Raw genomic sequence first — 144,179 nt, forward strand, 5'->3', positions numbered from 1 at the left:
ATAATAAAATAAAAAATAAAAAAACTTTACCTTATAATGAGTTATTTTGAAATTCCAAAGCATTTCTCTGTATCCCAGAAATAGAAAATGGTTGTTCACTAAAAATCCTCTTCTCTTCCTGCTTATAAATTTGCCAGTTTTACCATTTTAAATCACCTTTCTTACATTTCTCTGAGTAATATGTTAAGTAATTTGTCAGTTTCACAGGTTTTATAATCTATTGTTAGGTGATTGCTGAATTGTTGCAGGCATTTAAAAAAAAACTTTTTAAATACGCTAGCACTATTCCCAGTTCTTAAATCTGATTTACAAAGCGTTGAATTACTTAATCCTGGCACTTTTCCATTAACCTTAGTTTGTCTTATTACCTTTTACAAAAGACTTAATATATTTTCCAAGCTTTTGTGTTAATTTTTTTAATGGAATTTTAATGCCTAAAAAGACCATATGTTGGCCAGGCAGGATGGCTGAGGCCTATAATCCCAGCACTTTGGGAGGTCGAGGTGAGCGGATCATCTGAGGTCAGGAGTTCAAGACCAGCCTGGTCAACATGGTGAAACCTTGGCTCTCTTAAAAATACAAAAATTAGAGCCGGGCGCGGTGGCTTATGCCTGTAATCCCAGCACTTTGGGAGGCTGAGATGGGCGGATCACGAGGTCAAGAGATCGAGACCATCCTGGCCAACATAGTGAAACCCTGTCTCTTAAAAAAAAAATACAAAAATTAGCTGGGTTTGGTGGTGAGTGGCTGTAATCCCAGCTACTTGGGAGACTGAGGCAGAGAATTGCTTGAACCCAGGAGGCAGTCCAGCCTAGGAAACAGAATGAGACTCCATCTCAAAAAAAAAAAAAAAAAAAAAGGAATTTAAGTGAAAATACATAGTTAAGACCAACTATTAAAATCAATGGAGAAGCAAATTTGGTTAGTCAGGTATACCTTACAATTAACAGTTTCATCCCAATAAATAAAACAGAAATTCTGGGATGTATATTCCTTTGCCTGTAACTTTTAACCTCAGTACTGATAACTGAACATAGAATGTCACACAAGAGAACTTTTATTATGGCACTGAGTTTATGGGATTACATATACTCCTTATGTTGATTTGGCTTTCCATAAATTAATATTTTAAGACAACATTCACATCTAAGAAATGTGTACATTCATGGTTTAAAACAAATACAAAGCTAAGAAGTTATATGTCCAATTTGTAAGTTTAAAAACTAAGATTTTACCTGGAAACCATCATTCTCAGCGAACTGACACATGAACAGAGAATCAAGCACCACATGTTCTCATTCATAGGCAGGTGTTGAACAATGAGAACACACGGACACAGGGAGGGGAGCATCACACACGGAGGTCTGTGGGGAGGGACTGGGGGAGAGACAGTGAGGGGTGGGGAGTAGTGGAGGGATGACATGGGGAGAAATGCCGGATATAGGTGATGGGCATGGAGGCAGCAAACCACATTGCCATGTATGTACCTATGCAAAAATCCTACATGTTCTTTACATGTACCCCAGAACTTAAAATGCAATAAAATACATATATATTTTTTAAAAACTAAGATTTTAAAACTTTTAGAGTTGTTAGGAATCTACTTTGTACTAGTGATTTGGAAAATAATTTTCTGGATAAAGAATTTCCATACTAAAGCACCAGTCACCAGCAATTCCTGACTATGTTCATTCTCCTTAGTAACTTTGGTGTTAAGTCGTAACCATCTGAACCCAAAATAAATTTGTGAAGAGTGATTTATTCATTCTAAAAAGAAACAATTTTCTTACATTGCTAGAATAGAATATTGTAGTATCCACTAATCTTATCTACTAATCGTAAATCATGAGGTCAGGAGCTCAAGACCATTCTGGTCAACATGGTGAAGCCCCATTTCTGCTAAAAATACAGAAATTATCTGGGCGTGGTGGCACGCACCTGTAGTCCCAGTTACTCGAAAGGCTGAGGCATGAGAATCACTTGAACCTGGGAGGTGGAGGTTGCAGTGAGCCAAGATGGCACCACTGCAATCCAGCCTGGTGACAGAGTGAGACTCCATCTCAAAAAAAAGAGTGTGTTCTTTGTTGTTTGTTTTTAAATAGGCAAACGAATCTAACCAGATCTTTTTTTCCCTTGCTAGAAATAATGAGCTGAATGAATTATGTTCCTAAAATGTAATGAATAATACATTTTTGAATGAAAACTCAAAAAGTATTCTAGTTTTTAGTATCCTGTCCAGAGTATATCCACTACTGAAAAATACTGCAGTTGAATTATTGATGCTTTTGCCTTTACTCTTCAAAGTAAAGCTGAAATCAGACATTGGAAACATATTCAGCAATTGTAATTTCTGGTCAGTAATTTTTTTTCTTTTAAGGCTATTTACCATGCTGTTCAGGATTTTGATTGGCTGAAATTTGAGAATACAGAATTCCCAAGTTTCTTGCCTATCCTGTTCATTTGTGGTTATGTCCAGATGGCATTATTTGTCTTTTTCTGTTTTTCTTTTTTTAGAGATGCCCAGTTAGGCCTCAAACTCCTGGGCTCAAGCAATCCACCTGCCTCAGCCTCCCAAAGTGCTGGGATTACAGTCGTGAGCCACGACACCCGGCCTTACACATCTTTTTTAAAATCCATATTGCTGAAATTGTATTCTATGGCTGATTACTGTTATCTTTATAACTCATCTTACTTGGGTTTTCAGAAAGTTTCAAAAGATTAAAGTGTTCCAACAAGGTAAGTTGCTATGAAGTAAGCATGTCCCCCTCAAAATTTCGATGTTCAAATCCTATCCCCAATGTGATGGTATTAGAAGATTGGGCCTTTGGCCGATGATTAGGTCACAAAAGTGGAGTCCTCTCTCGTGGGACCCCAGAGAGCTCTCACCCTTTTTTCGTGTGAGGACACAGTGAGAAGTGAGCAGTTTGCAACCCGGAAGAGAGCCTCACCGGAATGTAACCATGCTAGCACCTTGATCTCGGACTTCCAGCCCCCAGAACTTGAGAAATTTCTGTTGTTTAGAAGCCACTCCGTCTATGGTACGTTGTTTTCGTAGCCTGTATTGACTAAGAATAATTTGTTTTGATTCTTCTGTTCTTCTCCAAACTGTTAAGTTACTCCCTTCATGCTGTATCCCACATCACTTGCTTGGATACCCTGTAAATATTTTATATATACCTCCCTGGCATCAGATTGTGCTGAATTTGTAAATCTTGAATGTGTCTATTTCAAACAGAACATGTGGCAAATATTTTTTTTTTTTTTTTGAGACAGAGTCTCGCTCCATCGCCAGGCGCCAGGCTGGAGTGCAGTGGCACGATCTCAGCTCACTGCAACCTCCACTTCCTGGGTTCAAGCAATTCTCCTACCTCAGCCTCCCGAGTAGCTGGGACTACAGGTGTGTGCCACCATGCCCAGCTTTTTTTTTTTTTTTTTTTTTTTGTATTTTTAGTAGAGACGGGGTTTCACCATGTTGGCCAGGATGGTCTCCATCTCGACTTCATGATCCGCCAGCCTCAGCCTCTCAAAGTGCTGGGATTACAGGCGTGAGCCACCGCGCCGGGCCATGGCACAGGTCTCAATAACTTGTTTATGCCTGCAGTATTCTGTTTAAATTCCTTATGGAAAAAAAAAAAAAAAAAAAAAAAAAAAAAAAAAAAAATTCCTTATGGCATTCATCCACTGTTTCTGAGCAAATAAGATGCTGAAGTAGAAGGACCTGCCTAACTCAGACTGACACAGTGTTAGATTTGGGACGAACCTTAGAGATAGTCTAGATTCGTAAAGTGAAAAACATATAAAAATAATTGTGTCTGGGTGTGGTGGCTCACTCCTATAATCCCAGATCTTTGGGAGGCCAAGGCAGGAGTATTGCCTGAGGCCAGCCTGGGCAACATAGTGAGATCCCACCTATACAAAAATTTAAAGTAAATTTAGCCAGGCATGATGGTGTGTGCCTTTAGTCCCACCGACTTGGGAGGCTGAAGTGAGAGGATTGCTAAGCTCAGGGGTTCAAGGCTGCAGTGAGCTATTGGTTGTGCCACCACATTTCAGCTTGAGCAGACAGAGCAAGACCCTGTCTCTAGTAATTATAACAATAATGGTATATGATACGTAGTTTTTACTTTCATGGTTGTAAATTATATGGTATAAAATTTAATTGGCACAACACTGATTCATGAATATTTTTACTTAGGACAACATTAACTTTTTTTTTTTTTTTTTTTTGAGACGGAGTTTCGCTCAGGCTGGAGTGCAATGGCGTGATCTCGGCTCACCGCAACCTCCGCCTCCCAAGTTCAGGCAATTCTCCTGCCTCAGCCTCCTGAGTAGCTGGGATTACAGGCACACGCCACCATGCCCAGCTGATTTTTTGTATTTTTAGTAGAGACGGGGTTTCACCATGTCGACCAGGATGGTCTCGAACTCTCGACCTTGTGATCCACCCGCCTCGGCCTCCCAAAGTGCTGGGATTACAGGCTTGAGCCACCGCGCCCGGCAACATTAACTTTTTAAGAAAAGTGAATTGGTGAAAAATATGAAGTAAATAATAATAGTCATAGATGGATATGGAAGAAAAACCGGGTAGGTGATACATGGATGACTGACATTGGAGAATACAGAATTCCAAATTAAACTTCTTGTTTATACTTCAGAAAAATGATCTTTTTGTTTGTTTGTTTGTTTGTTTTGTTTTTGAGACGGGGTTTCGCTTTTGTTACCCAGGCTGGAGTGCAATGGCGGGATCTCGGCTCATCACAACCTCCGCCTCCTGGGTTCGGGCAATTCTCCTGCCTCAGCCTCCTGAGTAGCTGGGACTACAGGCACACACCACCATGCCCAGCTAATTTTTTTATATTTTTAGTAGAGATGGGGTTTCACCACGTTGACCAGGATGGTCTCGATCTCTTGACCTTGTGATCCACCCGCCTCGGCCTCCCAAAGTACTGGGATTACAGGCTTGAGCCACCACGCCCGGCCAGAAAAATGATCTTCTAACATCATTAGTCAAATGCTTTTTAAGGTAGAATAAACATGAGAAACTCCCTACCACTCTTCAAAGAATTTTCTTTAAAGTTAAAATGTGCCCTGTATTTTTTATGGAATGTCATACCAAACACTTGAAGAAAATAACATATTAAAAAATAAAGGAAAAAAGCATATAACTGATTTGTAATCCCTGTTCGGTAGCTGTAAATTGTGTGATTGTGACCATGAATGACAGATATAATGTTACTAAATTATTCTTAAATAGTCCATGGGTTCTGCAACTCCTTAAACCAATCTTGTCCAACCCATGGCCCAACACAAATTTGTAAACTTTCTTAAAATGTTACAAGATTTTTTTGTAATTTTTTAAGAAAATGAATCAGCTATTGTTAGTGTTAGTGTGTTTTATGTGTGAACCAAGACAATACTTCTTCGAAATGTGGCCCAGGAAAGCCAAAGATTGGACACCCACTTCCTTAAAAACTTTTTTTTTTTGGACCTTAAAAACTTCTATTTTACAGGTTGGGTGCAATGGCTCACACCTGTAATTCCAGCACTTTGGGAGGCTGAGATGGGTGGATCACCTGAGGTCAGGAGTTTGAGACCAGCCTGGCCAACATGGTGAAACCCCATCTCTACAAAAACACAAAAATTAGCCCGGCATGATGGTGGATGCCTATAATCCCAGCTACTCAGACAGCTGAGGCAGGAGAATGGCTTGAACTCGGGAGGCAGAGGTTGCAGTTAGCCCAGATCACGCCATTGCACTCCAGCCTGGGCGACTGAGTGGGATATCTCAAAAACAAAAACAAAAACAAACTTCCATTTTACTACACTTCTATTTAACCAACAGCTGTGGAATATCTGCTATCGATCCAAGTGCTCTAAATCTTAAGGGTATAAAGTAGTACATTATTATTGTTTAAATTTGCATAATCTGATTACTAACAAGGTTGAGACTATTTTAATATGCTTATTAGTAATTTTAACTTTTCATTTTGTGAACTGATTCTCCCTATCCTTTGTCTGCTTTTCTGTTGAGTTTTCTGCTCAATTTTCAGAAGTTCTTTATTTTTAAATATTGATTTTTGTTGGCAATATATACTGCAAAAAATAGATACCCTGTATGTCTGTTACTGATGTCTTTTGTTGAGCAGAAATCCTAAAATTTAACGTAAATAGATTCATTACATTTTCCCTTTTATGTTGTACCTCCTGCCTCTTAATTTTACAAAATTCTTTCCAACTACGATGTCCCCAAATTATTTTCCTACATGTTTTTCTAATTTTCTGGTTTTACTCTTTATGTTTAGGTGTTACACGCATCTGAATTTGTTTATAGATGTGATTCAAACTTTATTTTTAATTCAAGTGAACCAATTTCTCCACTGCTATGAAATAATTCATCTTACCCAGTGATTCATAATACCAATTTTATCATGTAACAACAACTCCCCATGAGCATAGTTGGCATGTAAACCTGTGTCTTATGCAATTATATTCCATTGTTTGTTCCTGCAGAAGTATCACATACTTTAATAGCAACAGCATGCTTTAAATATTAGGGCTTGGGTAAGCGTAGGCAGAGAACAAGGGAGATAAAGAGAAACAGCTGGCCGGGCGCGGTGGCTCAAGCCTGTAATCCCAGCACTTTGGGAGGCCGAGGCGGGTGGATCACGAGGTCAAGAGATCGAGACCATCTTGGTCAACATGGTGAAACCCCGTCTCTGCTAAAAATACAAAAAATTAGCTGGGTATGGTGGCACGTGCCTGTAATCCCAGCTACTCAGGAGGCTGAGGCAGGAGAATTGCCTGAACCCAGGAGGCGGAGGTTGCGGTGAGCCGAGATCGCGCCATTGCACTCCGGCCTGGGTAACAAGAGTGAAACTCCGTCTTAAAAAAAAAAAAAAAAAAAAAAAAAAAAACAGCCAAAAATTTAAAAAATAAAATAAGTAAATATTAGGGCTTTGCTTATAGCAAATAAATAATAAATATTAGAGCTTACTATAAATATGTATTCAACTTTAGCAAATACTTCATGTATTCAGATAAATGTGGGTTTCCTCCTTTAGTCTGTCAATATGATGGATTATATTGATTTCTATTTGATGACCTCTGTATTCCTAGGAAAACCCTACATGGATTAAAAAAAAATTCTAAACCGAGTGTGATGGCATGGGCCTGTAATCCCAGCTACTTGGGAGGCTGAGGCAGGAGAATCACTTGAACTCAGGAGGCAGAGGTTGCAGTGAGCTGAGATTGTGCCCCTGCACTCCAGCCTGGGTAACAAGAACAAAATTTTGTCCCCTCCCCCAAAAAAGAAAAGGCAGGGCGTGGTGGCTCATGCCTGTAATCCAAGTACTTTGGGGGGCCAAGGCCGGTGGATCACCTGAGGTCAGGAGTTCAAGACCAGCCTGACCAACATGGTGAAACCTCGTCTTAAAAAAAAAAAAAATTCTAGGCCGGGCGTGGTGGCTCACGCCTGTAATTCCAGCACTTTGGGAGGCCGAGGCGGGTGGATCACGAGGTCAAGAGATCAAGACCATCCTGGTCAACATGGTGAAACCCCGTCTCTACTAAAAATACAAAAAATTTAGCCGGGCATGGTGGCGCGTGCCTGTAATCCCAGCTACTCCGGAGGCTGAGGCAGGAGAATTGCCTGAACCCAGAAGGTGGAGGTTGCGGTGAGCCGAGATCGCGCCATTGCACTCCAGCCTGGGTAACAAGAGCAAAACTCCATCTCTAAATAAATAAATAAAAATAAAAAAGTAAAAAAAAATTCTAATCGTTGGCCTCAGGTAGCTTATATTTCCTATGTTTGCCTCTGTATTCATAAATGTGATTTTCTTATTTTATTTTTCTAAAGCGGAGTCTTGCTCTTTGCCTAGAGCTGGAGTGCAGTGGTGCGATCTTGGCTCATTGCAACCTTCACCTCCCGGGTTCAAGCAGTTCTCCTGCCTCAGCCTCCCGAGTAGCTGGGATCACAGGCGCATTCCACCATGCCCAGCTAATTTTTGTATTTTCAGTAGAGACGGGTTTTTACCATGTTGGCCAGGCTGGTCTTGATTTCCTGACCTCAGGCGATCCAAGGGCCTCCATCTCCCAAAGAGCTGGGATTACAGCTATGAGCCACCACACCCAGCCTGTGTGATTTTCTTTATTTGTACTCTCCTTATCCAGTGTGATATCTAGCTTTTTTAAAATCTCATAAATGCACTTGGGGCCTGGCGCGGTGGCTCACGCCTGTAATCCCAACACTTTGGGAGGCCAAGATGGGTGGATCACCTGAGGTCAGGAGTTTGAGACAGCCTGGAAACATGGTGAAAACCCATTTCTACTAAAAAGTACAAAATTAGGCATGGAGGCCTGTGTGTGCCTGTAATACCAGTTACTCAGAAGGCTGAGGCAGGAGGATCACTTGAACCCCGGAGGTCTAGGTTGCAGTAAGCTGAGATCATGCCTTTGCACTCCAGCCTGGGAAAAAAGAGTGAAACTCTGTATCAAAAAAAAAAAAAAAAAAAAAAAAAAAAAAAAAAAAATTGGCCGGGCGCGGTGGCTCAAGCCTGTAATCCCAGCACTTTGGGAGGCCGAGGCTGGTGGATCACGAGGTCAAGAGATCAAGACCATCCTGGTCAACATGGTGAAACCCCGTCTCTACTAATGGTGCAAAAAATTAGCTGAGCATGGTGGTGCGTGCCTGTAATCCCAGCTACTCGGGAGGCTGAGGCAGGAGAATTGCCTGAACCCAGGAGGCGGAGGTTGTGGTGAGCCGAGATCGCGCCATTGCACCCCAGCCTGGGTAACAAGGGCGAAACTCCGTCTCAAAAAAAAAAAATTAAAAATGCATTGGTATATTCTCTTTCTCTATGCTTTGCAGAAATCTATATGAAATAAGATAAATCTTTCCTTTAAACATGTGATAGAAAGTTATCCCTAAAATCATCTAGACCTCGCAATTTTTGTATATGTGGGAATTTTAGCCTATTCACGTTTTCTATTTTTGCTCAGGCTTAATTTTCGTATTTGATGTTTTCCCAGATTTTATACTTCATCTAAGCTTTTCAATTTTTTGGCATTTATATTATTTGTCTATAGTTGTTCTGCCCTTAATCTGTGTCTTCTCACATTTTTTTATGTTCTTGAAAAAATTTGGCAGTGATACATCAAATTGATAATTTCTTTCAAATAATATTAGTTTTTGTTAATATTTGTGTTGGTTTTAGCTTTTATATTTTAATTCTTTTCCTTCTTTGTGTTTACTCTTCTGGTTTTTTGGTGATCTGTCTGTTCCGCACACAAAAAAGAAAAGGCAATGGATTAAATTTCTTATTACTATATCAAACATTTAATTACCGTGTTATAATTTATAGCATCTAATATGTCAGTCTTGCTTTAAAATACAGTAATTATATTAAATAATTATTAAGCACAGGAGTAATAAAAGGATACCATCATGATTTTTAAAATTCAAACAAAATAAATAAAGTAGAAGTTCCCTTTTCGACTACCCGTGCTCAGAACGGATGGATCAGCTGGCTCCACCCAGACGGATACACTGGCTCATCTGATCCACTGTCCCCCAACCCAGGAACTGCCTCAGAGCAAGAAGACAGCTTCCACTCCCTAGGATTTCATCCCTGGCCAGTCAGTCCTCCTGGCTCACTGGCCCCTGCCCCCAGCAAGTTGTCCTTAAAAACTCTTCTCCCAGAATGCTGCTTCGGGAAACTGATTTTATGAATAATAAAACTTAAGTCTCCCGCACAGCGGGCTCAGCGCGGATTCCTCTTTATTGCAGTTCCCCTGTCTTGAATCAGTTCTCTCCAGTCAGGGGGCAAGGTGAACCCCTTCCTTGGGCGGTTACGATCCGAAGCTAGAATTTTAAGTATAATGGCAAGCTGTTGGAAAGCTTTTAAGCTCAAAGAGTAATATGATCTGGATTTCCTCTGATTTTTTTGACCCGGAGACAATGTCTCGCTCTGTGGCCCAGGCTGGCGTGCAGTGGTGCGATAAATCACAGTTCACTGCAGCCCCGGGCCCAAGCGATCCTCCCACTTCAGCATCCGAAGAAGCTGGGACCACGGGCGTGTGCCAGGACGCCTCGCTAGGCTTTTACATTTTTTTCGTTTTTCATTTTTTTATTTTGCAGAGATGCTGGGGATGGGGGCGGGTCTCCCTATGTTGCCCAGGCTGGTCTCGAACTCCTGGACTTAAGAGATACTCCACCCCTTTTGGGATCTCAGTGTGCCGGATTACAGGCATCAGCCGCGACCGTCATTGGAAACTGGCTAAGCCTAGGCTGGGCAGAGCTGGGCAGAGGCTTGGACACCCTGAGGGGAGAAGTTGGAGCGGGAACGGAAACCACTCTCCCGGCAGCAGCGCCTGCCCACAGCAAGCCTGCCTTCTGCCCTTAAGGAAAATGGCGCCCGGCAGAGATGCACTTCCGGCCCCGGAGCCAAGCAAAACGGTGGAGGCGAGAGGCCGGAAGTGACTCCTCCACCATTGCCCCGCCTCCTCGCTGCTGCCGGCTCCCCGGGAAGATGAGGCTGTTCGGGGCCTGCGGCCGAGCTGCTGTTGCCGGGCGGTAGTCCGGGCGCGGACTGTGAGTGCCGGCCGCCTCCAACGCGCTCGGAGTGACCCTCGAGCGGCTGGGGGCGGGAGCCGGGGGCGCGGCGTTCTGTGACGAGGGAGCGAACCGTCGGCCGAGCGGAGCCCGCGAGGCCGAGCCGGGGTGGGAGTCGGGGCCGGACCTGGGCGGCGCGGGGCGCGGTGCGGGCGGTGGGGCCTTTCCCGGCGGCCGCTCCGCGCGGCGCGGCCCGACCCCCTGGAGGGATCCGCCGCCTTTGTGGCCGCTGTGGCTTCCGTGTCCACGCCGCGGTTAGACCGGGTGTCATCGTCTTTGGTGTCTTTTTCTTGAGAAACCACCACGGGAGGTGCTTTTAAAACTTGAGGTTTCTGGACCCTCTTTTTACCTCCTCGTCTGTGGCGTGGAGCTCCGTTTGTCTTTTTCTTATTTTGAGACGGAGTCTCGCTCTGACGCCAGGCTGGAGAGCCCTGGAGCGACCTCGGCCCACTGCAGCCTCCGCCTCCCGGGTTGGAGCGATTCTCCCGCCTCCGCCTCCGAGTAGCTGGGACTACAGGCGCGTGCCACCACGCCCAGCTGATTATTTTTTTGTATTTTTAGTAGAGACGGGGTTTCATGTTGACCAGGCTGGTCTCGAACTCCTGACCTCGTGATTCGGCCTCTCAAAGTGCGGGGATTACAGGCGTGAGCCATCGCGCCCGGCCTGAAGTCCTTCTAAATTTCAGCCTCGCGTTGTGATCTTGGGATTTCCTCACTCTGCATACCCACCGCTACCCACCTAGACTAGCTCCAGGTGGAGAAACCTAGTAACTTGGTTATTGTGTGTGGACTTGGCTTCCTCTTACCTGGTTTCCTGATGTTCTTCAGAGTCACATGCAGTGACAGTCTTAGCCAAAATTAGTTTCTTCTTCACCAAATGGAAATTGTGTATAAATTGCAACCAAGATTTTGTCTAATAGATTTCACTTATTTTAGTCGTCTCTAGTTGTCTGACTAGAACACCCCCCCCCAAATTACCTAAAAACATTTTGCCAGCATAATTTATTCCATTGGGGAGTTGGTGAACGTCACTGGTGTGTCATCGGTTTGCATGTCTATCATCCACTTCAGTTTGTGCTTTTCTAACTTGTTATCTCGCCCTAGTAGCATAATGGCAGAAACTGTTTCTCCACTGAAGCACTTTGTGCTGGCTAAGAAGGCGATTACTGCAATCTTTGACCAGTTACTGGAGTTTGTTACTGAAGGATCACATTTCGTTGAAGGTTAGTTCTTAAGTTCTTAAAATAATTACTGTTGAAAATATAAAAGTGCTTATTTTTTCAGCGTTATTGAGGACATACAGAGGGCATTGTACAGTATACTATGAGAAGTACAATAATGAATAAAACCCGTTTCTACTCTCCAGAAGACGAAAATTCAATGGTATTCATGATAACTAGGAACTTTAGTATATTAATAGCTCATTTAATTTTCATCACCACTAGGCAGGTACTAATCTTACTCATTTAAAGATGAAGAAACCAAGGCACAGAAAAGTTAAACACCTTGCCCAAGATCACACAGCTAGTAAGTGCCCAGACAAAACATCAGGCAGTCCACATTTAACCATTATGCTTCTCTCCTCCCCAACTTAGCAGTTAAACCAAGACCTCAGGCCTATCTCATTCTCTCAAATGAGGCTGAGTTGCAATGGAAAGGGGGGCAAAAGAGTTTCATAACTGTTAAAGGTGATGAGGAACGTCTCGGTAGGGAATACGTTTTTGGAGATAACTGTTGAGAGTTTTTTCTGGTTCTTAAGATTATACACCTCTTGGCCTGGTACTCCGGCTCACACCTGTAATCCCAGCGCTTTGGGAGGCCGGAATGAGGATCACCTGAGGTCAGGAATTCAGCTTGACCAACATGGCAAAACCTGGTCTCTACCAATAATACAAAAAATACTTGGGGAGGATGGCGGGCGCCTGTAATCCCAGCTACTCGGGAGGCTCAAGGCGGGAGAACCATTTGAACCCAGGAGGTGGAGGTCTCAGACTGCACTCCAGCCTGAGCTACAGAGTGAGAGTCCATCTCAAAAAAAAAAAAAAAAATTGTATGCCTCTCAACTGTGCAGTGGAAAGGGAAAGATTCTGTAAATTTTCCAGTGACGGTGGGGAAACCTTTGGCAGAATCAAACTTTTTTTTTTTTTAATACTTTCTTTTTTCTTTTTCTTTTCTTTTCTTTCTTTTTTTTTTTTTTAGACGGAGTTTCGCTCTTGTTACCCAGGCTGGAGTGCAATGGCACGATCTCAGCTGACTGCAACCTCTGCCTCCTGGGTTCAGGCAATTCTCCTGCCTCAGCTTCCCGAGTAGCTGGGATTACAGGCACGCGCCACCATGCCCAGCTAATTTTTTGTATTTTTAGTAGAGATGGGGTTTCACCATGTTGACCAGGATGGTCTCGATCTCTTGACCTTGTGATCCACCCGCCTCGGCCTCCCAAAGTGCTGGGATTACAGCTTGAGCCACCATGCCCGGCCCACTTTTTTTTTTTTTTTTTTTTTAAATACAGGGTTTCACCATGTTGGCTAGGATGGTCTCGATCTCTTGACCTCGTGATCTGCCTGCCTCGGCCTCCCAAAGTGCTGGGATTACAGGCGTGAGCCACCATGCTCGGCCCAAACTTTTTTTTTTCCTGTCTCTCGAAACCCTCTCTTACCAGATTTTGAGCTGCTTTAGGTCAGGAGCCTAGGACTCATGGTATCCCTAGCACCAGACTTGACATAATTCAGTAATGAATGAGAAAAAAAAAAAATAGTAGTATAGAATCTTTGTTTCCAACTAGGAAATAATTTGACCTGGCATAATTTTCTTTGGGAAAATATTTTTTTTCTAAAAAAAATTGATAGGAAGTGAAAATGAAGTTAAATGTGTATTGTTGTTATAGAGTATGCATTATGCTAGGCACTAGTGAAATGGCAGCTTTAGAATCTGAATTCAGTTTTACTGGTTTTAGAACCTCAGTTGTTGCAGAAAGGAGACAAAGCAGATAAATCAGGAAAAATGAGCAAAAATAAAATGAAAAGCAAAAATAAATGTAATGATACTTAAACCAGTCTGTCCATTATTCACCAAATTGCACGTATTTTATTAATGCATTAGAAAAGTATGGTGAGATAGGAAAAGCTTAATTGGATGTACACTGGGTAAGTTTTAAGTAGCAGTGTTTGTCCCTAATTAGAATTGTTCAGATGGCCAGATGACTCTTTGACAGAGGTCTCACTCTGTTGCCCAGGTTGGAGTGCAGTAGCATGATCTCCGTTCCGCTCACTGTAACCTCTGCCTCCCGGATTCAAGTGATTTCCAGCTACTTTTTTTTTTGAGACAGAGTTTTACTCTTGTTACCCAGGTTGGAGTGCAATGGCGTGATCTCGGCTCACCACAACCTCCACCTCCTGGGTTCAGGCAATTTTCCTGCCTCAGCCTCCTGAGTAGCTGGTATTACAGGCACACACCACCATGCCCAGCTAATTTTTTGTATTTTTAGTAGAGGCGGGGTTTCACCATGTTGACCAGGATGGTCTCGATCTCTTGACCTCATGATCTACCCGCCTCGGCCTCCCAAAGTGCTGGGATTACAGGTGTGAGCCACCTCACCTGGCCTAATTTTTGTATTTGTATTAGCGATGGTTTTACCATGTTGGCCTGGCTGGTCACGAACTCCTGACCTCAAGTGACCTGCCCATATGACCTTCCAAAGTGCTAGGATTATAGGCGTGAGCCCGCAGCTCAAATAAATCTTCATGTCTTTACCTTCATAAAAAGGTGATAAGAATGTAAACATCAGGTTATCTCCTATTCCTGAATTACAAACAAAACTGGAAGATGTTTCTGCTTTTCAAACCCAGGTGTTTTCAACTCCCTCTAGCCATGGAGGAGAGGTGAGGGCTGGAATATTTGAAACTCTAAACCTGATAAGCCTGAGAGTGAGAGTGGGATACAATCTGATGAATCAGTGCATTTGGGGTGCTATGGCTGTGGACAGGATACAAGCTGTAATTCTCTTCCCTGTCTGTGTTAAATGAGCTGTTTCACCTCATCCCTGTGGGAAGCAGATAGAACCTGGTAAAGTAGCAAGGTCTTTCCTAACTTGGAGACCTTGAAATATGTCTTAATTTCTGAGGGGCTCCTAGTCAAACCTGCCTTTTTTTTTTTTTATCAGTATGTGACTCCACCTGAGCTCAAGATCTGAAGATCCAGTCAGGGTGGAACAATAATAGGTCAGTGTTAGGTTCTAGTTTCTCTCCTTAGAAGTGTGTTCTTGTTTCGGGGTAGTTTGTATGTTTGAGACCTAGCAAGCTTTTGACGATACCCTTGCAACTTTTCATGTTCTTGACATTCTTTTGGGCAGGATTCTTATGACCCGTTGCCATGGAGCATGCACCTTTTAGCAAACATTCGGATACTGTGGGTGGCATGTTAACATGAAGCCAGAATACATACAATCTTAGATATTCCATTATAGAGCTAACTTAATATTCATTTCTATCACTGTTCTAATGCCATTTCAATTTTACAGCAACATGTAAGAATCCAGAGCTTGATGGAATAGCTACTGAGGATGATCTGGCAGAAATACAGGGATATAAAGACAAGCTTTCCATCATTGCTGAGGTGCTATCTCGGAGGCACATGAAGGTGGCATTTTTTGGCAGGTATATTCATTACTTACTGTTTCTAAGATTAGTTTCCGGGAATCAGCTTTGTGTCCGATGTTTCCACAAGTTATATTTCTCCCACTCTCTCCCAAGCCCACAAGTTTCTGCCTGTGTTGAATGTTAAAGCTGTTAGTTAGCATGTGAAAGAATGTGCGTCTCTTACCTCCTGGTATAAAATGAAGCTTTATGAAGGTCAGTCATATTTTTACCTTTTAAGAATTCTCATCTCTAAGAATTAGCTCTTAGCCAGCTTTGAGTGTGGAAATACAGATAAATGATAAGCATAATTTGTGGTTTACCCTTTTAAGTTTACTTTGATTATTTGAAAGTTTCAGATGCTAGGATGAAATCACCTATGTCCAACCTCGACAGGCCTAGAATGCTGAAAGGAAAGAGGCTTTTGCATACATGTGTGAGATAACCATTTCCAAGGACTTTCTAGAAATTCTTTCAAATCTTCTGCTTTGATAAGACTTATCAGTATACATACTTTAGGACTGAAAACGTTCTCCGGAGGGCTCTTGCCCGGTAATGGCATCTCCACCAATCAACTGACAATAACTGGCATTGAACCTCCCGAACCAATGAACCTTTTTTTTTTTTTGAGACAGAGTTTCGCTCTCGTTACCCAGGCTGGAGTGCAATGGCGCGATCTCGGCTCACTGCAACATCTGCCTCCTGAGTTCAGGCAATTCTCCTGCCTCAGCCTCCTGAGTAGCTGGGATTACAGGAACGTGCCACCATGCCCAGCTAATTTTTTGTATTTTTAGTAGAGACAGGGTTTTACCATGTTGACCAGGATGGTCTCGATCTCTCGACCTCGTGATCCACCCGCCTCAGCCTCCCAAATTGCTGGGATTACAGGCTTGAGCCACTGCGCCGGGCTTTTTTTTTTTTTTTTTTTTTTTTTTAATTTTTTTTTAAAGATGGGATTTCACCATGTTGGTTAGCCTGGTCTTGAACTCCCGACCTCAGGTGATCTGCCCGCCTTGGCCTCCAAAGTGCTTGGATTACAGGCGTGAGCCACCACGCCAGGCCAATGAACTCTTGTTTCTAGGCAGCTTATGTAAATCTCATTTTGCTAATGAAAACTCCTCTTCACTGAATGCGCTGGTATGCCGTTCCATGCATTCTAGATTATAATCCTTGTTTTTAATTCCCATGTAACAGTGTTTTTTTTTTTTTTTTTTTTTGTGAGCCACAGTCTCACTCTGTCACCAGGCTGGAGTGCAGTGGCACAGTCTTAGCTCGCTGTAGCCTCCATGTCCTGGGTTCAAGCAATTTTCCTGCCTTAGCCTCCCGAGTAACTGGGATTACAGGCATGCACCACCATAACTGGCTAATTTTTGTTTTTTTTTTTTTTTTGAGACGGAGTTTCGCTCTTGTTACCCAGGCTGGAGTGCAATGGCGCGATCTCGGCTCACCGCAACCTCCGCCTCCTGGGTTCAGGCAATTCTCCTGTCTCAGCCTCCTGAGTAGCTGGGATTACAGGCACGCGCCACCATGTCCAGCTAACTTTTTGTATTTTTAGTAGAGACGGGGTTTCACCATGTTGACCAGGATGGTCTCGATCTCTTGACCTTGTGATCCACCCACCTCAGCCTCCCAAAGTGCTGGGATTACAGGCTTGAGCCACCGCGCCTGGCCTAATTTTTGTATTTTTAGTAGAGATGGGGTTTAACCATGTTGGCTAAGCTGGTCTTGAACTCCTGACCTCAGGTGATCCACCCACCTTGGCCTTCCAAAGTGCTGGGGGATTATAGACATGAACTACCTACCGCACCCAGCTTAATTCTTAAATTTTTACCAGAGACGACAGTTCACCATGTTGGCCAGGCTGGTTTCGAACTCCTGACCTCAAGTGAACTGCTCTCCTCGGCCTCCCAAAGTGCTGGGATTACAGTCGTGAACTACTGCACCTGGCCAATTTAGTGGATTTTTCTCTGGTGTCTTTGTTAAGGTTGACAATTATCAGGTTCACAGGTTGTAAGGATTATGGGGGTAATAAAGGGCAGTGATCAGGTAGGTCTTTCAGAATTTTCAACTCCGTCATTTCCAGAGGGAGAGTAGAAAGCATTGTTACCTTGGTGTAACTATCCAGAGTGAGAGGGTGATCTGTGTCACAGCTTCTGTACAAAGACAAATGACCAGCTCCATGACTAGTTATTCAGATACCATGTGCTGCGTGCCAGCAGTGGCATATATTCACCAAACCAATTTCGTAGGCCTTCTCAGCTATTTCCTATCTGAGGGCTTTTGCTGTCGGGGACCGGTCCGGGACGGCACGTCTGCCGGGGGTCTCTCGACCTGCAAGAGGGTCCCAATACCTGGAAGAGAGCATGCGCTTGAAGAAATAAAGACAGAAAGTATGGGGATCTGGAGGACTGCATAGGCCGTGCCTAAACAGCAGCCTTTATTTTTCAAAGGCCAGGAATAAATACACTTTCTTTGCTCTGGTTTACATCATTGCAAGAGGAAATGCAAATCTATACCTTACATGGCCTATACAATAGAGAAGTCAGATACACAATCAGTGGTTGTAAAAAGTAATAGAATTGCCGGGTGCGGTGGCTCACGCCTGTAATCCCAGCACTTTGGGAGGCGGGTGGATCACGAGGTCGAGAGATCGAGACCATCCTGGTCAACATGGTGAAACCCCGTCTCTACTAAAAATACAAAAATTAGCTGGGCATGGTGGCGCGTGCCTGTAATCCCAGCTACTCAGGAGGCTGAGGCAGAATTGCCTGAGCCCAGGAGGCAGAGGTTGCAGTGAGCCGAGATTGTGCCATTGCACTCCAGCCTGGGTAACAAGAGCGAAACTCCGTCTCAAAAAAAAAAAAAAAAAAAGGTAATAGAATTTCCTGTGATGAGAAAGCTTATTTACATCCATACATTATTCCTCATGGCTGCAGGTATTTCTGGTTTGCTCTTGTTTTAGAACTGAGATGTGAAAAGGTTTTCTGGTTTTGCTCATCAGAATCTTTTAACCAGATTCTCCTTTGTCCGCTCCTGACTCAACTTATCTCAATTCCCCCTATTCAGGAGTCTCTGAGTCTGGAATCAAAGCCATCCGGTATGGTGGCATTTGCTTTGCAAATATTCCCACAGCTAAACCTTTATCTAGAGTACAAGGCAGTCATGCAAGTAAAGAAAAGGTTAAAGCTATACTTAAAGACAGAGTCATAAAGATTAAAAGCAGAAACTGGTTGCTGGTAGGAAGTCACTTGGTCTAGCAGCACTGCATAGTTTAAGCCCAACCGATATCGTGGTTGATATTAGAAACTGATCATCCATCTTTCAGTTCCTTCTTCCCGATAGCTCCACTGCCTCCAGTCGGAAACTGTGTTTGGGATCAAACTCACCGTATAGTGAGACCCACGCCTTTTGGGGGTCTCACGGGAATGTTCCCCACATTTTGCTCTTGCAGTTACCTCCACCTACGATTCTCCTTCCCTTGTTCTGTGTCTGATGCCTTCTCATTCTTCATATTTCATCCCAATGTTATTAACCTGGGCACCTTTTCTGACCACTCTATGTAAATTATTCCTTCTCATTTATTGTCTGTTTATGTCCTTCAACACTTCACAGAGTTCTTTGTTTTTATTTTCTACTTCCATTTGACCATATTCTCAGGGCCTTACACAGAGTCTGGTATGAGTTAGCTCCATTAAAAAAGATCCTGCTTCAGATTAGGGTGGAGTAGGAAGAGCTTCCTGGGAAGGTGATGACTCAACTGTCCTACTGAGAACTAGAAATAAGTATAGCTTTGGATGTGAAAAAGGTCCAAAAGCCATAAATAGAAATGGGGAGAGAGACCCCTTGTGTTTGGAGAACTCCAGTAGTTGAATTTAAGGCATTATGAAACATTAGCAAAAGAAGCGGGTAGACACTTTTTAAGCAAAAACCAGATTGTAAAGGACCTTTAGTATTTATATACTCATATTAATATATCATGGTAAGGAGCTCTGCGTTCTTTTATTTTGGAAAATAGTCATGAGAGGATTGGATGTTAGTTACAACCTTAAGTATAATGGGGAGAATGAATTGAATGAGAACAGGAGGTAGCAGGTGTTGTATCAGTGTTACCCAAGAGAGGGTTCTTAGACCTTCCGCAAGAAAGAATTCTGGCAAGTCTGTACAGTGAAAGTAAGTTTACTAAGAAAGTGAAGGGATAAAGAACGGCTACTCCATGCCCAGAACTGCTGCTTCTCTATTTTTAATTTTATTTATTTATTGATTTTTTAAGATCGGGTTTCACCATATTGGCCACGCTGGTCTCAAACTCCTGACCTCAGGTGAGCCGCCCACCTTGGCCTCCCAAAGTGCTGGGATTACAGGCTTGAGCCACCACACCCAGCCTGCTTCTCTATTTTTATGGTTATTTCTTGATTGTATGCCAAACAAAGGGTGCATTATTCATGAGTTTTCCAGGTAGAGGATGGGCAATTCCCAGAACTGAGGGTTGGTATCCCCTGCACCCCCTCTTTTTTTTGAGATGGAGTTTCATTCTTGTCACCCAGACTGAAGTGCAATGACATGATCTCAGCTCACTGCAACCTCTGCCTCCTGGGTTCAAGCAAATCTCCTGCCTGAGCCTCCTGAGTAGTTGGGATTACATGGGATTACAGGTGTGGGCCACCATGCCCTGCTAATTTTTGTATTGTTAGTAGAGACGAGGTTTCACCATGTTGGTCAGGCTGGTCTTGAACTCCTGTCCTCAGGTGATCCACCCACCTTGGCCTCCCAAAGTGCTGGGATTACAGGCATGAGCCACTGCACCTGGCCATAATTTTAATGTTTTCAGTAGAGATGGGGTTTTGCCATGTTGGCCAGGCTGGTCTTGAACTCCTGACCTCAGGTGATCCACCCACCTGGGCCTCCCAAAGTGCTGGGATTACAAGTGTGAGCCACCTCACCTGGCCATAATTTTTATGTTTTTTTGTTTGTTTGTTTTTTTTAAAGACTGAGTTTCACCATGTTGGCTAGGCTGGTCTTGAACTCCTGACCTCAGGTGATCCATCTGCCTCGGCTTCTCAAAGTGCTGAGATTACAGGCGTGAGCCACCTTGCCTGGCCCAATTTTTATGTTTTTAGTACAGACGGGGTTTTGCCATGTTGGCCAGGCTGGTCTTGAACTCCTGGCCTCAGGTGATCCATCTGCCTCCGCCTCTCAAAGTGCTGGGATTACAGGTGTGAGCCACCGTGTCCAGCCCCAGCTGGCATTTCCATGGATACTCCCTTTTCCTCTCCCTAGTACTGTCATGTTTACCTTTCCTTTTCTTTTGTGTGTGTGTGTGTGTGTGTGTGTGTACGTGTGTACGTACACAGGATGTCAGCAATATGATGTTTACTGTTTCTTTACACAGTCTTCCTGGGTCATCTCATCAACTCCTGTGATCTCTGTCACCAACATAAGCCAGAAATTCCTAAATTTCTTAGGCTTCTCCCTAGTCCAAGTCTCACATATCCAACTGCCTTTTTTGTAACTACGCCTGAACACTTAACAGGTACTACAGATGTATGTCTAGAATATCCAAAATCAAACTATTTAGGTTAGTGCAAAAGTAATTGCATTTTTCACCATAAAATACAGTAACAAAAAATGCAGTTGCTTTTGTCCTGACCTAAACTTAATTTCCAAACACCCATTTCAGTGAATGGCAGTCAATCAAGTGATCTTTGATACTTCTCTTGCCTTCCTAAAACAACCAGGAGAGCAGCCTAATAAACTGTCTTATATCACTACTAAGAATAGAAAAATTAACTGGGTATGGTGGCACACACCTGTAATTGAAGCTGCTTGGGAGGCCTTGGCAGGAGAATTGCTTCAACCCAGGAGGCAGAGGTTGCAGTGAGCTGAGATCACACCACTGCACTCCAGCCTGGGTAACAAGAGCAAAACTCTGTCTCAAAAAAAAAAAAAAAAAAAAAAACTCTTGAGCAAGATTGGACTTCCAGGTAACTAAACTCAAGTTTCTGCTGAGAGAATGGCATGCTGAGAGGGTGCAAATGGTCAGGCATCACATCTGTGTCGCTTATAATATCCTCTATAATAAACCAGTAAACTTCCCTGAGCTCTGTGAGCTATTCCGACATTGAACCCAAGTTGCAGGAAGGTAGAAATGAATTGAAAGATAGAGTACCCAGCTGGTGTCTGCCGGAAAACTGCTTTGTGCATATGGAAAAATGCCCATACATCTAGTTAGAAGTGTTCTGTGTTGATTTTGATAGAGTAGAAAGGTTTCTTTTTCCAGTTGTTTTATGTTTGTTTGGGGAAGACAGGGTGACAGCGTGTCTCACATTTTAACATGCATAAGAATCGCCCCGAGAGCACCCCCAGAGTCTTGATTCTTTAGGTTCACAGTGCACTTGAGGAATCTGCATCATTAATGGGCTACCCTGATGATTCTTGGTGTGGGGTGGGAGCCCCACACTGTAGCCATGATAGGTTCATCACCCTGAGACACCAGGTTGCAGCAGAGAAGAAGTTTAATCGTAGGGTCACCAAATGAGGAGATGGGAAGGGAATCTCGATCCATCTCCCCAAGGAATTTGAGGTTAGGGTTTTTAAGGTTTTTGGAGTGCCCAAAGTGTAGAGATCGTTGATAAATGGTTGGAACTTGCAGAACGAAGTCATGGACAGGGAGATAATGAAGCTAGGCTGTATTTATATGCTGATCCATCCCATTCCTCTGTGGGGAGGGGGTCTTCAAACTGCTGGATTTTGGGGCCTGACAAACAGCTATCTTTTAGCTATCCTTAAGAGTGTTATGATTCTAAAGTCAGAGATCCTAGGAAGAATGGGGGTGCAAATGGTCGGTATCTGGTTCTACATGACAGCAACAAGGAAGTGGGCCAAGGTGCAGCCTGATTAATAATTAGCTGTAGCTACATTTCTATACTGAACCTGGCATGTCAGCCCCCTGGGGATCATGGCAAGGCTTCATGAAATGTTCAGAAAGATGCATTTTCAGAGCAATGATAGGCATCCTTGCAGGTTGTGGTATAGTGGCAGTGGAAGCCAATGCTGAGCTCATGAAAGAAAGAAGGTTCCCTGGGAAGGGAGTTGAGAATAATATCCATTAAGAAAAGTTCTTTCCCTCGTGTGCTGAAGGAAAGAGGTAAAGCATATGCCAAAAAGATAGAATGCTTTTTTTTGCAACGAACCAAAAGGCTGCCAATGGTATCTGGGACTTGGACTGACTTACTGGAAAGCAAGTCCCTGAAGTGAGTGTGAGTTCTTTGCATTTCAGAGCCATTAAAAGTGCTCTTTTTGGCCGGGCGCGGTGGCTCAAGCCTGTAATCCCAGCACTTTGGGAGGCCGAGGCGGGTGGATCACGAGGTCGACAGATCGAGACCATCCTGGTCAACATGGTGAAACCCCGTCTCTACTTAAAATACAAAAAATTAGCTGGGCATGGTGGCACGTGCCTGTAATCCCAGCTACTCAGGAGGCTGAGGCAGGAGAATTGCCTGAACCCAAGAGGCGGAGGTTGCAGTGAGCCGAGATCGCGCCATTGCACTCCAGCCTGGGTAACAAGAGCGAAACTCCGTCTCAAAAAAAAAAAAAAACCAAAAACAAAACAAACAAAAAAAAGTGCTCTTTTTACTGCGACTTCGTAACAAATTACCCAGAACTTAGCCACTTATCAGCCATTTTATTATGCTCACTGATTCTGTGAGTCAGGAATACAGATAGGGCACAGCGGGAATGTCTTGTCTTTGCTCCATGGACTCTGGGGACTTAACTGAGAAGACATGAAGATTGGTGTGGCTCAACAGCTGAGGGTTGGAATAACCTCTCACATGTCTGGTACCTGGGCTGGAATGACACAGACTAGGGCTGTTCAGTAGAGCACCCACCCAGACTTCTCCATTTAGCTTCTTCCTTGCAGCGTGGCAGACTTGGGGTAAGAGGACTTTTACATGGCAGGGTGCCAAGTACATATATTCCAGTGAACAAGACAGATGCTGCATTGCCTTTTATGACCTAGTCTTTTTATTTATTTATTTTTTTGAGATGGAGTCTGGCTCTGTTGCCCAGACTGAAGTGCAGTGGCATGATCTGATCTCGGCTCACTGCAACCTCCACCTCCTGGGTCAAGCGATTCTCCTGCCTCAGCCTCCCAAGTACCTGTGATTACCGGCGCCCACCCCCATGCCCAGCTAATTTTTTGTATTTTTAGTAGAAATGGGGTTTTACCATGTTGGTCAGGCTGGTCTCGGACTCCTGACCTCAAGTGATCCCCCCACCTCAGCCTTCCAAAGTGCTGGGATTACAGGTGTGAGCCACTGCGTATGACCGCCTAGTGTCACTTCTGATGTGCATTATTTGTTGAAGCAGTCACAAACCAGCCAGACTTCAGGAGATGGGGTATTAAACCCCATCCTGTGATAGGAGTAGTGTCACAGAATTTTGACATGATTTCAAATTGCCACAAAAAGCAAGAAAGAAAAGTTGAGGATAGCACTATGAGAAAGGGGGATTTGTTTTCCTTTGTTTTATTTTTTCTGAAATGTACATTGCTAATATTTGTGTAAGCCAACTGGTTAATTTTTTCATCAAAATGCAGTCTTAAGAAATTTTTTTTTCCTCATTTCAAGTTTTAATCAAAGCTCGTCTGTAAGATCACTTTATTCCTGCATCTTCTCAATTGTTTCTTCCTTGTATTTGCCCCTTTCCTTTCCTACTTGGCGAGGTTTGGCTTTCCGTTCAAGGATCTTTTTGTGGTCTTTGTCCAGTTTCAGTCTAGTGATAACCAGCTTGCTGAGTGAATGCCTGCATGGACAGTTGTGCCATTAGCCTTTTCCCGCTGTACCTGCTCAGTGTAGATTACGTATTTCTTCCTGTAAACCTAGACTACTTTGCCAATCTGCTGACCTCTATAGTGTCCTTGTACAACCTGAGCTTCATCATCCTTCCGGATGGCCGTGATCACACGTTGTACTTCTGTCTCAGCTCTTTGGAAAGAGGGGAGGACATAATCTTCCTGCGAATGTGGGAAGGTGCATTGAAATGCCTTTGAGATTCTTGCTTTGGTCAGAAGTCACAAAGGGATTGAACTTCATTTTGGCAGCTCCTGCTTAGGTGATGGTCACAAAAGGGCAGTCTTAAGAAATTTTAACAAAATTTGGATTTTTAAAAAATTGATATTAGACCCAGTGAAAGAACAAATTTTTTTACTGTTTTGTTTTTCATGATTTTGTATATTCTTCAGGACAAGCAGTGGGAAGAGCTCTGTTATCAATGCAATGCTGTGGGATAAAGTTCTCCCTAGTGGGATTGGCCACATAACCAATTGCTTCCTAAGTGTTGAAGGAACCGATGGAGATAAAGCCTATCTTATGACAGAGGGATCAGATGAAAAAAAGAGTGTGAAGGTATGATATTTAACCTTAGCAGCATAATATACCTGAAACAATATCCTTAACATATTCTTTAATAACATTTTTATAGATGTCTGCATTGCTGACATCTCATTAAAAGAACTGTTAATATTCCTTTTTTTTGAAATGGAGTCTCACTCTCTTGCCCAGGCTGGAGTGCAGTGTATGATCTCAGCCTACTGAAACCTCTGCCTCCCGGGTTCAAGCGATTCTCCCGCCTCAATCCCGAATAGCTGGGATTTCAGGCCCCTGTCACCACGCCGGGCTAATTTTTGTATTATTATTATTTTTTTTAGTAGAGATGGAGTTTCATCATGTTGGCCAGGCTGGTCTCAAACTCCTGACCTTAGGTGATCTGCCTGCCTTAGCCCCGCAAAGTACTAGGATTACAGGCATGCACCACACACCTGGCCAAAAAGAACTGTTAATATTTCTTTGAAAGCCATCAATAGGCCCGGCACAGTGGCCCCCACCTATAATCCCAGCATTTTGGGAGGCCAGGGTGGGCGGTTCACAAGGTCAGGAGTTGGAGACCAGCCTAGCCAATATGGTGAAACCCCATCTCTAGTAAAAGTACAAAAATTAGCCAAGTGTGGTGGCAGGTGCCTGTAGTCTTAGCTACTTGGGATGCTGAGGTGGGAGAATCGCTTGAACCCAGTAGGTGAAGGTTGCAGTGAGCCAAGATTGTACCACTGCACTCCAGCCTGGGTGACAGAGTAAGACTCTGTCTCAAAAAAAAAAAAAAAAAAAAAAATTCTCAATTCAGTTATCCTAGACTCCTTCAACCAAAAAAAGAATAAAAAGGAAAACAAATTAGGATGCAAGCTGTTGACTCTGGACTAAAAGCCGCTGGTTAAGGCACTGTTTCTCATTATAGTCACTTTCTCTTTTATTTCTTGGTAAACTGTAGGTAAAGTCATGGGTGGTTCTTGTTCTGTGAATTTGCTCTTTGATGTAAATCAGGTGACTCAGTCTGTAAGTTTCAGAGTAAGCATACACTTAAGATCACTTATTAGAAAAATGAGATGATGTTTATGAAAATACTATTCAAGGCCGGGCACAGTGGCTCATGCTTGCAATCCTAGCTCTTGAGATGGTCGGATTGCTTAAGACCAGCCTGGGCAATATGGTGAGGTCCCATCTCTACCAAAAGTAAAAAAATTAGCCAAATATAGTGGCATATGCCTTTATGCCAGCTACCCAAGTGGCTGAGATAGGAGGATTGCTTGAATCTGGGAGGTTGAGGCTGCAGTGAGCTGTGATCACTCAGCCTGGGCAATGGTGCAAGACATTGTCTCGAAAAGAAAAGAAAATCATAATCAAGCTTTTAATTAATATAAATGTAGGAATCACTATTACTTTGTAATTAAAATTTTTAGCAAATTAAATTTCAAACTTCTTGTGGCTTTACAGTCTCAAAGTGCTGTGTTATTTTAAAGAAATCATCTCTCATTTTCCTGATCTGTGCTCTTCCAGTCCTGTTCACACTCTCTTCCTCCTTATTTTAGATTCAGGGGTTGCATGTACATGATTATTACATGGATATAGTGTGTGATGCATAGCTCTGGGCTGCATTTGAACCCATCACCCACATAGTGAATGTAGTATTCAACGGTTTTTCAGCTCTTGTCACCTTGTACCTTTACCCTTGTAATTTCCTAGTGTTTACTGTTCATCTATTTCTGTGTGTACTGAATGTTTAGCACTCTTTTTTTTTTTTTTTTTTTAGAGACGGAGTCTCGCTGTGTCAATCAGGCTGGAGTGCAGTGGCGTGATCTCAGCTCACTGCAACCTCTGCCTCCATCTTGCCTCAGCCTCCCGAGTAGCTGGGACTACAGGCACATGCCGTTACACCTGGCTAATTTTTGTGTTTTTAGTAGAGACAGGGTTTCACCGTGTTGGCTAGTATGGTCTTGAACTCCTGAGCTCAGGTGATCCATCCCCCTCAGCCTCCCAAAGTGCTAGGATTACAGATGTGAGCCACTGCGCCCGGCCAGCTCTCACTTTAAAGTGAGAACATGCAGTGTTTGGTTTTCTGTTTCTGCGTTAATTGACTTTGGATGATGGCCTGCGGCTCCATCAGTGTTGCAGCAGAGAACATGATTTCATTTCTTTCTATGGGATGTTAAAATCTACTTAATTTTAACCATTTTAATAATGATATTTCTTCTTTATGGCTAAGTCATACACATTTATTTCAGTAGAACCAGAAAATACAAATAGGCAAAAAGAGCAGAGACTCTAGAACTTACATACTTTGCAAAACCAGTATCCATATCAGGTGTTGCTTAGGATTTCATTGCTGGAGTTCTTTTTGAGGGAACCATTTTTTCCCCCCTACTTAGAAATTTAAAAACTCGGCCGGGCGCGGTGGCTCAAGCCTGTAATCCTAGCACTTTGGGAGGCCGAGGCGGGTGGATCACGAGGTTGAGAGATCAAGACCATCCTGGTCAACATGGTGAAACCCCGTCTCTACTAAAAATACAAAAAATTAGCTGGGCCTGGTGGCACGTGCCTGTAATCCCAGCTACTCAGGAGGCTGAGGCAGGAGAATTGCCTGAACCCAGGAGGCGGAGGTTGCGGTGAGCCGAGATCACGCCATTGCACTCCAGCCTGGGTAACAAGAGCGAAACTCCGTCTCAAAAAAAAAAAAGAAATTAAAAAACTCAGGTTCTCAAGATTGCTCAGGTTTTATTTCAGAGTTTTACCTTTTATATACCTGTTTTGCTAAAATAAATGTACTATAGTGTTTTTAATTTTTATTGTATTTTGTTAGAAGTGGAGTTTATTTTTTTTCTTTTCCTCCTGTTTTAGACAGTTAATCAACTGGCCCATGCCCTTCACATGGACAAAGACCTGAAAGCTGGCTGTCTTGTACATGTGTTTTGGCCAAAAGCAAAATGTGCCCTCTTGAGGGATGACCTGGTGTTAGTAGACAGGTAAAGTTACATGTGGATTGTGTTTTCTCTGAAGGTTTATTTAATAGTATAATACTGCTTACTTTAGCATATGGCATAAAAAATTAAAACATTCAGTTACCACTTTGTTCTCATTAGCTAGATTATGAACAGATGAGGTATTGGTTTTATTTTATAAGTTACATAAAAGTGTCAGTTCATCATTCTGATTCTATTTCAGGAAATTTTAAGGATAGCTACTTTTTTTTTAAATTTTGTATTTTGGATAAGTGGTTAGGATTTAGAAATTAACTCTAGACATCTAGATAACTTTAAATAAATATTTTTCTTAACCAATAGTGAGTTGGTGCTTGACAAAGTTTCACAAAATAACTTTGTTGGATAGTTTACATTTTTGTTTTTCAGTAATTAATAGAATAGTTTACAGTGCTTTTGACTAATCTACATTTATTATGTGTTTCATTATCATTATTATTATTTTGGAAACGGGGTCTGGGTCTGAGCCCCAGGCTGGAGTGCAGTACCATGATCTTGGCTGACTGCGACCTTCGCCTCCCAGGCACAAGTGATTCTCCCACCTCAGCCTCCTGGGTAGCTGGGATAACAGGCACACACCAGCCACCACACCTAACCCCATTTTGGTTTTGATAATGGGTTTTTCTTTTAAATGGAAATGACTGTTTCAAGTAATCAGTAGAAACAGAGGAGAGAAGAGATGTTCATGACAAGAAATATGATACAGTTTTTATTTCACTCTCATTAGTCCAGGCACAGATGTTACTACAGAGCTGGATAGCTGGATTGATAAGTTTTGCCTAGATGCTGATGTCTTCGTTTTGGTTGCAAACTCTGAATCAACTCTAATGAATACGGTAGGATTTAATCATAATATTGTGTTTTGGTGGTAGGAAATAAAACAGTGTGTGTTTTAATTCTGAAAAGCAAAGGAAATCCAAATCATGGATTAGAAAGAACTTCTAAAAACAGGCATAATGAAGGGGGTTGTGTTTTCATAGAAGCAGAAGGGCTGTTTCTAGTCTTTCCATAGTGTGCAGTTCCCTGGATTTCTCTAGTGACATAGGGCTTGATGGCTCCAACTTCTGGTTATTTGCCAGTCTCAGGGAGAATGAGTGCCAGAAATTTTAGGATGCTTATTTAAGTCTCTTGAGTAAAGTATAAACCACTCCTTCTCCCTGCCGTCTGTCAGGCAAGGCTTTTTATATTTTCAGTATTGCCAGCCAGTTCCAGCTTCACCAGAATATACTCTAGGAGGTTTCAGCTTACCTGTGTACACTTTAAGCTGCTTTCAGACCTAGAAGATTATCCAGAATGCCTGGAGCCAGACTCATCTGAAATAAACTTTCCAGAGTTTATTAGATTAGATAGGTTATATCTAATATAATATAACCTGTTATCTAGATATCTATCTAGATTATCTGATAGAATCTATCTTTAATGTTTAGGTTATATTGGATAATCTAATATTCAGAACTGTAACGTGAGTTTTAAAAGTTGTTATTCATCAGTTTTTTCATCTTTGAAAGTTAATACTCATAAAGTGCTTTGGGGTTCTTTGTCAGTGGTGTTAATTACTGTTGTCTAAATGGTTAACAGTTATCTCATTAAAATGAAATTTCAATTATAAATGTAAATTATAGTGAATGTACTGTGGGTTTTTTTTTTTTTTTTTTTTTTTTGCTTTTCAGGAAAAACAGTTTTTTCACAAGGTGAATGAGCGGCTTTCCAAGCCTAATATTTTCATTCTTAATAATCGTTGGGATGCCTCTGCATCAGAGCCAGAATACATGGAAGATGTAAGTTTTTTTTTTTTTGTAGGTTTTTAAATACAGTCTTGTACATTTTTGTTTGAGAAAACAATATAGCTTAAAGAATAGAAAATTTAAGAACTATTTCATGAAAAGAGTATAGTTAGAGAAAACCTAAAGTAGGTACGTGATGAAGACCAAGTTACGAAGTTAGTTTGAGGGAAATTGTGTTACACTATCTAGTTATTTCAAAGCTTGAAACTTCTTTTTAAAGTTTTTATTGAAAGGTACATAACAGAAAAATATATAAATCATAAATGATCCTTCCAGTTTGGCCTCCTAAAGTTCTTGGATGGCAGGTGTGAGCCACCATGCCTGGCCAAACTTTACAAATTTAACACACCTGTGTCAGGATCCAGACCATTCTGAACACCCGAGAGTCCCCCCCTCTTACTAACACCCTTCCAAATTCCATTTTGTACTTCCCAAGGAGAAATTATCTGTTTATCATGACTTCTGACCCCATAAATTAATCTTTCTGGTTGTTCAACTTTATGTAACAGAATCACATAATACCTGCCTGCTTTTGCATCTTTTTTCTCCCATTTAATTATCATACATGTCCGTGTTATTGTGCATAGCATAGTTGTGTTGTATTGCATTCTCATTGCTGTATAGTACTCCATCTGTGACTATACTACAGTTGATTTGTTCACAGTGATGGGCATTTGGGTTAATTTCCTATATTTAGTTATGAATGCTACTGTGCATATCCTTGTGTGTGTCCTTCTGGTGTGCCTGTGTGTGCAATTTTTGTTAGGTGGTTCTCACTGTGGAGGTTGGACAGTTTTGACCCCCAAGGGACATTTGGCAGTATCTGAAGATGTTTTGTTGTTGTTGCTACAACTGTGCTTTTGTGCTCCTGGCATCTAGTGAGTGGAGGTTAGAGATGCTGTTATACATCCTCTGACACAGAACAGGCCCCCAGACAAACATTGGCCAATCCAAAATGTCAGTAATGCAGAGGTTAGTAAACCATGGGTATATGTACCTAGAGGCAAAATTGCTGGATTACAAGTTAACAACATGTTTGATTTTAGGAAACAGCACCAGAGTTCTCCAGAGTGCTTGGTGTCATTTATTCTCCTGCCAGCAGATTGAGTTTCTTGAGATTTGCATCCTCAACTTTTCTTTTTGGCATTTTAGTCGCGCCAGTTATAGAAACTTAAGCAGATTAGTGTTTCTGGAATTTGTACTATAAATAATATTTATTTAATTTGCTGAGACTGTATCTGATTTTAATAGTAGTATGAAATTATTATCTGTAGAGAACAAGATAAAAATAACCTAAACTATGCCATCACTGTTTACATGTTAAATTATTTGCTTTCATATCTTCCCAGTTGGAATTTCGCTTAACATCAAGTTTTTTTTTTTTTTTTTTGAGACGGAGTTTTGCTCTTGTTACCCAGGCTGGAGTGCAATGGCGCGATCTCGGCTCACCGCAACCTCCGCCTCCTGGGTTCGGGCAATTCTCCTGCCTCAGCCTCCTGAGTAGCTGGGATTACAGGCACGCGCCACCATGCCCAGCTAATTTTTTGTATTTTTAGTAGAGACGGGGTTTCACCATGTTGACCAGGATGGTCTTGATCTCTTGACCTCGTGATCCACCCGCCTCGGCCTCCCAAAGTGCTGGGATTACAGACCTGAGCCACCGCGCCCGGCCTTAACATCAAGTTTTATATTCTCCTGTCATTAACTGTTGTCTTACAGTCATGCTCTTTCAATAGGGGTCTCATACAATCATTGGAGGAGTAGGAAGTATCACTCACAAATTATTTTTCCTCAAATCTTTCAGGATTGCTGTTTAGATTAATTTTTGCAAGTCTTAACTTAGAGATATCTTATCATAGCCATAATGCTAAAGACTAGTACTAAACCCTAAATTCTAACCCTTAATCTGCACTTCAGTGTTCAAGTGGTCATCTTAAACCCAACACTGCAATCCTAATGCCTGGTTAATGCATTCTCCCTAACTCAGCAGGGATTTTTTTGTTTTGTTTTGTTTTTTTGAGATGGAGTCTTGCTTTGTCACCCAGGCTGGAGTGCAATGGCGTGATCCCAGCTCACTGCAACCTCCACCTTGCAGGTTCAAGCAGTTTTCCTGCCTCAGCCTACCGAGTAACTGGGATCACAGGCACTTGCCACTACACCCAGCTGATTTTTGTGTTTTTACTAGAAACAGGGTTTTGCCATGTTGGCCAGGCTGGTCTTCAACTCTTGACCTCAGATGATCAGCCCGCCTTGGCCTCCAAAAGTGCTGGGATTACAGGCATAAGTCACATCGCCCAGCAGAATTTTAAGTAAATGTTTGAAAGACAGAATTGTTAAGAAAAAGATTTTCTGTCATCAAGTATCAAACTTCATTTATTAGAATTTCTTAATGTCATTAGTTATATGGTAACTTTTATTATTGCAGTGTAAATGAAGCTAGTATAGGCCTGTAATCATTGGTTATATTTGTTTGAATTATTAGAATTCTTTTAATACCCTTTTCTCTGTAGGTACGCAGACAGCACATGGAAAGATGCCTACATTTCTTGGTGGAGGAGCTCAAAGTTGTAAATGCTTTGGAAGCACAGAATCGTATCTTCTTTGTTTCAGCAAAGGAAGTTCTTAGTGCTAGAAAGCAAAAAGCACAGGGGATGCCAGAAGGTGGTATGCACTGATTATAGATTTCCTTTTTAAATATAAAAATATTTTAAATTGGCTGGGCGTGGTGGCTCATACCTATAATCCCAGCACTTTGGGAGGCCGAGGCAGGTGGATCACGAGGTCAGGAGTTCGAGACCAGCCTGGCCATCGTGGGGAAACCTCGTCTCTACTAAAAATACAAAAATTAGACAGGCGTGGTGGCATGTGTCAGTAATCCCACCTACTTGGGAGGCTAAGGCAGAAGCATTGCTTGAACCCAGGGGGTGGAGGTTGCAGTGAGCCTAGATCAAGCCATTGCACTCCAGCTCTGGGCGACACAGCAAGACTCCATCACTGAAAAAAGAAAAAAATGTATTTAAAATTATAAAATCTGTAGCATGCCAGAAAATATATCTTGCTGTATACTAGGTTTTTAAATCTTTGCCTATACATTACAGGTGGGGCACTTGCTGAAGGATTTCAGGCAAGATTACAGGAATTTCAGAATTTTGAACAAATCTTTGAGGTAGGAATTTTATGAATGTATTGCCTAATACAAAACTCCTTCCGTGGTTGGAAAAGCATAATCTTCTATTTTTATCATTTGCCGTTGTCAATAACTTGCTGTTATTTAGTTTGGTTACTGACATAGCCAGTAAAACGCAGAAAGTCTGAAGAAAGGAAGACCCTGCAAAATGATTTGTAAGAATTGAGAATTAATTTCTTCCTTATTCTTATTTTTTATGCATATATATATACACACATACACACACACACACACACACACACACACACACACACGTAAATAAGAAACTGTGTTCCAGTATTGCTGTGTTGTACAATGAATGAAATTCTCTGTATTGAATAATTTGGAATAAGAGCAAACACATGTAATTGCTGTTTGAAAGGATAGTGGAGCAAAGTAAGCATTGTCCTTTTTTCTTTCTGCCACATGACTAATAGAAGTGTAGAGAACATGATAAATGCCGTTTGACAAAATTTTATTACATTTATAAACTGTATTGCCCCATGTCCATTCTCTGTATTTTGTGCCAAACATCTGAAATTAATAATTGAGTAAAAAATGGCTTCAGCATTTTCAGAATCTTGGAGGAAACTCCTGAAGGGCCTGAGTGGTAGTTGGGGAGGGAGGCTAGTTTCTTACATTGTAGCATGGGTGTTTTTATTCAGAGACATTAAAACATCCTACATTTGACTGAAAATTCTTTAGATGTTAACCTTCTGAACTCCTGTGTTTTGCCCTATAGAATTCAAACCACTTTCCCACTTAGGAATGAACATGATGACGTCAGCATTGAAGAAACCTCATTCTGTAATTATTCTTTCTTCTAAGTAGTAGCTGCCTTAATAGAGGGGACATGAATGTTGAGTGTACTTGGCAGGATTTTTAAAATAAATTTGCTTACTATCTCTCATCTTTAATTTGGTGAGAGAAAAAATTTACTAGACAGATGAAGACAAACTGGAAGAAAGCAAATCCACTGCCAGCTACCTCGGTAAGATCTCTAATTGTTCAGAGGCTCCTGGAATATCAGTAGATGTCCTCAAAGCCAAGCTATAAGATACGTGAAGTCCTGGTTATTCAAAGATCATTGTTTGTTTTCCTTTTCCTTTCGCTTTCACCAAAGGATTGATGCTCTCCTCACCTTTTTTTCTCTTAAAGAAATGGGATATCCCTCTGTTACCAGGCTGGAGTGCAGTGGCACAATCATAGCGCCTTTGAGCCTCAAACTTAGGGCTCAAATGATCCTCGCGCCTTGGCCTCCTCTCCTCACTGTTACCAGTTATTCATGGGGAAAATATGTAGGGAGATGATCTGTTCTATTACCTTGTCTTTCCTTATTTATTGACCTTTATATATGTGTGTTTTATGTATGTTTATTATTGATTTCTTCTATCAAATTGTACATTTGGTAGAGTGTATAATTGTGTAATGTTCTGTCACACATTTATACCGTTTCCATATTGGTTCATGGCATAGCTTGTGCTTCCCCAGAATATCTCCTTGAGGAGGTGGGAATGGAAGATAAAAGATACGCTGTAAGGCGTTGGCTTGTAAGCCTGGCCAGTCATCAGAATCGCATGAGGTGCTGTAGAGAACCAGAGGCTCCTGACTTGTCCTATCCCCAACCCAGATCCAAGGGCATTGGGGTGGGTCTAGGAATCTATGTACATATGTATTCAAAACTTCCCAAGTGATTGCAGTAATCAGCACACTTAGGAACTATTCTTTTCAAATGTTTTTAGAGGAAACTTGGCAGTTTATGTTTTATTCTAATGGTCCACTTGGGATTCTAAAATTTATGGAAAAAATTGCTTATGAGCAGTAACTTTTTTTGAAATGTCCAGCTTTAGAGTTTGAAAATTAGGTCTGAAATATCTAAAATGAGAATCAGTTAAAAATTATTTGTGTTTATCTAAACAGATAATCAGCTGGGTAAAAAAATGTTACGTCTGAATGTATTAAAAAGAGGCAAAGCATTTTTTGATGATTAATTACATTGAAAGTTTAGGCCAGGCGCGGTGGCTCAAGCCTGTAATCCCAGCACTTTGGGAGGCCGAGGCGGGTGGATCACGAGGTCAAGAGATCGAGACCATCCTGGTCAACATGGTGAAACCCCGTCTCTACTAAAAATACAAAAAATTAGCTGGGCATGGTGGCGCGTGCCTGTAATCTCAGCTACTCAGGAGGCTGAGGCAGGAGAATTGCCTGAACCCAGGAGGTAGAGGTTGTGGTGAGCCGAGATCGCGCCATTGCACTCCAGCCTGGGTAACAAGAGCGAAAACTCCGTCTCAAAAAAAAAAAAAAAAGTTTTAGTCAGCTTTATTCCAAAACTGATATTTGTTACTTCTTAAACCAGTTTTGGTAATTTCCGATTTCCTTCCTAGAAGTTGACGTATTTCTGAAAATTTACAATTTAGTAGCATAAAATTGTTTTAAATCTCTTGTTTCACTTCCATATTTAAATATAAATGTATATATACACACATGCACAGGCACACACACGCACACCCTCCCTGACCCTTAATTGGGTTTCCCAATGATTTACCATCCAAAGACCCAACCCCAGCTTTTATGTGATTTATCACTTAGTAAATATTATTTTGGTGGTGTATTCACTAAGTTCTTTGTTTAACATTGTTTCCTTTGAAAATGCATTGGTTTTTGCTTATTCTTTAAGATTCAAGATTGTGAATTTGTGAGTTCAGCTTTGGGCGTATCCCAGCGTTTTCAGTACTAGTTTAGTTTTTGTTTTTTTTTTTTTGTTTCTAATTATTAGTTTTGGCATTTCCTTATCAATATGAGTTTTTTAAATTCAAGTGTTTTGATTCATTGTATCTAATTTTTGGTCATAATTTCTTGGTTTCTTTGTGTTGTGGTCACATAATGTGGATTTTATACACATTTTCTCTGTGTTTTGGGGATTTGCTTATTTTTCTTTGTGGTCTTGCAAGATTTTCTGTGAAAAGAAAAGCTTAATCATTTTTATCAGTCAATCTGACTTTTGTCATGGAGTTATTTAGATTCATTTGGTTAAAACAGAGCTAAGTATTTTAAACATTCAGAATACTAAGTTAAACAGGCTTGAAAATTAACTTGAGTAAAAGCAATTAAGAAAATCAACATTAGCCTGGGCATTGGTGGCTCATGCGACCTTGGAGGCTCCACTGTGCTTCAGCTGGGGCGACAGAGTAAGACTCTGTCTCTTTTCTTTAAAAAAAAAAAAAAAAAAGAAGAAAGGAAAATCAAGGTTAGTCTATTAATATATTTTGTTATTGTTTTAAAACTGGATTTGGAAAGTTTCAAAAAGCATTTGGACTGCATTGTTCTAAGGCACATTAGAAATCCAGATTTCTTTTGCCCGGAGATTCATCATTAATTCTTACTAGTTTTCATTGTATGACGGGAGATAAATGTATAAAAATAACTTCTTTAAAATGTCAATGTATTTTTTATAATGGACACTCCTGGATGACAGGTGAAATTTGAACATGAACTGTTTGTTAGTTAATAGTGTTGTCTCAATGGTAAATATCCTGAATACAATTGTTTCACGTTTGTACAGATGAAGTTCCCTTTCTTAGAAAACAAGTTGATATATTTAATAATAAGCTTGTGATGTAGTAAGGACCTGTAAAAATGTTCAGAAAGGAAAATGATACATAAGTATATATAAAAATGTATGCCTCTCTATATGGGGGGGGCATACATTTTTAATATATGTATGTATGCTGTCACACAAGAGAGATAGTGTAGAGTATGTGTATGGAGAGAGAAGAAAAGTAAAGAAAAGGGGCTGAATGTTAATATTTGATATATGTAAATGAAAGATATCTTTTGTACTTTCTTACTGAAAATATGTCAAAATAAGTTGGCAATGATGAATAGCATGTTGTTAAGTGTAGGGTCTATTTTCAAGGGAAATTGACAAGTTTGTTGATTTTGTTTTAATTACACATATAAATATTAATATTATTAATGTATGATTAGAGTGCCTAATAAAATAAGTCTGGGAACTGCTGCATACTATATATGTTCCCCACAGAGATTCATTACCATATGAGTGTATTAAGGATGCTGAGAAATAACTTATAAGGGAAACTTTGTTTAAATTAACACTTCCCCTACTTATTTGGAATAGAATGTTCTTTTATCAAAGTACCTCTTAATTTCCTGCAGCTCAGTGGAACACTAGTCTGGGATACTTTTTAATTAGAAGATTGCTTATTTTCTTCTCTATACTTATTCATTATTATCTATTTTTGAATCAGACAGTACATTCTTGCCTAATAACTTTTCGGGATCTTTTCTGTCTGGTCTAGCTCTAACACTGTGCTGTTATCTACAAATTTGGAACTTCATTGCTGATATCTAGATCTGCTTCATCGAGGAATATAGACTTTATTTTAATCTTTTTCCTTTTAAAAATATTTTTATGCTTTTATTTTTTGCAGAAGTTAATTTGACACATTTATGAGGCATTTAAAAGCAAGGCATTCGTTTAGTTATTAAAAAATAAGTAGTATTTTTTAATACTACACAATATTACACTATTGTGTAATTATTGGTGATTTTAAAGAAGAAAACATCCAGGAATGTTTTATCTTTAGTTGTGCACAGAATAGGAATACTATTACTTCCTACATTACTCTTTTCAAAGTCAGTGAAAATGAGTGATGCCTAAATGAGCTTAACTATGGACAAAAGTGAAGCTAGGCAGTGCAAGAAAGTAATGGCTTCAGAGTTAAATGTTGACTAAATGAATTACCCTCATATGCTCTATAGCAAAATAATGTTTTGTTTTCTCTACTTCAAACAAAATGCTGGAGAGGGGATCTAAAATGGCCAAAGAGATTATAGTCTTTCTAAGTGCACAAATAATAGGTCATAAATAGGACATTGAGTGACATGTAGCATCCTAATGATTTCAGGACAACAAATGTAGCACTAGAGTATTATGTAAATACCTTTTGAAGCTTAAAAGCCATTTATTTTGACAAAGGAAGGACAATAATGAACTTCAGGAAGCAATTACCACAGTTTGTATTAGCTAAATATATAATGGTTCAAGCAGATGAATTCATTGGAGTATTAATTATCCCTAATTTTTAGAAATATAGAAAATAAACATGTCTGTTAAAAAACATCGGCCGGGCGCGGTGGCTCAAGCCTGTAATCCCAGCACTTTGGGAGGCCGAGGCGGGTGGATCACGAGGTCGACAGATCGAGACCATCCTGGTCAACATGGTGAAACCCCGTCTCTACTAAAAATACAAAAAATTAGCTGGGCATGGTGGCGCGTGCCTGTAATCCCAGCTACTCAGGAGGCTGAGGCAGGAGAATTGCCTGAACCCAGGAGGCGGAGGTTGCGGTGAGCTGAGATCACGCCATTGCACTCCAGCCTGGGTAACAAGAGCGAAACTCCGTCTCAAAAAAAAAAAAAAAAAAAAAAAATCTATAGTAGTTACTGTGCTGTATTTCAGTGTAGAATTTGACTAAGAAGTAAAAATTATATAAGACAAATTGTAATATAACAATTTTATAAACTTTAAATGATAAATCATGGTAAATATATATTTGTAGGATGGGTGCAGTGGCTCACTATTGTAATCCCAGCACTTTGGGAAACTGAGGTAGGCAGGTGATTTGAGGTCAGGAGTTGGAGACCAGCCTGGCCAACATTGCAAAACCTCGTCTCTACTAAAAATGCAAAAATTAGCCAGGCATGGTGGTGCCCGCCTGTAATTACAGCTATTTGAGAGGCTGAAGCAAGAGAATCACCTGCACCTGGGCCATGGAGGTTGCAGTGAGCTGGGATCATGCCATTGCTCTCTAGCTTGGGTGACAGTGTGAGACTGTCTCAAAAAAAAAAAAAAAAAAAAAAAAAAAAAAAATATATATATATATATATAGATGTGTGTGTGTGTGTTAGATAACAAGTATTTCATATATTGAAAATTGAAACAAAAATGTTACAAATGTATCCATTAATATATGTGATGCATTATGTATTTTTTTTTATTTAAAACTGATTTATAACAACTATTAATGAGTTGTGAGCTATAGTTAGCTTGAAGGTGAAACAGATGAGACAGGGCATGATCCAGGCCTTTGTGTATACACTATATTGTAATGAAAGTAATTACAATTATCTTCTAAATAGCTGCAAATATTTTTCTATAAACAATTGAAGATGTTACATTGTTGTTAAATGTTAGCTTTCAAATTCGTCCGCATTTTAACCCAGTGAAGTCCTTTTTAGCAAACTTACAGGAATCATTGTATCATTCAGCTATTTTTTAAAATAAGGAATTGTTCTAATATACATCTTAAGAACTTTACTAGGTTTTATCTGTTGCAAGTATGAGAAGAATCTAGATAGATGGACTAGAATTGGATTAAAGGTGATCTAGATAAACTTAGTAATTTTAATGAGGAAATCTTTTAACGTTGAAAATAGTACCCTGTTTATTTTTTTTTATGTTAGAGTCAAACCATTGCACATTACTGTGTAAAAATACACAAAGATGTTAACTTGCTGCTAAAGCCCTTTTTACTTTTGAATCTTTGTATTTCTTTCACTTTTGTAATTTTAAGTTGTGCTTTTATCACTGATTTATTTTCTGTTTCTCTTTGGGTTAAAGTTACAAACAGCAAGTTTTTGTGTTTAAATTCCTGAAAATGTTAGGATGGAATTACAGTAATGTGTTATGGCTTGGGCCCCTCGCAGGAGTGTATCTCGCAATCAGCAGTGAAAACAAAGTTTGAACAGCACACTATCAGAGCTAAACAGATACTAGCTACTGTGAAAAACATAATGGATTCAATAAACGTGGCAGCTGAAGAGAAAAGGTACGAGTTCATTTTATTGCACCATAAAAATGTTAGTTTTTTTGTCGGACTTTTGTTAAGACTGAGGTTTTAAATTGTACTATAAATACCTTTTACACTGAAATCAACCTTGTGTGTTTCACTCATGCCTACTTGTGTATTTTTAAGTGAATATTTGAAAGTGTTGATACTTATTCTGCAACCTTGCATACATCATTTATATTCCCTGGACCTCACTATTCCCGTGTATGAATTGTGATTTTTAAAATGTTTTGTGGCTTTAAAATATCTTTAAAGCAGTGGAAGAAGCATTTCTTCAAGCAGGTTTTTATGAAGAAGTCCAAAACAGGTGATGCTCTTTGTGTTCAGCCCACAGCCCATTTTCTGATATAGTCATGCATCGGTATTTTGAAATCACTGTTTTATACTATTTATGTTTATTTGTTTATTGCCTGATGAAAAAACAAGGTGATGCTACCTGCCAACTAGAAAGTTGATTTGGTAAGCAGTACCCTTCATGATACACTGTACTGCATTATTTTATACTATTTGTTACCGTGTAAAGGTGGCAATGAATACGTGAAAATACCAACATTATTGATACAAAGTATAATTCTCACAAACTTGGTATGCTTGAAACAGAGATTGTGATGTTATTAGATGTGACAAAAGTAATGATATTAAGCCTCAATAGGACCTTCAGTGGACTTAAGCCAGTTGAAGGAAAGATAAAAGCATCAAAGTTTAAGTCCACGGTGACATAACATTGGAATGTTAAATGTATTTGCTGTTGCTGGGAGCAAAAACCCCCTCATATTCCATCTAAGTCTGTTCTTGATACTGGTACTTTCTTAGGAATGAATTATGTTCAAATGAAGAGAACTGCCAGCATATGAAATGCAAGGATCAGAACCCTGAGTCTGAACTCAGCCCCTCTGTAGAGCCTCCGTATCACCTCTGTTTAATGAGATTGTGTTGTTATAGAAGTTCCTTCTAGCTCAGTAGCTTTGATGTAGTACTAAATTTTGGTCTGTAAGATTGACTTAATTAGTAATAATTTTTAAAGACATAGGACATTGAACAAAGTGTAGCACAAAGAAGATGTGATTTGGGGATTGTATAATCATAAAGTCCTGGGAACACTTAAATAACATATCTTCAATGGATCTCGGGTCTTTTTTTCTGTATAATCTAGAGGCAAACAAACTTTTTTTTAAAAAGAGCCAGATAATAAATATTCTAGGCTTTATAGGCCATAAAGTCTCTTGGAGCTACTCATTGTCAGCAGTTTTAGAGCAGAAGCAGCCATAGATAGAAAAGGTAAATGAATGGGCGTGGCTGTGTTTCAAGAAAACTTTAACAAAAGCTGGCAGCTGCCTGGATTTGGGTTGTAAGGTGCCATTTGCTGACCCCTGCTTATTAACTGAAGTCAGTATTACATTCTGTTTTGCCTGTTCATATCTATGAAATAGTGTTTGAAGACTTAGAATTCTTAGTAATCCTTTCTGGGGTTCATGTGCCACATGGGCAGAGAAACTTAGCTTATATCAAACCATCTACAGAAAGTATTTTATAAGTGGAATATTACTTGAATCCTTTCAGGTGTTACAAGTTTTTTTTTTTGTTGTTGAGTCATGCTAATAGATGGTTCAATACGTGAATGAGTCCCATGCTGAAATGCTTTAGGACTTCAGTATACCCTGAATTTTGATTACTGTTTGTACTGTAATAGGGCTTATTCTGTGGAAGAGAGGGAAGACCAGATTGATAGACTGGACTTTATCCGAAACCAGATGAACCTTTTAACACTGGATGTTAAGAGAAAAATCAAGGAGGTTACTGAGGAGGTGGCAGACAAAGTGGGTAACAGCAGCTTTGCAATGAAAATTATTTGGGTGGAAATTATTTTGGATAATGCTGCTAAAAATGTTATTCTTGTTCCTTTAAAAGAATGTTTTAGGATTTTTCAATTTAATTTTTTTGAGTAATTAATAACCTTGTTTAATTTAACTCTGACTTCTTCATATTTTCAGGTTTCATGTGCAATGACAGATGAAATTTGTCGACTGTCTGTTTTGGTTGATGAATTTTGTTCAGAGTTTCATCCTACTCCAGATGTACTAAAAATATATAAAAGTGTAAGTTAAAATGCAGTTAAAATTAGTCAGAGACAGTTTCTTCTTCTATACCCTCAATTATTTTATTTAATGGTTTGGCATTTTAGTGTCTTCATGGTAATCAGTACAAAATGACACTGTTATGTCTCTTGTGCCCTCTTGTAATAAATGTATCTTGTATAAAAAGTACATAGAAAATTTATACTTAGAATGAGATTAAGATCATTTTAGGATCAGACACAGTGGCTCATGCCTGTAATCTCAACACTTTGGGAGGCGGAGGCGGGAGGATCACTTGGGCCCAGGAGTTTGAGACCAATCTGGGCAACATAGTAAAACCTCTGATCTACAAAAAACTAAGTTAACTGAGCATGGTGGCACGTTCCTGTAGTCCCAGTTACTCGTGAGTCCGAGGCAGGAGGATCACTTGAGCCCAGGAGGTTGAGGCTGTAGTCAATCAAGATCAGAGGTCAGTTACTTGGGAGTCTGAGGCAGGAGGATCACTGGAGTCCAGGAGGTCGAGGCTACAGTGAATCAAGATGAAAGGTCTCCAGCCTGGGCAACAAAGCAAGACCCCGTCTCAAAAAAAAAAAAAATCAAAAAGACCATTTTAGCATTTATTGCATTTTTTATGTCTTTATAAAAACTGCATGCTTTCTGGACAAAAATAATATGGATATTTACCATTGTTAATAGGATTTAAATAAGCACATAGAGGACAGGATGGGAAGAAAGTTGGCTGATCGATGCACCGATGAAGTAAACGCCTTAGTACTTCAGTCCCAGGAAGAAATTATTGGTAATATTTATGGCTACCAGGTCGTGTCTGGTTTCTTTTTTCATTCATAACTCTGGTAAAGAGCTTATTTTCCTTCAGGCATTCCATTGAAGGTAAAACATTTACTATTCTTTCTTAAAATAAGTGTTGTAATTTTGTTCTTTCTAGAAAATTTGAAGCCGTTACTTCCAGCTGGTATACAGAATAAACTACATACACTGATCTCTTGCAAGAAATTTGATCTCAGTTATAATCTAAATTACCACAAGTTATGTTCAGATTTTCAAGAGGATATCGTATTTCATTTTTCCCTGGGCTGGTCTTCCCTTGTCCATCGGTTTTTGGGCCCTAGAAATGCTCAGAGGGTGCTTCTAGGATTATCAGAGCCTATCTTTCAGGTATGTATCTTTGAATCTACCAGCTAAGACTCTCCTTTATTATTTTGTTTATGCGATTTTTCTATAACAAAACTAGCTTTACAAAATCTGCATATTGAAAAGCTAGTAGTCTCTTACAGCCTTTTCTGAGGTAGATATTTAGTTTGAGCATCTGTAATCTGAAACTCCTTAAAGGTCCAAAATCAAAACTTTTTAATACAATGACACCATTGTATCACCATAGATGGAAAATTCCACAAAGACTTCATGAGAGGTCATAGTAAAAATGCAGGTACAGAACACACAGCTTATTCCATGTCCTCAAGGGAAAAAAGACCCAAGCTGCCATACATCTTTTCCACGCATGCCTGAATTCCCCCACGCAAGCACACCTACGAAGGGTACTAACATGGTACGTGTGCCAACAGCAGGCCCTCGTGGTGCCCCACGTGGGGCCGAGACCTGTGTGCATCACTCACTATGGGCTTTTTACTCTCTTTTCTCTGGTGTAAAGATACTGTTTACAATTTTTTTTGGCGGGGGGTTGGGGTGGGTGGAGACAGAGTCTCCCTCTGTGGCTCAGGCTGGAGTGCAGTGGTGCGATCTCGGCTCACTGCAACCTCTACCTTCCAGGTTCAAGCAATTCTCCTGCCTCAGCCTCCTGAGAAGCTGGGATTACAGGTGCCCACCATCATGCCCAGCTAATTTTTGTATTTTTAGTAGAGATGGGGTTTTCACCATGTTGGCTAGACTGATCTCAAACTCCTGGCCTCAAGTGATCCACCTGCCTCAGCCTCCCAAAGTGCTGGGATTACAGGCATGAGCCACCCCGCCTAGCCTGTTTAACATGTTTAAAAGGCCTGCAGATACCCTTGTGGGTAACATTGATAAGAAAAAGAAGAGGCATTTATTTTTATTTATAGCACAGAAATTTAAGCTGTTGGAAAAACTGGACAACAGTGTAAGTGAGAAACTTCTTAGAGAAGAATGATGTTGGAACGAGCACTGTGTATGACCTAAAAGAACAGCTTTCCTAAACTGTTGACATTCCGTGCTGAAAGTGATGAACAGAAGTTAATGTAAAAAAAAAAAAACAACCAAAAAAGAAAGTTAAAAGTGAAGATCTTGATCGTGTATTGAAAGGGTGGATCCATCCATCAGCATTGCAGTGAACATGTGCCACTTAAGACCATGCTGATCAGGAAAAAAGCAAAGATCTGTGAAAATGAACTGAAAATCAGAGGGAACTGTGAATATTCAGTAGGCTGGTTAGAGATAAATTTAAGATAACTTTTTAAAAGGTATGTGGTGGTAAAGCATCTTGATCACAAAGCAGCAGAGAAATTCATTGATGAATTTGCCAAGATTGTCTCTGATGAAAATCTGACTCCAGAACCAGTCTGTAATGCTGATGAAACATCACTATTTTGCCATTATTGACCCAGAAAGACAATGACTACGTAGAGCTCAGGAGGTAGCCCCTACAGCAATTGAGGATGCAAAGAACAGAATAACTGTGCTGGGATGTGCTAATGCAGCAGGCATAAATGTGAACTTAGCTGTGGTAGGCAAAAGCTTGCGTCCTCACTGTTTTAAAGGAATGAATTTCTTTTTTTTTGGAGAAGAGTCTTGCTCTGTTGCCAGGCGCCAGGCTGGAGTGCAATGGCACAATCTCGGCTCACTGCAACCTCCACCTCACAGGTTCAAGCAATTTTCCTGCCTCAGCCTCCCAAGTAGCTGGGACTAAAGGCACATGCCACCATGCCCAGCTAATTTTTGTAATTTTCAGTAGAGATGGGGTTTCACCGTGTTGGCCAGGATGGTCTCGATCTCCTGATCTCATGATCCGCTTGCCTCGGCCTCCCAAAGTTCTGGGATTACAGGGGTGAGCCACTGCACCCGGCCTGGGAATGAATTTCTTACTAGTCCTTATTTTACTAACAAAAAGGCATAGATCCCGGGGGGACGTCTTTTCTGATTGGTTTCACAAACATTTTATACCAGCAGCTCTTACGTACTTAATGGGAGGCTAGGCCAGGTGATGACTGCAAGATTTCCTTGACAACTATTCTGGTTATCCTCCGGCTGAAATTCTCATTTCAAAAATGTGTCATTATTTCAACTTCGTGACCAGGGTGTTCCAAGATGAGTGAGAAGTAACTGTAAAAACATCTTCTTGGGCAGCATGCTAGCAGCAGTGAACTGAGGCATGAGAGTCGAAGGTTTTCAGAAGGAGTTTAGGATGAAGGATGCTGTATATGCCAGCACTTGGAACACAGTGACTCAGTTGTGACCTCTGCTTGCGACTGCATTTAGTGATTATGAGGAGCAAATGCGTGACTTTGAAGTATGTCAAGTGAGAAAACAATGATGTCTGAACTCCTTACATATGCAAAAAATGGTATCTTCAGAGTCCAGCCGTAAACTGGAAGAAGCGTGTATGAAAGAAGTGTTTAACATTGAGAATGAGGCTTCAGTTGCTCATTCATTAACTGATTTTAACTGATGGTTAAAAGAGCTAAAATGCTTCTAAAGCAAGGTGATTATGATGATGGTGATAATGAAGATAATGTCATTAACTCTGCACCTATAGGCAACATGGTGATGGGCTGACTAAAGCACTAGAGCAGCGTGCATTCATAACAAAGAAATAGGTTTATAAAATCAAGGAGAGACTTTCTCGAAAACCAGTGTTAATTAGGCCAGTAGGTGGTCCTGTGGGAAACATTTTCAAAGGCCATTCAGCAGAATGTCTTCTTTACGCCTACAGAACCTACTTGTTGGTCCCTCAGCTGCTTCTGATGTTTCTTCTCACCTAACAAAGTACAGTGTACAGTAACTTTTTAATCAAAACAGCATTGTAAGTGCTAATGCAGCAGACCTGAAAGCCTGCCATTGTTGCTGTTTAACAGCTGATACCAGTGTTTTGGTGATGCAACTGTGCTTAGTTTGAATATGTTATTTTTTCACTGTTAATAATGGTGTGTTTTATATTTTTAATGTTAAGTTTCTCTGTGTGAATAGGTGTAAGAAAATGATTGCTTGTCAGTAGCGTAGAAATTCCATCAAGAAAGTCAGTGATGCCAAATAGCCACAGTGTTGACGCGGGTGGCTGACAGCAACACCGTGTTTTCTAATGAGTCAGTGTACACAGCCTTTGTTTCATGCACAAAATTATTCGAACATTGGATAAAATTACCTCAGGCTATGCAGATAAGGTATATGAAACAAGTGAATTTTATGTTTAGATTTGGGTACCATCCTCAAGATAGCTTGATATATCTATGAAAATATTCAAAAATCCTAAAAAATCTGAAATCTGAAAGACATCTGGTCCAAGCATTCTGAATGAGGGGCACTCGGCCTGTGGGATGTGTAAGGGAAAGCCAGCCCTCGAGCTTCCATCCAGGACTGTTGCAGTGGTGCTGCATTCAGCTTTGAAAATTTTCTGTTTTCTTAAAAGATTCGGTTTTCACATTTCAAATAGATTAGAATATATACAAGCATTTTAAAAGAAAAACCTTTCAAAATTTATCAATTCAGTAATTTTTTAGAAAATTTGTGAAATTGTAAAACCATCACCACAGTTCAGTTTTACAACATGTTTATCACCCCAAAGCCTTTTACTCATTTGTAGTCAGTCATGATTTCCACCGCCAGCCCACCACTAATCTGCCTTCTCTTTATGGATTTGTCCTTTCTGGACATTTCCTACAAATGCACTCGTGTAAAATGTGGTCTTAGGTGACTGATTTCTTTCTCTTAGTATAATGCTTTCAAGGTAAGGTTTATCATCGTGGCATCAGTGTTGTAGGAGGCATCAGTACCTCATTTCTTATTTCGGCTGAGGAATATTCCATTATAGATACAACACTGTCCATTCACTAGTTGGTGGACATTAGGGTAGTTTGTACTTTTTGGCTCTTATGAATAATGCTGCTGTACAGATTCATGTACATGTTTTTTACATGGACATGTGTTTTCATTTCTCTCGAGTATCTACTTAGGTTCTAGTGGGTATAGAGTAGTATTTCATTGTGGGTTTGATTTGCATTTCCCTAATGACTGATGATTTTAAACATCTTTTTGTGTGCTAACTAGCCATTTGTGTATTTTCTTTTGTGAAATGTCTAGTCAAAGCTTTTACCTATTTTTAAATTAATTTGGGTTCTGTAGGGTTGCAGGATTTCTTTGGATCGAGTTCTTTCTCACATATATGATTTCCACATGTTTTTTATTTGTCGTTTTATTTTTTGAGACAGGGACTTGCTTTGCCCAGGCTGGAGTATAGTGGCGTGATCACAGTGCACTGCAGCCTCTGCTTCCGAGGAGCTGGGACCACAGGCGTTCGCCACCACACCTAGCTAACAAAAAGTTTTGTAGAGACAGGGTCTCACTGTGCTGCACAGGCTGGTTTCAAACTCCTGGTCCCAAGCTATCCTCCTGCCGTGGCCTCTGAAAGTGCTGGGACGACAGGCATGAGCCACTGCGCCCAGCCCAAATATTTGCCTGTGGCTGTGCATTTTGAAGTTCAGTAAGTTTTTTTTTTTTTTTTTTTTTTTTTGAGACGGAGTTTTGCTCTTGTTACCCAGGCTGGAGTGCAATGGTGCAGTCTCAGCTTACCGCAACCTCCGCCTCCTGGGTTCAGGCAATTCTCTTGCCTCAGCCTCCTGAGTAGCTGGGATTACAGGCACGTGCCACCACGCCCAGCTAATTTTTTGTATTTTGAGTAGAGACGGGGTTTCACCATGTTGACCAGGATGGTCTTGGTCTCTCGACCTCGTGACCCACCCGCCTCGGCCTCCCAAAGTGCTGGGATTACAAGCTTGAGCCACCGTGCCCGGCCTGAAGTTTAGTAAGTTTTTATTTTGAAGTCCTTTTTTTTTTTTTAGTTTATCTTTTGTTGCTTCAAGGATTGTGCTTTTGTGTTAGTTTTTTAAAAACTTAGTTTGTTCCTCTTGAGAGTTGAGGGCCTTCTGTTACATTTAGACCCTATCGTATGTTATGAAAATTCGTTATTGTTCATGTCACTGGTCGATATTGTAGATAAAAATTTTCAAATTATTTTGTTTCCTGCATATATGTGTGATATCCTCTTCATTTAGGGTGACCTTTTTCTCCCATGGATTTGCTCCCTTACTTGTAAAGAGTTTTATAAAGTTAACTTTAATTTGTAATAAAGTGTAATAACCTTTTTGTTTTTGGCAGCTCCCTAGATCTTTAGCTTCTACTCCCACTGCTCCTCCCAGTCCAGCAGTGCCAGATAATGCATCACAAGAGGAACTCATGATTACGTTAGTGACAGCATTGGCTTCTCTTACATCTAGAACTTCTATGGGCATCATTATTGTTGGAGGAGTGGTAAGAAACATTTCTTTTAGTATAATTAAAATGGAAACATTTGCAAGGCTGCCTGTTAGATCATAAAAGAAGGATATGTGGTGTTCTGTTTGTAGGATCTGTAAATAATAGGAAAATTTGCAGGTTAAAAGTAGTGAATTATCACAAGTCTTATCTTAAATTTTTTAAGATACATCTTTAGGAATGAGCCATCACCAAAAAGCTGGTCTTTAATACTTCCTAAGCATTTTCACATCATGGCAGACAAAGAAACATTTGTTCATTGGGTAATAGGAAAACCCCAGGTGCCTTATCTAGCCTTCTCTGAATATCAAGGGGATTTGTCTTAAGTATTAAGTACTGTTTCTAGTAGTAGTTCTTACTTGTTTTTTAAAAAATATTTATGTCATTAACAGCATAATACTTGTTTTGGTTTTTGAAAGGTCTGACCCAAAATATTTAACATTGTTTTTGAGATATAATTGAATCAGTCTGTCAGATCTGGCAGCTTACAAAGCTCTTGCTTATTTGTGAGCTGATCCCATTTTTTTTTTTTTTTTTTTTTTTTTTTTTTTGAGACGGAGTTTTGCTCTTGTTACACAGGCTGGAGTGCAATGGTGCGATCTCGGCTAACCGCAACCTCCGCCTCCTGGGTTCAGGCAATTCTCCTGCCTCAGCCTCCTGAGTAGCTGGGATTACAGGCACGCGCCACCATGCCCAGCTAATTTTTTGTGTTTTTAGTAGAGACGGGGTTTCACCATGTTGACCAGGATGGTCTCGATCTGTTGACCTCGTGATCCACCCGCCTCGGCCTCCCAAAGTGCTGGGATTACAGGCTTGAGCCACCGTGCCCGGCCTGCTGATCCCTTTTAAGCCTGTTTGATTTCTGGTAACTTCACATTTTCTCAGAAAAGGAATATACCTTTTTAGAAAATGTAACTCAGATCTATAGGGAACTAAAATGCTTTTAAGTATTCTCTCCCAAGTGGTGTTTTTCCTTCTCAGACTAAGCTGTTACTTTACCTTACAGATTTGGAAAACTATAGGCTGGAAACTCATATCTGTTTCATTAACTATGTATGGAGCTTTGTATCTTTATGAAAGGCTGTCCTGGACCACCCATGCCAAGGAGAGAGCCTTTAAACAGCAATTTATAAGCTATGCAACTGAAAAACTGAAGATGATTGTTAGCTCCACGAGTGCAAACTGCAGCCACCAAGTAAAACAGTAAGTTGAAAGGTGTATCTTTGTTATAAAAAAACCTTACTGAAATATGACATACATACGGAAAACGCAAAGAATAAGTGTATTGCTCAAAGAATTATCACAAAATGAACATGTTTTGTGATCTTTACCAATGAGAAAATAGAACAATACTAAACCTAACTGCTGCCCTCTCTCTCCCAGTCACTGTTTTTCTTGCCATTCTCCTGATAAATTAGGTTTAAGTAGACAGGAACTTTCAAGAACTCTGGAGAGGGTTAAAAAGATTGTTCTTAATTTTGTTTTTGTTTTTTTTCAGAGATAGAGTCTCTGTTGCCCAAGCTGGAGGGCAGTGGCGTAATTATGGCTCAGTGCAGCCTCAAATCTTGAGCTTGAGTAATCCTACTGCTTCATCCTCCCATGTATCTGGGACCGCAGGTGTGCACCACTACACCTGGCTAATTAAAAAAAAATTTTACTGTGTTACCCAGGTTGGTCTCGACCTCCTGGGCTCAAGTGATTCCTGCCTCCTGAAGCCTCCTGAGTAGCTGGGATTATAGGCGTGAGCCACCATGTCCAACTCAAAAGATAGTTCTTCAGCAGATGTATTCTAAATTTATGTACCTGTCCAGACAAGGTGGCTCACACCTATACTCCTAGCACATTGGCAGGCCGAAGCAGGCGGATCACTTGAGGTTGGGAATTCAAGAACAGCCTGGCTAATGTGGTGAAACCCCGTCTCTACGAAAAATACAGAAATTAGCCAGGTGTGGTAGCGCCTGCCTCTCAGCTAGTTGGAAGGCTGAGGGATAAGAATCACTTGACCCTGGGAGGCAGAGGTTGCAGTGAGCCAAGATTGCACCACTGCACTCCAGCCTGGGTGGCAGAGTGAGACTGTGTCCCAAAAATAAATAATTGCCCTTAAGATACTTGTGATTTTTGTTTGTTTTGAGATGGAGTCTTCTCTGTCACCCAGGCTGGAGTACAGTGGTGTGATCTTGGCTCACTGCAACTTCTGCCTCCCAAGTTCAAGTTCTCCTGCCTCAGCCTCCTGAGTAGCTGGGACTACAGGCATACACCACCACTCCTGGCTAATTTTTTTGATATTTTTAGAAGAGACGGGGTTTTACCATGTTGGCCAGGATGGTCTTGATCTCCTGACCTCGTTGTCCACCTGCCTCGGCCTCCCGGAGTGTTAGGATTACAGATATGAGCTACCACGCCTGGCCCCACACCCAGCTAATTTTTTTGTGTTTTGTTTTTTTTTTTAGTAGAACCAGGTTTTCACCATGTTGGCCAGGCTGATCTCGAACTCCTGACCTCAAGTGATCCATTCACCTTGGCGTTCCACAGTGTTGGGATTACAGGCATGAGCCACTGTGCCCAGCCAGATCCTTGTGGTTTCTTAATAAAGAAAACTGGGCCGGGCGCGGTGGCTCAAGCCTGTAATCCCAGCACTTTGGGAGGCCGAGGCGGGTGGATCACGAGGTCGAAAGATCGAGACCATCCTGGTCAACATGGTGAAACCCCGTCTCTACTAAAAATACAAAAAACTAGCTGGGCTTGGTGGTGCGTGCCTGTAATCCCAGCTACTTAGGAGGCTGAGGCAGGAGAATTGCCTGAGCCCAGGAGGCGGAGGTTGCAGTGAGCCGAGAACGCGCCATTGCACTCCAGCCTGGGTAACAAGAGCGAAACTCCGTCTCAAAAAAAAAAAAAAAAAAAAAAAAGAAAACTGAATGAGGCTGGGCGTGGTGGTTCATGCCTGTAATCCTAGCACTTTGGGAGGCCAAGGTGGGTGGATCACCTGAGGTCAGGAGTTCAAGACCAGCCTGGTCATCATGGTGAAACCTCATCTTTTAAAAAGAAAGAAAGAAAGAAAACTGAATTAATAGAAACGTAGATGGCCGAGCCATCTCAGAAAACTGAAAGAATTCTTAGCATTTAACAAAAGAACTTTATGGTAGGCAGACTCCTGATTTTTTGGTGAATGTAGTTTTGCTCTCGCAGTTCCAATTTATAAGTTAAATGCTATTTTAATTTTAGATCTCAGAAGAATTTTATTATAACATATACCTAAGGCTACCTGGTTTCTGCTTTTATGCAACTTAAATATTTGTTTCATTCATGTGGTAAAAATATATAGAACTCCAGTTAAGTCAAAGTACACTGTTCTGTATTTAAATGCCTCTGAAAGCAGAATTTAAAAATTCTTTCAGTTCAAGATAACTTCAGTTTAATAAAATTAACATTTACATAATAATACAAAGTGAGAGTCATAAGAAATATAAGAAAAGAAACTTTTATCATAAGGCAAGTCTTTACAGGTTACTTAAATCCTGAAGGATAGTAGATCAGTAAAGATTTCCTAGAGAAGATATATAGCATATGAGATTTGAACATTCAGCATGCAGATGGAGACAACAACCCAGATGCAAGGTCAGAGGAAAGGAATGTGTTCAGGGACATGAAGAGAAGAATTTCAGTGTGGCAGATGTGTATGTAAGCTGTGTACATACTTCCACGTATAGACTTCACAGCAGGGTGTGGCCTTGTCTGTGTGTGTAGATTGGGGTTTGGATAATTAGGAATTCTGAGAGTGATGTCATCAATACTTAGCTGTAGAACAAATAACTTTGCAGTAGTGTATGAAATTGTTTAGACTCAGAAGACAGGAATTTCTGGGGCAGTAAACTGCTTCAGATACAAAATCAAAGTCTGAACTGACAGTTTATAATTGTAGAGAATGAATACCAGGAGACCACAAATTTGAGGAATTTGTTCATTTATTCATTCATTCATTGACCACATTTTTGGAGCCTCTATTTTATATTGTAGTTTTAATTTTAAATTATATTAAGGATGAGTTTTTAATTAAGATACTTTGACTTCTGAAGAAATCAACTGAAATTCATGTAAAGAAAAACAAAGTTAAAGTAGTTTCCATGCACTGATTATCAAACATTTGTTAATTGCCTCCCATGCAGCAATTCACACGAGGGGTTATGGGAATTAAAAACTTGACTTGATTCTCTTTCTTAGAAGACTTTGCACGTTAGTGGAGGCAACTTCAAATAATTTCCCAGTCAAAATATACTAAGTATTTAATATTTAACAAAATATCAAAAGAATGAAGCACATGCTTCATCTGTCTAATACTGGTCGAATGGGATTTGGTGGAACGGGAAGAGGTATGCTCCCGTTTAAAAAATATAAATGTAATGTTTGTCAAAGTTAATGTATTAATTGGCTCTCAAATTAAATAGAACCCTTTGATTCTAGGTATATGGTTACATTTTGCTATAATATAAAATGGTTTTGCCTGTGTCACAAAAGTTCGTGGAATTTTTCTGTTCTTGATAATGTCTTACCTTCATTGGGCAGGGGACCAGGCGTGAGGCGTGTGGTACTTCTGCAGAAATGCACCTGTCTTTTGTCTTTATGTGGCTTATGCATGTTCTCAGTCATGTAGCAGAGGTAGTATTGTCTCTTGGGCCAGGATAAAATTCCGCCCACTAGAGCTGTACCTTCCCTCTTAGCATTCTTAGTGTCCTGATTCCCTGTATTTTAGAGTTTTTAAAAAAACTTGTGTTCTCCTTTTTATGTGAGCTTTAAATTAAAGCTTACTCATTTTTGAAGACATTTATGACTGCTTCTGAATTTTTATTTTAAGACAAATGGCTACCACTTTTGCTCGCCTGTGCCAGCAAGTTGATATTACTCAAAGACAACTGGAAGAAGAAATTGCTAGATTACCCAAAGAAATAGATCAGTTGGAGAAAATACAAAACAATTCAAAGCTCTTAAGGTATTTAAACCTTTTTTCTCAATAATTTGAACATTTACTGGTCTCATTACCAAAATATGTAAAATTACTAATGAATTTATATTCATACCTTTTTTTGTGTTGGTTTAAATGAAAATTGTCCATATATAATTCCACATGCTTTGCGGTTTCAACTAAGACTAGTTTCAACAAGAAAACAAATCAAACAAATCTGTATCTAAAGGAACTTTATAGATCTAAACTTACTCTTCATTAGGCTATATTATATATTAGTCCCTTTAATTTTTTTTTTTTTTTTTGAGACAGAGTTTTGCTCTTGTTACACAGGCTGGAGTGCAATGGCACGATCTCGGCTCACCGCAACCTCCGCCTCCTGGGTTCAGGCAATTCTCCTGCCTCAGCCTCCTGAGTAGCTGGGATTACAGGCACGTGCCACCATGCCCAGCTAATTTTTTGTGTTTTTAGTAGAGATGGGGTTTCAACATGTTGACCAGGATGGTCTCGATCTGTCGACCTCGTGATCCACCCGCCTCGGCCTCCCAAAGTGCTGGGATTACAGGCTTGAGCCACCGCGCCCAGCCGTCCCTTTAATTATAGAACAGAAGTTGTGCAATTAGAAGTGAGATTTTAGTTCTGTATGTCCAAGACCCATAACTTTTGTTTTCATAGGGGACTGTTGATTGGGTATACTTAAATCATAAAACAAAAGTCAGATTTCCTGGTAAAATGTGGATTTCTGGTTTGATGTGATTCATTGTGGAATATTTGGGGTCTAATTAAATTTGCTTTGGGACGAGACTGAAAGTGTCACCGATGAGGTCCGTAGTTGGGGCTTCTTACTCAGTGCTTGAGAACTTACTTTGAGCTTTCCTACTTTCACTTCTTAGCCATGAGCTGGCTTGTCAGAGTGTCTTTGAAAAACCATGAAACCTCATTTAGTCTCTGCTGTTACTTCTAGGACACATACTATACAAAATTGCCGGTGTAAGAACAGCCTAGTAGTCAGTGTTTACAAATTGAAAGAACTGTCTTTGTGACGTCGATTTGGGGACATGTACTTAAAGCACCCATAGTAGTGATTATCCGTATTGTCTTCATCAGACCAACACACATGTTCATTGCACTTTAGTTTCAAAATCTCTGGAAAAGATGACCACCTATCACTTAGATTGTCCAGCCTCACCCACCCATGTGAGTTTTATGTATTCAGTTGCTCCTATTTTAAGTTAGATCATCCCAAATATACCTCTCAAATTTGGTGAAACTGTGCAGTAGAAATTGGTTTTTTGTCTTTACCTAGGTAAGTTTTTGTGGTTTTTTGGTTTTGATTTATTCAGCTTTTGAAAGATCTAGGTAAATTTTTAAGTAGTACTTCATTTTTTGGCCTGCTAGTTAATCACTTTTCTTATAGGAAAAAGTTTTAAAAATTACCGTAATATTTGGAATCTCCATTTTTTACTAGATTAGGACCAGCCATTTGGATACAATTTAACTTGCTAATGCTGCAGGAGAGCTACCTCAAGAAATATATATACAGTAGAGTTCAGAGCTTATGTACTCTTCAGTTGTATGACCTGAAGCATATGCACGATGAACAAAGTAAAACAAGACCCCTTCCCCTTCTCCATGATGGAGAGAGCCCACTCAGTGAGTGTGTGCGCTGGCATCGTATGAGAATGGGAAACAAGTCTGTTTCTCTGTCAGTTTTAGTTTCAATTTTCCTGTCTTGTGGGCATTTGGCTGCTCAAAGATAAATCTAGTGTTTAAAGGAAATCTTTTTGGTATGCCATTGCCACTGTAACATCTGCTAGTTTCCTTGTATGTCCATGAGAAACACTCTGTACTTTATGCATTATGTAAAGGGAATGTGCAAGCACAGTCATGACTATACGTAACAGGATGTAACTCCCCTGCAAGGTGATACGATTCCACGTCTAGTATGCTCTTCGTTGTTTGTTATTAAAGTTTTTGTCTTTTCACAATGGATGGAATGCATCTTCTCCTTGACCTTTGTGGTAATTAGATTGGTGTTTCTTTTTCTTTTTTTTTTTTAATTAGAAATAAAGCTGTTCAACTTGAAAATGAGCTGGAGAATTTTACTAAGCAGTTTCTCCCTTCAAGCAATGAAGAATCCTAACAACAGAGATTGCTTTGGTGACCATGATAGGAGGAAACGAAACTTGTAAGATTGGGACAGTTATTTTTATGAAATGACTTTAAATATGAATTGTACTAACTGTACCTAAATAGCAAAGCCCTGTGTAGATTCTGATAATGGTCTATCTCAGGGTATTTGTGTTTTGGAGAGTGTTATGTCTTTAGTTTTAATTTTGGGTAAAGAAAAGGCTTAAATCATGAAATAGTTACAAGCAACAATACCAACTTACGTGACCCCTGCGGGGTGGGGCTGTGAGCTCTTAATTTGTTTTTGATTCTGAAAAACTCTGCTTCCTGGCATCCAGGAGTTAGAGATTGAGCCTTTCATCTTCTTTCTCAAAACTAGTTTTTGATGCTATCTTTCATGGGAATAGTCACTTTTAAATTTTATTTAATAAACTGCATTGCCGGAATCACCAAGGAGTGTGGAATGTTCTTGAGTATATTATTTCTGCAAGTTACAGTCACTTTGCTGTCATGGCAGGTATGTGAACTACTAATAAATATGTTGTTTTTACTTTTTATTCCCGTTAAAACTGATGTAAAACAGAATAAAGGCTTGTTATAGTCGCTTATAAGTATCTGGGTCTAAATAATTTCCTTAGTTGTTTCTAAAGAAACATTTTCAGTTTTGCTCCAATTACGATTCTAGTAAGAAAAGCTTTCCTAGCTCAATTTTAGAAATAAAGTTTGAAGAGAGAAAAATACCCAAAGATAGGTCTGAATTTTGAATGATAACAGTGATGTTTTTAAAAAGCTATTCTTCAGGAGGTATTTGCCTAGGATATTGCTGGATTATACCCCATTGGAGGCTTTTACTTTTTATTTGTATGAATTTTTCAGGGTTTCATTAAAAATTATTACTGCATTTTTTATCTTAATAAAAGGTTATGGGTCAATTATCTTTCTATATTAAAAAGTGATTGAGTCTGTACACATGTAAATTACACCTAGCAGAGGTTCTTTGACTTTCTTCCCCAATGTGGAAAAGAGGCCAATTTTGCCACCATTTGCATATTTATTTCAGTATTTCTAATCCATAAATGTAAATTTTACAAAATTCTCCCTTGAGCTGGTGGAAATGCCTCATCAGTTTCCTCTTTAATGAATCAAATTCAGTCTTTAACTGGTGTTAAAAAAAAAAAATTGATTGACAGATGGAATGGAAATGTACTAAAATGACACCATCCTAGGAATTTGCTAGGCAAAATACAGGACTACCAGATAGTATCACGTGGACGCTGGTTAGAAATACACAGTCCCGGGGAACACAGTACATTTGGCCATGGGTAGCTTATGCTTCCTTCTAGATTCTATTCAGCTGTTTTACAGCAGGTATAACTCTATTTTTCAAGATATCTTCAAGAGAAGATAACACTAGGCCACTGAAGCCTTTCAAAAATATATTTTAATGCAAACTGATACTAGAGTGCAGTATACTAATGGAAATTAATTTTGGTTTTAAGCTTTTATTACTGCTTTATAACCCAAGAAATGGCACAGGCCACAAAATGTGGGATTAGGTAACAGATACAACGTGGAAAAACAGCCTGCGAAATCTCCTACTGCTAATTGAGGTTACAAAGCTCAAGGCCGTAACCTTTATGCTAAAGTACTTAAACTTGAAAGTTGCTAATGGTTGGTATCACCTCATTAGTACAGTTCAGTGGTTCTCAGAGCTTGGTCCTGGGTCATCAACATTACTTCTTTGTCTTTTTGAGACAGGTTCTCTGTCACCCAGGATGGAGTGCAGTGGTGTGATCATGGCTCACTGCAGACTTGACCTCTCAGGTTCAGGTGATCCTCCCACTTCAGCCTCCTGGGTAGCTGGGACTACAGGTACATGCCACCACACCTGGCTAGTTTTTTGTAGAGATGTGGTTTCCCCATGTTGTGCAGACTGGTCTTGAACTCACAGGCTCCAGTGATCCTTTTACGTCAGCCTCCCAAAGCGCTGGGATTACAGGCGTGAGCCACCACACATAGCCATAATCAGCTTCAGACTTATAAGAAGTGTGGATTCTTGGGTCTGAACTCAGTGTATGGAGTCAGGCGGTAGGTTTGGGTCCAGCAATCTATGGTTGAACAAGCCAGCTGGGTGTTTCTGATACACAGTAAAGTTGGGGTGCCACTGGTATGGCAGGTTTGGTATGGCATCTTCTCCATCACTTGTTTTATGTAGTTCTACCTGATCAATTTTGAAAACAATGAATGTCGGAAATGGATCAGTAAAATAATGAAACTCTTATGCCTGGAAGTGTGTGCACCTGTACTAAGCCCCTGGATTATATAGAAATTAAGTAACTATAAATGATGTACTTCAAAGTTATTGCACATATGCCTGTTTTTTTTTAAGTTTTAAAAATCTTGGTATTTTATTTATTTTTTCTTTTTTTAAATGATACTTTAAGTTCTGGGGTGCATGTGCAGAACATGCAGTTTGTTACATAGGTATACACATGCTATGGTGGTTTGTTGCATCCATCACTCCGTCATCTACATTAGATATTTTTCCTAATGCTATCCCTCCCCTATCACCCCACCCCCCTGCAGGTCCCGCTGTGTGATGTTCCCCTTCTGTGTCCCTGTGTTCTCATTGTTCAGCACCCACTTAGGAGTGAGAACATGCGGTGTTTGGTTTTCTATTCTTGTGTCAGTTTGCTCAGAATGATGGTTTATAGTTTTATCCATATCTTTGCAAAGGACATGAACTCATCCTTTTTTTATGGCTGCATAGTATTCCATGCTATATATATATGCCACATTTGCTTTACCCAGTCTATCATTGATGGGCATTTGGGTTGATGCCAAGTCTTTTCCTATTGTGAGCAGTGCCACAGTAAACATATGTGTGCATATGTCTTTATAATAGAACGATTTATAACCCTTTGGGTATACACCCAGTAATGGGTTTGCTGGGTCAAATGGTATTTCTAGTTTTAGATCCTTGAGGAATCGCCATAGTATCTTCCACAATGGTTGAACTAATTTACACTCCCACCAACAGTGTAAAACTGTTCCTGTTTCTCCACATCCTCTCTAGTGTCTGATTTTTTAATGATTGCCAATCTAACTGGCGTGAGATGGTTTATCAGTGTGGTTTTGATTTGCATTTCTCTAATGACTAGTGATAAGATTTTTCTCATGTTTGTTGGTTGCATAAATGTCATCTTTTGAGAATTGTCTGTTCATATCCTTTACCTACTTTTTGATGGGAGTTGTTTTTTCCTTGTGAATTTAAGTTCCCTGTAGTTTCTGGATATTAGCCCTTTGTCAGATGGGTAGATTGCAAAATTTTCTCCCATTCTTTAAGTTGCCTGTTCACTCTGATGATGGTTTCTTTTGCTCTGCAGAAGCTCTTTAGTTTAATTTATACCATTTGTCAATTTTGGCTTTTGGTGTTTTAGACCTGAAGTCCTTGCCCATGCCTATGTCCTGAATGATATTGCCTAGATTTTCTTCTAGGGTTTTTATGGCGTTAGGCCTTATGTTCAAATCTTCAACCCATCTGGAGTTAATTTTTTTTTTTTTTTTTTTTTTGAGATGGAGTTTTGCTCTTGTTACCCAGGCTGGAGTGCAATGGCGCGATCTCGGCTCACCACAACCTCCGCCTCCTGGGTTCAGGCAATTCTCCTGCCTCAGCCTCCTGAGTAGCTGGGATTATAGGCACGCGCCACCATGCCCAGCTAATTTTTTGTATTTTTAGTAGAGACGGGGTTTCAACATGTTGACCAGGTTGGTCTCGATCTCTCGACCTTGTGATCCACCCGCCTCGGCCTCCCAAAGTGCTGGGATTACAGGCTTGAGCCACTGCGCCCGGCCTGGAGTTAATTTTTGAATAAGATGTAAGGAAGGGATCCAGTTTCTGCATATGGCTAGCCAGTTTTCCTAATATTTATTGAATTTATTGAATAGGGAATTATTTCCCCATTGCTTGTTTTTGTCAGGTTTGCCAGCGATCAGATGGTTGTAGATGTGTGGCATTATTTCTGAGGCCTCTGTTCTGTTCCATTGGTCTCTATCTCTGTTTTGGTGCCAGTACCATGCTGTTTTGGTTACTGTAGCTTTGTGGTATAGTTTGAAGTCAGGTAGTGTGATGTCTCCAGCTTTTTTTTTTTTTTTTTGCTTAGGATTGTGTTGGCTATGTGGGCTCTTTGTTGGTTCTAGATGAAGTTTAAGGTGGTTTTTTCCAATTCTGGGAAGAAAATCATTGGTAGCTTGATGGGAATAGCATTGAATCTATAAATTCCTTTGGGCAATGTGGCCATTTTCATGATACTGATATTTCCTAACCATGAGCATGGAATGTTTCCCCATCTGTTTGTGTCGTCTCATTTCCTTGAGCAGTGGTTTGTAGCTCTCCTTGAAGAGGGCCTTCACATCCCTTGTTAGTTGTGTTCCTGGGTATTTCATTCTCTTTGTAGCAGTTGTGAATGGCAGTTCACTCATGATTTGGCTGTTTTGTCTATTACTGGTGTTTAGGAATGCCTGTGATTTTTGCACATTCATTTTGTATCCTGAGACTTTGCTGAAGTTACTTATCAGCTTAAGGAAAGTTTGGGCTGAGACGATGGGGTCTTCTAGATATACAGTCATGTCATCTGCAAATAGAGACTATTTGACTGCCTCTCTTCCTAACTGAATTTTATGTTTTTCTTGCCTGATTGTCCTGGCCAGAACTTTCAATACTATGTTGAATAGGAGTGGTGAGAGAGGGCATCCTTGTCTCGCGCTGGTTTTCAAAGGAATGCTCCCAGTTTTTGTTCATTCAGTATGATACTGGCTGTGGGTCTGTCATAAATAGCTCTTATTATTTTGAGGTAAGTTCCATTGATACCTAGTTTATTGAGAGTTTCTAGCATAAAGGGCTGTTGAATATTGTTGAGAGCCTTCTCTGCATCTATTGAGATAATCGTGGTTTTGGTCTTAGGTTCTGTTAGTACATATGCTTGTTTACTTTGTATGTTTGCAGGATTATTTAAACTCTGTATAATCTTTTTACATTAACATTTTTTCAGTATACAAGCTTGCAAGGTGAAAATAAAACCTGTTTGCCTGATAGTTGACAAATGTAGCATTTATACTAGTATTTAGTGAGTTTTAATCTTTCATTCTTAATCAATCACTTTTACATACGTAGGTTATCTTGAGTAGACCTCTTTTGACTGCATTACTGTTGAATTCTTCTGGCCAAGTAGTAAAAGGGTAAGTAAAATTTACATACTCATCATTAGTATAAGATGCCATACAGCACTATCAGAGGAGCAGTCAAGAAGTTTTCTGCTTTAGGCATAACAATTTACACTTAACTAGCACTCTTCACAGTGTCAAAGGGGAGTTTATTTTTGCCCTCTGCGCTGTGTAACTCTACATGGACTTGTAAGTTTCAGGGAAAGAAACATTTTATTATAGAATATTATTAAACAAGGACAGAAATAACCAGGAAAGCATAATAAGGCTTCATCACCCCATTGCCCAGCTTCAAGAATTACCAACTCACCGCCAAAGCTGTTTTGTCTCCTCATTCATCCTCTCCTAAGGGTATGGTGGTGAAAAAAATTAATGATAATTTATCAACACCATAAGCAGAATTACTTATTTAAAAATTACACAGGCCAGGCTTGTTGGCTGAAGCCTGCAGTCCCAGCACTTTAGGAGATCAAAGTGGGATGGTCCCTTGAAGCCAGGAGTTCGAGACATGCCTGGGCAACAAAGCAAGACTCGTCTCCATAAAGAACTTTATAAAAAATTGGCGGGGCATGGTAGTTCATGCCTGTAATCAATCCCAGCACTTTAGGAGGCTGAGGCAGGCAGATATCTCGAGCTCAGGTATTCAAGACCAACCTGGGCAACATATACCGTCTCCATAAAAACTGACAGGGCGTATTGGTATGCACTCATAGTCCCATCTACTTCGGAGGCCGAGGTGGGATGATCACTTGAGCTGGGGACGCAGAGGTTGCAGTAAACCATGATACCACCACTGTACTCCACCCTGGGCAACAGTAATACTCTCAAAAAAAAGGAAAAGGGTGGTGGGGCATAAGAAACGATACAGTGAAATCTGGTTAAAAGCACTTTATTGATTACAACATCATCAATTCACAATATTTTATAAAGCTACTGTACAAATAGAGGAATTAATCACTGTGTAAGAAAGAGCTAAGAACAGTTAAATCATGATACAATTCCATAGTAATCTAACATGTTTACCCTTCCCATAATTAGACTACTACTGAGATTCATGTTCAATTGACCACGAGTGTGTACAAATCATTCTAGGTAAAGAAAAACATTTGCAGAATGCTTTAACAAGAACATAATTTTAATCAACTTTAGAAACACACTTAGATGTGGATGCCTTTGGATAGGAAAATAGAAAAGCAAGTGTTCGGATGCTTCTTTGAAAAGAAAACAATAGGACAGAGCACCACTGTGTCAAAGACAAAAGGCTTGAGATATCCACCACGTGTATCACTGAAGGTCTATTAATTAAGATTTTGTTGAATACATTTAACACCAGTTGGAGCATAGCACTTTCCCCCCCACAATGCTGCTTTATCATAACTGTATTTTACGAAATCAGTAACTGGATTTAGGAAAAAAGACATGAGATTTTATCAACATGCAAATATTTGCTAAATACAAGGTGTACCACCAATGTGTGATTAATAAGTTACCTTTTAAAGTGCTAGCTTATTCTACTATAAACCATTTTATTGAGTACCTATTATTCTGTAACCAATATTTTAAAATATACACTGAATCTGAGGCAACCCAAAATGAACAATGGAAAGTAAATGTGAAATGGACTTCACGTTCACATTCTACTTAGTCTAATTTAAAATATAAATTCATTGTGCAACCCATAAGAAAGATGGTCTAACCTGTGGGTATTTTTTCAAATTCTAACAGGAGAAATCATATAAAATTTTGCTTTTTCACAATGGCGATAAAGAATTTGAACATAATATTTAAAAAAAAAATTAAGCCTGACTCAGACTCCAAAGATTTTAGAACATCTTCACTACTGAAATGATGGCAAGCCCAAATGGGGGATTGTTGAACCAGTTTTCCTAAGTTAAACCAAGAATAAGCCACAAGTATTCAGTTGTGTTACAATTTAGATCTGAGACATTTACATCAAAGCGCATTTCCCTGAACATGTTCACATTTAAAATGCTTAAGATCTTATTGTAAAATCTAAAATATCAAATATTGGAGGAGCTCAGTCACACAATATTGGCACAGCAGTTTTAAGCAATAAAAGTTTCATTTTGTCCCCTTAAGTCAAGATCCATTTATCTACTGATAGGTTAAGCTTGAAATTCTGTAACATATTCTAGAAGCACCTACCTCCATTATTTCCAGGACGCTAGTATCACTGTGCAATTTCTGAGGTCATCTCAGTCTAAAATGCAGGGAATTGCTGAACAGACCCATTTGGTGTTGAGGTATGAAGCCCAAATCTTTGCCTCTGAAGATGGAATTCAATGTGGTATGTGTAATCACAAGTAAAAATTTGAGCTAGGGAAGGACCTTGGATATTCAGTCTAAATCTCAAACAGCATAGCTGTCAAAAATAAGGCTGTCCATGAACGTGGAGGAGACATCCTTGCTGACAGCAAGAACTGCTTTCTTAAGCAGGTTTTTGGGACAATATGCTCAACACCAGAGGGTGATCACATATTTAAAAAAGAGTATGTACCTCTAAAATATTCTTGCCAGATCTCAAAAAACTACTCTTCTTGACATGCTACAGAGTCAACAAATTAACCTTCTGAGGCACATTATGTTTAAATGTTAGCACTTCGGGACGCTGAGGCTTGTGGACCACCTGAGGCCAGGAGTACAAGATCAGCCTGGCCAACACGGCAAAGTCCTGTCTCTACTAAAAATACAAAAATTTGCCAGGCATGGTGGCACATGCCTATAGTCCCAGCTACTTGGGAGGCTGAGGCACAAGAACCGCATGAACCCAGGAGGCAGAGGTTGCAGTGGACAAGATCGCGCCACTGTACTTGAGCCTGGACAGAGTGAGACTTTTTTAAAAAAAGGAAGAAAAAGAAACATCAACTGCAGTATTCTTTTTTTGAGATGGGAGTCTCACTGCTGTCACACAGGCTGGAGTGCAGTGGCACGATCTTGACTCACTTCAACCTACACCTCCCAGGCTGAAGCACGAGTCTCCTTCCTCAGCCTCCCAAGCAGCTGGGATGACAGGCATGCGCCACCACACCCAGCCGATTTTTGTATTTTTAGTAGAGACGGGGTTTCGCCATGTTGGCCAGGCTGGTCTTGAACTCCTGACCTCAGCCTCCCAAAGTGCTAAAATTACAGGCGCGAGCCACTGCTCCTGGCCTGCAATATTCCTGATGATGCAAAAATTTAAAAACCAAATCCAGCCGGATATTTCAGCCTTGAAAACTTAAGATCCAAACTATCTGACGTTTCTGCAAATTATATAGTCATTGAATTCAGGAATAATAACAGAATTAAATAATCAATTCAACTTAAACTGCCAGTAAACAAATATATTCAAGTGGAGCCCCTCTTACTAAAAGCAAAGGTATAACCAGGAAGGTAACTGGTAGTGAGGCTACTTTGTCACCATTTGTTACTGTGTGTAATTAGCCCCAAATGTTAAGTAGTAGTTTTTAGTTGCTGAGTGAATAATTACAGGAATTGCTTTAAACTCTCCATAAACTTTTTTTTTTTTTAAATTTCTGGAGACAGTCTTGCTCTGTTTCCCAGGCTGGTCTCGAACTCATGACCTCAAGTGATCCGCCTACCTTGGCTTCCCAAATTGCAGGTGTGAGCCACTGCACCTACCTAAAAAGTTAATAGAAATCTTAACCAAAATATAAATATACATTCATAAGTGCCAACTACAATATTCTGTTTTGGTCTTATATCTTAGTTTGCCTGTATCCATTTTTCTTATTCTCCTGTCAGCGGATTTTAACAAAAGTGATACTGATGTCTTTACAGTTGATGCACATATTAGCACATTCACAATATAAAAATTTACAGGTAAAATTTGGGAGTATTTAGGTTAAGGTTTCACATGTTCAAAAGCTAACAAAGACCTATCTGAAAAGTAACTAAGTTACAAAACTATGCACTTCTGTATCAGAATAATCCAAGACTTTACCGTCAAGCAAGACTAACGATCTTCTATTATCAATTTGATATATTTGTAAAAGGAAATCTAAAAGGAAAAGTACATTATTATTATTTTTTTTTTTTTGAGATGGAGTTTTGCTCTTGTTACCCAGGCTGGAGTGCAATGGTGCCATCTCGGCTCACCGCAACCTCCACCTCCTGGGTTCAGGCAATTCCCCTGCCTCAGCCTCCTGAGTAGCTGGGATTACAGGCACGCGCCACCATGCCCAGCTAATTTTTTGCATTTTTAGTAGAGACGGGGTTTCACCATGTTGACCAGGCTGGTCTCGATCTCTTGACCTTGTGATCTACCCACCTCGGCCTCCCAAAGTGCTGGGATTACAGGCTTGAGCCACCGCGCCCGGCTGGAAAAGTACATTTAACTTGGTGGTAGCAGACATTCTAGTAATAGACACATGATTATACCACAGAAGAATTAATATATTTTTCTAACTCCTTTAAGAACTGCTTTAGGAAGGCTTTAAGTGAAGTCACTTAGATCTAGACATCTTTTGAAGCAAAACCACTTAGAACCCAGTATTTTGTGCTAAGGAAGGGAAGAAATACTACAAAATAGAACAAAAAGCTTAAAGGTTTCATTTTAAGATATTGAAAGGCACAGATTTCACATCAGTTCAGATTTTATATTACGCAAACATGAAATAAACCATCATATTATAACAAATATGTGCTAGTGATTGGTTAAGATTTTACGCTTCTCTCCAAATGGAATACTCATATTTCATTTCTTATCTAGACGTATACGGATAGCACTGGGAAGGATGCTCAGGTGCAAGGACAATCCCAATGTTTATCCAACTCCTGAAAGATGAGCAGACACTACAAACTTAGCTCCCGAATAAGAAATGAATAGGAAAGTCAAGCTATTTAGAAGAGGGCTACTCAAGTGTCAGCTGATCATAATCAGGCATTTACAATGTCAAGAACCATTTATATACTCTTATTTTAATAAATGCTAATGAAGTTTCTTAGCTATGTCTAAAATATCAGTGAAATCTTTAGATTTATCTGTCCCCTCAGAGGACTGAAAAGGAGCTCCTCCTTAGATGAACAGTATGGCAGAGGATGCATAAGAAATGAAAGACCCCCCTCAGAGGTGCCTCACCCATCGGTGCTCTTAAACATGAAGCCATCAGGACCTCTTAGATTCAGAGAGATCTCAATTCAAGGGGACTTTATTCAGGCATAAATACACATACAGCGGCATTTCTATTTCTGTGCCTGGTTCTTCTATTATGAAGCTCAATAATGTGATGCTTCTGGTGTCTACAAAGTTAAAAATGTACTTCTTAAAAAATGCAAAGACAGTGGTGAGCTGCTATAATGTGTACATTCTGTTCTACACAAGGAAAATAGACTCTGAGTACACACAACAATTCAAGGTTAAATTAACTCAAGGTCAAATTAATACACTGATCCTTTTGATCTCAGAAGGCACCTTTGCCTCTCCCCTACCCCACCTTTTTTTTTTTTTTGGTAGTTTACTGAAAGCTTGTTTTTGTATATAATCTAATAGAAAAATCTTCACCTGCAAATATAAGGTAGAATTTTTTCACAGCTATAGGCTGTAGCACGGATTTCTCCAGATGTATCAGTGGAGAACAAAGAATATGTATGACACTGTTAATTCCAGATTCTAAGAAAACTGTCCCAGGAGCCTGTTGCCACAGCCATGCCATCATCAGTGACACCTAAGCAGCTCACACGGTTGTCATGACCAGCAAGGACACCTGAAAAAAACAATCCAGTAAAAAGTTAGCAATTGTAGAGTTTTAGAATTCAACCAACAACTATATTCATAGAGATTTAAAAGGGTACTTAAAAACTAACAGTCCAGTTTGAAAGTTCATAGTTGAAAACAACAAATTTCTCTGAGTAAGAAGACAGGAAGAACCTGGACGTATTTATAAATTTGTATTATTTGGATTTTTTTTTTTTTTTTTTTTTTTTTTTTTTGAGACAGAGTTTCGCTCTTGTTACCCAGGCTGGAGTGCAATGGCGCGATCTCGGCTCACCGCAACCTCCGCCTCCTGGGTTCAGGCAATTCTCCTGCCTCAGCTTCCTGAGTAGCTGGGATTACAGGCACGCGCCGCCATGCCCAGCTAATTTTTTGTATTTTTAGTAGAGACGGGGTTTCACCATGTTGACCAGGTTGGTCTCGATCTCTTTTTTTTTTTTTTTTTTTTTTTTTTTGAGACGGAGTTTCGCTCGTTACCCAGGCTGGAGTGCAATGGCGCGATCTCGGCTCACCGCAACCTCCGCCTCCTGGGCTCAGGCAATTCTCCTGCCTCAGCCTCCTGAGTAGCTGGGATTACAGGCACGTGCCACCATGCCCAGCTAGTTTTTTGTATTTTTAGTAGAGACGGGGTTTCACCATGTTGACCAGGATGGTCTCAATCTCTCGACCTCGTGATCCACCCGCCTCGGCCTCCCAAAGTGCTGGGATTACAGGCTTCAGCCACCGCGCCCGGCCTTGGTCTCGATCTCTTGACCTCGTGATTCACTCGCCTCGGCCTCCCAAAGTGCTGGGATTACAGGCTTGAGCCACCGCGCCCGGCCTGTATTATTTGGATTTTGACGTGTGTCAATTTAGTTTTAATTTTTTAAAAATCATTTTATAATTCAACTTGTATCTAGGAAAACATGTAGACAATTATTCCACATCTCTAGTAAGTTCATGATATTCCAGATTTTGCTACCAAGCTGTTATTTTTAACAAAATCAAGATTTTCAATGAAGTTCACTGAAGTAACCCTTTATCAAGGGAACAACAAAAACATAAGAATAAAGCTGCCTTATGTCACTGCTTCCAAGAATGCCAACATAATTTATTTACTTTCTTATGCTAATGACCAAACTCTGGAATGTTACTGGTTATAACTTTCTGAAATCATGAAAGTCATCTAGTTTTCATTTCTTTTACATATTAAACCTACTTGATGTATTCCCAATATTTGGGAGGAAAACAAGAAATACAATAAGATTAATAAGAAAAATTAGAATACATCAAATACCCAAAATAATTTTTAAAATACACTGTGTTTGAATTTCCATTATCTCTCTATTTTTTTTTTATTATTATTATTTTTTGAGACGGAGTTTCGCTCTTGTTACCCAGGCTGGAGTGCAATGGCGTGATCTCGGCTCACCGCAACCTCCGCCTCCTGGGTTCAGGCAATTCTCTTGCCTCAGCCTCCTGAGTAGCTGGGATTATAGGCATGCGCCACCATGCCCAGCTAATTTTTTGTATTTTTAGTAGAGACGGGGTTTCACCATGTTGACCAGGTTGGTCTCGATCTCTCGACCTCGTGATCCACCCGCCTCGGCCTCCCAAAGTGCTGGGATTACAGGCTTCAGCCACCGCGCCCGGCCTCTCTATTCTTAAGCATGTCATTTTCCATCAATCATCTCAGGAATGTAAGTTCATCTTGTCTAACTCTTAATATTCTCTATAGTGTCTCCAGTATGGCCATGTTTGAAAATGGGAAAATTTACCATTGAGAGTTGAAATAACAACAAAATGAACATTGTGGCTACCTAGGTCACACTGGAGGGGGAATGAATTTGTAATTCACAAGTCAAGATTCAATTTTAAGTTGAAAGTTCCAGTTGAGTCAACTTGAAACCTGCTGTAAGCAAAGCAAAACCAAAACTCAAGCATGTAAGTGCAGACAGCAGCACGCTTTTATTTTGTTATGGACACTAATGGATTCAATCCAGGCAAAACACCAAATACCTTTAAAAAGTAATCAGCTTTAAGCAACAGAGTATTTCCAATAATCTACTTGGAAAGTGTAAAACTGAACCATGCAGTCTCTTAAAAGAGGTTGTAGAAAATTATTCCTGGAAAAGCACTGCCTCTGCTGCCTCAGGAACCCCAACAACTGCGTGGCGGGTGTTAGACGGGTAAGGACGTAAACGCAACTTCTCTGTAAGCTAGATGGTGGCAACCACGTTAATGAACCCCAAAATACTCACTTCAAAAGGAATGATCTAGTAAGCCAAGTAACAAAGTTACACTGCAGATTCTCCAAAAACGTCCCTAGTAGGTGGAACCAGGTATCTCTGGAACAGGCAGGGGCAAAGTCAGAGTAAAATAGGATTGCACCGCAAAGTGCTCATGAATCAGTTAGACCCCCCCGGTGTCCTCTTCCTCTACTCTGCAGAGCCCAGTGATGGATCAGCCTGCACTGTGGCCTAAGACCAGAGACTCCGTCACAGGAGAGGGTGAAACAGGGTCTCCGGACTGGAAGAAGAGGGCACAGATGTGACTGGTAAAACTGTGCTTAAATGGGGAAGAAAGAATTTACTAGCTAAATGTTGTGGCCCCTCAGGTTTTCTCTTGAAATCAGCCCCCAACTGGCAGCCAGTTTATACGCTTCACGGAGGAAAGTAGAAGATGGAGAAAGGCAGAAAGGCAGACAGCAGAGTTTCTCAGTGAATGGCCAGGCAGATCACCCTTCAAGGGGGCCTAGAATCGGCACACCAGCCATGTGCTCAGAGCTTCAAGAGGTTTAGTATGAATAAGAAACTAACACTTTTAAGGAAATGTCTAAAAAGGACAGGGAACCCCAAAAATGAAGGAAAAAAACAACTTGGAAACACGAAAGACTATGCTTGAAGAATAAACTTAAAAAACTAATTCACTTATAACCTCAGAGAAACACAAGACTTCATTTATGAAAAAAAGAATGGATGCCACACACAAAAAAGAACAAAATAGCTCTTAAAAAGATGGTAGCAAAAAGGAAAAGCAAAACTCACAGAAGGGTTGAAACCCAAGGTGAAGGTTCCTCCCAACAGATAAAGCGAAAAAGATGGAAAATAGAAGAATATAATTAAAAAGTCAAAGGATCAGTCCAGGAAGCCCATTCAACATTATGGGAGATCTAGAAAAAGGGAATGGTGATGATAAAGAAGAAATACAATTCAACAACCCCCACCCCCAGTTTCCCTGTTCTACAGAGTAATGAGTTTCCAGATCAAAAAGACTCACTGGATAACCCAGCACAGTGAATGAAAATGATCCACTCCAAGACGTCAAAACTGGCAGACAGTGTGAAGACTCATTACTGAGTATATCCAAACTAAGAATATAAACCAAAAAATTAACTCTAGAAAATACAAAACACCTGCATGGCAAAAGAAGTCACAACGTCTCACAGCTCAACAGCAGATGATTTTTAACACTGAATGTGATCCTAAACAAAATTTGTCATACGGGGAAAATTGGTTGGGAAGATGGCCATGGTGGGAGCAGCTTAAAACCAAACCTTATCCATGGCAACAGGTCAGCAACGATTAACATCCCTAAAATTAAAACAAGTCACAGCAATACAGGCATGTTGTTTAGAGATAAGTAAGGTGATTCAAGCCTGTAATTTCAGCTACTCCAGAGGCTGAGGTGAGAAGAAACCAACCTTAGCAACATAGAGAGACTCTGTCCCAAAACAAGCAGGGATAGAGGGGGGACCAGGTAAATGACTAAATGTACAGTTACTTTGGGGAGCAGAAACTATGCATTGGGAATGAAACAACTGCTGTGTTTTGGTAACAGGACAATTGGATTCCTTTAAGTATAATTTTGATTTTTAAAAATAGTTATAAATTACTTTGTGTGATTTGTTATTAATGAAGGTCCCCAGTATGGCTGAACGTGTATTGTCATCTTGTGGAAGCCGTGGAGGAGGACTCGGAGTATGGGGCTAAGGGAAGACCACAGGTCTGTGTCCTGTCCCATACAAGGTCTGCTTCAGAAAGAAGAAAAGCAGCAGTTACAGTGTTTCCTGTCAGGTGATCAAAGTGTGATTTCTAAAATACCACTCAATCATATTCACTATCCATCTTTAATTCTGAAACCTACCAAACAAGAAAATATTACAGAACTCAATGTGACTCTTCAGAAAGCAAAAATAGAAATATGGCTTATGGACTATAACCACAAACAAAGGGTAACAACAAAGAACCACTGGGTTACCACTTTCCACAACTCCAAGATGTCCACGGAGGCCTAGAACACAGCTGATGGGAACCTACCTCTTCTGCTTCCTGAAAATCGGAACCGAATGTGGACTTTTTTACTGACCTGCACGATCTCCTTTTAGTGTGTCCCATACATTGCAATTAAAGTCATCGTAACCGGCCAACAGGAGACGCCCACTTTTTGAGAAGGCTACAGAAGTGATTCCGCAGATGATATTGTCATGAGAATACAATAATAACTCTTGGTCTGCACGAAGGTCAAAGAGCCGGCAAGTGGCATCATCAGAGCCAGTGGCGAAGGCGTATCCGTTTGGGAAAAACTAAACAGGAAAGGAACAAACATTTATTCTACAGATGTATGCAGAATCCTAAGAGGCAGCGAATAACAGACATATCTAGACTCATATTCCAACTTGGCTACTTAGCAAGTGAGTGATGTTGGGCACTAAAGATTCTGAGGTACTTTGAGCTTTAGACTCCATTTCAGAGTGTTGGTTAGGATTGAATTAAATAACATGCAAAGTACACAGCCCATTGTTCAGCACACAGCAAGTAGTCAACAGATACTGGCTCTGGTTTCCGTATGTCATACTGAAACACTTAGGGCAAGTACTAATATTTATAGAACGTATATGTGTGTGTGTGTAGCTACAATGGAAGAAGTGGTGAGGAGATAAAAGGTCCACAATCCTGATAGGCTTATAAGGACCCCTTAGGACAGTTCTTTTTCAGAATTCAGAATTTTTCAGATTTTAGAAAGCAAAACCCAAATATGATGCAATCTGCAATACATTATCAAGTCAACATTAGTAAATAACACTTTTCAAATCCTCAATATCTTACTTGTTGCCACCTTAGATATCCACATTCACAAGTTGTCTACTAAAGTCTCCTACACAATGGTGTTTTGGGTCCCTGGATTTTTAATTGCTTTTGTTTTATGAATTTCAGTGTTACAGCATCGCTATTGTCTTTTATTAATGTACAACTCTCACAGTTTTTGCTCCAATTCTACTTTGCTTAATAGTAATATAGAAGTATTACTACCGATTTCCTTCCCGTTGATGACTTATCCATTCTTTTACTGTTAAATTTAGCCTTCCTGGGTCATTTTTTTTAGGTTTGTTTCTTGTAAACAATATTATGGTTCAGTTTATTCTGTATCTTTTAATAGCAGTAATCATTTACAGGTAGTGCCGTAAGTGATTACTCATGGTCTTAATCTCTTATCCTATATTATAGTTACTGTATTTTCTCCCCCACATCATCACTCTGGTTTCTGATACTGAAAATTCTTGGGTCACAGTATTTCCCCCTTAACACTGGGCAGATTATTGTTCAGGAGCCTTCCAGCAGTGTCTGTTGTGAAAACGTGTGAGGTTTGCTTGTTTTTTTAATCTTTTATATCTAGGTAATCTGTGTTTTCATCTTGGATTTTATTCCCTTATCTTTTGATACTCTAAATTCAATAGGATGTGTTGTTTTCTTTTAATTACTTTTTTTTGTTTTTTTGAGATGGAGTCTCGCTGTCGCCCAGGCTGGAGTGCAGTGGCATGGTCTTGGCTCACTGCAACCTCCACCTCCTGGGTTCAAGTGATTCTCCTGCCTCAGTCTCCTCAGTAGCTGGGATTACAGGCACGTGCCACAATGTCCGGCTAATTTTTTGCATTTTTAGTAGAAATAGGGTTTTACCATGTTGGCCAGGCTGGTCCGAACTCCTGACCTCAAGTGATCTGCCTGCCTCAGCCTCCCAAAGTGCTTGGATTACAAGCATGAGCCATGGCGCCAGGCTCCTCTTTTAATTACTTTATAAAAAGTACTTCATATGACTCTTGGACCTTCAATTCAGTGTCTTCCCTCAACTAGTTTTTAAAAAATTATTTCTTGGCTATACTTCTGCTTCCAGTCAAAATGGATTAACAGTGATTGGATTTGCTCCATGCCTTAAAGGTGAATCACTTGAACCCGGGAGGCGGAGGTTGCAGTGAGCTAAGAACACACCCTGTAAACTTTCATGATAAGTACTTCACAGTACTGAGGTTCATGAAGATTAAGCAGCATGACTAAGTTTCACACAGGTGCTAATGGCAGCAGAATTAAGATTAGATCCGAGGTTTCACTGACTTCAAAAGCTATACTCTACACTAAACAGCTGCTTTTTTCATCCTTATTATTCTCTCTTTGAGTTGTTCCCTTTGGTCCCAGAGATATGAGACTTTTTTCTCATCTAAATTCACTGTTAGAACATCCACGATCTGTTTGTTTACGCATGATAATCTATCCCTCTATTTTTTCGGGGGGGAAAAAAAGTGATACTCACCAGCATAATCCTAGGCTGCCAGGCACAGTGGCTTATGCCTATAATCCCAACACTTTGGGAGGCTGAGGTGGGAGGATTGCTTCAGCTCAGGAGCTCGAGACAACACAGCAAAACCCCGTTTCTACAAAAATTGGCTGTGCATGGTGGTGTGTGCCTGTAATCCCAGCTACTCAGGAGACTGAGGTGGGAGAATCGCTTGAGCCCAGGAGGCTGAGGCTATAGTGAGCCATGACTGCACCACAGCACTCCAGCCTGGGCAACAGAGCAAGAATGTCTTAAAAAAAAAAAAAATTCCAACAATAACAAAAAAGATCTACAACTATGAATTGAAGCTTTTTTAAAAAAAATCAAACCCTTATTACTTGGAGATTCAAAGTTATAAGAGCATATTATTTATAAAAATCCTTGAGGGCAATTTGTTGTGAAAATCATGCCATAGAGCTCAACACTTTATGCATAATAAATTTTCTCTGGAAATACTATTCACTTACACTGACAGCATTAATATCTGAGACGTGTCCTGTGAAAGACTGTCTACACATTCCATCTCGAATATCCCATAATTTGGAAGAGGCGTCGCAAGCACCAGAGACGAAAGTCCTCATGTCAGGACTCAGGGAAAGACTCATCACATCTCCAGAATGCCCAGTGAATGTGGTGGTCTGCTGGGCAGTTTCGATGTCCCATAAAGCACTGTAATTCAAAACAAAATAAAACACTTAATGACAATTATCTCTTATGTCATTTCCTATGACCACCCTCAAACCTATAACCAGTGTTCTTCTGGAATAAACTTACCAAGTCGTATCTCCTGAACTTGTAACAATTTGGCTGTCATCTAAAAAACGACAGCAGGACAAGTACCCTAAAGTATAAAGAGTAGCAAATTTTAGGTTATCACTGACTGAATAACGTAGTTACCATATGAAATAGCAATATATAGTTTTAAAAACAGAATACTTGGGCAACAAGTGCTTCTCAATAAAATCTACAGTTCTTAGTTACTAAAAAATCCTACATTGTCTATAAACTACATTTTATCAACAAGCCATTCTTAGGGATTTAACATGTTAATGACATGTGCTGGGTACTCTGAAAGTTACCAGATTGAGAAGAACTATAACCTTGGGAAGAACTGTAATCTATGGCCAACTGTGTTAGGTACCGTGGCTTTTAAAATACTGTGGGAGGGCTAATTCACCTCATAGTTAGCCCTGCTCTGCAAGGAGCAGTTAAAAACATTTTTTTTCCAAGTAAAAAATATTTAAAAAATAAAAATATTGTAAGAAATCAGAAGAACAACAGTGAAGACTTTACGGAAGATGTGGCATCTGAATGTTTAGCATTCATCCGTTGTTCAAAATATGGAAATGGCAGGAAAACACCATTCTAGAGATTTTGTAAAAGCATGGTCAAATAGTATGGTCAAAAATTCAGATGGACAGAAGCCAGACAAGTGGCAATAAATTCCTGATTAACACCACTAACCCAATACTACACTCTTGAACTATGATGTGCACACTGGCAAACAAAGCAATACACTACCATGGTGAAAAGTACTTCACTAATGTACCTTAATGCACACCTCCAATCATATAATTGAGTGCAGATGCCACAACCCCATCATTGTTATATCGCAGCAAATTTTATTTTCCTCATTTTTGATGAGTTTGAATTCTGTGCAGTAAATTCATCATTCTTATAAAAACAATACAGCTATTTTTGAAAGAAAAAATTATAAATGTGTATGATTATAAAAAGTTAACGTTTCCTTTGTTCATAATAATTTCTACTCCCACCCAATTAATCCTCATCCTTTAGCCAGCCGAGCACAATTTGTCATTTGTCCTTGATCAGCACATTCTACACAAGGAATCATGTGTGGTGGGAAAGAACAGTATTTAGGGAAGCTCACCTGTGTGGCCTGGCAACTCTCGGCTCACTCTCACATTTCCCTCTCTGGTCTTTAAGTTGTATATAGAGCAGATGTTGTCCAAGCCTCCACAGGCGACATAATTACCCGAGGGAGCATAAGCAGAGGTCATCACCCAGGAGGACCTCAAAGGAATAGCGTGCATCTGCGGAGCACACACCACACAGGACTGAGACTACAGAAACAGTCATCTATTGCAGAAACCCATTACAATGAAGTAAATATTACCAAAAATTAAATACACCTAAGAAAGATAAATCAAAATAACGTAATGGCTTGAAAGACTCAACCATGAAAACTAAAACGCTAACGCACATTAAGATGCCTATTATTTTGTATTATCCAATCATTTGATTCAAAAAGTGCTCTTTTTGGAAATAATTATCTTGATAAAATAAATAATATAAAGATGTTTCAATGTTAATATATTGCCAAATACTTAATGTGAATATTAATTTGAAAAATTAAGTGTAAAACATTAAAGGTTTTAATAGAATTTTCGTTTTTGTAATAGTGCTCAAAAGAGAAATGTTCTCCAACGTAACTCTGAGCAAGAACAAGGGATATAATTAGCAAGTATCAGAGTCAATTATATGGGTCTTCCATGAAAAGATGACATTAGCATCCTTCTATTAATAGGCTGTTATTCTGGGATCTCATTCAAACAATGGTGAGAGTTTTGCATTGATCTGGTGACTTGTTACCCTAACACCAATCATTTGCAGGTCCAGATGGAAAAAAGTAAGGTGCATGAGGATACCAAGGCTAAACAGTCCCTACAGGGAATCAACACATGGCAGGATTACTACTATGCTCTCACTTAACCTAAAATAATACGCTTAAAAGACATTTTTTTAAATGAAAATATAGTTGAAAGATAACAAGCTTAATGACTAATAAAGAAAAACTATTATATTACAGAATTGTCTTAGCTAGCTTTAAAATCTCAGTCAAGTTGAAGTTATTGTTTATGTCCCAAAACTGGTATTTTCAATTGTTTAATGAAAATACTAATATGTATACAGAGTATAAAGGTATTAAACTTATGAAAATATTCCTGAAGCTTTTTCACTACTGCTCAACAACTTAAAACTGGAGATTCCTTCCAGTGGATGTACTGAGACCATCCACAGTCTTTTACCACCAAGAGATCTAAACAAGTTGTCATTTGCCTCCAATCTATCTTCTAAGCAGTCCAGAAGCACAAATCAAAGCCTGAAGCGGGCCAAAGAAGAGCTTTACACTAGCCATCTAACTTATCCACAACTAAAAATAAAAATCTCAGGGTCTTTGTCATATTTGGAAGTGGGGATTTTTTAAAAAAATCATTTATTAGTATACATAAAATAGTACTCTTTTCTAATATTCAAATATTAAATATAAGCCCTCTAGTAAAACACAGAGTCATCTTTGGAAATAAAAAAGAGTTAAACATTAAACACTACGACAAAAGAGAAGAACTAGATTAAAATAAACAATAACTTTATCTCAGAAACCAATTAAAGTTTGAGGTAAAAGAATAAAAAGAACTGGTGAACAGCAAAACAAATACAGGGTTATTCAAAAGAATTATCAAGAAATTCTACCTTATTTGTTGTATAGCTATCCCAAATAATTAATTTTCCATCTTGGGAAGCACTGACTAGCAGCCTAGAGGAATAAACACAAAAATAATTTGATATTTAGAGGGAAAAAACAGCTGAAATTGCTTATGTACTGCATTAATGTAGAATTCAGAAAAAAGAATACATTTTCTAATTAAAAACTTGATACCAAAAAATGTTCTTCCAACTTGTAAAAAAATTTGTGCTGCATGCCAAAAATTTTGAACATATTTCATAAAATAAAATTTAGCAACTGACTAAAAATGTATGGGATTGATTAAACTTTTTCGTGGTAAAAACATTTGAGTTAAACAAGATTTGGGTGGATATTAGCTGACTGGTTTAGTACTTACTGACTTACTTAAATTTAATGACAAGAATGTACACAGAAGCCTAACCATACTTCATTCAATCTAAAAACACCACTGAGAGCCTGAGAATATGACAGCGCTAGAGGTCCAAAGCAGGATACATCTCCTGCTCTTGAGGCCTCTACCATCTGGTGAAGAGAAGACATTTACTCATATTTATATTAAATAAGTGAAAACTGCTAGAAGAGGGGTATAAAATCAATGCCACAGGAGAGTAATGGAGAAGCCATGGCTAGCTGAGTTAATCAAAAGAGAATTAGTCTTGAAAGAAAATGTTGAGAGCTCAAGACAGGGAAAAGGCTGTTATTTTAGGAGAAAGCAATGGAAGATCAATGACAGGTAGAAAACAAGTGAGTATTTCAGGAATTGTGAGTCTTCCAGTTGTACAGAGTTTGTGAGAAAAAGGAAAAGTAAGTAGAGAAAAGCAGACTGGGTTTAAACTGCAGTTTGTTAAGCTAACAGTATGAACTCCTAAGTAATGTTAGCCACTAAATTTGTTCTGTTGTTTTTCAACATCTCACTGTGTCACCTAGGCTACAGTGCAGTGGCATGATCTCAGCTCACTGCAACCTCCACCTCCCAGATTTAAGTGATTCTCCTGCCTCAGCCTCCCAAATAGCTGGCATAACAGGTGCACAACATCACCACTGGCTAATTTTTGTATTTTTAGTAGAGACGGGAGCTCACCGTGTTGGCCAGGCTGATCTCGAACTCCTGGCCTCACTGACCCACCCACTTGGACTCCCAAAGTTCTGGGATTACAGAAGTGAGCCACCACTCCCAGCCTTGTTTGGAATGTTTATTTTTCACCATGGTATAAAATTCAAAAAATAAAAAAGGATATACAGAAAAAAAATTAAAAAGCACCTTCCCGGGCCTGTCCCCAGCCACCCAGTTCCTTTCCCTATAGGGAAGTAACACTATCAGATTTTTGGATGGCAGTCATTACAAGGTTTTACAAAACGGAAGATCTATCTGATAGTGCGGTGTAGGATGGAATCTAAAGAAAATTCTTTAAAAATCAATTGGCATCATCAGCATAAGAGTGGAAGAGAACCTTAGGTAATGAACTGATCACAGGGATGGGTGGGAAGCCTACGTAAGACAGATTCCTGGGTGATAGTTTCATTTTTCTATAAAGATTAATAGTCTTGAGAAAACATTTAAGGAAAGCAAGAATCCATTAATATTGTTTTCAAGTTATATTATGAGTTAAAAGTTTATCAATAGGTAAATTATTTTTATCTTAAACTTCTTTAAGAAAAAGAATTAAGACATTTGGCTGGGTGTGGTGGCTCACAGCTGTAATCCCAGCACTTTGGGAGGCAGAGGCGGTTAGATCACCTGAGGTCAGGAGTTCAAGACCAGCCTGGCTAACATGGTGAGACCCCTCTCTACTAAAAACACAAAAATTAGCCAGGTGTGATTCTGGATGCCTGTTCTCCCAGGTACTTGGGAGGCTGAGGCAGAAGAATTGCTTGAACCTGGGAGGAAGAGGTTGCGGTGAGCCAAGATCAAGCCATGGCACTCCAGCCTAGGCAACTAGAGTGAAACTCTGTCTCAAAAACAAACAAACAAAAAAGTAAGAATAAGACAATTGGCCACCCGCCTCGGCCTCCCAAAGTGCTGGGATTACAGGCTTGAGCCACCGCACCCAGCCTTAAATGTTAGCTTTATGTCAGTTGTCAATTATATAATTTTATGTACCCCTTCCTAAGACACACATTTTCTATATGATGGTGGTCAAGTATCCCAATTAGAGCAACAACTGAGGCTTCTTCTACTTTACAATTTTAGTGTCTCTTGGGATAAGAGAATAAATGGATAACTTTTTTTTCCTTTTTATTCTTATCTGGATTTTTTCTTTTAAAAATAAAAAATAAACAGGAGAGAGCTGGAGTAGCAACTTCTATTAAAAAATAGAAGTTTCTTAGTTTAGACATTTCCCATTAAGATTAACCAAATCAAAGGAACAAGCAAACCACTGTGGCAGCAGATACACCGGCTACTGCCAGAGAGTGGAAAAAGCACAGGCTGCACTGTGACCTTACACACGTAGTCAATGGTAGTGATGACCATCTATCTAACTGCAGGCCAGGAGGCAGCCGTGTGTGTGCCGGTGCACCTGCAGACAGTCAACTTGCACATTCAAGCACACACCTTTCTGTGATGGAGTCAAGAGAGTAAAGGATGTATTCAATAAAAATATCTTTGTTTCATGTAATTTCCATTATTTGTAAATTTATATAATAGGTAATTATGGCAATGTCCAATAACTTGCACATAGAAGATGTTCAATAAATATTTGCTTATTAACTGAAATTTCAAGGTTAATATACAGTAAGAATGCTTTGGGCATATTTAAAAAACAATGTCTGCAATGTCCTACTGCAAAGAAAAGAAATCCTCTTCGAAACAGTTGTCCTGGAATCTCTTAAAGAGTCAATGAATATTCTTAGTGAAAGCAGCATGTTCATTTGAGACGCATTTTCTACAAACGCTTCATGAATATAGTTTGTTTTTAAACAAAGAAAATGCAAATTATGATTCTTAATGAAAATAATTCTGTGACAGTTTAAAAATGACAGGTACAAACCTGGAATCGTATCCCCAATGCATAGCATAGATTTTAGCTAGGTGGCCCCTCAGTGTACGTCTTGTTCGCATTTGTATTCGACCCACAGAGTCCATATTTGATGTAATCTTTTGAAAGGAACAAAATGTTATTCTTTACTTTAGTCATAGTTCATGAGATAACTTGAACTAGAAACAGTGAGGAGGTAAAACAATAGACATAAAAGTAAATTTATAGTAATTGAAGGTTTTCCACAGAACTGTTATGGGATCAATTGTTCATAAAAAATTATGATCATTTTATAATAATCCTATGTGCTATTGTAAATAAGAATGCCTTCTGAGGACTATTAACTAAAAATAGATATACCTCTATGCTTTAGTAAAAAACCAGCCACACATAAAAATCTAGTAGCAAATGATCACAGTATAAACATTTGTAATCCTAACTGTCTGTGAGAAAGCTAATTTTATATTTGTAGAGCACATAAATTATTTCAATATAAATGATCAATATTAATTAAACATGAAGCCTTCCCAAGAGTTTTTTTAAATGTTAGTTTTCTTTTTTTTTTTTTTTTTTTTTTGAGATGGAGTTTCGCTCTTGTTACCCAGGCTGGAGTGCAATGGCGCGATCTCGGCTCACCTCAACCTCCGCCTCCTGGGTTCAGGCAATTCTCCTGCCTCAGCCTCCTGAGTAGCTGGGATTACAGGCACGTGCCACCATGCCCAGCTAATTTTTTGTATTTTTAGTAGAGACGGGGTTTCACCATGTTGACCAGGATGGTCTCGATCTCTCGACCTCGTTATCCACCCGCCTCGGCCTCCCAAAGTGCTGGGATTACAGGCTTGAGCCACCGCGCCCAGCCTTAAATGTTAGTTTTCTTTTTTTTTTTTTTTGAGACGGAGTTTCGCTCTTGTTACCCAGGCTGGAGTGCAATGGCGCGATCTCGGCTCACCGCAACATCCGCCCCCTGGGTTCAGGCAATTCTCCTGCCTCAGCCTCCTGAGTAGCTGGGATTACAGGCACACGCCACCATGCCCAGCTGATTTTTTGTATTTTTAGTAGAGACGGGGTTTCACCATGTCGACCAGGATGGTCTCGAACTCTCGACCTCGTGATCCACCCGCCTTCCAAAGTGCTGGGATTACAGGCTTGAGCCACCACGCCTGGCAAATGTTAGTTTTTTTAACTCCTCTTACTATCATTACCAACCTAAGAGTTTTCATAAGAAAAAAACCAATCAGGATATACCAAAAAGAATCAGAAACTACTTTAAAAAAACCATAAACTGTATGAATCTATATATACATACATACCTAAATATATATACACACACACACACATATATATACACACACACATGTACACACAGACACACACACACACACACACACACACATACATATTTTTTGAGACAGAGTCTCGCTCTGTCTTTTAGGCTGGAGTGCAGTGGTGTGATCTTGGCTCACTGCAACCTCTGCCTCCCTGGTTCAAGTGATTCTCCTGCCTCAGCCTACCGAGAAGGTGGGATTACAGGCACACATCACCATGCCCAGCTAATTTTTGTATTTTTTTTTTTTTTTAGTAGAGACAGGGTTTCACCAGGTTGGCCAGGTTGGCCTGAAACTCCTGACCTCAAGTGATCCTCCTACCTTGGCCTCCCAAAGTACTGGGATTACAGGTGTTAGCCTCTGTGGTCAGCCTTGAATCTATATTTTCATGGCATTTACTTTTCCATAGACATCTATTTTAACAACATATTTTAAAAAGCACTGGGCACAGTGGCTTATGCCTATAATCTCAGCACTTTGGGAGGCCAAGGTTGGCGGATCACGAGGTCAAGGGATCGAGACCATCCTGGCCAACATGGTGAAATCCTGTCTCTACTAAAAACACAAAAATTAGTTGGGTGTGGTGGCGCGGACTACAGAGTCCCAGCTACTCAGGAGGCTGAGGCAGGAGAATTCCCTGAACCCAGGAGGCAGAGGTTTGCAGTGAGCCAAGATCGCGCCATTGCACTCCAACCTGGGCAACAGAGCGAGACTCTACCTCAAAAAAAAAAAAAAAAAAAAAAAAAAAATTACTCGCACTGTATAGCATTTGACAAATTACAAAGTGCTTTTATACAGAAATTTCATTTAACTTTTTTCAGTTAAGTACTAATACAAGAATCTGAATGTCATTTGCCTCAGTGTCAAATTATTTCGTGAGTTATCAACATGAAATCAAGAAAAACAATTTACCTGAACAAGTGTTGCATCATTACATGCTTTCCGAGCATCCTGAAGTAAAGAAAGATGATTATAATGATTTAGAAACCTGTGGAATAACTAAAGTGATATTGTTATTTAAAATGTAGATCTGCAAATTTACTTTTCACTGTACCACATCATCTAAATTTTAAAAATTGACATAAAAATCACATAACCTAAACTGAACCATTTTAACCATTTTAAGGTATAAAATCTAGTGGTTTTCAGTATCACAATGTTGTGGAACCATCACCACTAATTACAGAACATTTACATCACCCCAAAAAAGAAACCCCATTATCTCCCAATTCCTTTTTCTCCCACAGCCCTTAACAATCACTAATTTACTTTCTTTCTCTATGGATTTGTCTCTTCTCAACAACATTTGAGAGATGTCAATAATAATTTGAGACCTCAAATTTTTATACAAACTGAAGAGGATTATCAAAAGGAAGACAGTGAAACAGAAATTAACAAAAAATTAAAGACTGCAAAAAACACATTTAATAAACAAAAAAAATTTTAAACCAAACTTACCAACCTTTTTTCAAATTTATTACTTAAAAACAAATTTAGAGGATTTATATACATAGAAAACTAAGAAGTGTGATTAAATCCTTCCTGCTAGGCGAACTTTTTTCCACAAAGGCTGTAGCAGTATCCTCCTAAACTTTGTTTTTTCTATACAGTGTTTCACTACTTGCATACTCCTGAGCAAGGAGAAGGCACACCATGTTTATTTAATAAAATGTCCCAAATGGACAATTTATTCCAGTCAGTCAAGGAAGAAATGCCTGCTTCAGCTTACAGCAAACACTGGATGGCGGACATGATCTTTCTGGCTGCCCTTTCAACCTATATATAACCACTTGGAATATTTCTATGTAAGGGTGTTCACAAGTAGTTGCACAAAATATATGATTTGATTCTTTCATTCTTAGCCAAACTGGGTTTAAAGACATCATCTGGTAAGGAATAACACAGCCCACTTTCCTATAATGAAAAGACTTTCCAGAAATGACACTGATGGGTCTGAAACATGTTCCAAAAATGGGAGAGTTGAAGACCAAATTCTTAAAAAAGATTTATTTCAAGCTTTATGAAAATGAACTATCATTGTTTAGGCTCTCTTTCCTTTTTAATTTAGTCAGTTGTTTAAAAAAAATTTGTTGAACTCTATGTGTGAGGCACTATTCTAGGCTCCAATAGACATCAAAAATCTCTGCCCTCATTGAGCTATTAGTAACACAATTTTAAAACTGCAAATGAAAACTATTGAACTATAGTAGAAATTGGCAACAAAAATTAAAATATGTTGGAATACAATAATTCTACAAATATGTTAGCAGCAGTTATTTGCAAAATTACGTTGTGCAAAGATTCTATTTACACCGAGAACTCTCTCTTATGAACGTTATTATCTATTATAAAACAAAATATAAGGCCAGGCATGATGACTCACGTCTGTAATCTCAGCACTTTGGGAGGCCGAGGGGAAAGGATTGCTTGAGCCCAGGAGTTTGAATCCAGCCTGGGCAAAACGGTGAGACCCTGTCTCTATTAAAAACAAACAAATATTCTCACTGTAAGATCTGGCAAAAAATATAAAAAAATTTTTAAAAGAAAATAAATATTACATTAAAGCCTGAATTCCATACTGTCCAGCACCAAAAGAAACACAAAATCTGATAAAATCTTTTGCAAAAGAAAGATGATATATACTTTTTTCCAAATCAGAAGCACAACAATTATTTGCATTTTTAAAAAATTTTTTAAAAATCATTACAATAAATAGCCTACATTTCTATTATAGCATGTATTTATACTATAGTTAGGTAAAAATATAGTTAGATTATTTTTCTGGATTGGAGGGGGTAGAAAGGAATGGTGTGACAATTAAACTGACAAGGTAAGTACGCGGCATTTCACATCCGTGTGGTTACTTGAAGTCAAGGGAGGAGGTGATTTGGTGCGCACCTGTGCCCATGACATTGTGCTTGGGATGCTGGTGAGACAGGGAGACTAAGACACAGAATTTTCCATGCAGGTACACACAGTAGGGGCAAATGTGCACAAGGAACAACCACACAAGGCAAGCGTGGCCAGCTGTGTAACAGATGTCCAACATGCTGAATGAGTGAAAAACTGCCACTTGCTGAAATCAGACTAAGTCCTCTACCTGCTATTTCACTTAATTCTCTGCAGAAACATATAAAGTGGAGTACTGGTTCTCCTGCTTCACAGCAAAGATACTGATCATCAGTGAAGTTAAGAACCTTGTCCCGATTAATGAAAAGATGGAATCCATAGCTGTTTGACCATGGCTTCCTGCCTTCCAATTAAAAAAAAAAAAAAAAGGGTAAATCCAAGTGAAGGCCTCTTGGAGGATTAGGACTCAATTGATAGGATTTCCAAAGTGCAAAACTGGACCAGAGGTAGTATAATTCCCCAAGGGAACAATTTGATAAAAGGTAACAGGTAAGAAAGAGCAATGTGTGTTCAGGGAACCAGCCTAGTATGGCTACAGCACAGGTCACAGGAAAACACATTAGTAAGGAAGGTTAGGAGAACCAACCTTAAGTTCCAGGAGAATGCACCTGGTCTGAATCCTGGATCTGTTACCTGGGCAACTTATTTAATCTCACTGAGCCTCAGCTTCCTGAACTATAAAATGAAGTAACACCATCGACTCCACAGAGTCGACGTGAGGATTAAATGAGATGGACATATGGTCACATGGTTGGCCAGTCACCTGCTCCTCCTCAGCATCTGGCTAAGTGACACAGGTAGGGAGAACAGAAATTCCACTGAGTGGATACAGTCACATCGAATTCAGAGGTGAGCCTGCAAAGGCTTCTGCGATCATCCCATTCAAAATTAGTCTCTCCTTTGTTTTGAAAGCTTTGTTCAGAATCCTAAGATTTCAACTCAGAATTCTTATTCACATCTAAATAAATAAATGCCTTAAATTCCTGGCAATAAGTCTGTCTGGTTATGACTTCACTCAGAATCAACACTTTTCTGGTGAATGTTCTTCAACCGTCCCTGTTTTTTCTAATCCTTTCTTCTCTTTTCTTTTACCATCTTTGTATAGATTTTTTCTTTTTCTTTTTTTTTTTTTTTTTTTGAGACAGGGTCTTGCTCTTTCATATGGTTAGAGTGCAGTGGTGTGATCATGGTTCATGGCAGCCTCGAACTCCTGGACTCAAGCAATCCTCCCACCTCAGCCTCCTGAATAGTTTGGGGAGTACAGGTACAAGCCACTGCACCTGGCCCACGCTTCACTTTTTTTATTTCATTTATTTTTTTCAGACAAAGTCTTGCTCTGTTGCCAGGCTCCAGACTGAAGTGCAGTGGCGTGATCTCGGCTCACTGCAACCTCCGCCTCCCGGGTTGAAGCAATTCTCCTGCTTCAGCCTCCCAAGTAGCTGGGACTACAGGCGCACACCACCATGCCCAGCTAATTTTTGTATTTTTTAGTAGAGATGGGGTTTCACCACATTGGCCAGGATGGTCTCGATCTCTTGTACTCTTCGCTTTTAAGTTAGACAAATTCTTCAGAAACAGCTATTGTGAGAGGTTCAAGCTGGGAAAGGCCTCAGCTGTGCTCCAAGTTACGAGATTCTCCCTGCTTACCTTTGTACGTTGTTTTAGCCTTTTCTCTGGGAAAAGTAGCAGGCAGCTGCCAGGCTACTCACAACTCAAAGCCTCTTTCCTCCACCCCGCTTATCAGCAGGCTGCCTACAAGATGGCACGTCTATATCCTTTCATTTTTAGCTCAGCCTTCCTTGGTATTTCTCAGTGCTAACCAAGTCCAAGGAGGCATCTGTTTCCATTGTTCCAAAGAAGGGACGGTGGTGCTGTCTGAGGCAGTGCTCCCTACGCAGACGCCTCCTCGGAGCCTCCCCTGTGCTGCTTCACTGCATTTGCCAACTCCTCCCTAGCCTGTTATGCTCTGAAGCTTTAGAGTCTTTTAATCTTGTCAAAGCTGGAGTCTGTAGTTGTTTCTTATCCTCCTTACCGTTTTGAGTTGATTCCAAGAGTAAAAGATGTCAGACATGTTTTGATTCTGCCACTAATAGTTTTAGCTTTTTTTTGTTTTGCTTTGAGACAGAGTCTCACTCTGTCACCCAGGCTGGAGCGCAGTGGCACGAGCTCAGCTCACTGCAACCTCCACCTCCCAGATTCAAGCCATTCTTTCGCCTCAGCCTCCTGAGGAGCTGGGATTACAGGTGCACACCACCACGCCCAGTTAATTTTTGAATTTTTAGTAGAGACGGAGTTTCACCATGTTGGCCAGGCTGGTCTCGAACTCCTGACCTAAGGCGATCCCCCTGCCTCAGCCTCCCAAAGTGCTGGGATTAATGATTTTCTTGAATCAAATGTACACATTAGTATTTTCCTAGTGTACTACATTGTGACGATATCTACATTATTGTTTTGCACCAAAAATCTATGATTCTAGGCATGTAAATAAAGAGAGAATTATGTCTGTCTTTCACAGACGCCATTCTTCTACGTAGGGACTTGTTAGCAATGATTTTTTAAGAGTTCTTTTGAGATATGACAAACACAAACAGACCTTAGTTCTTCACCTGAGAGAAAAAAAATAGACCATTTCTAGCCCTAGAAATTATTTAATATAGACTGATAAACTAATAGGCAAATTTTGTACATTCCTGGAACTAAGTGTTAAAATTTTGAAATGAAAAAGTTGTACCTGAATCTGATTCCGCAGCTGTTCTGCTTCATGCCTCAACTGTTCCAGCTCGCTCATCTTTTCAGTCTCTTTACCTCAGGAGTTAATGAGTGAAAACAGCTGTTAAAAAGTAGAGAAAGAGGAAGATTCAGTTCTCTATTTACATCTTAATCTAGTTTTAAAATACTGATATATAACTTCTTTTTGGTCCTTCTGAAATTCAACTGAGGTGGTCAATTATCACTAGAACTTAAAGATGCTTAGTAAATATAGATTGAGGTTATATACTGAAGGATTTTATACAAGAACATGATCAGAGGATGGAGCAGAAATTCCACATTGTAGGATGCAAGACTGCATTATGGGGAATTAGTACCAAAATGGAGTCCAGTGAGAAATATTTTACAATAGTTCAGAGGGCACCAAGACACTTCTCCACTGGGATGTCTGGATAGCACCTCATACAGTTACTTCAACACTGAAGCCCACCCCATCCCCAAGCCCTCCCCATCTCAGGAAATGGCAAGTCCATCCTTACAATTGTTTAAGCTAAAAATCTGGGAGCAATCCTTCTCTGTTTAATAATATCCTTCCCATCTTATCTATTAGCAAATCATGTCAGCTATTCCTTAAAAAATTAGCCAGGTTCTAATTCTGATTACTTCCACTCCTATTGTCTAGGTCCAAACCACCATTATCTCTCACCTGGTCCCCTTTCTTTTTTTTTTTTTTTGAGACGGAGTTTCGCTCTTGTCACCCAGGCTGGAGTGCAATGGCGCGATCTCGGCTCACTGCAACCTCTGCCTCCTGGGTTCAGGCAATTCTCCCACCTCAGCCTCCCGAGTAGCTGGGATTACAGGCACACGTCACCATGCTCAGCTGATTTTTTGTATTTTTAGTAGAGACCGGGTTTCACCATGTTGACCACGATGGTCTCGATCTCTGGACCTCGTGATCCACCCGCCTTGGCCTCCCAAAGTGCTGGGATTACAGGCTTGAGCCACCACGCCCGGCCACCTGGTCCGCTTTCTACTGCCCTTGACCACTCTCTGGTCTAATTAGAGCAACTAGACATCCTTTTAAAATACAAGTCACTTTAAACGTTCCAGTGGTTTTCCATTCCACTAATCTCTTATTGTGACCCACAGAGCCCTCTATCATCACACACACCCCTCTGACTACTCCTATCACTCTCACACTTTTCCAGCTGTTCAAAGGCTTCTCTGATGTTCCTTGAACACACTAGGCAGGCCCCAGTCTCAGTGTCTTTGCGTTTGCTCCTGCCTCTGCTTGGATAGCTCTTGTCCCTGCTATTTTAATCACTTCCTCCCTTACATCTGCTCAAATGTTATCTTCTCAGTGGGACCTTTACTGATAGCATGAATGCACCCGAACATGCTCCTCTTACCCTATCTTTTTCTTCACTGTAACACTCAACACCATCTGGCATGTATTCACTTATTTGTGGTCTCTTTCCTTCTAATAAGATGTGAAGGGCCGGGTGTAGTAGTTCACGCCTGTAATCCAATCACTTTGGAAGGCCAAGGTGAGTGAATCACTTGAGGCCAGGAGTTCAAAACCAGCCTGGCCAACATGGCGAAACCTCATCTCCACCAGAAATACGAAAATTACTGGGTGTGGTGGCATATGACTGTTATCCCAGTTACTCAAGAAGCTGAGGCACAAGAATTGCTTGAACCTGGGAGGTGGAGGCTGCACTGAACTGAGATCACACCACAGCACTCCAGCCTGGATGACAAAGCAAGTCTCTGTCTCAAAACAAAACAAAACAAAAGACGTAAAGTTCCTTGAGGTAGGGTCTCTGCTTTATTCTTTGTTGTGTCCCCATCACTTAAGATACTTTAGTCTCCAGTAAATAAAGCAACCTGAAATAGCTTAATAAAGGAATATTCATTCTAAGGATTTAGGATGAATCACAGAACTAAAAGACAGGACTATTACTACCTCAAAAAGACAACAGAGGTCAGAAACTAGGAGTATTCTTTCTCTACCTGTCCTCTTTTCTCTTCACGTCTTCCTTGTTTTTTTTCTTTCTACAGAGTAACTTTCTCTGCTCCTCTGAGTAAAACACCCAAGCTTATATCTTTTCAGGTCAAGATTATAGCCCAAAATGACTGTCCCAAGTCCAAATTCCTATAAAAGATTGATTCCCCTCATGAGCATGAATTTGGTTTTGGAGTCTATCTTATAAACATCACATCAACTATGGTACAAATATCTGTTTATTATGTTCAGACCAAAAAAACCCAGTATCTGTTTATTCTTTCAGAATTCACTTTGTATTTATTTTGTCCAATTAAAAAATAAATTTATTAGCCGGGCGCGGTGGCTCAAGCCTGTAATCCCAGCACTTTGGGAGGCCGAGGCGGGTGGATCAAGAGGTCGAGAGTTCGAGACCATCCTGGTCGACATGGTGAAACCCCGTCTCTACTAAAAATACAAAAAATCAGCTGGGCATGGTGGCGTGTGCCTGTAATCCCAGCTACTCAGGAGGCTGAGGCAGGAGAATTGCCTGAACCCAGGAGGCGGAGGTTGCGGTGAGCCGAGATCGCGCCATTGCACTCCAGCCTGGGTAAGAAGAGCAAAACTCCGTCTCAAAAAAAAATAATAATAAAAAAATAAAAAATAAAAAATAAATTTATTGGGATTGACTGGAATGGCATTAAGGTATAAAGCAGTTTGAGAAGAACTAAAATCATTCTAATATTCCATTTCCAATGTAATACTGTGGTATATTTCTCTGTTTATCCAGATTTTCTACCTTTTATTTATGAGTCTTAACCATTCCCTGATTGTTTAACAATTTGGTATGCTTCTCAGAAAGGGCCAGACTGGATAGATTATAGCGGTATGGAATATCATCCTGCTGAACTGAAGATAAGCAGCATGCAGGCTCTTTAAAGTCACAACCTTAGCTCGCTGACCATTCCTGAGATATCCCTAGCCCAAAGCCCTAGAAACCCCGATTGGTTCTGACGCCTCTTTATTTTTTGCATTCCAAAAACTATGGGTAAGCAGAACTAGTTTACATGTCTCCTACTAAGTTGCTAACATACTAGAAATAACTATCAAGAGACTAGTCTAGAGGGCCTTGAAACTTTTTTAAAATTTGCATTTATTATTGATGTTATTATTTGTAGAGATGCGGTTCTAGCTACATTGCCCAGGCTGGTCCTGAACTTTTGGGCTCAAGCGACCCTCCCACCCCAACCTCCCAAAGCACTAGGACCACAAACATGAGCCACTGAGCCCAGTCTGGGTCTTAGAACTTTTAAACACATTCAAAATTACCTGTTTGTTACCCACCCTACTGCTGTCCCAACCCCAAAGCCCGGCCGTAGTCTTTTTATTAATAAAAAGTTTTTTTCATTTTATTTTCTTTATTATATTTTAAGTTCTGGGCTACATGTTCTAACACAGAAGAAAAATTACTATGAGTATCCTTAATATTCATATAGGTTTATAAAATCTTAGCTTTTTTTTTTTTTTTTTGAGACGGAGTTTCGCTCTTGTTGCCCAGGCTGGAGTGCAATGGCGCGATCTCGGCTTACGGCAACCTGCGCTTCCCGGATTCAGGCAATTCTCCTGCCTCAGCCTCCTGAGTAGCTGGGATTACAGGCACGTGCCACCATGCCCAGCTAATTTTTTGTATTTTTAGTAGAGACGGTGTTTCACCATGTTGACCAGCATGGTCTCGATCTCTTGACCTCGTGATCCACCCGCCTCGGCCTCCCAAAGTTCTGGGATTATAGGCTTGAGCCACCGCGCCCGGCCTTTTACTATATTTGTTTTATCTTGTTTTCACTGAAGTATTTTAAAGTCAATTACAGACATCAAGACATTTTAGCCCTAAATACTTCCGTATACATCTCTAAAAATATCTACCAAACCACAATACCATTATCATTACTACCAAAATTAACAGAAATTATTTAATATCTAAAACCCAGATTTTCAAATCTCCCCCAAAAACTCTTCAACCAATGTCTTTTTACATCTGATTTGTGCAAATCCAGATCGAATTAAGAACTATATAATACATTTAGTTATGTCTCTTGTCCCACCATCTAGAAGTATCCATCTCCTGCTTGCTCTGTTGCACTTTTTTTTTTTTTTTTTTTTTTTGAGACGGAGTTTTGCTCTTGTTACCCAGGCTGGAGTGCAATGGCGCGATCTCGGCTCACCGCAACCTCCACCTCCTGGGTTCAGGCAATTCTCCTGCCTCAGCCTCCTGAGTAGCTGGGATTAGAGGCACGCGCCACCATGCCCAGCTAATGTTTTGTATTTTCATTAGAGACGGGGTTTCACCATGTTGACCAGGATGGTCTTGATCTCTTGACCTCGTGATCCACCCGCCTCAGCCTCCCAAAGTGCTTGGATTACAGGCTTGAGCCACAGCGCCCGGCTGCTCTGTTGCACTTTCTAACATTGAACAACTAGAGAGACTCAGTCACTAGCTGAGTGCAGTGGGTGGCACCTGTAATCCCAGCACTTTAAGAGGCAGAGGTGGGCAGATCACCTCAGGCCAGGAATGTGGTGAAACTCCATCGCTACTAAAAATACAAAAAGTTAGCCAGGCGTGGTGGTATGCACCTGTGATACCAGCTGCTCGGGAAACTGAGGCAGGAGAATCACTTGAACCTGGGAGGCAGAGGTTGCAGTGAGCTGAGATTGAGCATGGGTGAAGAGTGAGACTCTGTCTCAAAAAAAGACAACGAAATCACTTGTCCTGTACCCCATTCTGTTTACTTCTTATGGTGCTGTTTTAACTTGTTTATTTTCTATACTGACTGCTTGTAAACTGGAAGTTAGTTAGTTCTACCAGCTAATTACATTCAGGTTCAATCTATTTGGCACGGATCCTTCCAGGTGATGCTGTGGATGTCACACTACAGTACATCAGGATGAACTTCATGTTTCTCTGTGCCACTATCAGTGAAGCTAAAATTCCTCAGTGTGTTTAGTTGTTAACAGCTTAATTTGTCCACTATAAAGTTATACTCCCTCACTCCCATCCAGCAAACAATCTGTGGGAACCTTTCACTTTCAACTAGGCAATTTAAAGTTAAACGTGCCCAAGTCTCTCCCCTAAAAAGAAAGAAAAGAAAAAATTCCTTGACTCCACATTGCACTTAAGAGTCCTGTTTCTTCCCTTCATCAAGAACTTAGAGAGCTGCCGCACGTGATCCCACCTCCTCACATGGCATTCCTGAGTTCTCAAACCTCACACATGTCCTGCAGGCTCCAGCTACGCCTGAGCAGGCATGAGGGAAAGGAAGCGTAGTTCTAAGGCAGGGGCTGTCTGAGAATGTTGCTAAGCTGCGAAATCAGAACCCTTGTGATGCCTGTGCCAGACAACCGCAACCTTTCTTTGGACGTCTGAAAAGAAATGTCAAAGCTGCCCTTTTTTCCCCTTTCCTTTTTGCTGCTAAAAAGAGGAACTAACTTTTCACTCTTAAAAAAAAGCACAACTGATTCATTCTGTCACTTGAGAGAGAGAACATTCCGATTACACAGATTTTTTGGTGATCTTTTCTGCTCAGCCAACTGTTGGATTCCTGATAATACCAATAAAGCATGACTCTAGCACAGACCAACAGATTATAAACCACTCTCAGAAAAGCCTGGAGGCTGACTAGGGTAAAAGAGGCCACGAATGCCCCAGGTGATGGCCAGTCCTAGTAAATTATAGTGTGAAGCCAAAGATCCAAAGTGGCCAATCTGCGCATATAACGTGACTGTAAAAGTTTTCATTCCTGGGAACACTATTACATCAGGTATGCTTTAGTAAGTAGTTCCCTCCAGCGGTTTATCGAAAGCATGCGTAAATTCAGGGAAGTGAAGGTCTTTAGTGACACATTTTGACAGTAGAAAACAAAGTCATCTAACCACTTGCCCTCCTTTACATCCACAGTTTAATAAGAAACAGAAATCAGGGAAGTGACAAAAGGATTTCTAAAGCTTTGTGATGTGGGTAAAAGAACACTGCAGAAAGTGGAGGAGGGTAGAAACTGGCAAGACAGTCCCCCACCACTGAAGAAATCCTCCACTGGGCCTTGGCCTGGGAGACTAACTGCAGCATCAATTAATTCAACGTTCCTTATTGAAAGTTTAAAATAATCAAGATCCCAGTCTGAGAAAGGAGTAAACCAAAAAACACTCTCTCACTTATCAGACTTTTCCTGAATTAATGACAAAAACAAGAAGCAATTATAGGCAGAAAGTTTTTCACCTATACTAGTTACACACATAACAGAAAACTGAGTGAGACTTCTCCCAATAACACAGATCTGATAAATGGGCCCCACAGATGAAGACAAAAAGGCATCACGCATGCTAATTTTTTTAAACAAAAGCTTTCAACACAGGGGAGCAGAATCTCCCCAAAGGCTTACCAAGAGTTCAATGACCAGCTGTACCCTCCAGCCCCACCATACAGACACATCCACTGCCAACCATTTTTACAATTATCCTTATATATGAGAAAACTGGGGAGATGAGGAAATGACAACTATTAAGAGCCAGCAGCTTCCAGCTGGGCATGGTAGTCTCAGCCACTCAGGAGGCTGAGTGGGGGCACTGCTTGAGCACAAGAATTTAAAGCTGCAGTGAACTACAGTCACACCACTGCATTCACACCTGGGCAACAAAAAGAGACCCTGTTTCTAAAGGTGAAAAAAAGCAAGTAGCTTCAGCTGAGTAAATACAAGGCATCTATGATGAGAACATAGATACCCGAAAAGCACAAAAAACCAAAATAACCAAGTCACAGACAGAAAAGATAGTTGTAAGCTAAAATTCAAATAATGAACTAGCATCTAGAATTTTAAAAGTAATTACTTCAAATGAATTATTAAAAAGACTAACAATCCAATAGGAAAATGTGCAAAGATATGAACTGGCAAACCACAGCGGGAAAAGCTGCAGAGGACCACATGCAAATGAAAAGACACTCAACCTCAGGAATCAGAAACGCGAATTAAAATAAGAGAATTTCAATCTATTAGATTAATAACATTTCATATCTCAACCAGGGGTTGGCAAGGTTGTAGAAATGGGACATAGTCAATAGACAAGTCTTGGGGAAGCAATTTGGCAACATCTAACAAAGGTGACAACATGTGTATCTTTCAGCCTGACAATTCAATTCTGCTTCTGCGTATATAAGCCCTAAGGAAACTATAGTGCATGTGCACAGGATTTAACAGTGTTCATACAGCACTACTTACAATACAATGAACCGGAACACCAATGCCCACTGACAGGAGAATGAATCACTGTAGTCTTTTCACAGTGAATTATACAGCAGTGAAAACAAATGAGCTACAGTTATATGCAACATAGATGAATCTTAAACATAATGATAAGAGAAAAAAAAAAGCAAATTCCTGAAGAGAAATACTGGCATCACATCCCTTTTACAAAACTCAAAAAACAACTACCACTAAATAATACATTGCTTAAGAATGCACACAATGGGCCAGATGCAGTGGCTCACACTTGTAATCCCAGCACTTTGGGAGGCCAAGGTAGGAGGATCACTTGAGGCCAAGGGTTTGAGACCAGCCTGGCCAATGTGGTGAAACCCCATCTCTACTAAAAATATAAAAATTAGTCAGATGTGGTAGTGTGCACCTGTAGTCCCAGACACACAGGAGGCTGAGGCATGAAAATCGCAGAGGGGTGCAGCGAGCTGAGATCACACCACTCACTCCAGCCTGGGCAACAGAGCAACACTCTGTCTAACTTAAAAAAAAAAAAAAAAGCCAGGCATGGTAGCTCACACCTGTAATCCCAGCACTTTGGAAGCCAAGGCAGGCAGATCACAAGGTCAAGAGATCGAGATCACCCTGGCTAACATGATGAAACTTTTTATCTACTAAAAATACAAAAATTAGACAGGTGTGGTGGTGCATACCTATAGTCCACGCTACTCGGGAGACTGAGGCAGGAGAATCATTTGAACTTGGGAGGTGGAGTTGCAGTGAGCCGAGATTATGCCACTGCAGTCCAGCCTGCTGATAATGAGGCTCCGTCTCAAAAAAAAAAAAAAAAAAAGAATGGATGCAATGGAGTGGTGGATGTCTGTAGTCTTAGCTACTCCAGAGGAGGCTGAGGAAAGAGGACCACTTGAGCCCAGGAGTTCAAGGCTGCAATAAGCTATGACTGCACCACTGCACTCCAGCCTGGGCAGGAGAATGAGAACCTATGTCTTAAAAATAAATAAAATAACCAAGCAAACATAAATATATAAAAGTAAGTGCTATATGCATCAAAGCTAAGTATATTTACAATTTATCCAACTTTTGTACCTGAAGTCCACTGGGAACAATAAAATAAATGAAACGGAATAAAGAAAAAAGAAATGAAGCTTAGTCAGGTTAAATAACCTGCTTAGGATGAGAGGTAGAGCTCAGATTTGAATCCAGGCATATGACTCTGAAACCCAGGCTCTTAACCACTCTGCCTTAGAGCCTCTTTTCAAAGGGCATCCTAAGACCGCTTTGCTCAATCTAATGATCTCACTTCTTACTGAAACTTTCTTCGGAAGGCTCTCATGAACCCTACTTCTCTGATTATCCTTGTATTTCCTTATTCCTTCTCTTTACCTTTGCGGGAACTTCTCCTCCATTTATTTAAATACTGATTTATGTTTCCCAGGGTTCTATCTTCATCAAGCTAGTTTAAGAAACTTCCCACTCAGGAAGAAGCAAAGCTAAAGAGGAATATGAGATACACGCACTATCCCTTTCTTTTACAAAAAAGATCAGAAGGGAATAGTGTAATAGTCAAAAAATTTCAACCAAGAGTGATTTTTGCTCAAGATCACATTGGAGCTGTTTATCACAATCTTTAAAGTGACTAACATTGCTGACTAAGGCAATTTTAAACTAATAATGAAACATAAATTGTTTCATAAACACAGTGCTTTTATTTTGTTACTGTAACTGCTTGACTAAGTACTGTTTCAACACGAATACTTGATTGATTGAACACATTTTAAATAATTATCACATAGTGAAAGCACTGTTGAGCAGAAAGCAACATATCAGTTATCTTTTAAAAGTTTAGCTGTACCAGTTACAAATATCAAGATACTAACGAGCCATTGTATCCAAGCCAATTTGTTAAACAAAATGGAAAAAAATACACTTGGATAATTCAAATGGCCTTCTCACTCCCGATCTTAAAATGTCCACAGAACTTTGAGTGAAGCAAGGCATTATGCAGGCTGTACAATTATACTGCTGTGTTCATGAACACATTTTAATCTTGTACAAGAGAATACAAGTATTTCTTAGCTACGAATAAGTTTCATACTAATCATGAAAGCTCATATAAGCCATTAAAATGTTATTTTAAACTGTACTTTAAAAATATAAGTATAAACTACTTTTGCTTCTCTAAAAGTCTATTCATAATTTTAAATTTGTTATAAATTTTCTAATGTTCTACTTTTTTTACAACACAAATTTATATTTCTTATACTTTATAATTTTTTAAAATCATAATGAATCAGGTACAATATTTAAAGCTTTTATTTTTTTTATTTATTTATTTATTTTTTTTGAGACGGAGTTTCGCTCTTGTTACCCAGGCTGGAGTGAAATGGCACGATCTCGGCTCACCGCAACCTCCGCCTCCTGGGCTCAGGCAATTCTCCTGCCTCAGCCTCCTGAGTAGCTGGGATTACAGGCATGCACCACCATGCCCGGCTATTTTTTTGTATTTTTTTAGTAGAGACGGGGTTTCACTATGTTGACCAGGATGGTCTCGATCTCTTGACCTCGTGATCCACCCGCCTCGGCCTCCCAAAGTGCTGGGATTACAGGCTTGAGCCACCGCGCCCGGCGCTTTTATGATTTTTTTAACCAAGAAATTTTAAAACACACATGTCCACGCACCCCAAGTATTCCATAACAGACATCTCCACGTGGCTTTCTTTCTCAGGAAGTTAGCCAAAACCTACAGCTGCATGGGACAAGTGGATATGAGAGGAAAGAGAAGTTGCAGATGCTGAAATTGTAGCATACAATATTAACTGTTGTTTTTTTTAATCTCATTTTTTGTTTTGTTACCAAGTTACTCATTACACTGAGCATTTTTAAATACCCCTAAAGTAAAACAGCTCAACCTCTTGTGAACTGAAGGCAGTTTGTTTTGTGTTCCAGGAAATAAACAAGGCACTGCCCTCCAGTCTATTTCCCTTCACCTAACTTACATCCTGGTAGAGTTTATTCTCACACCAAATATTTACTGAATGTGCCAGGAACTGGGGCTACATATGAATAAAACTTAGGCCCCGGTCTCAAGGAGTTTACAGTTTAAAAGGGAAGACAGACATATAAATACATACACACACAGGCCCATAATCCATTTCCTTAAACTAGGCGTCCCCACACTACGGCCCGCAGGTCACATGCGGCCGCCTGAGGCCATTTATCCGGCTCCCCCGCTGCACTTCAGGAAGGGGCACCTCTTTCATTGGTGGTCAGTGAGAGGAGCACAGTATGTGGCGGCCCTCCAACGGTCTGAGGGACAGTGAACTGGCCCCCTGTGTAAAAAGTTTGGGGACGCCAAACCCTAGGGCCACACAGATTTCAGAATTTGGAAGTTTCCAGGTTTTAGAAAAGTATGTTCATTGTATTGGCATAACACCACAACCAGACCCCAGAGCAGCACCCACACAGTCAAGAAATAACATTTCTGCAGCAAAATGTCAAGCATATTCACCAAGGTAGGAAAAAAACAGACTAAGAGCCTATAACCCCAGCACTTTGGGAGACTGAGGCAGGCAGATCACTTGAGGCCAAGAGTTCAAGACCAGCCTGGCCAACATGGTGTAACCCTGTCCCTACTAAAAACACAAAAATCCAGCCGGGTATGGTGGCATGAGCCTACAGTCCCAGCTACTCAGAAGGCTGAGGCATAATAATCACTTGAACCTGGGAGGTGAAGATAGCACCACTGCACTCCACGTTGGGCAACAGAGCAATTCTGTATCAAACGAAAGAAAAACAGAATAAGCGCCGGGCGCGGTGGCTCAAGCCTGTAATCCTAGCACTTTGGGAGGCCGAGGCGGGTGGATCACGAGGTCGAGAGATCGAGACCATCCTGGTCAACATGGTGAAACCCCGTCTCTACTAAAAATACAAAAAATTAGCTGGGCATGGTGGCACGTGCCTGTAATCCCAGCTACTCACGAGGCTGAGGCAGGAGAATTGCCTGAGCCCAGGAGGCGGAGGTTGCGGTGAGCCGAGATCGCGCCATTGCACTCCAGCCTGGGTAACAAGAGCGAAACCCCGTCTCAAAAAAAAAAAAAGAAAAGAAAAGAAAAACAGAATAAGCAATAGCTTCGTGTTATTACAGTCTGAGTCACCAAATGAGTTCAGGTCATATAGGATTTTGCCACTAAATGATTTATGAAAAGAATAAAAACCTGTAGTTTTCAGAGTATTTGGTGTTTCTAAAATGTTGATAAGAGACTGTTGATCTGTAATATACATGAGAAGGATTACTTGGCACAAAGGCAGGATAGACCAGACACGGTGGCTCATGCCTGTAATCTCGGCACTTTGGGAGGCTGAGGTGGGCAGATCACTTGAGGCTAGGAGTTTGAGACCAGCCTGGGCTATATAGCGAGTCTCCATCTCCACAAAAAATTTTTTTGAATTACTCAGGTGTGGTGGTGTTTGCCTGTAATCCCAGGGCTTTGGGAGGTTGAAGTGGGAAGATCACTTGAGCCCTGAAGGTCGAGGCTGCAGTGAGCTATGATTGTGCTACTACAGTCTAGCCTGGGTGACAGAGTAAGACCCCCGTCAAATAAAAAAAAAGGCAGGATTACCCCAAACTTTAAAAGTACTAACTAGGAGTTAGCCAACCAAGAGATAATGTTTATTGAGCATTTATTACCTGTATGTGCACAGCTCTGTGTAACTATTTAGTTCTCAAAACAACTTCAGAAAGTAGGTCCTGGTATCATTCGCATTCTACAGATGAGGAAACTTTACACATGGAGGTTATGGACCTTAGCCAAGTTCACACAACCTCATGGAGCCAGAGATGACTACTTACAGTGTGACCCCAGAAATTCTTTAACTACTCTAAGCCTCCATTCCTTCATCTGAACTGTGGGATCTCTACCCCTAAAGGATTGTTTTGGGAATTAAACAATACACATTTTTAAGTGTCTTTGGAAATTTAAGTCAGAGCTAATTTGGCCCAGCAAGGGAAATATACAAAGCAGCTATAACCACGAACACTTCTCAGGCTAACATTTACAGCGATCGATTGACCAACAGATATAATACTACAGTGGTCTAAACAAAAATGGAAAAAGAAATCACCAGAAAGAAGTCCTTTCTTGTCTTTGCACTTCAGCTGTGTTGCAATTTAGCTACTTCTTCTGAACTCCTTCAGAAGCACTGGGGTAACTGTTGGTAAAGGCTGTTTTATTTTCTGGATGAGGACTAAAGCGATCCCATGAGCACTGTTTCATCTGCACCAGGACTCTCTTATTGAGGGGTAGAGGAGAGTGGTTTCACAGGGCAGGAGAGGATAGGAAGAAAACCACCAATCATTTGAAGGGCTTTCTCAACCGACATCCACATGCTGAAGATTTCAATACCTGCCCTACCACATCAGCAGCACCTGCCTCTGTGGCCCATCCCCACTCTAAGGCCTCGACTCTTATATGGACACGCTACTATTAACGTTCTATCCTTCGAGTGTGGAAGGGCAGAACCATGGTTGACAGACACTAATTTAACCGAACAGTTTCAATCAGTGGTTCTCAGAGTATGGGGATCAGCAGCATCAGCATTACGTAGAAATGTGTTAGAAATGCAAATTTAAAGCCGGGCGCGGTGGCTCAAGCCTGTAATCCCAGCACTTTGGGAGGCTGAGGCGGGTGGATCACGAGGTCGAGAGATCGAGACCATCCTGGTCAACATGGTGAAACCTCGTCTCTACTAAAAACACAAAAAATTAGCTGGGCATGGTGGCTCGTGCCTGTAATCCCAGCTACTCAGGAGGCTGAGGCAGGAGAATTGCCTGAACCCAGGAGGCGGAGGTTGCAGTGAGCCGAGATCGCGCCATTGCACTCCAGCCTGGGTAACAAGAGCGAAACTCCGTCTCAAAAAAAAAAAAAAAAAAAAAAGAAATGCAAATTTATAAATCCCTTCCCAGGAGTACAGACTTGGAAACCCTGAGGGTAGAACGCAGCAATTTGTGTTTCAGCAAGTCTTCAAGGTGAGTCTGAAGCTCTCTAGAGTTTGAGATCCACTGGTCTAAGTTATTATTCACACAAGCAGTTTTCGATCATTTGATTGGAGGAAAATTCAAGAACATGTGTTCATGCATTAATCACTTCCTAAAAACCACGAAACTGGCATTTAAATAATCTTTCTGATCAGACAAAACAAATACTTAAATATAAAGACATCTGTAAAAGGAAAATAAATCTTGGAACCCCAGACTCACTAAGCCAAAAGAAGTCAAGCTGGGTCATGCAAACCTGCCTCCTATTTTGGTTCCTAAATAAGATGGCTACAAAGATGAAAAGCTACATACATACCTCCCTCCCGCAGATTTTGCCCACGAGGAAATTCCTTGTGGGCCCCCAGATCTCTACCCTAAAGCGGTTCTGTTGAAGCTCACCATGGCAATTTAAATCAACAGCTTATCTTCACAGGTGTGAGGACATAGGACAGAACTCAAAATCATCCCTCTGCTCACCTGAGACAAATGTGTATCTGATTGCTTCCTCTGCCCTATTTGTCTATGATGTCTTATGTAAAAATGCAGATTCGCTGAGCCAGACAGAGGCATGAATGACTATTTTCCCCTACCCACTTCTCACATGAAAATTGTGTACTTCCCAGCATCTTGCCCTTTCCCCTTTAAATAATGAAGCCCTCAAAATCACCTTCAAAGAAAGGTGTAGACCTGTCTCCCAGGCACATGTCCATAACTTTGGCAAATAAACCTCCTAAAATGACTGAGACCTGCCTCGGTCATTTTCTTTGATTTACACAATAAAGGGAATACAGACTTTAATCTCATTCTTACTAATTTTAAAATAAAGCAAAATAATTTCCCATATCTGAACTGTGACAAGAATTTGAATTTTTTCCTGAAGAATGGCTTCAGAAAGGGAAAAGAAGTTCCCATGTAAATTTCAAATTTTCTCAACACTCCCAACTTAAAATGCTTTTACACAGAAATCATTAACAATTAGTTCCTTGACATAGTTCAGGTATTATCTTCTCTTTCCTCCAGGGAAACGATACAGCGGACAGAACTGTGATTTTTGGTGGGTAGCTGTACCTCCTTTGGTCTTACTGTACTCTTAAAGAAATATAAGAATGAAATAAATACCAAGGTCGGAAAGGAGAGGCTTAGTTAGGAACCAAGCCGTCTTCTTTTATCTTAAAATACTCATGCTACCTGAAAAAAGAGACACTTGAAACATTTTTTTAAAAAATTAAGACTTAAATTAATCTTTGTTAAAGTAGCAAAGTACAAGAGAAAATACCAAAAAAATAGCGTTTCATGTATTTTTGGAATTAAAAAGGTACTCAGACTCTGAAATGTCAACTGACTTTTACATGTTTATATATATATTTTTTGAGATGGAGTTTTGCTCTTGTTACCCAGGCTGGAGTGCAATGGCACGATCTCGGCTCACCGCAACCTCCGCCTCCTGGGTTCAGGCAATTCTCCTGCCTCAGCCTCCTGAGTAGCTGGGATTACAGGCATGCGCCACCATACCCAGCTAATTTTTTTTTGTATTTTTAGTAGAGATGGGGTTTCACCATGTTGACCAGGATGGTCTCGATCTCTTGACCTTGTGATCCACCCGCCTCGGCCTCCCAAAGTGCTGGGATTACAGGCTTGAGCCACCGTGCCCGGCTACATGTTTCTATTTTTTAAAAGAACTTGTGATTCTGTTTTCTGGACAGGCACAATGTGATCAGTCCACACATAGGCATACATTGGCCAAAAGGAAAAAGAAATTCTTTCTCCATGTATCATAAATAGATCCAGGCCAGGTGTGGTGGTTCATGACCGTTATAACCCCAGCACTTTGGGAGGCTGAGGTTGGAGGATCACCTGAGGTCAGGAGTTAGAGACCAGCCTGACCAACACTGAGAAACCCCATCTCTACTAAAAACACAAAATTAGTCGGGCGTGGCAGCAGTGCCTGTAATCCCAGCTACATGGGAGACTGAGGCAGGAGAACTGCTTGAAGCCAGGAGGTGGAGCTTGTGGTGAGCCAAGATCACGCCTTTGGACTCCAGCCTGGACAACAAGAGTGAAACTCCATGTTAAAAAAAAAAAAAAAAGGATCCATTTGGGGTGAACACGTTGGTTAATAGAGGTTATGACACTGAACAGGGTATGTCAATTCAGAAATCTAAACAGGGTTGGTAAATTCCATTACCCAGTAAAATTTCATGCATAAGAACAGAAAATGAATAGGAATTTATGGAATTAAAACCTAATGCAGAGTACACATCTTAAGTATAATGTTAATGTTTCTAGTTTTTCAGTGTATTTTTTTTAAATTCTATATATATGGAAATATAAAATTATATGTGTGTGTGTGTATATATATATATATATAGAGAGAGAGAGAGAGAGAAAGAGAGAGAGTGAGAGATGCAATAGCAGCTTTTTTTTTTTTTTTTTTTTTTGAGATGGAGTTTCGTTCTCGTTACGCAGGCTGGAGTGCAATGGCGAGATCTCGGCTCACCACAACCTCCACCTCCTGAGTTCAAGCGATTCTCCTGCCTCAGCCTCCTGAGTAGCTGGGATTACAGGCACGCGCCACCATGCCCAGCTAATTTTTGTATTTTTAGTAGAGACGGGGTTTCACCATGTTGACCAGGATGGTCTCGATCTCTTGCCCTTGTGATCCACCCACCTCAGCCTCCCAAAGTGCTGGGATTATAGGTGTGAGCCACTGCGCCCAGCCCGCAATAGCCACTTTAAATGAGTAAGTTTAAGCTCTTTTCCAGTCAACATTTTGGGAAAGTTTTCAAAAGGATTTTCTTCAGTATTGTTCCTATTATTTTAACCTATACTCCTAAAAGTACATACTGAGTATTATTCTGACCTACTGTCAATCTAAATCATCACATGATTAATTCTTCCACTCAACAAGCATGTATTTAACACCTACCCCATGCTAGGCACAGAAACCTACCCCATTAGAAACACGAATCCATTGGAAAAACAGGTAAGTAACAATATAGCCATGCATCACTTAGTGATGGGAATATGCTCTGAGAAACAGGTCCTTAGGCTATTTCATCAATGTGCAAACATCAGAGGGTGCCCTTACACACACCTAGATAGTACTGCCTACTAGACACCTAGGCTCTACAGCAATAGGCTCTGTAGCCTCTTCTCCTGGGCTACAAACCTGTACTGCATACTCAATACCGCAGGTAATTTTAACACCATGGTAAATATTTGTGGATCTAAACATATGTAAACATAGAAAAGACAGTAAAAATACGGTATAGCCGGACATGGTGGCTCATGCCTGTAATCCCAGCATGTAGGGAGGCCAAGGCAGGTGGATCACTTGAGGTTAGGAGTTCGAGCCCAGCCTGGCCAACATGGTGAAACCCTGTGTCTATTAAAAATACAAAACAAAACCAAAACATTAGCCAGGCTTGGGTGGCGGGTGCCTATAATCCCAGTTACTTGAAAGACTGAGGCAGGAGAATCATTTGAACCCAGTAGGCAGAGGTTGCAGTGAGCTGAGATCACGCCACTGCACTCCAGCCTGGGTAAAAGAGTGAGACTCCATTTAAAAAAAAAAAAAAAAAAGATATTATCTTATGGGACCACCATCCTATATACAGTGCACTCATTGACTGAAACATTTTTTTTTTTTGAGGCGGAGTTTCGCTCTTGTGCCCAAGCTGGAGTGCAGTGGTGCGATCTCAGCTCACTGCAAACTCCACCTCCTGGGTTCAAGCGATTCTCCTGCCTCAGCTTCCAGAGTAGCTGAGATTACAGGTGCCCGCCACAACGCCTGGCTAATTTTTGTATTTTAGTAGACACAGGATTTCACCATGTTGGTCAGGCTGGTCTTGAACTCCTAACCTCAAGTGATCCACCCACCTCAGCCTCCCAAAGTGCTGGGATTACAGGCGTAGCCATCTCACCCAGCTGACTGAAACATCATTATAGGGCTCATGACTATATTATATTAGTGTGTAAGTGCTATGACAGAACCTGAAACCAAATGTTTATGAGAATGTGGCTGAACTCAACATATGAAGGATTTCTCTTAAATTTTACACAATACGTTTTGAAACCATTGTCCATGAATTCACTGAACCCATTTTTAGTGTGCTTATATTTTCATCTGTACTACTACTTAAAGTAGCAAGTGCTGCCGGGCGCGGTGGCTCAAGCCTGTAATCCCAGCACTTTGGGAGGCTGAGGCGGGTGGATCACGAGGTCAAGAGATCAAGACCATCCTGGTCAACATGGTGAAACCCTGTCTCTACTAAAAATACAAAAAAAATTAGCTGGGCATGGTGGCAGATGCCTGTAATCCCAGCTACCCAGGAGGCTGAGGCAGGAGAATTGCCTGAGCCCAGGAGGCGGAGGTTGCAGTGAGCCGAGATCGCGCCATTGCACTCCAGCCTGGGTAACAAGTGTGAAACTCCGTATCAAAAAAAAAAAAAAAAAAAAAAAAGTAGCAAGTGTTATAAATTTACTGTCAGCTCTGTAAAATAGAAGGACATCTTAAAACTACCTTCTCTAAGAGGAGCCTCTGGTTTTAGTATTCTAAGATTCTGTGAACTAAACATTAGAAACATAAATTATGATTATGTAGATTTAAAATCATACACTTAGCCTGTCTCTTCTCACATGATCCACTCAAGCATTACCATCTCTTGGATTTGTTTTTATACGACCACATGTGGCTATCTCTGTGTCACCAAGTCACACAGTTTTATGCCACCTTTTTTTTTTTTTTTTTTTTGAGACGGAGTTTCGCTCTTGTTACCCAGGCTGGAGTGCAATGGCACAATCTCGGCTCACCGCAACCTCCGCCTCCTGGGTTCAGGCAATTCTCCTGCCTCAGCCTCCTGAGTAGCTGGGATTATAGGCACACGCCACCATGCCCAGCTAATTTTTTGTATTTTTAGTAGAGACGGGGTTTCACCATGTTGACCAGGTTGGTCTCGATCTCTCGACCTCGTGATCCACCCGCCTCGGCCTCCCAAAGTGCTGGGATTACAGGCTTGAGCCACCGCGCCCGGCCTATGTCACCTTTTTTTAAAGAGATGAGGTCTTGCTCTGTTACCCAGGTTAAAGCAGTATGGCACTGCTATCCCTGCTCACCACTGCAGCCTTGAACTCAGTGGCTCAAACAATCTCCCACCTCAGCCTACCAAGTTGCTGGAACTACAGGTATGCACCACCACGCCGAACTAATTTAAAAAAAAAAATATTTTAGAGATGGGATCCTTACTATGTTGCCCAGGCTTGTCTCAACATCCTGAGCTCAGGTGGTCTTCCCACCTCAGCCTCCTGAGTAGCTGGGATTAAAGTGTGATCCACCACATCTGACAGTCTTATATCACTTTAAAGTCACATAATTTGCCTTTGTTTTACCAGAAACCACCTTTTAAATTTACCAGACTTGGTTATATATTACTCTTGGTTACATGTAAAATTTTTAAACATCAATCCCACCACTGAAGGGTTAGAATACAACAACTGGGGTTATCAGAATTTCATCCAACAAATGTTGACGACTGCCTCACAAGCATCACCACTGAGCTTGTTTGCTAATTTGGCTTCAAAGGACAAAATGTAACTTGTGCAATGAACATAGTCATGGAAAGGTGCCTAAAATTCCATGTGTTCATAGCTTTAATGAAAGTAAAATATCTTATGGCTGGGCATGGTGGCTCACACCTGCAATCCCAGCACTTTGGGAGGCTGAGGCAGTTGGATTACCTGAGGTCAGAAGTTCAAGACCAGCCTGGCCAATATGGTGAAACCCCGTCTCTACTAAAAATACAAAAATTAGCCAGGTGTGGTGGCGCATGCTTGTAATGCCAGCTACTTGGGAGGCTGAGGCACAAGAATCGTTTGAGCCTGGGATAAAGAGGTTGCAGCAGAGATCTCACCACTGTACTCCAGCCTGGGAGACTGGGTGACACTCTGTCTCAAAAAAAAAAAAAAAAAAAGTAAAATATCTTAAAGTTACTGATAATAAGTAGAAGCAGAATACAGCATCCAGTATCTTTTACTGTAGATTTCATTTTTCTTAACATAAAGCCATCATGCCTACCTGTAAGATAAAGCTTTGTAAGTTTTAGTTAACAAGTAAGTGTACTTATGGTGATGCTGTTATGACATGAGCTGATACCCATTTCTGCTACCTCAGGATCATAGTTTATCAAAATATTATACAATCCCTGTCTCAGGTTCAGATCAGCAGCTAATTGATAACTCAAATTATTTGGGATTCCTTCCATCCCCAATTTTCTACCCCACCACTAACGTTCTCAGAATCTATCATTCGAAGGGTCTTATCCCCACCATGTGGTTTGGACAGAATATTCATTTTTAGTTACATTTAGTCCCATTTAGTTTTGTTCTACTGCTGATTTTCCTATTGATGTTTTAATCCTTCAACACTCTCTACCAAGTCTCTATATACCAAGACTGTTCTTCAATGCCTTCAGAGAACACAATACCCGATCCTTCAGCATCCTCACATAACGTCTCGTCATTTCTAAAATCTTTCCAAAAATTTTTGCATTAAAAGGTGAGTCAACATATAAACATGAATAAAATTTACACGATAACCTAACTCTACCTTTTTAAATCTTACAGCAAGGATGAGTCTTTGTGGTTTTGTTTTTTTTCCCCAAAAAATGTTTCCTTGGTGATATATTCAATAATTAATGAACCTAATGAACTCGCTTGTTCATAAATTTTAATTTCCATAGTAAAGATTACACAAACTATGAAAACTAATATCTAAGTTTAAAATTTTTAAATACTAAGGTTTTTGCTTTTTAGACCACATAGCAAGATCACATTTTTCAGAATTTTTTTTTCTCTCAACAGGTTCCCTAGAGCCCCATTTAATAAGTAATGCAGATAATTAAGATCCCTTATTGACAAATTGCAGTTTCCTCAAGTAATTAACAGCCTACCATGTTCCACTTACATCCACAATTTCACCTGCACAGTGGCACACACCGATAGTCCCAGCTACTTGAGAGGCTGAGATGGGAGGATTGCTTGAGCTGGGAAAGTCAAGGCTGTAGTGAGCCATGATCATGCCACTGCACTCCAGCCTGGGTGACAGAGTGAGACTCGGTCTCAAAAAATACATACATATATACATAATTTCATTTACAGAATTCCAGAATAAGACATCTTAAATTATTTCCTTATAAACACTAGCCACCATAAGCCATTTTAACTATCCTAAATACAATGTATATAATTTATGTAATGTGCCAGTTAGACATAAAACCTCATTCAGCTTAAGCTGCCTAACTGGGTTTTTTATTTCACATTACCAAGTAGTTAAAGACCAATTTTCATATTTTACACAATTTCTGGGTAAAGGTATTTAGTTGAAAAACGCAATCTAAAAATAAGGAGAGGCCGGGCGTGGTGGCTCAAGCCTGTAATCCCAGCACTTTGGGAGGCCGAGGCGGGTGGATCACGAGGTCGACAGATCGAGACCATCGTGGTCAACATGGTAAAACCCCATCTCTACTAAAAATACAAAAAATTAGCTGGGCATGGTGGCACTTGCCTGTAATCCCAGCTACTCAGGAGGCTGAGGCAGGAGAATTGCCTGAACCCAGGAGGCGGAGGTTGCGCTGAGCCGAGATTGCGCCATTGCACTCCAGCCTGGGTAACAAGGGCGAAACTCCATCTCAAAAAAAAAAAAAAAAAAAAAAAAGGAGAAAAAAAAAGAGTCAAGCCATTGCTAAGTGTTGCCATAAAAAAAAAAAAATTAAATCCTAGGTAAGAGCCTAGCAATTAGGGTAGGGACCACTGTCCTCACCTTGTCCCTCCAAAAGTAGTATTCTCCCTTTTTTCAGCTATCGAGAAATTGATAGAATCTGTTCCATAAAGAGAGCAGATTTCACCATTTTTTCCACAGTTGAAAATTCGTGACAAGCTAAGAAAGTAGAAACAGTACTTCTTTTTATTTTCTTTCCTCCTTTTTTTTCTTTTTTTAAGACATGGTCTCCTCTGTCACTCAGGCTGGAGTGCAGTGGCATGATCATAGCTCACTGCAACCTCTGCCTCCTGGGCTCAATCTATCTTCCTACCCCAGCCTCCTGAGTAGCTGGGACAGGTGAGTAGGTGTACACCACCATTCCTGGCTAATTTTTATATTCTTTGTAGAGATGGGGTTTCACCATGTTGCACAGGTGGGTCCTGAACTCCTGGGCTCAAGTGATCCGCCCACCTCAGCCTCCCACAGTACTGGGATTACAGGCATAAGCCACTGCAACTGGCCAACACTTCTGAATAGGTAATAATTAATATTTAAAGATATTCATTAACCAATTGTTTATATAACAAAAAATCAAAAATATAAATAGGATAGTAGATATGATGCATTCGTACAATGAAATATTATGCAGCTATTAAAAAGACAGTTAGTGCTCTAAGTACTGACTTGCAAAGATGCTAAGAATCATGATATCTTCTGAATGAATTCTTTCTCTTTTGGAGGGTTTCTCCTGCAAGTTAGATGAGCATCTCGGTGGGAATTTGTTCTTACCAAGTAAGGTATATTAAATATCATTTGTAATAACTACACAGTATATGAACAAACCCTGCTAAAGCCAAAATTGGGGGAACAATTAAGCTGATACTCCCATAAGTATTAAATATGTACACTAAGGGAAACTTTGTATTATTTTAGCAAGTCAGTAGTACCTGAGTGCAGAAACATTTCATGTGATTTCTATTTCAAACCAGATAAAATAACACATCTTTCAGCAATTCTGGAAGAAAAGGCTCTCTATAAGTACATTGAAAAAAATGGAATTGAGGAACACATGCTGTGTACTTACCAAGCATTTTTCTAACTATTGCACCAAAGGAAATCTGTTGGTCCCTGCACCACCCATAGGACATAAGCACAAAGGTGGCAGTGAAGCATGATGATTTAGGGCACTGTCTCTGGTCCTCCACTGCTGGAGTTTGAACACTGGCTTCATCACTTGTGTGTGTTAACTGACACATGGTAAAAAGTCAATAAAGGTCTACCAAAATTATTGCTACAGTTGAGAAAAAGAGGTCTTTGAAATAGAGATGAAAAAATATTAAAATATTTTAAGGGACAGAAGTATATTTAAGTAGGAATTACTTTAAGTAATCCAAACATTTCGGGTGTACTAAATAGGTTATTTTTTCATCCTAACCCAGATATCTCTTCAAATCTGTGGCTCATTTTCTTTTCATTCTTTTTAATCTTATAATTATTCAGGAGGCTTAACTAAAATTAAAAATTTCAAATCTGTCAGGCGCGGTGGCTCACGCCTGTAATCCCAGCAATTTGGGAGGCCGAGACGGGTGGGTCACGAGGACGAAAGATCGAGACCATTCTAGTCAACATGGTGAAACCCCGTCTCTACTAAAAATACAAAACATTAGCTGGGCATGGTGGCGCATGCCTGTAATCCCAGCTACTCAGGAGGCTGAGGCAGGAGAATTGCCTGAACCCAGGAGGCGGAGGTTGCGGTGAGCCGAGATCGTGCCATTGCACTCCAGCCTGGGTAACAAAAGCGGAACTCCGTCTCAAAAAAAAAAAAAAAAAAAAAATTCAAATCTATTTTTTAAGTTAATTATCCAGTTTGTGATCTAGGTTCTTGCATTTTAGATTCTTCTTGACCTATTCTACTCACCTGCCGTTTCTTATCATTACTCTACCAGAGGGCACACAAAAGAAAGGTGACAATGTAAAACACTCAAAGTTGATAACTTGTTAGCTTCCAGAGAAGCTTTAGCAGCGTCACCAAACACCTTACATAGCACCAACACTAAGATTCGCTGGAAACCGCCTTCTCCATTTGAAACAGCATTAGCTAAGATACAGCAAATATTAATTCATGCATTCATTCCTTCATTCAACAAATATTTGAGTCCTAACCATGTGCCAAACATATTCCAAGCTCGAGAGATTCGGTAGTAAACCAAATAAAACTGGCCGGGCGCGGTGGCTCAAGCCTGTAATCCCAGCACTTTGGGAGGCCGAGGCGGGTGGATCACAAGGTCAAGAGATCGAGACCATCCTGGTCAACATGGTGAAACCCCGTCTCTACTAAAAATACAAAAAAATTAGCTGGGCATGGTGGCACGTGCCTGTAATCCCAGCTACTCAGGAGCCTGAGGCAGGAGAATTGCCTGAGCCCAGGAGGCAGAGGTTGCAGTGAGCCGAGATCGCGCCATTGCACTCCAGCCTGGGTAACAAGAGCGAAACTCTGTCTCAAAAAAAAAAAAAAAAAAAACAAATAAAACTTCCCATTGCCATGGTGCTTTTTTCTGTATCTGTCTAAATAATAAAGCACATCAGTAATGTAATTTTAAGTCATATGCAAGAAAAAAAAACTGCAAGAACATCAAGAAGTTAGAGGATGAAGAGGAAGGCTATTTTTAAATAAAGTAAGGATTGAATGAAATGAGAGGATGAGCCATGTCTTAATCGGGAGAAAGCATTCCAGGCAGAAACTAACCTGACGTGCTGATGGTGAGGCTGAAGACAGTGAGCAGGACAGAGAGCGGCAGATCAGACTAGAAGGGTGCACGGGAGCCCAGTCACAGTCTCTTGATCATGGCCAAAAAAAAAAAATCCTGAATTTTTTTTTTCCCCCAGATGAAGTTAAGCTCTGTTACCCAGGCACAAACATAGCTCACTGCAAATGTGACCTCCTGGGTTCAAGCAATCCTCCTGCCTCAGACTCCCATGTAGCTGAGACCACAGATATGCACCACCACGCCTGGCTAAAACATTTTTATTTTGTCTAACAATAATGGGTTCTGATGACTGCGACAACCTGCTTTGATTTACCTCTTTTAAAGTACATGCTGGCTGCTAGGAGACAAGGCTGACAAACCAGTGGGGACTCCTGCAGTCATCCAGGCCTGGGAAGAATACAGTTTGGCACAAGGGTGGTAGTGGCAGTGTTAGTGATAGGAATGGTCAAATTAAATTTTTAAAAAAGATGATGCAATCAGCAGTGATTTTGAAGGTAGAGCCCATAATACTGGTTGTTGGGGGAATCGATTTAGGATGAATGAAATAGGGGAATTAGGGTAACTCAGAATTTTTAGCCTGAGCAACTGGTGGATGGTCATACCATTTACTGAGATGGAGAATAACGAGAAGCTGTAGCCAATGGGGCAGGATAAAAATCAGAAAGAGCGGGTGTCCCAGAAGCCAAGGGGAAAAACACTGTAATAAGGAAGGAATGATCTGTTGCCTGTGTCAAATGTGGCTGAAGATCTAATTTGACAAGACTGACATCTCTGGTGACCTGGAGAAGAACTGTTTCATGGACTAGGAGGGATAATGTCTCTCTGGAGTAGGTTGAGAAGAAGATGCTTCCATATTCTGTAGAAGTAGAGAGAGCCTATATGGAATCTTCAAAATATTTATTTTTGAAGCAAAGTTGCACTGTTATTTTTTGAAGTTTATTTTTAACTTTTCATTTCTAAAAATTTTAAACCTGAAAACAGTAATATTGTGAATGCCTTTGTACCCTTTGCCTAAATTGCTACCAAGTGCCACATTTGCTTTATCGGTCTCTCTCTACATGGAATTGTTACTATTATCTATCCATTTGAGAGTAAGCTAAAAACATTTTGACCCTTTGCTTGTGTTATCTTCTAAGAACAAGAACATTCTCTTATATAATCACAAAGCAATAATCAAATTCAGGAAATTTAACACTGATACAACACTATTACTCCATATTTAAATCTTGCCAATATCCTAATAATGTTCTTAGAGAAATGATTCTTTTTCCCCAAAGCAATCATCCAATCCAGGATAACGCAGGGTATTTAACTGCCATGTCTCTTGAACTTCCTTCAATCTGGAATACTTCCTTACCTTCTGTCATTCATGACATTGACATATTTGAAGATTACAAGGGGGTCACTTTGTCGAATAATCCTCAGTTAAAGTCCCCTAATTGTTTCCTTGTGGTTAGATTCTGGTCATTTTAGAAATACCACAGAAGAGTAATAATGTCCGTGGTTCAGGCACATGAAGAAAATGATTATGCTACTACTGGTGATACTAACTTTGACCCCTTGGTTAAGGTAGCATCCGTCAGACTTCTCCACTGTGATGCTACTGTTTTCCCCTTGGTTGTTAATCTAGAGATCATTTCAGACTGTGTGGCACTTGCCTGAACACTTGCCTGAATAAATATTAATCATCATGATGGCTGTAAACCTATGATTTTTCTAACTGTATTGTTCCTTTTTTTTGAAATGGAGTTTTGTTCTTATTGCCCAGGCTGCAGTGCAATGGCACCATCTCAGCTCACTGCACCCTCAGCCTCCTAGGTTCAAGCAATTCTCCTGCATCAGCCTCCCAAGCAGCTGGGATTACAGGCATGCGCCACCACGCCCAGCTAATATTGTGTTTTTAGTAGAGACAGGGTTTCTCCACATTGGTCAGGCTGGTCTTGAACTCCTGACCTCAGGTGATCCACCTGCCTCAGCCTCCCAAAGTGCTGGGATTACATGCATGAGCCACCACACCCAGCCCCTTCTATGTTTTCTAATTGGCATTCTACTTGGAAAAGCTTTCCCCTTTTCATTATTTATTACGGACTTGTGGATTCTTTTTTTATTCAGTGGGTTAACATCTATTACTATCATTATTCATTTTGATGCTCAAATTTTCCCAGATTTGGTCAGTGGCAGCTGCTTCCAGCTAGTCCTATGTCCTTTTGACATGTCCCCATTGTTTTTTCGGAACATGTCCTTACTTTGTGGCACAAGGTATGTAAGGCTCATCTTATATCTTCTCTGCCCCAGATCTGGAATCAGCCATTTAGATTGGGGATAAGTTGTGTTCATTGGTACTAGAGTGTCATTGCTTCTGGGCCCTTACATCAGACAGAACTAGGAAATAGATGAAAGTATGCATATGTGAATATATATTTTAATCATGAGATCATGTTGAAACCATTAATTCCAATCCAAAATCAAGAGTTCTTCATTGCCTTATTCTGTTTCATATTTTTATTTCTCTTCTTCCACAGTGAAAACCCTAGTTCCCAAAATATCAATGAATTTACTCATTTGCTCAATCCTACAATACAGGCAAAGTAGTTTCAGAATTGCTACTCCTCTACCATATGAATAGCAGCCTACTACACAGAGTTCAAGATTATTTTTTCAGTGCTTTAATCTTTAGATTAGGGGCAGACAGTAAAAGTCTCAAAACTTACCTGGGTTTGTTTTTTGTTTGTTTGTTTGTTTACCTTGTGGGAGTTTATGTTATTCACTGAAATACAGTTGGTTTGTTGCTGTTTGTTTTCAGTTTTGGAGTCCCACTCTCCACATCTTGTTAATTTTATTTTTAAACGTATAAAAAACTCGTTTCCGAACCTCAAAACCATGCAAAAAGGTGTATTCAGAGCAAGGTCATTCCTTCTGTTGTTCCTGTTTACTTGGTACCTACCCAGTGCATGTAGGTAACTAATTATAGTTCCTGGTTATCACTCCTGTACTTGTTTTTTCTGTCAAAAAACTACACTTCCTCAAGGTAAGGTAGAGAAATGAGGCAGAGGCAGATGCAGTGGCTCATGTCTGTAATTCTAACACTTTGGAGGGCTGAAGTGGGTGGATTGCTTGAGCCCAAGAGTTTGAGACCAGCCTAGGCAACACAGTGAGATCCCACTGCTATTTATAAAAACAAATAAATAGAAAGAAATGAGGCAGTCACCGAATCGGAACACTGGATGAAGAAAATTTTATTTTAAAATTGGAGATAGACTGTAAAATAATGTAAATGATTCTGTAATAACTGACAATTTGAAGATGTAGCAGAGAGTACGATAAATTGCAGAGGGAAATATGTATCAAAATATCCTCTGGTTTAATTTGAGGGATATCAAAGAGTTCTCATACCCCAAAATACATTGCCATCCTGTTTGTAACCTTCCAAATTAGTTGTAACTATATCTCCAGAGAACCCACATTAAAATGGTGTTATTTTATCAAGATGGTTAAGCCATCACTACCTGTTAATATCAATAGGATACACTGTGCCCTAGCAAAGGGGAGGTTTTGAACTTGGAACAAGACATTTAACTAGGAGTAGAGTGGTGAGAAGAGAATGGTTGATGTAAGGAGCTGAATAAAAACATGGGATGGACAATAGTGATTTTGCTGGAAAAACAAACACATCTGTCAGGTCTTGGATATTTTACACACATGCTAATGAGAAACTGAGGGTCACTTCTCCTGCCCTGATGGCACAGAGGAAAGAACACGGACTTTAGAAACACAGAAGTCTTGCTCTGAACCCCAGCTGAGTTACTTAATGGCTACATGACCACTGCCAAGCTACTTAAAATCTCACAGGGAATTTCCTTACTTGTGGAAGTAGATAATGCCAAGTTATTGTGAGTTATAAGTAGAATAACTTATAGTACTGCTCCAGCTCAGGAGAGATATTTTAGCAAGTCCGTAACAGATGCAGATTAAAACAGTCAGCAAGGTAAAGAAACTAATGACACAGCCAGCTGTCTTCAATAACATGCCGAAAAGAAATCGCACCATCTCAGGCAGTATTTGGTAAGGGCAGAAAAATGTCCAACACTTAGTTCCAATTCTTAACCTTCAAATTGCCCGAGTCTATTTTTAAAGTGTAAAAGTATGTGCTGACATACTTACATGCCAATTGTTTAAAAGAAACAATTCTACAGGTTAACAATGGCCAACGACTCTGAATAACTTCCTAAATAATGTCTGTGGGCCCACAAAGAGATGAACCAACCTAAATGTATCACAAGCCATATTAATCAGTTGTATAAGTGTGTATACAAAGGATTGACAATGTTCAATAAGACGGTATTTTAAAAATTTCTATTTGTTTCAAATTCATCTACAAACCAAAACGCAACATGGAAAATCTTAAAATGATTTTAAACCACATACTGGAATAGACAGTCCATTTTCAGAGCCCAGGAGATCAGGAGTAAACCGAAAGCCTCACAGTGAAGTTTTAAAATGAACAATGGGAGAGACTCAAAGCACACCATTCTAAACGCGCCCAATCCGTCGTTTTCCTCTTCGACTGGAAACGATTTCCCTCCAACCTTAAACGAGCGGCGCGTGTTCTATCTCTGTCCTACAAGATGCACTTAAATAACTCAGTTCGCAACACCTAGATGAACCGACGGTAAAAGTTCCGATCAACAATTAGACCTTGAACGTTTGGAGAAAACTTCCCGGGAAGCGCCAACCCACCCGCCAGCAACTCCGCGGGTGCCGAGGGGAGGACGCGCCCGCATCCTGCGCGGGAGGAGAAAGGGACGGGGAGGGAGGACACGGGGACCCGGGGGCGCGAGCGACCGAGCGCCGCTGCGCCGGCAGACGAAAGCCTGGTTCAAAGCCCCGAAGGCCCGTCTCCCCGAGCGGACACCAGCGCGCGTCGGAGCGCAGGGCGAGCCCGTGTCGGAAGCAGAACCCCGCGGGGAGGAAGGACGCGCGTCTCCGCGCACCGAACTCACCGCGTTCACCGTTCCTGAGCCCCTCGCGCCCCGACTCGGCGTGTGTCACCTCCAGGACGAACCTGCCGGGAACACCGGGCTCGGCCCGCACTCGGCGGGACTTTCCCGCGTCCTCCCCGCGGCCTCCCGGGTCCCCGCCGTTCCGGGGGCTCGCACGGGCTCGCACGGGCTCCCGGGAGGCGTCCCCGGGGCGTGAGGGGGGCCGGGGGCTCCGGAGGACTCGGGCCGCAGCTCCCCTCGCGGCCGCGGCGGGCGGTACGGACCCGGGAGGTGCCCGCAGCGGCGGCGGCGGCGGTGGCGAGGCCGGTTCCCGCCGCGTCCCTCCGCCCGCGCCCCCCGCGCCCCGCCCCCGCCGCGGTGCCCCGAGGGTCCCTCCGCCCGTGGTGGCTGCCGAGCCCGCCGCCTACCTGGGGGGTCCGCCGGGCGGCAGCAGCCCCTGGAGCGCGGAGCCGGCGCCGCGAGCGCCTCGCACGAGCCCCGAGCCCGGAGCCGCCGGCCACACCCAGCCCGCGCCTCCCAGCAGCGACTCCGCGCGCCGGGCGGGGCCGTGTCGGGCGCGCGCAGACCCTCGGAGCGCGCGGCCCGGGCGGGGCGGGCGCCGCGCGGCTTCTGCTCCCGCTGTCCGTCCGTTTCCCGCCGCTGAGAGAGGAGGCCCCCCCCCCCGTCCCGCGCTTTCGTTTTCTCGGGGTGCGGCGCGGCCCGTTTCCTTCCCGGCGCTGGCGGGCGCCGCGTGGCGGGAGCGGGACGGGGGGGCGGGGCTGGAGACCCCGCGGTTCCTTCCCTCGAGGTCCCGCGGCTCCCCGCGCCGCCGAGTCCGCCGGGTCCGAGTGTCTAGTCCGCAGGCCCGGGTCGGACGCCGGCCTCGGCGTTAAACGCGCCGCCGCCACGTGCGCGCCTGGAAGCGGCCTCCGAGGACACTGGGCCTGGCGCGGCTCCCGCCGGCCGCTCTTCTCCGCGGGGTTTCACACCACGTGCGTCTCCACCGAGGGCTTTTCCCCCCACATTGTTCTGGGGTTTTCTGTTTAAAATGTCACAGGATAAACGCATCCGTCGAACTTGCTTCCTGCAGTCGGTGCGGCCTGGGAGCGTTTTTCCCCTCCCCACCCCCGCTTTTCTCCCGGGTTCGCTCCGCTTTGACAGACTGTTGCTATAGCATTCCTGCTCTGACGTCAAACGCTTTAAGGAAACGGCCCTGGGGCGCGAAAACCGCGCGGAGACTTCGGTGGCGTTTCTGTGCCGGAGAGAGGCTCGAACAGCATGGCAGATGACTTAGCACCCCGCGGCCGCCAATGCTTCCTCTGCAGCTGCTTCCCGCTGTCACCTGCAATGACTCTATTGGTCCCTCGAAAGAGGCGATGCCATGATAGGCACACCCTGATGGCGACGGTGGAGAAAATGTGACGGTTTTGTATGAAAGCCAGGTCACGACAAACAGCAACAGCCGTGGTCCTACGATAAAAAAAAACTGGATAGTTTCTTCCCCCAAATTTTTGTTTTCACTAATATTAGGAGCATTTTTCTATTCAAAAGAAAGGGAAGAAATGCCAAATATTCTGCATATCGAAGTGTCCGAAGAGCTGGTTGGGACATTAGTGTTTTGCATCTGTAACTATTTGTGATTGAATTCTTCAATCATGAGCTTTATCATTGTCATTTTTAGGAGGAAGCAAAGGGAAATAGTTGCCTTGGTCCATAAATTGTGTATTATGGACCAAGCTCTCTTTCTTTTTTTTTTTTAGTATTATTTTTTTATTAATTAATTAATTAATTAATTAATTTTATGTTTTTAAGACGAGGTTTCACCATGTTAGTCAGGCTGGTCTTGAACTCCGGATCTCAGGTGATCCACCCGCCTTGGCCTCCAAAGTGCTTGGATTACAGGCGTGAGCCACCACACCCGGCCTCTGCTTTCTTATACTTTACTTAATCCTCATAATTACCTCGAAGTGTGAGTTTCATCCCCATTTTACAGATAAGCAAACTGATCCCCTAGTAAGATTAATTTATCAGAGTCACGAAGGTACTGGCAGAGCCTTGCATAACAACAGATTGGATCAATTCCAAAGACCCCTTCCCTCCTTCCTTCCTTCCTTTCTTTTCTTTTTCAGTCACTTTTTCACCCAGGCTGGAGTGCAGTGGCAGAATGTCAGCTCTGCCTCCAGGTTCAAGAGATTCTGGTGTCCCAGCCTCCCAAATAACTGGGATTAAGGGCATGTGCCAGCACGCCTGGCTAATTTTTTGTATTTTTTGTAGAGACAGAATTTCACCATGTTGACCAGGCTGGTCTTGATCTCCTGACCTCAGGTGAACCACCTGCCTCAGCCTCCCAAAGTACTGGGATTACAGGCAACCATGCCCAGACCCATATTCTTTCTTCAGATTCTTTTCTGCCTTGTTCCTTGCGCACTTGCATTTACCAGATACTATAATGCTTTGAGAGACGGTTGTTGAGTTAAGATTATTTGTTGAAAAACAAGTTGTTAGGCCGGGCGCGGTGGCTCAAGCCTGTAATCCCAGCACTTTGGGAGGCCGAGGCGGGTGGATCACAAGGTCGAGAGATCGAGACCATCTTGGTCAACATGGTGAAACCCCGTCTCTACTAAAAACACAAAAAAAATAGCCGGGCATGGTGGTGCATGCCTGTAATCCCAGCTACTCAGGAGGCTGAGGCAGGAGAATTGCCTGAGCCCAGGAGGCGGAGGTTGCGGTGAGCCGAGATCGCGCCATTGCACTCCAGCCTGGGTAACAAGAGCGAAACTCCGTCTCAAAAAAAAAAAAAAGAAAAACAAGTTGTTGGTGCCGGGTGCGGTGGCTCAAGCCTGTAATCCCAGCACTTTGGGAGGCTGAGGCGGGTGGATCACGAGGTCAAGAGATCGAGACCATCCTGGTCAACATGGTGAAACCCCATCTCTACTAAAAATACAAAAAATTAGCTGGGCATGGTGGCGCGTGCCTGTAGTCCCAGCTACTCAGGAGGTTGAGGCAGGAGAATTGCCTGAACCCAGGAGGCGGAGGTTGCGGTGAGCCGAGATCGCGCCATTGCACTCCAGCCTGGGTCACTAGGGAAACTCCATCTCAAAAAAAAAAAAAAGAAAGAAAAAGAAAAAGAAAAACAAGTTGTTGGTATTTAGGAAAACCCAGTGGGAAGCACTGAGATCGTCTATTCCAGAAAAGATGAGGGGAAATATGAATGAACAGCTCCCAAACATAAAATACAAAACCAGAAAATGTGTAACAAGAATTTGACGGTTTCTGAAGAGTTTAGAAGAAATGATAACATCAACCTTCCTGAAAATTTAATGTAGACAAAGAAATTACTAGAAGAATGAAGTCCAAGTACAGAAAAAGGAAAGTTTAATTATTGTCCAAACGAATCTACTTCCAATAATATTATATTTCTGTTTTGCCACACCTGCTGCATATTTTTCTGGAAAAAAAAAAAAGGCACAAAAAGGATAAGCCTATACTGAAAATCTGAAAGTAATCTGAAGGTGGAGCTGATTAAAAGAATTTCATTATCAGGAGCAATTTCATAGCAGAATATTAATGTATCTGAGTGATCCAGCAATTCATAATTTTTCCAATTATAATGAAATCCATAAAGAACAAAAGAGAGAAAAAGAAGGGAGGTAGAGAGAAAGGTGAAGGGGTATGCTATTAACATTTCTGATGCCTGCTGGTTTGTGTAGGCAACTGTAGAGATGTGTCCTCCTTCTAAAGATTAAGTGCCATGATCTTTTGTTTGGGTGCCATTGGCTGATAATTAGATTTCTAACTATTAGGCCCATGTACTCAAATCCTACTCTATTAAGAGAGCATGGTGGGGTCCCTGCTCAAGAACCTTTGAAGACAAAATCCTGGTCTGATTCATCTTTATGTCCCCCACAGGGTTGAGCAGAGCACCCTGCACTTACTAGGTACTCCACAAACAAATCAATGAGTGAATACACGTGGTCGCTTGTTTTATGCAAATAACCTCCATACCTCGCCCCATGCCACACACTAGTCAGAATTACAGGATGGGAGAAAGTGATCATTGCTTTCCTAGGAGTTCAGTGACTGTTGCTTTTGCAGGCTGTTTTGCTTCACTATGATCAAATTCCGAGAGGCTCTGCTCTTGGTGGTATATTGGATGAATCTGAATGCTGTGCTCAGTGAGCTATCCTGTGATCCATGGCGCCTTAGGTCTGTATATCCTGCTTTTAAGTTTGACCCTAGAAATGGTCTCTCTTTTTTTTCTGAACCTACCTTGCTCTCAGACAATGCCAAGCACACCAGGAAGAACAGACCCATTCAAGTTAAAATATTTCAGTACTGCCCTGTATGTGCTGTATGCATTCCATTCTGTTGTGTTTGAAATGAGGCCAAACCATATACATGCACATCATAAGCACAGTAACAGATTTTCTTTCACCCACAACAACATAAGTTATAAAATATTAAATGGAAATTGTCTAATAGTATCTACAGCACAGTTCCCGAGGACATGAGAAGCAGTTCCCTAGGAGATCCTGTAAGAAGTCAGTCTATGTGTGGTTTCAGACAGACATCCTTGATACAGAGTAGTCGTGCCCAAAGCCTTCCCTCTTGCTCACACACAAGGTATTTTCCATATCAAAGTACAGCTTGTGGCTGGGCGTGGTGGCTCACTCCTGTAATCCCAGCACTTTGGGAGGCCAAGGCGGGATGATCACGAGGTCAAGAGTTCGACATCAGCTTGGACAAGGTGGTGAAATCCCATTTCTATTAAAAATACAAAAATTAGCCATGCATGGTGGTGGGCGCCTGTAATCCCAGCTACTTGGGAGGCTGAGACAGGACAATTGCTTCAAACCGGGAGGCCGAGGTTGCAGTGAGCCGAGATCACAGCACTGCACTCCAGGCTGGTGACAGTGAGACTCCGTCTCGAAAAAAGAAAAGTACAGTTTGTACTTTGAGTCACCTTTGCTGTACTCCTCTGACACTCATGATACAAATCAGTTATAGCTTTTGTCCCTTTACACTCAGGTTCTTGTTAGCCATCACAATTTGGAATCTGTCATCCGCGTGCAGCCCAGGAAACTTAGGAGAAGCCAGTGACAGGCATGGAAGAGGGAAGTGGAGGCATCTAGGCACACGTCTGCTGCTCTAGGCCCTGTCATTCAGATCCCTGGAATCTGCTATTGAAAAGGGACGTGGCAAAGTGAAAACCACTAAACTGCACATCCAAAGACTTGATTTAGAACTTTGAGCTTTGGCTCTGATATTAAATATCTGTGTGATCTTAAGCAGATCTTACCCTGCACACATTCTGTCTTAATTGTGTAGAATGAAGGTGCTGAATTCTAATACGATTGACAAATAGACAATATGGATGCCATCTCTCAGTGCTGTGTCCAGGGATGACTTCACTGGACTTCAGTCACGGACACTTGCCCTCTAAGCTTCATTCCATCCCAAGAACTCTTCTGAACACCACATTTTCAATAGGAAGTCTGATCTGTTTAGGTGAGTAAAAACATGAGTTTAAAAATGAGATGACATATTGGGTATCTACTGCTCTATACATTTCACCAAACCTAGTGGATTAGGACAACAGCAATTATTTAATTTGCTCATGAGTTTCCAACGTGGGCCAGGGCTTGGCAGACCTGTTCTGTGTTCCACGCAGCCTCAGATGGTGTGACTCTTTTTCATGTGGCTCTCTCATATGGCTGGCAGGTTGGTGCTGGCTGCCGGCTGGAAGATCAGCCAGGTGTGTGGGCGGAAACTTAAGTTCCTTTTCACGTATGTCTTCCACGGGCTACTTGGAATTGCTCACGTTCGAGTGGCTGTGTTCTAAGAGCAAGTGTTCCAAGAGAACAAGGAGGAAGTGCGTAGCGTTTTCATGACTTAGCCTCAGCAGTCACAGTGTCGCTTCCACCATCTGCGCTTGGTTAGGCAGTCACAAATTCATGTAATAGGGACATAGATCTTTCTTTCTTTCTTGTTGTTGCTTTTTTTTTTTTTTTTTTTTTTTTAAAGACAGGATCTCTCTCTGTCACCGAGGCTGGAGTACGGCGGCACAATCTCAGCTTGTTGCAACCTCAGGTGATTCTCAGGCCTCCTGAGTAGCTGGGATTTACAGGCATGTGCCACCACATACGGCTGATTTTTTTGTATTTTTGTAGAGATGGGGTTTTACCATGTTGGGCTGGATGGACTTATCTAGAGGAGCATGCTGACTGGTACATCGTTGCAGCTATCTTCAGAAATATAATCTGCCACAAGCACATTTGCTAACCCTGGATGAGTAATCTATGAGAATCCAACAATCTAAAATTCTGTCTTTCCATTGCTTCCTCCCATAAAGCATTGATTTCATTTACACTAATATGTTCCATTAGTTAGATATTTCAAACAATTGAAAATATCTTGTTTTCCTTATAAATTTGTTTTGCCTTTGCTTTGATTTTAAAAATTATACTGTAAAACTAACCTTTTTTTTTTTTTTTTTTTTTTTTTTTTTTTTGAGACGGAAACTCGTTCTGGTTCCCAGGCTGGAGTGCAGTGGCGTGATCTCAGCTCACTGCAACCTCCACCTCCCAGGTTCAAGCAATTCTCCTGCCTCAGTCTCCTGAGTAGCTGGGATTACAGGCATGTGCCACCACACCCAGCTAATTTTGCATTTTTAGTAGAGACGGGGTTTCACCGTGTTGGTCTCAAACTCCTGACTTTGTGATCCACCTGCCTTGGCTTCTCCAAGTTCTGGGATTATAGGCATGAGCCACCACGCCTGGCCGACCTTTTGTCTTTTAGTGTACAGTTCTATGATTTTGAACACATGTACAGATTCATGTAACTCTCATCATAATCAGAACAGTTCCATCACCCCCAAAATCTCCCTCATTCTATCCATTTACAGCCTTAATTATGGTTAGTCACCTCTCTTCCTACCATGACTCTTGCCGTCTACCCCTAGAGTTCTGTCTTTTTGAGATTACAGTATGAATGGAAGCATACAGCGTGTGACCTTTCAACACTGTCTTCTCTCACTTGGCCTGACACTTCGGTTCCTTCTTACTGCTGTGCAGCATTCCGCATTCCACGGTATGGAAGTACCATGCTTGGTTTATCCATTTAGCAAAGGGTTTTCTGATAGAAACAATTGCTTTGATCTGATACCAAGCCACATAGGCCGGACTTCAGACTATTTAGGAGGTAAGAAAAGATGAAAAGGAGCCCTCTGGACTAACTCTAAACATTTTTATTTCTTGGTAGAAATGGCAATCTCAGCATCATAAACAAAACTATTAAAGAACCTGCTCTTTAGAACAAAACTCTAAGAGAATGATTTTGAATGCCTCTTCCTACCCCATGGAATATTTGAGAGAAAAAGGAGTCATGAATTCAGACTTCCTTAGCCATTTTAGCTAAATAGACCAGGATTTCCAATTCATGTTTCCCAAAGCCCATTTCAGTTCTAAGAGAGTCAAGTGAAACTGTTCATGATAGCCAATTTAGTTCAGGCAGAGTGTGTGATGTACTAAAGTTACATCCTATGTGGTTTCTCCCTCATATAATTACGCTCATTTTCCAGAGCCTAGAATGTAATACTGTATTTTGTGTGATCCAGAGGTTTACAGCTGGATGACTATTTGATGCCAAACTCTCCCTCCCGGGGTCTCACTCATTTCTTACCGCATTCTAGCCACAGTTTTAGCACAGCACATGCACCCACCAATTTTATTCAATTAATGAGTGAGCAAATGAATACCGAGCTCTAAGGGAAAGTCTCTGGGAGCTCCATGTATTCATTCTTTTCTAAGAATGCAGTCTCAGATAAAAAGGTATCTGGGGCCAGGCGCGGTGGCTCAAGCCTGTAATCCCAGCACTTTGAGAGGCCGAGGCGGGTGGATCACGAGGTCAAGAGATCGAGACCATACTGGTCAACATGGTGAAACGTCTCTACTAAAAATACAAAAAAAATTAGCTGGGCATGGTGGCACATGCCTGTAATCCCAGCTACTCAGGAGGCTGAGGCAGGAGAATTGCCTGAACCCAGGAGGCGGAGGTTGCGGTGAGCCGAGATCGCGCCATTGCACTCCAGCCTGGGTAACAAGAGCGAAACTCAGTCTCAAAAAAAAAAAAAAAAAAAAAAAAAATGGCATCTGGATACGTATTTAAGAATGAATAGAGTCGGGCCGGGCCCAGTGGCTCAAGCCTGTAATCCCAGCACTTTGGGAGGCCGAGGCGGGTGAATCATAAGGTCAAGAGATCGAGACCATCCTGGTCAACATGGTGAAACCCCGTCTCTACTAAAAATACAAAAAAAATTAGCTGGGCATTGTGGCGCATGCCTGCAATCCCAGCTACTCAGGAGGCTGAGGCAGGAGAATTGCCTGAACCCAGGAGGCAGAGGTTGCGGTGAGCCGAGATCGTGCCATTGCACTCCAGGCTGGGTAACAAGAGCAAAACTCCGTCTCAAAAAAAAAAAAAAAAAAAAAAAAAAAAAAAAAAAAAAAAAAAAAAGAATGAATAGAGTCAGTCTAACAAAAGGCTTGGTTCAACATTAATGCTTCTAGGAGTGGAATCTTTTCCTGGCAGGTGAGATAGTCAACCTGGGGTAGAAGTAGGGCATGAGTTCTAAGACTTGGGATGGCTTTTACAATTTTCCTTTACTTCGAGGTAGTAACATTTGAGCACTGGGCTACCTTTACAGCTTCACAGCTCCTTCTGCCATCATTTTAGGTTTTTTTGTTTTTGTTTTTTTGTTTTTGTTTTTTTTGAGGCAGAATCTTGCTTTGTCACCCAGGCTGGAGTGCAGTGGTAGGATTTTGGCTCACTATAACCTCTGCCTCCCAGGTTCAAGCAATTCTCCTGCCTCAGCCTCCTGAGTAGCTGGATTTACAGGCACCCACCACCACGCCTGGCTAATTTTTGTATTTTTAGTAGAGAAGGGGTTTCATCATATTGACCAGGCTAGTCTCGAACTCCTGACCTCATGATCCACCCATCTCAGCCTCTCAAAGTGCTGAGATTACAGGCGGGAGCAACTGCGCCCGGCCCAATGTGATGTGGGGAGGGGTGGGTGGGGGAGTTGCCCTAGCACTTCACCATCCAAACGACAGCAGCGAATAAGGGCTTCCGGGGCAATTCGCTCTCCTCAGGGACCAGGAGTGAGAGAAGACAGCTCTGTCCTCACAGTGTGATACAGTCCCCTGTTTTCAAGTGTTCTTTGGGAAAACACAGCCCTTTGAATTTGAACCACAGTATTGGCAGGATAAGGATGATTTAAACAAGAAATGCTGTTTTCTTCTTTAAGATGTCTTTGGCAAAAGCAAAAACAGGAAAACTATTATTAACTATTAGGACCAAATATATTCGTCTCTCCGTATCCTTGACATGGTGGTTCCAGGACCCCTGCGGATACCATAGTCTGGGGATGCTCACGCTCCTGATATAAAATGGCGTGGTGTCTGCATAGCCTGTGCATAGCCTCCTGAAAACTTTAAATCATCTCTAAATTGTTTATGATACCTAACACAATATAAATGCTGCGTAAATAGTTGTTGGGCTATATTTTTAAATTTTTATATTCTTTTTATTATTCTATTATTACTTTTAATTTTTTTCAAATATTTTTGACCTGAGGTTGATTGAATCTAAGGATACAGAGGATATGGAAGGCTAACTATCTCTGTAAGTAGATATCAAAAATGAACTAGGAACAGTGCAGAATTGGAACTTTTTAACAGAAACAATCTGCTTTTAAACAAATTTCCTGCTTTAGTATTTCTCCTTTGATATCTTTTATATTTAACATACATTTATGGAGCATTTAGTAGACAGCACTCCACATTACCTAACCTCATTTACTCTAGACAACAGATTTGTAAGGGGATATTATTATTCCCATTGTGCTAAAGAATGATTTAGGTTCAGAGAACTGAGCATCTTGCTGAAGGTCCTGAGGCAGTGCCAGGGGTGGGCGCGCGGAGATCGGGTCCTCCTCACTCTTCCCAACCCCCTATCTTCTAGTCCTCCAAGCTCCCACAGTAGCTAGACAACCTAAAGAAAGCATGCGTTTGCTGTGCAAATGAAACTCCAAAATGCTTCAGCAACACGGCAGCCCCTCAGACTTCTACATTGAATCAAACAGTTGATTAATGCCGGCACTGACATATGGAGACAGAACTTTCTGACCTGATGCTGGGGTGTGTTCCTTTTCCTGCTGTTAGAAGCCTACCTTGCAACAGTTCCACAACTGCTTTCATTGTGAATATTGTATTTCCTGCTAAATAAACTAGAGCACAGTCTCCAGTAAATGAATGCCTCAGAAGTTTTTCTATCTCACCAGGTGAATCTCATAAACAAAAATCAGGTAGGTGAATTTAACCACCCCATCCTCACCCAATTTGCCCCAACTTTTAACCCAAATCCCAGAGACTTCACAAATTCATCCAATCTGGAAACATCAATTTCTCGGCTAATCTTTCTCCCACTTTTTCCACGATCAGGATTAGCTACTTATTGTTCTTCCTGTTTTGCTTCAACAGAAATAAATTTGAGTTCTTTTTTTTTTTTTTTTTTTTTTTTTTGAGACGGAGTTTCGCTCTTGTTACCCAGGCTGGAGTGCAATGGCGTGATCTCGGATCACTGCAACCTCCGCCTCCTGGGTTCAAGCAACTCTCCTGCCTCAGCCTCCTGAGTAGCTGGGATTACAGGCACGTGCCACCATGCCCAGCTAATTTTTTGTATTTTTAGTAGAGACGGGGTTTCATCATGTTGACCAGGATGGTCTCGATCTCTCGACCTCGTGATCCACCCACCTCGGCCTCCCAAAGTGCTGGGATTACAGGCTTGAGCCACCGCGCCCGGCAAATTTGAGTTCTTATCCTTTCTGTCAGATGGATTTCCAAGCTTAAAAGCTCTGAATCAGAATGACATTAATCCTACTTTTTCTGCAATGTGGCATTATTGCTTCTTGCAGATAATTGCACTGCTCCATCTTACTTTCTGAGAATTTCATGGACTTTCTTTCATTGCAGATGAGTCTGTATTAGGGTGTTTTGTATTTTCTCAAGAAATCAGAAACCTCATTGTTAAAAGTTTCACTTTTGCAAAGAAAATTCTAGTCCACTTGTCAATTTCTGTAAAATCTTATTTATAATCAAAATCAGAATTCAACTAACACTTGCATTATTAGTATTGCAGGAAGCTAAGTATATTTTCTGGAGAGACTGACCCTAAGGCAACTGCACCAGTCTCTGCAAGAAGGTTCCTCTTTGGTGACAGTGAGTCAGATATGTATTAAATGAGAAATGAATTTCAGAAGAAAAAAAAATTGTCATCTTATGAATAAACGTTTCATCTTGGTTTAGTTGATAAAGAGTAGCTCTAAAAATAAAACTTACTGTAGTTTTGTTCTTTTTTTTTTTTTTTTTTTTTGAGACGGAGTTTCGCTCTTGTTACCCAGGCTGGAGTGCAATGGCGCGATCTCGGCTCACCGCAACCTCCGCCTCCTGGGTTCAGGCAATTCTCCTGCCTCAGCCTCCTGAGTAGCTGGGATTACAGGCACACGTCACCATGCCCAGCTGATTTTTTGTATTTTTAGTAGAGACGGGGTTTCACCATGTCGACCAGGATGGTCTCGAACTCTCGACCTAGTGATCCACCCGCCTCGGCCTCCCAAAGTGCTGGGATTACAGGCTTGAGCCACTGCGCCCGGCTTGTTCTTTTTTTTTATTTTAAAAACCAAACTCTTAACTTTGCTTTTTTGCATACCTAAGTAATTCCTTTAAAAAAAAAAAAAAAAAAAAAAAAGATAGAATTTCACTATGTTGCCCAGACTGGACTCAAGCAATCATCCTGCCTAGCCTCCCAAATAGCTGGGACTACAGGTATGGCCACCAATCTCTTCTATAGTCAAATATAATTTTTGATCTTTTATTTTTCCATTTTCACAAAAGTTTATTCTTAATTGTACAACAGGCTCCAAGACCACACTGCCTTTCAGCTATAGGTGGCAAAAGATGCTGTGGCAGGGAATACAGATGTTTAAATATGAATGAAATCAATGGTCACCATTGCCCCAGGCACAAGGAACAGCTTACTTTTCGCCAGATTTCTGAGTTCCACCTGTGTCCAGGGGCCCCTTCTCCATGGCCTTCACTTTAGCTCCTCGAGTTTCTTCTAAGCTCGTTTTCTTTGTGCTTGAAAACCCTGTCTTCCTCGTCCATCTCCTTGGCCTGCGTCCTGGGCTGTTTCAGAGGCTTCTTGCCTGCCACCCCTTCCCCACACCCTGCCACTGGAAATCCTAATATATAATTTTAAAAAATGATTTCAGGTATTAGTATTTGGAAGGAATTGCTAGGTTGAAGAGATGGTAAGCTAATTGTTTGGGTGAAACAATTTCAGCTCAAATATGAGCTGAAATATAAATTTCAAGAAAGTTTAAATGCCCATGAAATTAGACTAGGCAATTGACAATGATTGCCTAATAAACCTATCCTTCTAGACTAACTGAAAACAAGTTTTTTGCTGCCTCAACCTTCAGCTACTCTGACATTTTGTATATTTCAATGACATTTATTAAATTCTACCTTTACTGTGTAATGAGAGTCTTAAATGTAGAAAAAAAGGCTGATGTATCTGTGTATCCATCATGGTACCAAACAGAGCTTTCTTTTTTTTTTTTTTTTTGAGACGGAGTTTCGCTCTTGTTACCCAGGCTGGAGTGCAATGGCGCGATCTCGGCTCACCGCAACCTCTGCCTCCTGGGTTCAGGCAATTCTCCTGCCTCAGCCTCCTGAGTAGCTCGGATTACAGGAATGTGCCACCATGCCCAGCTACTTTTTTGTATTTTTAGTAGAGATGGGGTTTCACCATGTTGACCAGGATGGTCTCGATCTCTTGACCTCGTGATCCACCCGCCTCAGCCTCCCAAAGTGCTGGGATTACAGGCTTGAGCCACTGCGCCTGGCTCCAAACAGAGCTTTCTGCTTTTCCTTGCCTAATCCATCCAATATATTATTGTCGAGTTCATTTTCCTTAAATTAGCTCTGATTAAGTCACTTGTTGGCTAAGCACTTACGACAGTTTCTAGTTGTTTACTGAATTAGATGCTCCTGCTCACCTGGCATGGCCTTCCATAATCTGGCCCCAACCTGCCCTTTCTAGCTTTATCTCTATGGTATTTTCCACTGAAACTTGGCTCTTCCTAATTCTGAGAAGAGGTGCTGGGATTTCCCTCTGTGTGTGTGTATGTGTGTGTGTGTGTGTGTGTGTGTGTGTGTGTGTGTGTGTGTGTGTGTTATTCCCATGAACTGCAGTGTCTCATACAGAGACCAAACTCAAACCAAGTCCACAAAGCCACGTCTGGCTTAGACTACTCTTCTGTGCTTGAGTCAGTATAACCCCTTTGGCTTGAATTATAATAGTCTGTGTGCTTATTCTGCCTCCCAGATTTGACAATAAACATGGCATACTTGAAAGAACATGAGCTATGGGGTTAGAAAAACTTAAGTTCATATCTTGCCTCTGTCACTTAGGAGCTGTGTGACTTCGGAGAGGTAGCCTACTTTTTCTGAACTGCTGTTTTTTGTTTTTTTTTTTTGTTTTTTTAATCTATTTAAAATAATTGGTTGGCTGGGATTGGTGGCTTACACCTATAATCTCAGCACTCTGGGACACCGAGGCAGGCAGGTCGCCTGAGCTCAGGAGTTTGAGACCAGCTTGGCCAACATGGTAAAACCCCATCTCTACTAAAAATATAAAACTAGCCAGGTGTAGTGGTAGGCGCCTGTCATCCGAGCTACTTGGAGGCTGAGGCAGGAGAAACACTTGAACCCAGGAGGTGGAAATTGCAGTGAGCCAAGATTGCACCATTGCACTCCAGCCTGGGTGACAGTGAGACTCCACCTCAAAAAAATAGTAGTAATATTGGTTCACTTCCCTGTTCTCTTGTATTTGGGGTTATCACAACATCATTTTAAGTAAAAAGATTCTTAAGCACCCAACCCAACCCCATTTGTGAATGGCAAAAAGTGACAAAGACAGAGGGAATAAACACGGGCTCCTGAATGAAAGAAGAAAGATGAACTGAACGTCTACAGAGGTTTAAAGAGAAATGACCGGTATGTGTCAAAGGTGTCTAGCTGAGAAAGGAAAGTGGAAGAATAGTATTGTTTTGTTTCGGGTTCGATTACTGGAAGGAGTTGTATCAATGGTCTGTACATTCACTGGGTCAGGAAGCAATGTCTGTAGTCACTCGAAACAAAGCCCCTGAGAATCAAGAAGTCCATTCACTTCTCTCTGAGTCTGCCCCTCTCCTATTATGTCTTTCAGAAATAAAACATTGAAAAGAAAAAGGACCATGCAGCATATGTTGGGAAATTAGCTATCTTGTCTCCCAAAACAGAAGACATTTCTCATATTGTTCAGGAACAACTTTCTGAAATACATTTGCCATTGTTTCCACAAGAGAGGGAAATAACTGATGTATATATTAATAATGGTAAAGAGAACAACCCGAGACATTTGTATTTGCATTTATTATGACCCACGCACTCTGCCAAGTGCTTAGGAACATTATCTTGTGTGATCTTTTCAGTAGCCCTCTACGGGAGACTTTATTCATTTATTTATTCATTTTATTTTATTATTACTTTTTGAGACAGAGTCTTGCTCTGTTGCCCAGGCTGGAGTGCAGTGGCACAATCTCGGCTCACTGCAACCTCTGCCTCCCAGATTCAAGGGAGTCTCCTGCCTCAGCCTCCTGAGTAGCTGGGATTACAGGCTCGCACCACCACATCTGGCTAATTTTTTTATTTTTAGTAGAGACGGGGTTTCACCATGTTGGTCAGCCTGGTCTCGAACTCCTGACCTCATGATTTGCCTGCCTCAGCTTCCCAAAGTGTTGGGATTACAGGCATCAGCCACTGCACTTGGCCAGAAGACTACTTTATTCACGCCACGGATGAAGAAACTGAAGAGGTTAAAAGATCTGGCCCAAAAGCAAAACGATTTGTATCCACATGCTGGGTCCTAAAGCTCGTCTCGTGTGCCATTGTAAACCAGCGAGGAGCTGTAGCCGACCACTCAGACCAAGACAGTGCAGGTTTCCACAAGCAAAATTCCTGGGGAATCAGGCAGCCCTTCCTGGGCGAATGCTAGTTACCTTCGCGGCCTCTTTCAGCCCTGCATGGAGTCTCCTAAATTACTGTTACCTCAAACAGTTGTCTTTCCTAATTGTCAAATGACCTTGTTACTCAGAGTATTCCAAGAAGCTTGTCAGAATGGCAGACTCAAAGCCCCTGGCCAATACTGAACTGTACACTTAATATTGGCTAAGGGAATAGATCTTAAATGTTCTCACTAAACAGAAGGGCTTGGGTAACTATGACAAATGGTAGATGTGTTAATTAACTTGACTGTGGTAACCATTTCACAATACATATGCATATCAAATCATCACATTTTATACCTTTGTAAACCAAAAATAAAATTCTAAGCCCCCCAACCAACTGAATGAATCTCTCCTCTTGGCCAAGGGCATCCAAAGTTAACTTGGGGCTGGGTGCCATGGCTCACATCTATAATCCCAACGTTTTGGGAGGCTGAGGAGGGAAGATCACTTGAGGCCAGGGGATCAAGACCTGCCTAGGCAACACAGAGAGATTCCACCTCTACTAAAATTTAAAAATATTAAACAGGTGTGGTGGCGCGTGCCTGTAGCCCCAACTACTTCGGAGGCTGAGGTGGGAGGATTCCTTGAGTGCAGGAGTTGGAGGTTGCAGTGAGCTATGATTGTGCCATCGCCCTCCAGCCTGGGCCTCAGAGCAAGACCTTGTCTCTAAAAAACAAACGCAAAGTTAACCTGAAACACTAGTTCAAGCCATGATGAGAATGGGTGGTGCGACATGCCTCAACTCTCCTCCCTTTGGAATTCAGGCACAACTGACCAGCACTGACAATGAAACAGAAGCCTTAAGATGGACAAAGCAGACTCTACAGCAATAGGACGGCAACATGACAGAAGTCCCTGAAATAACTCAAAGTATTTGACCCTAAAATATATTTCTTTGACATATTTTGAAATGGCTCTGCAAAGCTGTCTCTTGTGGGGAAAAAGTTACATTCTGTTAAGAATCCATTTCTCTTTCTGGGTCTTTTTCCTGATGCAGGAGAGATTTACTAATAACCAAGAGTCTGGCACCTTTTGAAGTCTGATAGGAAACGTTTACAATCTATTCTCTCTGAAGCCTGCTACCTGGGGGCCTCATATGCATAATAAGAATCTTGGTCTTCACAACCCTTTATCTTACCCGGACCCTTTCTTTTTTTTTTTTTTTTTTTTTTTTTGAGACAGAGTTTCGCTCTTGTTACCCAGGCTGGAGTGCAATGGCGCGATCTCGGCTCACCACAACCTCCGCCTCCTGGGTTCAGGCAATTGTCCTGCCTCAGCCTCCTGAGTAGCTGGGACTACAGGCACGCGCCACCATGCCCAGCTAATTTTTTGTATTTTTAGTAGAGACGGGGTTTCACCATGTTGACCAGGATGGTCTCGATCTCTCGACCTCGTGATCCACCCGCCTCGGCCTCCCAAAGTGCTGGGATTACAGGCTTCAGCCACCGCGCCCGGCCACCCGGACCCTTTCTTCTATGGATTCTAGGTCTTTTAGGTAAACCCCTTTAACCAATTGTGAATCAGAAAATCTTGTACTCCACCTATGACCTGGAAGGCACCTGCTACCCTTCCCTTAGAGTTGTACCCTTTCTGGCCCCAACCAGTGTGCAGCTTACATGTATTGATTGATGTCCTGTATCTTTCTAAAATACATGAAACCAAGCTGTAGCCTGACCTTGGGCAGATGTTCTCAGGACCTCTTGAGACTGTGTCATGGGCATGTCCTTAACCTTTGCAAAACAAACTTCTAAAGTGATTGACACTTGTCTGATACAGTTTTTGGTTTATACCTTAAATATATACAATTTTATTTGTCAATTATACCTCAATAAAGCTCAAAAAATGAGATAAACCCCATGTGAAAGAGTAAAGGGCAAGTAGAACAAATAATTTTTGAATTGAACAAAAATAGGAGAGGCCTGCACAACACATTATGAAAATATATTCTACGGTTATTATTGTATTGGTAAGAAATAGATGTGTTAAGAGCTGCACAGCACATTATTGAGTGAAAAAATAAGATGGAGACTAACTTCAGTTACAAATGTTAATCACACCATAAACAGCAATAGTAAAAAAAATTAAAAGGGCCTATGTAGTTTAAAAGCACATTAAAGCTTTAGAAACAATGATGAATACGGTCTTTTCCATGAGGATTCTAAGGCCCTAAATCTTAGGAAACCATTCTTTCCTCTCCCTCTTTCTTTCCAAAACAGTCTTGGTCATTTGGGTTTCTCTATTTACTAAAGATTTGGGCGAATACAGTTTTGGAAAATGCAAAAGCATACTAATGTTGATATGGTTGCAAGAAAGTTCTGAAAGTAATGGCATCTTCTCTGCCTTCAATACACTGAGGCCAAGGAAGCAGTCTTCATGTGTCACCTACCAGTGTTTCAATCAACTACAGACTAGATATTCCACAGTGATTCCACAGATTACAGGGAAGCTGAGAAACTCCTATCACCAAGTGACTTCGCAACATGGTAGTGCAGTGTGTGTGGTGATGCGGGTGTGAACAAACGCTGTGCTGCCAGTTGTGTGAAAGTATAGCAAGACCATCAGGTAGGCACAGTATGCAATATTTGATAACAAGCAACTGTGTTGCTGGTTTATATATTTGCTACACTATGCTTTTTATGGTTATTTTCGACTATACTCCAACTTATAAAAAGAAAACAGTTAACTGTAAAACAGCCCCAGCTGGCCTATGTCGTGGCTCATACCTGTAATCCCAGCACTTTGGGAGGCTGAGGTGGGTGGATTACGAGGTCAAGAGATTGAGACCATACTGGCCGGCACAGTGAAACCCCATCTCTACTAAAAATATAAGTATGAACCGGGCATGGTGACAAGTGCCTGTAATCCCAGCTACTTGGGAGGCTGAGGCAGGAGAATCACTTGAACCTGGGAGGCGGAGGTTGCAGTGAGCCGAGATTGTGCCACTGCACTCCAGCCTGGGGACAGAGTAAGACTCCATCTCAAAAAAACAAAAACAAAAACAAAAACCAGTCCCAGCCAGGTCTCTTCGAAGGTATTCCAGAAGAAAGCATGGTTATCCAGGAGGGGGCAGCTCCTTGTGTGTTACTGGCTCCTACAGCCCTCCAGTGTAAACAGCAGGATGTGGAGGAGGGAGACAGTGATACTGATGATCCCAACCCTGTGCAGGCCTAGGCTGTCATGTTTGTGTCTACATTTTTAACAAAAATTTACAAAGTCAAAAAGAATTTAATTGAAAGAAGCTCAGAGAATGAGGATACAGAGAAAGAAAATATTTTTATACAGCTATACAGTGTGTCTGTGTTTTAAGCTAAGTGTTATTACAACAGAGTCAGAAAGTTAAAAAATAATTTAAAAGTTTATAAGGTCAAAAAGTTACTGTAATCTAAGCTTAATTCATTATTGAAGTAAGAAATTTTTTTTTTTTTTGAGACGGAGTTTCACTCTTTTTACCCAGGCTGGAGTACAATGGCGCGATCTCGGCTCACCGCAACCTCCGCCTCCTGGGCTCAGGCAATTCTCCTGCCTCAGCCTCCTGAGTAGCTGGGATTACAGGCATGCACCACCACGCCCAGCTAGTTTTTTGTATTTTTAGTAGAGACGGGGTTTCACCATGTTGACCAGGATGGTCTCGATCTGTCGACCTCGTGATCCACCCGCCTCGGCCTCCCAAAGTGCTGGGATTACAGTCTTGAGCCACCGCACCGGGCCCCATTTTTAATCTTTATACTGTATTTTTATGGCACCTTTTCTCTGTTTAGGAACACAAATACTTACCATTATGATGTGATTGCCTACAGTATCAGGACAGTGCCCTGCTGTACAGGCTTCCAGACCAGGAGCAGCAGGCCACACCTTCTAGCCTAGGCTGCAGTAAGCACCTGCATCTAGGTTTGTGCAAGCACATTCTATGATGTTTGCAAAATGACAAAATCACCTACGGCTGCATTTCTCAGGATGTATTCCTATTGCTAAACAATTCATGCCTGTAATTAGAAGTTATTTTCTAGTCACCCACAGTTGACTTTTTGAGGTGAGTAGCATTCCTCTCATATAAAACAGCTATGGGATGCACAGGTGAAAACAGACTTTGAGGATGGAAAATGGAGAGAACGTTGGTAGCAGGATTTTAAATTTTAAATAAAGTAGGTATTTGCTGAGGATAGCCTTTCTGCAAGACAAACTGTCGATGCATATTAAGAGCGTTACAACTCTTTGACTTAGATCCTAAAGATGCACACAAAGATTAATGAATTAAAATTTTGTATGTGCCAATTATTTATATCAGAGAAAATTTATAAATATAATAATATATGATTAACTGAATTATGATCTAGCCACATAGTAGAAGCATAAGCAGTCATAAATGTTATTTTTTATTTGGGAAAAACTCAGTATATGCTAAATGTAAAGATAAACTCACAAAATGAAAATGGAGTATGTGCCTTTCAAAGGGAGGTAAAGAAAAAAAGTTAATACGAATTTTATGCAAAAACATTTATATAGCAAAAGATATACCAAAATATCAACATTAGTTATTGCTCAGTTTTAAACTGTGGATACATTGGATTAATTTATAATTTTCAATATTCACCAAATTTTCTTTTTTTTTGAGACAGAGTCTTGCTCTGTCACCAGGTACCAGCCTGGAGTGCAGTGGCGCGATCTCAGCTCACTGCAACCTTTGCCTCCCAGGTTCAAGCAATTCTCCTGCCTCAGCCTCCCGAGTAGCTGGGACTACAGGTGCACGCCACCATGCCTAGCTAATTTTTGTATTTTTTAGCAGAGACGGGGTTTCACCATGTTGACCAGGATGGTTTCGATCTCTTGACCTCCTGATCCGGCCACCTCGGCCTCCCAAAGTGCTGGGATTACAGGCGGGAGCCACTGCACCAGCCCATGAACAGGTGTTACCTCTATCACTAAGAGAAGATGTTTAAATAACACCAAAACAGATAGTTGGTACTCCTTGATTATTGCTTCTGATTTCAAGTCTTGAGTGGAAAAGGGAGCATAGCTTTGATAGAGCATTCTATCACTTTTTCTACTCACCACCATTGATTTGGAAGAAGTCACCCTTCAAGGACACCACAGTCACTCTTTGAAAATGGCAAAAGTCTAGCTACAGACATCCCTTCCTTATTCTTCTACTAAATTCTAGAATACAACGGTAATTCTTTCCTAGGTCAAAAGCTCGTTTCCCTTACTGATGGAAATTTTTTTTTAACTTTTTATTTTGGAATAATTATAGATTCATAGGAAGTTGCAAAGGTAATACAGAGCGGTCCTTTGTACCCTTCACCCACTTTCCTCCTGAAGCAACTTTTAGTTATGAATTATTTCATTAATTTTATTCTTTTTTTTGAGACAAGGTCTCACTTTGTCACCGAGGCTGGAGTGTGGTGGCAATGATAATAGCTCAATGAAGGCTTGACCTCCTGGGCTCAAGCAATCCTCCCACCTCAGCCTCGCAAAGTGCTGGGATTTCAGGCATGAGCCACCATGTCTAGCCAGTTTGGTTTTTTCTTATAGTTGAGAAGAGTACTGGGGAGCAGTGTCAGTTCTAAAGGCAAATTTAACAGTCTATTCTGTTTCTCTACTTTGAAAACATGGAAATCACTTTTTTCTAAGTTCCTACAGTTTATTCTGAGTCACAGATGTTTGAAAAGAAATTCCAGCCTGTTCTTTTAGAAAGTTCTACTGCAATACCAACACATTGATGTATCCACTTGGTTGTAGCTTCGGTTCAAGAGTGCATTTGGGCTACACTCCATCATATGAAATTACTCAGCACTGGCAATGACTCTCTTTGGCTTGGATGGTCTAAAGGATGAGAAGAAAGAGGGTAGAGAGATTGACGTAAATTAAGGCTTCTTTCCTGTCATCTTCGATTTGTTTGGCTTCATCAATTTGCAACATTGAGGCTTAAAAAAAATAATAAGTGGGCAGGCTGCAGTGGCTCATGCCTGTAATTCAAACTTTGGGACATCAAGGTGGGAGGATCACTCAAGCCCAGGAATTCAAGGCTTAGTGAGCTATGATTGTGCTACTGTACTCCAGCCTAGATGACAGAGTGAGACCTTGTCTCTTAAAGGTAAGTACTAATAAAAATAATAATTAAGTCACATATTCTTTTTGTGACCATCTTGCTTTGTCTCCCGGGAGTGCAGTACCACATCTTGGCTCACTGAACAACCTCCTCCCAGGTTCAAGTGATTCTTCAACCTCAGCATCTTGAGTAGCTGGGACTACAGGTATGTGCCACCATGCCTGGCTAATTTTTGTATTTTTAGTAGAGATGGGGTTTTACAATGTTGGTTAGGCTGGTCTTGAACTTCTGACCTTGAGCGATCTTCTCACGCCAAACTCCCGGGCTCCAGCCATCCTCCCACCTTAGCCTCCCAAGTAGCTAGGACTATAGGCACCTGCCAAGATGCTGGTTAATTTCTTCTTATTGTACAGACGGGTTGCTCTGTTGCCCAGGCTGGTCTCAAACTCCTGTCCTCAAGTGATCCTCCCACCCAAAGGTTCTGGGATTACAGGTGTGAGACACCACACCCAACCTGAATTTGTTAAAACTTATCAAATGGTACATTTAAGATTTGTACATTGCACTGTATGTATATTTTACCTAATGAAACCCATAAATATTTAACAAAGAATGATAAGCACGCTGAAGTACCTAGAGGCGTAGTGGTAAAATATACTGATTTTTGGCAACTTACTTTGATGTAGTGAAAAATCAGATGGATTGATGGATGGAGAGAAGGATAAATAGATGAGTAGGTAATAATGTAATAATGCAGATACAGCAAAAGGTTAATTATAGACTCAAAGTGGTGAGTATACAGCCACCATATTTTATCAACTTTTTGGAATATTTAAATTTTTCACAATAAAATATTAGAAAAAAATTCCTATTATCGATGACATCATCCATTAAAGTTTCCTGGTCTTCAATAGCTGGTCCCTAGCTCCACAGCTTTACCACCAACAAAGACAGCCTCTGTCATACTCAGACGTGGCCTGCCATTTGTTCTCTAGTGGTGAGTGCCTGTAATCCCAGCTACTCAGGAGGCTGAGGCAGGAGAATTGCCTGAACCCAGGAGGCGGAGGTTGCGGTGAGCTGATATCGCGCCATTGCACTCCAGCCTGGGTAACAAGAGTGAAACTCAGTCTCAAAAAAAAAAAAAAAAAAAAAAGAACAGCTTTGATCTTCTGTTCCATTTGTTTCTATTCCAAGACCCTTATAATTAACACTGTTAGAAGTAAGATGTCACAGCCCCCAGTGTTATCTATTGCCAGCAAGTAGCCCCAGACACAGGCTTCAACTTCCGTGGTGGGTTGGCTCATTATCCAAATACAAGGTTGCAAACCTACGTGGCTGCTCAAAGGATTCAATTAAAGGGCAGTGGCCTTAAATCATGGAATGAATCACCAGCCAAACTTGTTTGATCTGTTTTTCATTTGCTCAAAGCCAAGATTCGAAATACTACTCCTGAGCCTCTACATTGCTTTCTTTTGCTTGTAAGATTAAACGATAGATAAAGCAAAACGGAACTGAACACGGGGGGCTCTGATTTCGGAGCACCCAGATCTTTCCCCACAGACTTTGTTCCCCGGTCATCACAGTCAGTTTCCAGGGATGAGTGGGACAGTCGAGTTTTCATAACTGCTTTCCTTTAGTAGTATAATCTTTGGCATCCTTCTCAAATCAAAATTCTGAATTTTCTAGTATTGTTTGCTTTTTTGTGAGCCTGTGCTTTTTTAAAAAAAATAGATTATTTTATGCAGTTATCTCAGATAAGAGAAAAAGGTAAAGTTTTATAAAAATAATTATACACCATCTTCTCCCATCTCTCACTCAGGCCTGATACTGTGTAAAATATGTCACAGGCAGAAAACATATTCTGAATAGATATGATTTTCTTTTGTCTTACTTTTGGCTACTTCTCCGAAGTTGTAAAAAAAAAGGACATGCGAATCCAGTGTTTAGAACCTGCTAAAACGTTGTGAAACACACTTTGTGACTCTAAGCCCATCTCCCACCTCTAGCCGATCGATAGATGAGATGAGGAATGTTGGGGACAAGAATCACTTTTGGAAATAGCTACTAGAACACTATGCATTGAAATATTTCTATCCCACCCCCAGCTTTAGTGAGATGAGGAGCTCTAAGAGGCCATTTCAGAGAGCTTGCCATATCACTCCCGGTGTTTGGAGGACCTAAAGACTAACTCTAAGTCTAAAGACAAGAGCTGCTCCTGGTAATAGCATGAGAGTGAAGGCTATAGTGAAAAGAGCCAGCATTTTCAGAATTTGATGGTGGTAAAGTCTGAGTATTTCTAGTGGACCAGACTGGATGCTGCAGTAGGTGGCCTGTGTGAGCTTTCTTAAAGCATCTTCATTCTAGAGCTCTGTCTGCCTGACAAGATGAACCTAAGAGAAAGTGGCTCCGGGATATAAAGCCAGAAGCAGGAGCTGTGGAATCAGTTGTGGGGTCAGCTGGAGGAGGCTTGCCCACATTAAGGAATTGTGCAGTGGGAGGTTCTGGCAGGGAGTCTTCAAACAACTAAAACCATTGCTTCAGATCATTGCTCTTTCCTCCCTACCAAAAGAATAGCATGTCCCAGGCAGAGGCTGATTCTACACCCGAGCGAGGTCCCACGTCAAGAGCACATGAAGCTGCTCCACAGCTAACCTGCAGTCAACAGCAGGTCTCCTGGAGAGACAGAGCCAGCACGGGTGTGCCTGGTGCAGGTCTATCCCAATATGGTGTCAGTCAAACAGAGCAACTGGGGGAAGCTCTGGAACAAGCAGAGAAAAGCACTCTCACTGCGAAACTCCAAGCACAGATCTGATGGAGAGCTATGGAAGACGGAAGGAGCTTTAAACTGAATGAGAGATAAAGTTTGGTTTTTGATGAAACTGAGCTTCTTAAGTCATGAAGATGAAACTGTGTGATAGATAGTACCTCAAAATTTAAAGAAAAACTTTCAGATCCGCATCAGATAATATCCAGAGTCAGAGAAGGGAAGAAAGGAATAACAGTCACGCAGATTTAAAAGACAGTGAGAAAAATAAATCTATTTAATAATTTTACCTCACATAATTCAGCTGGCTTATAACTATGATATATAAAGAGCATACAGATATGCATATCCACAGGACTTTAGAGCTGAGGTGGATTTTATTCCTGCTCTCAATTAGTTAATGTCTTTCCATGTGAAAGAATTATACGTATTTACCCATGGACATCACAACTTGATTATGTTACTTGCTTTGGCTAGTACGTACATATATAATGAGCGGGAGTGCTGCACAACGCTTTCAAGCAAAAGCTTTGAGGCATCACATGATTTCCACCATCGCTCTTTTCTCCCTACCGAAAGAATAGCATGTCCCAGGCAGAGGCAACCTGCAGCCAGCCTGAAAGAGGAGTGAGAAATAAGTCTTTTTTATTGCTGTCATTTAAGCCACTGAGATTTTGAGCATATTTGTTACTGCTGCATAGCTAACCTAAGCTGATTTATATAAGCAATAATTGACAAAATTAAGATACAGGTTTATTACAAAGTTAAATGGTAGTATAGAAATCTCATAAGCTGCTGGGCGCGGTGACTCATGCCTGTAACTCCAGCACTGTGGGAGGCTGAGGCAGGCAGATCACAAGGTCAGGAGTTCGAGACCATCCTGGCCAACATGGTGAAACCCTGTCTCTACCAAAAATACAAAAATTAGCCAGGAGTGGTGGCACACGCCTGTAATCCCAGCTACTATGAAGGCTGAGGCAGGAGAATGGCTTGAACCCAGGAGACAGAGGCTGCAGTGAGCTGAGAGCACACCACTGCATTCCAGCCTGGGACAGAGCGAGAGTCTGTCTCAAAAAAAAGAAAAGAGAAAAGAAAATGATAAGAAGTAAAATAAATGTCATTAACAATAGTATTATGAATTTGGAGAAGGGGAAAGATGGCATAATGTTGAAATGATTGATCTTATTCTTTTCTTTGTTTTTGAGACAGAGTCTCTCTCTGTCACCCAGCCTGGAGTGCAGTGGTGTGATCTCAGCTCACTGCAGTCCTGCAACCTCCACCTCCTGGGTTCAAGCAATTCTCTGTCTCAGCCTCCTGACTAGCTGGGATTACAGGCGCCTGCCACCATGCCCAGCTAATTTTTGTATTTTTTGTAGAGGCAGGGTTTCACCATGTTGGCCAGGATGATCTCGAACTCCTGACCTCAGGTGATTCACCCGCATCGGCCTCCCAAAGTGTTGGGATTACAGGCATGAGCCACTGCGCCTGGCCTGATCTTATTCTTAACACTAAAAATTAAAAACTACTTCATAAAGTAGAGTACTATGAGGCTATTAAAAGTGATGTTATAGAGGAATTTTTAAGGGCAGAGGGAGAGATTACATCACACTGTTTAAATTTTTTAAAAGTTAAAAATCAGAATGTATAATAATACCCTTTTTGTAAATTTCTCTCTCTTTCTCCATTAGAACAAAAAAAGAAAAATTGATTGGGCTCAGTGGCTCACACCTGTAATCCCAGCACTTGGGGAGGCTGAGGCAGCAGGATTCCTTGAGCTTAGATTGAAACCAGCCTGGGTAACATGGCATAACCCTGTCTCAAAACAAAAAATTAGCCAGTCATGGTGGTACATGCCCATAGTCTCAGCTACTTGGGAGGCTAAGGTGGGAGGATCACCTGAGCCCAAGAAGTCGAGGCTGCCACGAGCTGAGATTGTGCCATTGCACTCCAGCCTGTCTCCAAAAAAAAAAAAAAAAGGAAAGAAAAGAAATATGAGAAATTACCCTAAAACATTAGCAGTATTTATCTTTGTGTGATGGAATCGTGGGTGATGCTTAAAATGTGTTCTTTTTGTTTATCTAATACTAAGAAGGAAAAGATATTTTGAAATAAAAAATACAAACAAAAAGGAGGAGAAATACACATAAATTCAAGGAACAGGAAGAAAACAAGTTTTGGTGATAGCAATGACAATGAAAAGGAAGGATGGCAAAACAGGCTTTATAAAAGAAGAATTAATACGAACTCAGTTCGCCAGCCTCTGAAACTTTCTGGAGCTTCAGAATTCATTGACACTGAAGCGATTTTAGGTCAGCATACTGTTTAGATTGTTGAAGTCAGTTACTTTCTTCATGCTGCCCAGATCCTGGCTGCATACTTTCATCCCCATTAACACTCATTCCTTTGCTCATCTCTCTCATTTTTTCTCCATTACCCTCTCTAATTCTCTCTCTATTATAAATAAGCTCCTGGACTTCCTCCCGTCTTACAATCTGCTGCTCACTGCCTAAAGAACATAGCGCCTGGTAGTTAAGAGATGCTGAACAGATATCTGTTGAATGAATGCTTCTTCCTCATCGTGGCTCCTCATCCTCCAACCTGTTGCTTCTCCTTCTGTGTTCCCATTCTGAGGAAATAGTACCAGCACCCGCCTAGCTGCCCAAACAAAAACTAGGAAGCTGAGAGTGTCCTAGAGCCGCCATCCATCGGCCAAGTCTTATCACTTCCATTCCTTCATGCATATTAAATAAGTTTTCTTCCCTCCGTCTTTTCTACCGCTAGCCTAGGCCCGGCATTCCTCATTGCTTCCCTAAATCATTGCATGAGTCTTGTCTCTGCTTTTTTCTTCCTTCAGCTCTTCCATTCTTTGATCAATGTCCAAGCTGATTTTTTCAAAATGAGATTCTGATGGTATTACCACACAGTTTTATTAATAAATCCTTAAAAGTGTTCTCAGCGGGTTCACTGAAAGAAAGAAAAAGAGAGAAAGAAATAAAAAAGAAAGAAAGAAAGGAAGAAAAAAGAAAGAAAAGAAAGGAAGAAAAAAGGAAGGAAGGAAGAAAAAGAAAGAAAGAAAGACAGACAGAAGACTTGTAGCATTAGCATGGTGAGTAGACAAAATTCATTGTCATCGGGCCTCTGGCTCTTTATCTGCCAAATGGTGACACTCCAGGCATACTGAAAAATCTGTAGTTCCTGGAACACATCTTCTTTCATTTGCCTCCAGCTCCCTCTGCCTGGAGCGCTCTTCTACCACCTTCATCCCATTGTTCTTGTGGTTAAATTTTATTCCCACTCTCCCCCATCCCCAAACTCAGCTCAGACACCTCCTCTGTAAAGTCCCACTTGGTGAGGGTTTTCTCTACTCCTGTTCCTGCTTATTTCAACAGCACTTTATACCATCTTGGGATCATTTAATTACTCTTGCATCTTCTCCACTGCAATGTATGTTCCTTGGAATCACAGACCATGTCTTGTCCATCATGTGACTGGTACATAGTTAATGCACAAAAAATGTAGACTGAATGAATCACCACGTTTTGGTGACTGACAGACTATAAGGACTAAACAAAATGGAAAGTTCAAGTTGATCAATTTTGATACTGAGAGGTTGGGAGCATTGAAGCACTGAGAACAGAAACAGGGAAGTTTAGCGGCAGAGTTAGTTCAAGAACACTCATGTGTTGGCTTTTTTTTTTTTTTTTTTGAGCTGGAGTTTTGCTCTTGTTGCCCAGCGGGAGTGCCATGGCACAATCTCGACTCACTGCAACCTCCACCTCAAGTGATTCTCCTGCCTCAGCCTCCTGAGTAGCTGGGATTACAGGCGCCAGCCACCATGCCCAGCTAATTATAATATTTTTAATAGAGATGGGGTTTCACCATGTTGGCCAGGCTGGTCTTGAACTCATGACCTCATGATCCAACTGCCTCGGCCTCCCAAAGTGCTGGGATTACAGACCTGAGCCACTGTGCTCGGCCATGTTTTGGCTTTATACATCATGAATTTTAAATGAAATTATCCAAATGGAAATGACAAATACAGACATTTTCTTTTTAATTAACTTGTTTTTTTTTTTGAGACAAAGTCTTGCTCTGTCAGCCAGGCTGAAGTACAGTGGTATAATCTCAGCTCACTGCAACCTCTGCCTCCCGGGTTCAAGCAATTCTCTTGCCTTAGCCTCCTGAGTAGCTGGGATTACAGGTATGCACCACCACGCCTAGCTAATTTTTGTATTTTTAGTAGGGACGGGGTTTCACCATGTTGGTCAGGCTGGTCTCGAACTCATGACCTCATGATCCAACTGCCTCGGCCTCCCAAAGTGCTGGGATTACTGGCGTGAGCCTGCACCTGGCGTTTGTTAATTTTTTTTTTTTTTTTTTAGACGGAGTTTCGCTCTTGTTACCCAGGCTGGAGTGCAATGGCGTGATCTCGGCTCACCGCAACCTCCGCCTCCTGGGCTCAGGCAATTCTCCTGCCTCAGCCTCCTAAGTAGCTGGGATTACAGGCATGCGCTACCACGCCCAGCTAGTTTTTTGTATTTTTAGTAGAGACGGGGTTTCACCATGTTGACCAGGATGGTCTCGATCTCTCGACCTCGTGATCCACCCGCCTCGGCCTCCCAAAGTGCTGGGATTACAGGCTTGAGCCACCGTGCCCGGCTATTAATTTTTTAAACATAGAGACAGGTTCTCATTATGTTGCCCAGGCTGGTCTCGAACTGCTGGACTCAAGCGACCTGCCCACCTCAGCCTCCCAAAGTTCTGGGATTACAGGTGTGAACCACCATGGCCGGCTGACATTTCCTGTATATCCGCAGTGCTCCCACCCACACAGGTCCATGGCAAACAGGCCACCATGGATGACCCCTCACTGGAGAGGCAGCAGCCGGGGCAGCATGAGGCTCCTGTGATCATTCTGCCTCTCAGTGCCGTACAAGAAGTGGAAAGGGTTAAAATGGATAGCTATCTGCTTACATTTGCAAAAAGGAACTGAAAAGATAAATCAAAACCAGTAAAAATGCAGGTGGAAGTTATTATTCTGAGAGTATACTTCATATAGTTTTATTATCTTGTTAATATTTCACATATCCAAAAGATAAAATTCAATCAAAAAGGAAAGATAATCTCTAATTTTAAAAAATTGAAATACATATTTTATTGTTTTTAATTCTGTATCAAGTTAGTAACATAACTACATAGAAAATAATTACTTGAAGTCATTAACACAGCATTTGTATATATTTGCTCAATGGAATATATTCTAATGACAAAAGAACTGCAAAATAATCATAAAATTCAAGTATTAAATACTTATTGTTAATAGTAGTATCAATATTATTCCAAAACTGTTTTA

General features: G+C 41.0%; 3 protein-coding genes across 8 annotated transcripts in view; 2 read left to right on the plus strand and 1 right to left on the minus strand.

The window, feature by feature from the left end:
• Nucleotides 1–875, plus strand: part of ZNF639 (zinc finger protein 639) — a 19,021-nt gene extending 18,146 nt beyond the window's left edge. Inside the window, exon 6 of the mRNA XM_039478982.2 lies at nucleotides 1–875. This exon is cut by the window's left edge and continues 5,649 nt beyond it. The gene's annotated coding sequence lies outside the window, so the exon portion shown is untranslated.
• A 9,594-nt stretch (nucleotides 876–10,469) lies between these two features.
• On the plus strand, nucleotides 10,470–55,558 carry MFN1 (mitofusin 1). Of its 3 annotated transcripts, none has more exons than XM_039478787.2 (18): nucleotides 10,470–10,588; nucleotides 11,714–11,832; nucleotides 15,126–15,261; nucleotides 24,482–24,644; nucleotides 27,465–27,589; nucleotides 28,332–28,440; nucleotides 29,275–29,382; nucleotides 31,899–32,052; nucleotides 32,487–32,554; nucleotides 39,282–39,403; nucleotides 41,115–41,241; nucleotides 41,416–41,520; nucleotides 42,196–42,298; nucleotides 42,446–42,675; nucleotides 47,863–48,015; nucleotides 49,025–49,221; nucleotides 52,868–53,002; nucleotides 55,040–55,558. In XM_039478787.2, the coding sequence occupies exons 2-18, from the start codon at nucleotides 11,721–11,723 to the stop codon at nucleotides 55,116–55,118; spliced, it is 2,226 nt and encodes a 741-aa protein (XP_039334721.1). In that variant the 5' UTR covers nucleotides 10,470–10,588; nucleotides 11,714–11,720; the 3' UTR covers nucleotides 55,119–55,558. The 3 variants fall into 3 exon arrangements, with proteins under 3 accessions (XP_039334721.1, XP_039334722.1, XP_039334723.1); XM_039478788.2 differs by having other exon boundaries at nucleotides 10,471–10,588; nucleotides 11,717–11,832; XM_039478789.2 differs by lacking the exon at nucleotides 10,470–10,588 and adding an exon at nucleotides 10,630–10,717 and having other exon boundaries at nucleotides 11,717–11,832.
• Nucleotides 55,559–61,201: 5,643 nt separating this feature from the next.
• On the minus strand, nucleotides 61,202–115,376 carry GNB4 (G protein subunit beta 4). 4 transcript variants are annotated; one of them, XR_012518832.1, is made up of 11 exons: nucleotides 114,869–115,168; nucleotides 86,085–86,183; nucleotides 81,356–81,394; nucleotides 79,131–79,237; nucleotides 76,146–76,209; nucleotides 74,542–74,704; nucleotides 73,425–73,491; nucleotides 73,118–73,319; nucleotides 70,410–70,626; nucleotides 65,853–66,054; nucleotides 61,202–63,970 (listed from the first exon to the last, which is right to left on the minus strand). XR_012518832.1 is itself a non-coding variant. In XM_039478797.2 (10 exons), the coding sequence occupies exons 2-10, from the start codon at nucleotides 86,139–86,141 to the stop codon at nucleotides 65,948–65,950; spliced, it is 1,023 nt and encodes a 340-aa protein (XP_039334731.1). In that variant the 5' UTR covers nucleotides 86,142–86,183; nucleotides 115,276–115,376; the 3' UTR covers nucleotides 61,202–65,947. The 4 variants fall into 4 exon arrangements, 3 of the variants coding, with proteins under 3 accessions (XP_039334731.1, XP_010335892.1, XP_010335893.1); XM_039478797.2 differs by lacking the exon at nucleotides 114,869–115,168 and adding an exon at nucleotides 115,276–115,376 and having other exon boundaries at nucleotides 61,202–66,054; XM_010337590.3 differs by having other exon boundaries at nucleotides 61,202–66,054.
• Nucleotides 115,377–144,179: the final 28,803 nt, after the last annotated feature.

Source organism: Saimiri boliviensis, chromosome 8, assembly GCF_048565385.1.
Source record: "Saimiri boliviensis isolate mSaiBol1 chromosome 8, mSaiBol1.pri, whole genome shotgun sequence".
Classification (NCBI taxonomy): Eukaryota; Metazoa; Chordata; class Mammalia; order Primates; family Cebidae; genus Saimiri; species Saimiri boliviensis.

Excerpts from the sequence above, each read along its gene's own strand:
- MFN1 (XM_039478787.2), top strand. The coding sequence starts at position 11,721 with ATGGCAGAAACTGTTTCTCCACTGAAGCACTTTGTGCTGGCTAAGAAG. Across the intron at positions 32,053-32,486 it reads ACAGGGGATGCCAGAAGGTG|GTGGGGCACTTGCTGAAGGA; the intron begins GTATGCACTGAT and ends TATACATTACAG. Across the intron at positions 53,003-55,039 it reads AACAATTCAAAGCTCTTAAG|AAATAAAGCTGTTCAACTTG; the intron begins GTATTTAAACCT and ends TTTTTTAATTAG.
- GNB4 (XM_039478797.2), bottom strand. The coding sequence starts at position 86,141 with ATGAGCGAGCTGGAACAGTTGAGGCATGAAGCAGAACAGCTGCGGAAT. Across the intron at positions 79,238-81,355 it reads ATGATGCAACACTTGTTCAG|ATTACATCAAATATGGACTC; the intron begins GTAAATTGTTTT and ends TCCTTTCAAAAG. Across the intron at positions 66,055-70,409 it reads ACTAAAAGGAGATCGTGCAG|GTGTCCTTGCTGGTCATGAC; the intron begins GTCAGTAAAAAA and ends TGTTTTTTTCAG.